Source organism: Schistocerca gregaria, chromosome 8 (genome assembly GCF_023897955.1).
Source record: "Schistocerca gregaria isolate iqSchGreg1 chromosome 8, iqSchGreg1.2, whole genome shotgun sequence".
In the NCBI taxonomy this organism is placed as follows: Eukaryota; Metazoa; Arthropoda; class Insecta; order Orthoptera; family Acrididae; genus Schistocerca; species Schistocerca gregaria.
In genome coordinates, this window is record NC_064927.1 from 503,512,859 (window position 1) to 503,657,037 (window position 144,179).

Consider the following 144,179-nt stretch of genomic DNA (forward strand, 5'->3'; position numbering starts at 1 on the left):
TCAGCTTTACCAATTATTTGAACTTCTTAAACCTCTCAATCCAATAAAAAATATTATTTATATATACTATAGACAGTGCTGACGCTCTTGAACAAAATTTCGACCAAAGGTAAATCAATTTCCTGCCTGGGGCACACCACCACGTAAAACTTTTTAAAGGACGTAATTGTCCCCTTTGACAATAATACTGTTATTCATTAAATCCTGAATTGCAAACATCAGCCGTGTGGCTGTTATGAAGTGTTGTACTCCAAAGATTGTACTTTCAGTAAAAAGTAATATGCATGCACACTTACTGCCATAATTTTCATGTGTACCCGAAAAGCCTGATTCACACTAGATGGCAATGGGACAGAATAAAACGTCAGGCGATACCACCATAAGATGGTGAAGATTTCACTTTAGACGAAATGTCAACACGATGCCAGTTTGCTTAGCCCAGTACCAAATGGTGAAAGTGAGACTGTGAGCATAGTATTTAAATCAAGTAAACTAGTAATGATAAAGTTTATTAATGGACTAAGTAAATTTTATGAAGGAAGTTAATTTTGAATGTTAAATTTCTGACAAAGGGAAAAGCATTTCAAAACACTGGAATTTATTTGCTGGCGAAAATATATACATACAAACACATAAAACAATATTTATAAGGGAACACAGTGTGCATGTTTATTTTATACATTATGGTTTTTTCCCTACATATCAAATAACGACATAAACACCTGCATTTTCTCCTCCAATAGAGCTGCCTTTTTCGTTAGTAAAAGGTTGTCTAATGAATATTGTTTCATCAATTTATGTTCTTGCTTATGGACAATGTAGGTGCCACCTTTGTTCAGATATCTGACTGTTCTGTCACTCAATGGGAAAAAATATCCAAATCGTCATGGGACATTTACAATTTCGCATAAAAGTTAAGCAATACAACAAAATAGAGCCTAAGAAGAAGCAAAAGCATAAACCCACTACTAGAACATGAGGGAGCGTGGCGAAAATAAAGTTACCTATCTTCCCTAGAAAACTTGACAGTGAATTCCAGTTTCGTTACATACCGTTGACAGCCTGTGTGAATGCCGCTATTTGAAATACATTGTGAATGTTTTGACGTGATGTTACGTTCTGTTCTGTGAAGTATGAAACGGTCTAAATATTACACAGTATCAACACTTCATGTTACGATTCATGCATACAGCTTTCAGACTTATCGTGAGAAAACAAGCGTCAAAATCCTTAACGTAGTTTTTACATGTCCTTTCCGACTTGCTATCACTCACGGACGCCTGTTTAGGCACCGGTAAACCACTGCATGCCAAGCTACTGCTAAATCTGTGGAAGTCGATAATTTCACAATGAAAACGCTAAATTTCTCATACCTTTCCAAAGATATGTGTGAGTTTTCTGATTTCTGATGTTTACATTGAATCCAGCTGATAGTTTGAGTGTATGTGTATGTTATAAACAAATTTTGAAAACAATGTCGTACTTTGTGATACATAAAACCGTGTGTGGTTTAATACAGTTACCTCCTCGGTGAGTTTTAAATGTGACAGCTGCAATTTCGCCCTTTTGTGACACCAGTGATGGACGATGTTTATGCCGTGTGTGACTGAAATATAAGCCTATTTATTTGTGAAAATGCGTGAAGAATCGGGGCAAACGCCGAAACCGGGCGAGAGAGCGTTGGCAGTTATGAAGTTTGTGGAAGATGTTGCAATTTTTAAAAGGCCAGACACACCAAAAATAAAACGGAAGGCGAAAAAAGTGTTGGATGAAGATTCATATATACAGGTTGTTAATGACACCTTTGAACATAATCTCTTCTTTAAGAATTAAGTGTATGCTATGGTAATACAGTGTGTGACACTTCTTGTATTCATTTCCCCATTTTGTTTGGTAAGCTGTTAGTAATTTATGGATCAAGTCGCAATGTGTTCCAACCGAACGCCTGGGATAAACTCTCTTAAATGTAGACTGTTTAAGATTACAGTTTTTGATATCGACACAAATATGTGAAATTACACTCTTCATTATAGGAGATGGGCAAAATAATCCAGCGAGACTTTTTCCCAGATCTGGAAAAACTGAAAGCCCAGAATGAGTATCTAGATGCTGTGGAGAAAAATGACATTGAGAAGTTACGGGAGCTTTATTCAAAGTATAGTAGTGGAAAACGCCCACCAACAGAGAGATGTAAGTATATAATTTGCATTTTTTATAAGTTATTGGTGTGAATGCTGTTTTCCATAAACATTTAGTTTACAGCCAGTTATAACGCAAGCGGTTGAGAGTAAATGCAAGTCTGTATTTGCAGTGCCAATGATGTCAGATGTAGAAAGCGTAAATATAAAAAAAATACTTGCTTACTTTGATTCTGTTATGTTATGTGGGTTTATATTCTGGTGTAATTCGGCAAACCGAACAGAAGTTAGAGTGCAAAAGCGTGCAATAAGACTCATTTAAGGTGTAAATTTAAGATCACACAGAAACCTGGTCAAGGAACTGGATATTCTAACCATTGCGTCTCAGTGTAGTTGTTCCTTAAATGAAATTTGTTGGAAGTAATATGTCTCTATTTCTAACCAATATCTCAATACATAGCTCCAATACTAGGAATAAGAATGATCTGCTTAAAGATTTAAACTCACTTACCTTCATCCGAAAAGGGGTCAAGTATTCAGAAACACACATTTTCAATCAATTGCAAGCAACCATTAAAAACTTGGTTTCGGATAAAGTATAGTTTAAACATAGTCTGAAAGACTTTTTGATTGGCAACTCTTTCTACTTTAATAGATGAATATCTTAACAGAGTCTGTTAGACCAGCTTAAGTAAAAATGTCTGTTTGATTTCAGTTTTGACTGCACTTGGTCACAACAGTCAACATTATCTATTTTGTGTATGATAAATTTATTAAAAGTGCATAACCGTGTTTAATTCTCACAGTGGATTAACTCTGAATTTACTGTAATGTATTCACATATTTTAACAATCTCCTGCCAAATGATCAGGGAAGTGAGTATTATATTCAAATGTTTTATTTTTACCTTCTGACTTGTTCCACACTCAAGAGAATCATTAGTGGGTCTATGGGACAAAAACTGAATCTAATGTAATCTACATGTACAAAGAGCATTTGTATCCTGTCTCATAATGAATCGGTAATCAAAATGAAAGGACAGTACTGTTGTTTTCTATCGCTTGCTAGAAACACAGAAGAGATGTAGGCTACTAACAATAGAATTAGTGAGACAATGGAAGAAACAGCTGCATTTCATTTTGCAGAAACCAGTAATTTCCGCTTGGTCTGTTATATACAGTCCATATATAAATTAGTATACGTGCTAGTAAAAATGGCTGTAACTTCATAAGAGTGGTGATTAAATTTTTAAAGTGATCCACTGTAAACACTGTTAAGATTCTTACACATGTTTCTTAGTTTAAGTAATTTTAAGAAATCCTAATGTGAATACATGCTGATAACCTTGCTGTTAATTGCCCTTAAGCTCCTTCCTAATGTGAATGCAAACACAGGACATTTACTGTATTGAGAGAAACACGGGTCATAATGGTAAATATTTGCAAGATGCTCACCACACAGTAAAAACAATTTTGTGCTACTTGATACAGCTGTGATTACCATTTGAACCTTCAGCTACTTTCTGTAGCTGAACTTTTTCTCACAGCACCAGTACCTGTTACTGATGTTTTTCTCATGGTATTGCATTTGTTGGCTTCACCTATTGAGGAGAACCATTGGTTTGCCTTTGTCTAACCAAAGCCGAGGGCTGCACGGCAGGTCAGTCTACCATCACAACCTCCATTCCAAAAAACAGTTTCTTTTCATGCCATATACTGTGGCTTTACCAACTTAACTAAACTGGCACCATCCAGCCTAACCTACAACCAGGGCTACATTACAGTTGATTCTGTCACTAAAAGCTTTGTTCCAAAATGCTGTAGATAAATATGTGGAAGCTGAGGTGGTAATAGTTATCATAATCTTTCAAGCACCAACATACCCGGGAAGAACATAAAATTCTTTCAGTTTCAGCTCTCGAAATATGATTCCTGTCACTGGTTACTTAAATCTATCTTCCCCATTCGCTATGCGAAACAGCCTTGCTGCAAGGAAAAACATGCTGGCTGATACTGCCACTGTAAGTTATTTCACTTGCATCATCGCTATTCTATTTGCATCTAAGCAAATAGAAAACTATGAAATGTCCAACATACAACATCTCTTTCTTCAGTGTAATATTAAGTATCAGTTAAATAATTGTGTATAAATGTTGCAGATGCTAGCCCTGCTACGTTTGAAACTCCTCTTGACGTTCGGAGGGAGGATGACCCTGCAGGTTCTGCAACACCTAAACAAACAGCAAAAGATATCCATGGCAATGATAGGGCCTCTGAGGTGACAGAGAGTGCATCCGATGGCAGGAACAGTGACCCAGAAACAAAAAGCCTGGGTGAAGAAGATGGGGGCTCTGTAAAACTGAGCTTAGATCAGTACCTGAACTCTCACACCAGTGAGGACAACCAGAGCTTTCAGGAGATCATGGAAGCGGCAGAAGTAAAGCATAGACAGAAGGTTAGAATTTATCGTTACTTTCCAGGCACACTTGCTTAAGAGTAAGAAACATTTATGGTCAAATTTATTGTGCTTTGCATTGAAAGTGCACTTACGGTGCTGGTTGCTTTTCCATTGGGTGCTGCTGTTGGTAATGGTTCGCACAGTGAAACCTGTAAAGTCGTCACAATGAATCATGAGTCAGCTGTAGGTAGCCAGTGAGTTTATTGTTTATAATTTCCTATAGTTTGGAAATAAAATTAGCTAGTAGCCTGTTCTTTTGACCGTATCATTGAAGTTTTCAGCAACATTGGAAATAAGATATACAACTAGGCTATTGCAATGACAAATGCATATCTTGGACCACGCTCCACATCAATCTATTATGGCAGCTTTGTATTTGTGTTGAGATCCAGTTGCTTTGCTAACTTAAAAGCAGAGTGTCACATTCCAGCCTAAAATAGCCTCAGATTGCATTATGGGTCAGTTTGCCAGTCCATGTAAAATTTTTGCACCACCTAAGGAATATGAAAATCATTTAGCAACATTAAAATAACCAAATCACTAAACACCATTCTGATGCTCTCCATTTCCAAAACAAATGTAATCATCTGCTGCAAGAAATTATTAGAGTCAGCAATTCTCACTGGCAGCTGTATTTTATCACGGGATTGGCTGCGACCAACATCAATGAATTGTCAACATCAGTAGACAATGAAAGAGCCACTGATGCCGTAAGTGCACTATAGCCATGCATTTCGTTTCCTTAGTCATTAAAATATCTGCAGTACAAGTGGGATAAATTATGTCACCACACAGCTTTTTTTGTTGTTGCAATATTCAGTGATAGCAGTGTACTCGAAGAATGAAGGTCAAAATCCACTATTATATCAAAGAATTTCATACATCTGACATAGCACTGAGCGTAATATTGGCGTTAGCCAGGAACTGAAGATACAAGATATGGAAAATACCCCCGGGAGTACAAAATCTTGGTTTTAACTTCTATATTTACAGCTTAGACTAAGTAACTTTCTCCTATAATCCCAACCATTTCCCATACATCTTTGTAACGTAGGTTCAAACTTTTACTTTTCAAGGCCATAGTAATAGTAATTTGGTTTTTTTAAGCAACACAGATATTTCTCTAACTTGGAAGGTAAGTGACGTACTTGTTGCAAAATCTGAACTGCTTGAAAGATGTACTAGAACATCACATTGATTGGACTGCAATAGAAACTGCGTGCCAACATGTACTTTCATGGATCAAAGAAGTCTTCATGATAGCATCCTTTTTTTTTTCTTAAAAAGAAGCCCCTCTTGCAGTTCTGTAACATCTCATTGTAGATTCAGTGTTTGTAATGTGTAGGCCCTATTCAAGTCAAAACTTTGACAAGAAGTGGTCTTTCTATGATAAAAACAAAATATGTGTACAACAGTTCTTGGTTACCAAAGATAAAAGTTTTGATTATGTTCTCTGAGGGTGTGTTGAGTTACCCAAGCTAATTATCCATTCTGGCGGAGTTCAGAAAATCATATTTTTGCTCAGTCGCAGTACAGATTTTGGCACTTTGGAGGGTTTGGAACTGATGGGACCATTTTATGGTCACATTTTGGGCACAAAACTGTCACAAGTGACATCTTAAAAAGGATCAGTCATTATAGGATATAGATTCCGCCATTGGCATTATAGTAGCATCCGATTCCACCCATCTGCTTTGACCCATGACATCATAAATATGGCAGAAACGGCTAGTTCCAGTGAATACAATATGGCGAAAATGACATCTCTGCATATACATACCAATAAACGTGAGCAAAAATAAAAATTACTGTAACATTTCACTCCATAAATACAATGAAACTAACAGAACAGCCACAGAAAATTGGGGGTTAAGGGCGGATTCAAACTAAATATACAGGAATAAAGAAACACCACACCATCCTAAAACAAATAATATCCAAGAAATTTAAAGTACAACATTGTGTTACACCAACAAAACTATAGGGATGAGACATTTCTCTTGACCTATATAGCTCAACTGTAACTATTGATACCAAAAAACCGACATCTTTAAGTCTGAAAAGTGGAACTGGACATTTCCCTTGGCCTGTACAGCTCAACCACAGCGATTGATATGAAAAAACCAACACTTACAACTCCGGAAAGGGGAACAAAAACTACAACACTCAAAAACCCAAATACCTCATACTCACTACATGCATTAAAACACAACCGAGCCACCATATGCATGCACACGTACATACATGCATGCATGCATACATACATACATACATATATTAAAAACAAAGATTCCAAGACTTACCAAGCGGGAAAGCGCCGGCAGACAGGCACATGAACAAAACACACAAACACACACACAGAATTACGAGCTTTCGCAACTGGCAGTTGCTTCGTCAGGAAAGAGGGAAGGAGAGGGAAAAATGAAAGGATGTGGGTTTTAAGGGAGAGGGTAAGGAGTCATTCCAATCCCGGGAGCGGAAAGACTTCCCTTAGGGGAAAAAAAGGACAGGTGTACACTCGCACACACACACACACATATCCATCCGCACATACACAGCTGTGTACACCTGTCCTTTTTTTCCCCTAAGGGAAGTCTTTCCGCTCCCGGGATTGGAATGACTCCTTACCCTCTCCCTTAAAACCCACATCCTTTCATTTTTCCCTCTCCTTCCCTCTTTCCTGACGAAGCAACTGCCAGTTGCGAAAGCTCGTAATTCTGTGTGTGTGTTTGTGTGTTTTGTTCATGTGCCTGTCTGCCGGCGCTTTCCCGCTTGGTAAGTCTTGGAATCTTTGTTTTTAATATATTTTTCCCATGTGGAAGTTTCTTTCTGTTTTATTTACATACATACATACATACACGCACAGAAAAAAACACGTACACAAAAAAAAAACTCCTAAAACAACTACTTGTGAAATTCACTGTCATATCCATACCAAACCAAAAAAACAATAAAAAATTAAGCTTCTTACCACACAAAAAACACCAAACTAATCAGACCTAACAAAACTGTAAACAATTAAGAAGCCTTAGTAATCCTCTGAAAACACTTCCACAACCCACATCACCACACTAACTACCCAAACCCAATACCACATTAGCGTGATGATAACCAAAACTCAAATGAACCCAATACCACGAGTTACACTCAGCATGGCCACATCCACCTCAAAGGGTACCATCAAATACAACAACATGGCATCTAAAAACACAATCAACTCAAAAATACCACGCTGGCGTGACATCACACACCACAACACCATTGCATCATCGGTCAAAGTAGACGGATAGAATCAGATGCTTCTGTTGACCACTGCTTTTTTACAAACACACTTTTTTTTCTTTTTAGCCTAACATGTTTCAGCACATCTGTGCCATCATCAGTAGGTTCTTGTTCATTGAAAACTGTAAAAATGAACATATTTTACGTTGTAACAGCTAACAAAGCGAGACCTAAAGAAATTTTTTTTCGTTTTGCTTCTTACCGTAATTTTAAATTATATGGTTTTGGAGGACCAACTGTATGGTGTCCTGCACTGATATCTTGTCATCTGCAAACTAAATTATGTAAATGTGAATTTCATCAGCGAGTTAACACATCTCTTGATTTTTGAAACGTGATCTTGGTATGTCGTAATGTTTTGCATATATATTTTTGTTGTTACTGATCCTTCTTTTTTTGTGTTCTGAGATTACTGCACAAGTATATTAATGTATTTTTTTTTTTAAATGGGATTTCACCTCGCAAAATGTAATGAGCACTATGTTACTATGTTTTTGTATTTCCTAACCCTGTCAGTGTTCATTTGTTCCTTGAGAGGAGCTATTTGTTTTGTCTTTTCTGTAATGCTCCTTTAATGTCTTAAATAATGTGCCTTTAGAGTGTGTTTTCATTTAAAGCTTGTTTTTCTTCTGCTATTGCCTTCTGTATGTGGAAGTTCTCTTCTATTGTCAGTTTACAGTACAGGCTGTGGCTAAATTTCAGTATTTTTAAATCTGTTGCAACTGTAGTTGGGTGGTGGTTCTGGGGTGGTGGTCAGCAGATGTGCTATGGGTGCTGTTACTTTATAGGGCACTGAGTTGTTCTGAGTATCTTGCTTCCTGCACATTTGCTCTATGTACCCTGATTGACAAGTGTTGCATGTGAGTTCATATATTCCGGACGTGTTGATTTTATCTGTGGGTGTCTCTTTATTCTGAGTTTTTTTCTGTGTTGTGCCTGCCCTGTACCCTATTTGAAATATCTGTTTGGTCAATATGTTACATGTTCTATGGACAGTTTTGTTATTGTAGGTGAGTAAATACCATTTTGTTTTGTGTGTGTGTGTGTGTGTGTGTGTTGTTGTACTTTGTGTCTTGCTTGTGGCCATCATTGTGTTGATCTGTATTGTGTAAGGTTTTGTGTGTGTGTTGTGAGTTCGTTCCTTTCCATTTTACAAATTTGTTGGTTTAATTTCTCTATCATAAGAGACTTGTAACCATTTCCCTGTACTATCTCTTTCATTGTGTCTGCCTCCTGTGTAATTCCGTTCAGTTACTGGCGTTCTGTTCAATATGTGGAGCATGAATCTGAACTGAATCTGAGTGGTTCAGCAGATTGTGAATGGTGGCACTTGTGGTTGTTAGTTACCTGAATATTGAGACGTGATGGGTATTTTCGTTTTCTGTGTGGTGAGGTCCAGAAAAGTTGGTGTGTTGTCTGTTTCTGTTTCTAATGTGAGATGATTTAAAAATTGAGAGGTGCCAATGAAATTCACATTGACATTGTTTAGTTTGCATGACAAGCTATCAGTGCAGGACACCATACAGTTGGCCCTGCAAAACCAAATAATGTAGAATCACTGTAAGAAGCAAAACAAACAAGAACTGCTTTAGGCCTCATTTTGTTAGATCAGTTACAATGTAAAATATGTTCATTTTTACAATTTTCAGTAAACAAAACCCACTGATGATGGCACAGGGCTGATGAAACACATTTGGATAGAAAGAAAAATCAGTGTGTGTGCAAAAATGCGGAACCTATATCCTATAATTTAACTGCAAACATGGAAAAAAAAACACCGGAGGGTCATCCATGTAGGCAGAGGAGATTATAGTTTTTCTAACTGTGAAAAAATAACTTTTCTTCAGCATTTATGACATAAATATTTCTGTTTAAAAAGAAATTTGAAATACAGAATGTGCTAAATTGTAACCTTTTGTAATAATTCTGTTTTAATTTCTGTTTAGTTCTGTTTTACAAGGTAATAGACAAGATACGAGATAGAAGAAGGTAAAGTTAAGATAGAAGATTCAAATAATTGAAGTAAGAAATGGCATTTATAACTCAGAACAATAGAAAAGATTTGTTTGTTATTCTCCCCTAGTTTCTCTGTTCTTAACAATTTTTAAGTGTGACCTTTTATTAATTGAGCAGTTGATATCAAAATTGATTTTTATGTCTGGTTTCTTATCAGCTAATCATATCCAAGAAAAATTCAACTAAGAAAACTAATAAATGGGAGAAAGAATTGCTGGATAAATTGCAGCATACAATTCCAGAAGCAGAAATCCTTAATAATAAACATGTAAACTAGTGAGACAACACAGGAAAAAGCATTTCAATTCAGGAGAAGCTGTGTGTACTGCAAGAACGTAGAATATAGAAAATGCAACCCACAGGAACAGGATGTAGGTAAAAATAACAAAATGTGGCCTCGGCAATTGGACTTGAGATATATAGTTCAAGAACACAGAGTGATGGGGGAAAAAATAAGAAAAAAATTGTAAAAGAAATCACCTTACACACCTAATGAAAAATCATGAAAAGTAACTAAAATGTGTAATCAACAACTAGAATTGTGTGAATTTGTGGCGCTTTCTGTCAGCCCTCCGTGTCGGTGCCTGCAGCAGTCCACGGCACATTTCACGCTTTCTAAGATGATTGAAACTGGCTGCTGCAAGCCAGGAACTTCACACGCTTCCACATGTGCATTTTTGAGACACTTTTTTTCTGCGCTTTAGCTTAGTGCCGGGAGGGGTCTATAAATTTATTTGCATGTTTCTCATTGTCAACTAGGCCTTTTGCAAGGTGTATCCGTTGTTAAATGACCCAAGGGCACCTGCTATCCTACCCCTGCGAGTTTGCAGAATGTGTGTCTGGCACTCGCTGTAATATGGTCCGACTTTCCCTTCAGCTGCTGGTGCTGAGCGTTGGTGAAAGTGGCCATTGGCAGACACATCACAAGCTCAAGTAGATTGAGCTTATCTACCCAGATAACTGTGTGTGTTAAGCCTCTGCTTCAGGGATGGGTTGGTGTGATGATTCCCCAATCAAATCCACCTGGCAGATTAATGATGAGGTTGGTGCCCTGACCAGCCTGGATGTGGTTTTTAGGGAGTTTTTCACATCCCACTATGATGGTGTCCGAGTCCTGCCTCAGTCACACAATTCACAAACATTAAGAAAACTTCCACTTACTTTCACATGAATTAACACTACACAAAAACAGTTGGGGGACACGCATTCCATCCCAGGGGGTATGAGGGGAGAGGGGGGGGGGGGGCAGGAGGGGACAACAGGAGGGACGTCCATCCAGCCGCCCATTAAATTAACCATTCCAAGTTTGCAAATAACCATCACCCTGTGTCGATGGAGGACAAAGGCACAGGACAGAGAAGAAGCCAAAGTGGACAAGCGATACCTAAAAAATTAAATCCTGAAAGAAATTGCACTACACACCTAATTGGAAATTATGAAGAATAAAATGCAGATTTCACGGCTTGAGCTATATTGCTAAATTTGACAGCACTACATTCAGAAAAAAAATCAGCAAAATATTTGTGAGAACCAAGGTTATAAATAAAACTGCTTCTCTTTTCACTCACACCCATTTAAGCTATGCTGTTAGGTTTCTGCCTAACTACACCTTTGGAAATTCCAACATATTCGAAATAAACAGGATAGTTTACACCAGTCAGTAGGACAATCACAGACAACATTTAATAACAAACCATTCAAGCCACACACATCCTCCGCATCATAAAATCATGATGTCATGACTCAAAGCCTTGAATTGAAATCACTCCCTAGAATTCACCCAAATTGCAGGCCAGCAGTTAGCTTCAAGAGGCAAAATTTTATTACTTCCAGTAGACACACACAACAGTGCGTAGATTTCAGAACTATTAGTTCCTTCCCCTGGGAGGAGAGTGGGAAAGATTAAAAGGAAAGGCAAGTCGCTCAGACCCCAGGATAACGGTCATTCTCACTAAAGATGGCTTCCTTTTATTCTGGGGTCTGAGTGACATGGCTTTCGTTTTTAACCTTCCCCACTCTATACATATCTCGTCCCTGAAGAAGGCACTAATTATTCTGAAAGCTAGGATAAAGTCATCACTTTTACTGTTGGGTGTGTCTGTTGTCAGTATTAAACCTTTCCCTTCCTGAAGTTTTTGTGTGTTAAATAAGACAAGTTTACACAATGTATCCTGGGAGACCTGTGGGGTGTGGAAGATTGAGGAACAGTATACATAACACTATTCAGAATAATGATTCATTTATAAGCACAAAGATTATTACTAATGTGCTTTATGTGAATATGCCAGGCTACTTTCCATTAATGTATATATCAATTATTGAGCAGGTAGCATCACAGCTGCTGCAAATCTGAATGAGACAGTTTCCTTATGCACACTGTTCTAGAGAGAAACATAAGCTAGTAGGTTCATTCTTGAGAAAGGATGTACTTCAAATGACTAGAAGCAGGTATTATATTAAATTCCTTAAATGGAAGTGTTCAGTGTGCACTGGTTACAGTATAATTGAGTTGCTGTGTATGGAGCCATTAAATCATCCAAACCCTCTTCAGTATACAATCTCTGTAAACAAAAGACCAAAGAAATTATGACTATTACACAATAGGTATTAAAAAAACTGCGTAGGGTTACAGATCTACAGGTACTAAATGAAATGCATTTAACTGTCAAAAGAGTAGTTATATGATATGAAATATAAATAAGTGAAATATGGATGATAAGCTGTTCAGACAAGAAGAAAATAGAAGCATTTGAAATGTGGTACTACAGAAGAATGCTGAAGATAAGTTATGTACATTGAATTACTAATGAGGCAGTACTGAATAAGAGCATGCAAAAAATATCTTTGTGTTACAATTTGAATAAAAGAATGTATATTTAATTAAGAAAAATCCTGAGACATTAAGGAATTTTCAGTTTGATAATGTAAGGAAGGGGGAGGAGGAGGGTAAAATTGCAGGAGGAGACTAAGGCTGTAATGGAGTAAGCATGTTCAAATTTATTGGTTGCAGTGGTTAGACAGAGGTAAAGAGGCCTGCATAAAGTAGACTATCATGGAGAGCTGCATCAAACCAGCAGTCTTTGAACTGAAGGCCACAACAACTACAAGTTGGCTGTCAGTGACACCAGGAATGTGTCAAGACATATTCATATCAATGTCAGTGACACTGAAAAACAGCTGAAATAACTGAAGTAGAACAAGGCCCCAGTAGCTGTTGGAACCCACGTCAAATTCTGTGCAGATTTTGCGGCATAGTAAACCCCTTTTAAAAACTGTGCCCAGTGGTCGGAAGAAATCACAGGTTACACCATATACAAGAAGTGTCATAAAAGTTTTCTACAGAACTACTGTCCAGTATCATTGAGCTTGAAAATACGGTCAAGTAAACTGTATTCTTTTTATTATCTGTGCAGTTGGCTATTTTCAACCTTGAGTCATTTTCAGGCATGTATCTTAACCTCCTAGCTTCGTTTTACATTTTAATAGAGGGCTGGTACGTGTGGATATATAATTTCGTCTATCTTTTGCAGAGTCTTAGAAAAGGTTACAGGAGAATATGGGGTTGGGAAAAGGAATGAGAGAGAGGAAAAACTGATTGAGTTCTGTAATAAACTTTGGCAAGTAGTAGTGAATACTCTGTCCAAGAATCACAAGAGGAGGCAGTATACTTGGAAAAGACTGGGTGATACGAGAAGATTTCAGCTAGATTACATCCTGGTCAAACAAAGATTTTGAAATCAGATACTGGATTGTAAGGCATAGCCAAGAGCAGATATAGACTCGGATCACAATATAGTAGTGATGACGAGTGAGTTGAATTTAATGAGATTAGTAAGGAAGAATCAATATCCAAAGAAGTGGGATACGGAAATACTAAGAGATGACGAGACATGCTTGAAGCTCTCCAAGGCTATAGGTGCAGCAATAAGGAATGACTCAGTAGGCAGTGCAATTTCCTAAGAGGATTGGACATCTCTAAAAAGGGCAATCACAGAAACTGGAAAGAAAAACATAGGTACAAAGAAGGTAACTGCGAAGAAACCATGGGTAACATAAGAAATACTTCAATTGATCGATGAAAGAAGGAAGTACAAAAATATTCAGGAATACAGAAATACAAGTCGCTGAGGAATGAAATAAATAGGAAATGCAGGGAAGCTAAGACGAAGTGACTGCATGAAAAATGTGAAGAAATCAAAAAAGAAATGATTGTTGGAAGGACTGACTCAGCATATAGGAAAGTCAAAACAACCCTTGGGTGACATTAAAAGCAAGGGTGGTTGTGTAACGAGTGCAATGGGGATTCCATTGTTAAATGCAGAGGTTCCACTGTTAAATGCAGAGAATGGGTGGAAAGAGTATATTGGAGGCCTCTATGAGGGGGAAAGATTTGTCTGATGTGGTAGAAAGAAAAACAGGAGTTGATTTAGAAGAGATAGGGGATCCAGTATGAGAATTAGAATATAAGAGAGCTTTGGAGGACTCCTGTGAGAGAGATCACAGTTCATAGTCATTGACGGAAAGTCATCGAGTAAAACAGAAGTGATTTCTTGCATTCCCCAAGGAAGTGTTGTAGGCCCTTTGCTGTTCCTTATCTATATAAACAATTTGGGAGACAATCTGAGCAGCCGTCTTAAGTTGTTTGCAGATGATGCTATCGTTTATTGACTAGTGAAGCCATCAGAAAATCAAAACAAACTGCAAAACAATTTAGAAATATATCTGTATGGTGCGAAAATTGGCAATTGACCCTAAATAACGAAAAGTGTGAGGTCATCCACATGACTGCTAAAAGGAATCCGTTAAACGTTGGTTACATGATAAATCTGTCAAATCGAAAGGCCGTAAATTCAACTAAATACCCAGGAATTGCAATTAGAAACAACGTAAATTAGAAGGAGCACATAGAAAATGTTGTGGGGAAGGCTAACCAAAGACTGCATTTTATCGGCAGGACATTTAAAAAATGTAACAGATTTACTAAGGAGACTGCCTACACTACACTTGGCTGTCCTCTTTTAGAATACTGCTGCACAGTGTGGGATCCTTACCATATAGGCTTGAAGGAGTACATCAAAAAAAGTTCTAAGAAGGGCAGCATGCTTTTTATTATCAAGAAATAGGTAGAGAGTGTCACTGAAATGATACAGGAATTGGGAGGGACATCATTAGTACAAAGGCGTTTTTCGATGTGGAGGAATCTTCCATGAAATTACAATCACTAACTTTCTCTTCCAAATGCGAAAACATTTTGTTGACACCGACCTACATAGACAGAAATGATCACCATAATGAAATAAGGGATATCACAGCTCCTTTGGAAAGATACAGATATTGGAATAATAAAGAATTGTGAAGGTGGTTCGATGACTCCTCTGCCAGGCAAATTTGATTTGCAGAGTATCCATGTAGATATAGATCAAATAAGGCAGAAGGGGTAGATAAGATTCTATCAGAACTTCTAACATCATTGGGGCAAGTAGCAACAAAACTACTGTTCACATTGGTGTATAGAATGCATGAGTCTGGCAACAAACCATCTGAATTTTGGAAAAATATCATCGCCACAATTCCGAAGAGTGCAAAAGCTGACAAATGCGAGAATTATCACACAATCAGCTTAACAGCTCATGCAACCAAGTTGCTAACAAGGATAATATACAGAAGAATGGAAAAGAAAATTAAGGATGTGCTAAATGATGATCACTTTGGCTTTTAGAATAAGGTAAAGGCACCCGAGAGGCAACTCTGACTTTGCGGTTGATAATGGAAGCAAGACTAAAGAAAAATCAAGACATGTCATTGGATTTGTCAACCTGGATAAAGCGTTCGACAATGTCAAATGGTACAAGATATTCGAAATTCTGAGAAAAATAAGGCTAAGCTATAGGGAGAAATGGATAAAACCCAAGAGGGAATAATAAGAGTGAATGACCAAGAACATAGCACTCAGATTAAAATGGGTGTAAGACAGTGGTGTAGTCTTTCCCCCTACTGTTTAATCTGTACACCGAAGAAGCAATGATGGGAATAAAAGAAAGGTTCAGAAGTGGAATTAAAATTCAGGGTGAAAGGGTAAAAATGATATGATTCGCTGATTACATTGCTATCCTGAGTGAAAGTGAAGAAGAATTACATGTCATGATGAATGAAATGAACAATCTAATGAGTACAGAATACAGATTGAGAGTAAATCAAAGAAAGACGAAAGTAATGAGGTGTAGCAGAAATGAGAACAGCAAGAAATTTAACATCTGGATTGATGGTAACAAAGTAGATGAAGTTAAGGAATTCTGCCACCTAGGCAGTAAAATAACCAATGACAGACAGAGCAAGGTGGACATCAAAAGCAGACTAGCACTGGCAAAAAGGGTGTTCCTGGCCAAGAGAAGCCTACTAGTATCAAACACAGGCCTTAATTTGGGGAAGAAACTGCTGAGAATGTTTGTGTGGAGCACAGCATTGTATGGTAGTGAAACATGGACTGTGCATAAACCGGATCAGAAGAGAACTGAAGCATTTGAGATGTGGTGCTACAAGTGAATGTTAAAAATTCGGTGGGCTAATAAGGTAAGGAATGTGGAGGTTCTGCGCAGAATCGGAGAGCGAAGGAATATATGGAAAGCACTGACAAGGAGAAGGGACAGGATGATAGGACATCTGTTAAGACATCAGGGAATGGCTTCCAAGGTACTAGAGCAGGCTTCTCCAAACATTTTAGTCCGTGGGCCACATTGACTCCTCCACTAAGCCATAAGGGCCAAGATCTACCTAGTGGGATTAAAGCACCCTAGCACTCCATGATTACCGTAATGTAAAGCTAAAGGAAAGATGAAGTCGCAAAAATCTAAGGTTGTGGGAATAGCTAGCACTGAAACGAACTGCGATTTTTATTTAATTACATACTTTTGATTGGTAGGCGTACCTGACCGAAATTCTGTTGTATTTTATTCTGGCGAATTTCACCGACAAAAAAGTATATCACTGCACATTCTTCACAAAAGTGCCCTGCAAAGTTAACGAAATCTCAAAATCATTGTTAGCAACACTATTACTGCAAGACGTAACAGAGGTAGAGTATGTCAACGCATTGTTATTTCATGCAGCGCAACAATAAGCTTAGTTATGTAGTCTTGTAGCGAGTAGCAGAGCCAATGTCGCGGTGTATTGGTTGCGATAGGCCTCGAAACTCAATTGTTGGCAGTGTGGGTACCACCTCAAATATTTGGCGGGCCGGATACCGGGGATGTGCGGCCAGATAACGCGGGCCGGTTTGCCGGCCCTCGCAGACCGGTTTCGGCCCACAGGCCATAGTTTGGAGACCCCTGTACTAGAGGGAGCTGTAGAGGACAAACACTGTAGAGGAAGGTAGAGAGTTGAATACATCCAGCAAATAGTTGAGGACATACATTGCAAATACTACTCTGAGATGAAGAGGTTGGCACAGGAGAAGAATTCGTGGTCAGCCACATCAAACCAGTCAGAAGACTTTGGGCACCCCCCCCCCCCCCCCACGTACTCTAAGGTCAGTCATAATGAAGTATTTTGAACAGAAAGACCTTGTTCCTGCCAACCAGTACAGATTCCGTACATGTTATTCATTCAAAACTCAACTTCTCAACTTGAACATTTTTGCATGACATCCTGAAATCCCTAGATCAAGGCAGTGGGGTAGATGAAATATTTCTCGGCTGCAAAACATCATTTGACTTATTGCTACACCAACATATTAACGAAAGTATGGTCACATGTGATATAAAATTAAATTTGTGACGGGATTGGTGACTTCTTGATTGGGAAAACACAACATGTTATCTTGGGCAGAGAGTCATCAGCAGATGTAAAGGGGACTTTGGGCATGCCATGAGAAGCATGTTGGAACCCTTGCTGTTCATGTTGTGTATGAATGACTTGCAGTTTCTTGGTGGGTGAAATTTGCCTTGGCAGCAGCAGAATGAACAAACTCCTATTTTGCCAGGTATCCCACACAGCAGCAGCATTTCCTGTGGCAGCACCAGAGCTTGAAGCCTTTACACTCCGTAGTGAAATTTGTTCTGCAATAGGTTGTAATCACGTGTTGTTTGGCAAAGATTAGACTCCCCTGCTACAATTGTAAATAGCATTTTTGTTTCAAAGAAATGAATGATTTCTTTGTATCACAATTGTGGGTCCTTTATTCAAAAATGAACTCAGTTTCTTTTTAAACAGCTCAGTTTTCTTATGACACATTATCATGTGGTTGTTGAAATGCTTGAAAACACTGCAATTTGATTTTTTGATAGGGCAGATGTAACTTATGAAAATTTGTCACATAGTGTACCTGGAATTCTTATACATGCCTCTCAGTTAGGAAATCCATTTCCAAAAAAAAAGATGAAGGTTTAGCAACATTCATGATTATTAATGCTCATATGTCTTGTATACATGCAGATAGTTAACTTTTGGGCAAAAATTTAATCTTCATGCAAAAACTGCTACTAGCTTCATTTTGGGTGCAGGACTGGAGCTCGGCGTATGCTGTTTCACACATACTACACAAATGACGCGCTGGTTAAAGGTATCGTGTCAGCCATTCTTTGCTGTTCTCATAATTTGGTGAGAACAGAACAGATCATTAGTTTTATCTCTCAACAATAGTCGCAATCATCTCAAAACCAAAAAACAAAAAGAAAATGTGCATTATATAAGTTCCCCATATGCTGTAAGGCCTGTTCATCAGAATGAATAATGACTAATACCAATGACTCCCAAGACTTTGACTGTGAATGAAGATGGATATAGTATTTCAAAAATTCCCCTACTATGTATGAACCGAATAATTAATATTATTAACTGTGCTAGAAAATGATAGGAAGATGGGTAGACCCATTTATATGGGAGATGTTTTGGCTTAAGGTCAGAAAAGGCAGTAGCAGACATTTTAGGTTCTCAGTTAAGGCTGAAGACTTTCAGAAAACTAGTTGATCGGTACATAGCATAAACTTTGAATTATACTAGTAGTAAAAATTGTGTTGGTTCCACAGGTTTATCTAGATGAGGAATGGTTTTATATTTACTGTAGAATGAACTGTGATTATTGTGTTTCAAATTTAGAACAACAGTGAAATTGAAATACAAATCGTTGTAAATCAGTTGCCTCCAAAAAATCGCTTTCAACCTTAAATTTCAATACCATCACTTACAAGGGAACAGTCTAATCCAACCTGCCCTGAAATCTTTTATACTGGAAGAATATACCGAAAGAAACACAGTGTCAAAATTTTCGCTGTTAAGAACATTGCAAGTATTATAAAGAGAGAGAGTTGAAATTGCCAAATGCGTAGCTCGCCAGCCACCTAGAGAACTGTACACCCTTGTCTTAGCTGTAGCAGGTGGTGTAAGCACAGCATGGTAAGCACATATCCTTGATAAACGGATGACGTGGCACAACATGATCATAATTGCAAAGCAAATTCCAGCTTTGGTTGATAGTTTCTCTGGCATAGTTGTTTACAGTTACTACTCGTTCAAATTTTGCAACTCATTAAATGTCCATAATAATTAGCAGGAGTTGTTAGTAGCATGTCCTTGTACAAGTTCCACAGTTTTACAATAGTGTAGGATTCAATTAATGTTTTCAACCTTGCAAAGACAAAATATGAAGAATGTATGCCATCTAAACCACCTACTTCTCCTTAAGACCTATGTATGTTTTAATTATGAGTTGATTTCCTGGACATTCATTCAAATGATGTTGACATTTCATTATAAATTGTGGAAACATTAGAAGAAACAGTTGATAATTTGGATTGTGGCTGTTGTGCTAATGAAAGTCCATAACAAAAATAGAGTACAAACCAAACCCAAAGAAAATGTGTGCAATAATTGCTTCCAGTGTCAAAAGGAAGACTTTGAATTTTTTGGTTAAATGAAGGAGGGAGTAAATGCCTAAACTTAAGCAGCGTGCAGAGTCAATTTCATTTCGTAAATTCTGAACATGAATAGTATAAATCAGGCGTGTCCAACCTTTAAGCTCACTGTGGCCGCATTGGAAGAAGATGAGTATTTTTGGAGCCAACAATAGTATACGTAACAGTAACTGCTAAAGATGTTGAAGAAAGGACTCTTTACTTGCAAAAATCTGTAATATGTGTGGAAAAATGGGAAAGAATAATTTTCAGTGTTACATTGAAATATCTTCTTACCATTTGCAGAAAATAATTCATTTCTTTTGTTAGATTCTCTATCTCTTAGAATCTTAGATTCTTCATCTCTGTCTTTGGCATGATGATGAAAAGACTTCATTCAGTTTCCACCCAAGAATAATGGTGAGCATCGCGATTAAAAAAAAAAAAAAAAAAAAAAATCAGCCGAGTAAAGTATTTTTCATAAAATTGTCAGACAGGATACAACTTCTGTTGGCTCTTTCTCATTTCAGGTTTATCAGCAGAACAGGATTGTTAAACTTCAGTTATTTTTGCATTGTCAGTTTGCAACCCCACATTTAATGAATTTGATCAGATATGCCTGGTATGCAGTTCAATATGCAGAACAGTGGCCAGACCATTTCTTATGCCAGTCCAGTTGTGTATAAATGAAACTGGTAATTATTGTGAAGTGCCTGAATGTATTATTTTTCTTTTATCTGGTGTGCCTGGTGTAAGTAAAATGTTTGTTTTCATCATCCAGTGGATATTTCACATATATTTCCATAAGCCACCTGACGGTGAGTGGTGGAGGGTACCTTGAGTACCTCTATCGGTTCTCCCTTCTATACCAGTCTCGTATTGTTCGTGGAAAGAAGAATTGTCGGTATGCTTCTCTGTGGGCTCTAATCTCTCTGATTTTATCCTCATGGTCTCTTCGCAAGATATACGGAGGGAGCAATATACTGCTTGACTCCTCGGTGAAGGTATGTTCTTGAAACTTCAACAAAAGCAGGTACCGGGCTACTGAGCTTCTCTCTTGCAGAGTCTTCCACTGGAGTTTATCTATCATCTCCATAACGCTTTCGCAATTACTAAATGATCCTGTAATGAAGCACACTGCTCTCCGTTGGATCTTCCCTCTCTCTTCTATCAACCCTATCTGGAATGGACCCCATACTGATGAGCAGTATTCAAGCATGGGGCAAACAAGTGTACTGTAACATATTCCCTTTGTTTTCGGACTGCATTTCATAGGATTCTTCCAATGAATCTCAGTCTGGCATCTGCTATTGACGATTAATTTTATATGGTCGTTCAATTTTAAATCACTCCTAGTGCCTACTCCCAGATAATTTATGGAATTAACTGCTTCTAGTTGCTGACCTGCTATATTGTAGCTAAATGATAAAGTATCTTTCTTCCTATGTATTCGCAGCACATTACACTTGTCTACATTGAGATTCAATTGCCATTCCCTGCACCATGCATCAATTCGTTGCAGATCTTCCTGCATATCAGTACAATTTTCCATTGTTACAACCTCTTGATATACTACAGCATCACCTGCAATAAGCCTCAGTGAACTTCTGATGTTATCCACAAGGTCATTTATCTGGTGAATAGCAACGGTCCTACGACACCCCCCTGCAGCACACCTGAAATCGCTCTTACTTCGGAAGACTTCTCTCCATAGAGTATGACGTGCTGCATTCTGCTATCTAGGAACTCTTCAATCCAATCACACAATTGGTCTGATAGTCCATATGCTCTTACTTTGTTCATTAAACGGCTGTGGGGAACTGTATCAAACACCTTGCGGAAGTCAAGAAACGTGGCATCTACCGGGGAATCTGTATCTATGGCCCTCTGAGTGTCGTGGACAAATAGCGTTTCACACGATCGTCTTTTTCGAAACCCATGCTGATTCCTACAGAGTAGATTTCTAGTCTCCAGAAAAGTCATTATGCTCGAACATAATATGTGTTCCAAAATTCTACAACTGATTGACGTTAGAGATATAGGTCTATAGTTCTGCACATCTGTTTGACATCCCATCTTGAAAATCGGAAGACTTGCTCTTTTCCAATCTTTTGGAATGCTATGCTCACTTCCTTGATATTCTTTCCTCCAGTAACTTGTGTAACAGTTACATTTACAACAGTTTTGCCATATAGGGTAGTCATGCGGTTTGAGGCACCTTGCCCCACCGTTCACACGCCCCCCCCCCCCCTTCCCTCCCCATCGGAGGTTCGAGTCCTCCCGGGCATGGGTGTGTTTTGTCCTTAGCACAAGTTAGCTGAAGTTAGATTAAGTAATGCGAAAGCCTAGGGACCAATGACCTCAGCAGTTTGTCCCAATAGGAACTTACCGCAAATTTCCAAAATTGCAACAGTTTAGTTGACAATATGAATTGCAAGTTATTAAAAAAAAGTACGGTTTAAGTGCTTAAAATTATACTTGGACTAGACAGTATTACATACTATTGTCACGGCTGCGTTTGCATATATGCCGATTCATTCACTAGGCAGAAAGAGCTGTACAGACAGCTGTTATAAGTGGATATCCATGTAGCAAAAGTGAGTAGCTTTACAATAAAAAAAAAAAAAATACCTGCCGTGCATTTCTTTTGGTGTATTCTTCCTGTGTGGAAAAATTCAGTGTAGGTTCTGACATGTCTGATTGAGCCATTCCCTTGTTAGTCAAAAGCTGAACTGAGGCTAAAAAATGATGCCAATACAAGACACAAACTGCCTTACATGTTTCTATCTTTTAATTAACATCACTCTTCCCTTTCAGGTTAGACGGTGCATGTATTTTGAACATCATTTAACTTGTCTGTACTCATTCTTTCTTTAAACTGCTGCTAATATATTTCTTCCAGTAACTGTTACTAGATTTTGTTTTGTGAATAAAGCTTTCTAAAGATGGCAAGGAGAAATAGTGTATTTACACTTAGCACAGGACATATGATAGTCTGTGACAGCAGCCTCAAGCTCAGCTCAGTGTGGCATATCTCCTCTATTTAACAGCTACTTGATCTAGATTGCAAACAGATATGACTCTGGTTTGAGCTTTAAAAGTAACTTCAATATGGTAGCCCCATTGATGATGAAGCAATATATGACCTAAGCTACACCAGAAGTAATGTACCCGGCGATTACATTTTTCATTGCAGACTTCATGAGTTAATTACTCAAATTCAGATTAACTGTGACCAATAATGAAAAGATAGCTAGTCCATTGTCAAGTAGCAACGTTGGACTATAAGATGTGAAATTCAACCAGTTTCCTCAAAATAATTTATAAGAATTACAAAGTTATTGTAAAGCACCTGAAACTTTTTTAAAAATCAGTGTAGGTAAGACCAAAACGTTACAAATGATACAATAGTTTTACATGGTGCTGGCTAGTTAGTTTAGAAAGCTGATGGCAAGGATCACACTGAGCATAGTTGCTGAAAATGGTGGTGAACTGGGCAGAGAAAGCATTTTCAATGTTAGGATTTTCCTGTTTGCAGTCAGTGGTAAGTGTGCAAAGAGCTTTCTGTGGCAAGTTTCACAAGACATAAGCAGTTTACAAAAGCATAGTGAAGTGTACAAGAAATTCAAGGACGGTGTTTGTTTGTGCTACGCAAAATGTTCAGGCCAACTGGACTTGTCAGAACATATGGCAGACCACATGGGGGAGAATCCACATGCAAGTGTCAAACACGTGCGAGATTCTGAGAAAGTTAATGTATTCTATGGTGTGTTGAATAAGACAGTCTGTGGACCCTTCTTCTTCACTGATACAACTGTCAATGGTTTCATGTATCTCAATACGCTGTAATTGTGGCTCATGCTGCAACTTGAAGCTGACAGCAGGAATTTCACCTCTCAACAAAATGACACCCTTCCACATTTCAACAATTGATTGCCTGAATAAGATGTTACTACATCGCTGGGTGGGTTGTGTTGCAACAGCTTCCCTGGCACTTTGTGTGTGCTACCTTGATTGTCTTACTTGATGCCTTTTGAATTTTTCTTGTGGGATTACGTCAAGGATAGCACATTTTACCTCTACCGCAGAACGCCAGAGACTCACAACACTGCATCACTGCAGTTGTTCTTACGGTCACTTCTGATATGCTGGGTTGGGTATGGTCAGAATTGGACTACCGATTAGACGCCTTCCATGTGATGAATGGTGACCCCACAAAATATTTGTTAACATTGTAAAAATCTTTCGCAGTTTATTTTTCATATACTCTGTCATTTGTTATGTTATTCTTGGCGTTTATCCATACAGATTTTTTTTTTTTTTAAGTTTCATGGACTTTATAATTATTGTGTTACACTTTGTGGGCATCATGAATACACACACTATATAGCTGTGTGGGAGCATGTTCGAAAATGCAGTCTGCAGTGTTCAGATGGTCAAATCTCTGTATGGTAATCTGTTTTATTAGACACAGTTCTTGCGTTTTCGTCTGTGTTTGGTAAGGTTCCATGACGCATGTTGATAGTCATTCGTTTGTTTGTTTTGAAAGTTAGTGATTGCTCATTGGCAGTATTCAGTCAGTCAGGCAGCAGCTGCTGGCTGAGACACAGCAGTAACAGGGAAGTAACCGATTTTGTGACATTTTATGAGTTCCTAACCAGGAGTGAATTATATAATTTCATTTGTGTGCTTTGGTGGTTTAGTTTTTGAATTTCTGTGTGTTAATTAGTTTTTGAATCTGCATGTTAATCAAATTTATTACACACAATTCTTGCATTTTTGTCAGTGTCTACAATAGAGTTTCGTAGCACATGTCAACAGTCGTTTGTTTGTCTGTGTAGCTTAGTTTTCCACTGTCTTTAGCATGAATAGGGATTGTGATTGCTGTCTGCAAATGCAAGCTGATTTTGTGACACTTCACTCTCATCTTCAGGCTGCATTGGCTTTAGCTACATAGCTTTAGGCTGCAGTCGTGGGACGTCACTGTTGTGGACTGCCAGTGGGGATTCAACAGATGTCCGGCATTATCCTTGAGCCTGCCGATTGGTCTACACTGGTGCCTAGCCTAGTTGCTGCTCACATTGAAATTGACCCCTCTAGATGGAAGTCACCTTGGGGCATGGCAGGTTGTGAAAGACTTCCTGGTGGGCCGAACGTGAGGCCTCCTCAGCTTTACGTGAGGCCTCCTCAGCTAGTCTGACAGACAGGTTCTAGGTACTGTCTGTGGCTGACAATGCCTCTCACAACAGATGCAGTTGCTTGTCCTGCTTCAGAGGAAACCTCTCAGCCTGCACAGAGGGTGGAATTATAGGTAGCTGGGAGCTCCAGTGTTACGCACATTATGGAGCCCCTTAGGGACGTTGCTGCCAAGGAGAGGAAGAAAGCCAATGTGCCCTCATTGTGCATACCAGGTGGAGTCATTCCAGATGGAGGACAGGTTCTTCCAGATGCCATGAAGAGCACAGGATGCAGCCAACTGCAGCTGGTGGCTCATCTCAGCACCAATGATGCATGTTGCTTTGCGTCAGAAGAGATTGTCTCTGGTTTCGAGTGGCTATCACAGATGTAAAAGCTGCCAGTCTTGCTTGCAAGGTGAAAGCAGAGCTCACCATTTGTAGCATAATCAACAGGATCCATTGTGGACCTCTGCTACAGAGCCAAACAGAGGGTCTGAATCAGAGGCTCAGGCAATTCTGCGACCATGTAGGTTGCAGATGCCTCATCTTACACCAAATGGGTTCTGCTAAAGAGATCAGGGGTCCTTCACATGCAGGAGGTGGCTACACGGGTACCGGGGGCTGTGTGGTGTGGACATGGTGGTTTTTTTTTAGGTTGGAGGGCCTTGGGGGAGAAAGGGCTTCAGTCTCAAAGGGTGCAGGTCTTACAAAGGAAGGATGTAGATGTAGGAACCATTGGTATAATGTTGTAAATTGTCATAACTGAGTTGGGGAAGTACCAGAGCTTGAAGCACTAATAGAAAACAGTGATGCTCAAATTGTAGTAGGCACTGAAAGCTGGTTAAAGCTGGAGATAAGTTCAGCCAAAATTTTTGCGAAGGACCTAACAGTGCTCAGAAAGCAGAAGTTAAATACAGTTGGCAAGTTTGTCCCCATTAGAAGTAGTATATCGTGTAATAAAATTGAAGTAGATAGTTCCTGTGAGTTAGTACAGGTAGCGGCCATTCGTGTGGCAACCGAAATAATATACCGACCTCCCAACTCAGGTGATACTGTTGCTGAAAGGCACAAACAAAACTTGAATCTGATTTCAAACAAATACCTGACTCATTCAGTTATAGTTGCTGTTGACTTCAATTTACCCCCGATGCATTGGTGAAAATTCATGTTTAAAACTGGAGGTATGCATAAAACATCATCCAGAATTGTGCTAAACAAATTCTCTGGTAAATATTTGAAGCAGTAAGTTCATGAGCCCACTCACATAGTAAACAGTTGTGAAAACACACTTGATTTCTTAGCAGCAAATAATCCTGAACTAATAACGAGCATCAAAACGGATACAGGGATTAGTGAACACATTGTAACCTCCCCAAATCCTCCAAATATAAGAAAAAAATTTATATTTTCAAAAGAACAGATAAAATTCAATTGATGCCTTCCTGAGAGACAATCCCCAGTCCTTCCAAATTAACGATGCCAGTGTAGACCAGATGTGGCATGAATTCAGAGAAATAGTATTGACAGCAATTGAGAGATTTATCCCAAATAAATTAACTAACTACGGAGCTGATCCCCTGTGGTGCACAAAACAGGTCAGAACTCTGTTGCAGAAACAATGAAAAAAGCGTGCCAAATTGAAATGAAAGCAAAATCCCCAAGATTGGTGATCTTTTACAGACACTCAAAATTTAGTATTGTGAGATGCTTATAATAGTTTCCACAACAAAACTTCTTCTTGAAACCTGGCAGAAAATCCAAAGAGATTCTGGTCATATGTAAAGTATGCTAGTGGCAAGACACAATCAATGGTTTGTCTATACAATAGCAGTGGAAATACAGTTGATGACAGTGCTGCTAAAACAGAGTCACTAAGCACAGACTTCTGAAATTCCTTCACCAAAGAAGATGACATAAATATTATTCCAGAATTCAAATCAAGAACAGCTGCCAACATGAGTAACTGAGAAGTAGGTATCCTGAGAGTAGTGAGGCAAGTTAAATTACTTAATAAAAACAAGTCTTCCAGCCCAGATTGTATGCCAAATAGGTTCCGTCCAGAGTATGCTGATGCAATAGCTCCATACTCAACAATCATATGCGACCACTCGTTCTACGAAAGATCTGTACCCAAAGATTGGAAAGCTGCACAGGTCACGCAAATATTGAAGAAAGGCAATAGGAATAATCCAGTAAATTACAGGCCCATATCAATTATGTCGATATCCAGCAGGATATTGAAATTTATATTTAGATCAAACCTTATGGATTACCTCGAAGAGAACGGTCTATTGAGACAGTCAACATGGATGTAGAAAACATCTTTCTTGTGAAACATAACTAGCTGTGTACTCACACAAAGTGTTGAGTGCTATTTACAAGGGATTTCAAATTGACTCTGTATGCCGGCCAGAGTGGCCGAGCGGTTCTAGGCACTACAGTCTGGAGCCGCGCGACCGCTACGGTCGTAGGTTTGAATCCTGCCTCGGGCACGGATGTGTGTGATGTCCTTAGGTTAGTTAGGTTTAAGTAGTTGTAAGTTCTAGGGGACTGATGACCTCAGCAGTTAAGTCCCATAGTGCTCAGAGCCATTTGAACCATTTTTTTGACTCTGTATTTCTAGATTTCCAGAAGACTTAAGGCTTTTGACACCACTGTACCTCACAAGTGACTAGTAAGCGAATTGCATGTGTATGGAATATCAGCTGTGTGACTGGATTCATGATTTCGCATCAGAGAAGTCATAGTTCATAGTAATTGACAGAAAGTCCTTGAGTAAAACACAAGTGTTTTCTGGTGTTGCCCAGGTTAGCATTATAGGCCCTCCTTTGTTGCTTATCTATATAAACAGTTTAGAAGACAATCTGAGAAGCCATCTTGGATTGTTTATAGATGATGCTGTCATTTATCACCTATTAAAGACATCAGGATATCAAAACCAATTGCAAAATTATTTAGATAAGATACCTGTAAGGCGCAAAAATTGGCTGTTAACACTAAATAATGAAAAGTGTGAGTAAAGACCGGGTTCCAAGCCAGAACTAATATGTGTAGGAACCAAGGAGGGGATTTGATGGGGGAGAGTAATAAAATACTTGATAGGTGGGCACATTACTTCCAAGAGTTACTGAACCCAGAAGGGGAAGGGTTAGAGTGAGAGGAACTGGTGGAACTAACTTACTGTGGACCAGGGGTTGCAACACCAGGACCTACACTGGGGGGTGGGGGGGTGGACATGATGCAAGCCATTAAGACCTTGAAAAACAATAAGGCACCTGGAGAAGATGAGATCCGGGCCGAACTTCTCAAATATGGTGGGGAATCGCTGTGGAAAACAATTCATAAAATAATACTGAATATCTGGCAAGAGAAGAGCATGCCAAAGGAGTGGAAAACAGCTATAATGGGCCCCCCCATACATAAAAAAGGAGATAAATTAAACTGCCAAAACTGTCGAGGAATCTCCCTACAAAATACTACATATATAGTTTTCTCCAAGATTCTAACCAGCAGGCTTACTCCATATGTGGAAGAGAGAGTTGGAGACTATCAGCGTGGCTTTAGAAGGAACTGACCAGATATTCGCATTGCGCATACTATTTGAAAAAGTTGCGAACATCAAATTAACAGACACCAGCTTTACATCAACTTTAAACAAGCCTATGATAGCATTTCAAGAGTGCCACTGTGGACTCTAAACTGAAGATTCTGGAATACCTAAGAAGCTCATTAAACTTTCTATGATGACCCTCAGTGAAACCAAGTGTAAAGTAAAAATATGGGGCGAAATCTCCAGAGAAGTGGAGTTAGACAGGGTGACAGTATCTCATCATAGCTGTTCAACCTTTGCCTAGAAAAAGTGATAAGTCAGATAGAGTTAAATAAAGGAGTAACCTTCTTAAATCGTTCACTACAGTACCTAGCCTACGCTGACAATGTGGCATTACTCGCACGAAACACTGCTGTGCTAGGAGAAGCCTATCAACGACTGGAGAAAGGTGCAAGGGAACTTGTCCTGACAGTCAATGTCGAAAAGAAGTATATGGCAATGACCGACCAACTAAACCTACTAAATCTCAGGATAGGCGACAGGGAGTTTGAAAGGGTGAGAGACTTCAAGTACCTCGGGTAGACTATCACTGAGACAAATGACATTGGCAGTGAGGTGAAAGCCAGAATAGCAGCAGTTAACAGATGCTATTTTACTGCATTACTCATGCTTAGGAGTTTGCTTCTATCACAAAAATCCAAAATCCTCATTTACAAAACAATTATAAGACCAGTTGTTATATGTGGTGCCGAAATGTGGACCACGGCGTTAAATGAGGAAAAGATGCTTAGCAAGAGAAAGGTGCTATGTAAAATATATAGCCTAATATATGATCAAGAAGGCTGGCACATTTGTACGAATGCAGAACTACATCTTTTTGAAGAACCTGACATTGTTACTACCATTAAAATAAGAATACTATGATGCACAGGGCACATGGTCAGAATGGAAGAAGACAGAGCATGTAAGAGGATTTTTTATGGCAAGGCTGGAGGCAGACGGCAGAGGGGTTGGGTGGATGAAGTTGAAGAAGACATGAAAAAACTGGATGTCAGAGGATGGAGACGGATAGAATGGTAGGATAATGTGATGCAGGCCATGGCCCTTCACGGGCTGTAGAGCCGATGAGTAAGTAAGTAAGTAAGTAAGTAAGTGAGGTCATCCACATGAGTGCTAAAAGGCATATCTAAAGGCCATAAATTCAACTAAATACTTAAGAATTACAATTACAAATAACTTAAATTGGAATGAACACATAGAAAATGTTGTGGAGAAGGTGAACCAAAGACTGCATTTTTATTGGCAGAACACTTAGAAGCTGCAACAGATCTACTAAAGAGACTGTCTACACTATGCTTGTCTGTCCTCTTTTGGGACACCAGTGTGCAGTGTGGGATCCTTGCCAGATAGGATTAATGGAGTACACTGAGGAAGCTTGACGAAGGGCAGAAAGTTTTGTATGATCGAGAAAAAGGAGAGAGAGAGTGACAGATGTGATACAGGATTTGGGGTACACATCATTAAAACAAAGGCATTTCTCGTTTTGCAGGGATCTTCTCTTAAAATTTCAATCACCAACTTTCTCCTCCAAGTGCAAAAATATTTTATTGATGCCGAACTACATATGGAGAAACAATCATCATAATAAAATAAGGAAAACCAGAGCTCGCACAGAAAGATATAGGTGTTCATTTTTTTCTGCATGCACAGGAAATTAGTGGTTTACCTCTGTTGCACAGTAGACAGTAAACTGTGCAACAGCTATATGAACTGCAATGCACACTTATGTTTTGTGCAAATTTTTCATAAGTAGCAATATTCATTTTGATAAAACCTTGCAACATTTTTTTGCATCCTTACTATACATGTGACATATGTTTCTCATTTTTATTTCCAGTATTCGTGGTTATACGCAAAAGAAGACAATTCTGATAAGGATAAGAACAAAAGGCTTACACTACCATCAATAGAACAACAAGCAGCTGGCACAGAAAGGCCACTTATGATTGACACTTGGGGATACACTAACAAGAATTACATAATGTATGTTCCAGATGGTAAGTATTACATCCCACAAATAGTTACATGTTGTTTTACTATGTTCCATATTACTGGATAGTATCTCCATCCCGGCTACCATTTTATATTTAAGACAGTAATAGTTATATGCTAAAAAACACCCTGTGCACAATTACTCAGCATTGTGATCGCAAAATAGCTCAAGGATGTCAACATACAAATAAGTGATTGTGTTGGCTAAAGACAAGGGCCAGTATTGAAATCAAAGTGAATGTATACTGTTAGTGTTTGAGGTTCAGCATGTTGTGCACCAAAATGTTGACTGCCGAAGGAGGATTAAACACACTATTATTACAGCATATCTGTTTCTTTCATTAGTTAACTCCACATAAATAGCAAAAACATTACCTTTCCACTTTGTTCAAGTCATCCTTACATCATAAATGTGGTACTGTTGGAATAAACATTTCTTTCATAGTCCAGCAGCAAGAGACATTTTCCTGAGGACACTGGTTGAGTAATAAAGTTAGACGCACTCGTCTAAACAGGGTCAGAGCTGCCCAACTGATAATGACAATAAGACAATGGTGTTTTGAAAACAAAAAGTATAGAGCAATTGATTGCAGTAGATTTAGTTTAATGAGTTGTATGCTTCACCACAAACAGCTCCTTCTGCCTAGTGCTCCCTCCCCCACTTTCTGAAGTGAAGGACATTTCTGCCAAATTTGCTCAAGGTGCTTCGCTGTCTCTGCTGAAACCATGAATATTGTTGAAACACCTCTATTTCCCAAGATCACAGAGTCCAGGAATTTTAATTACTGTTTTACAGTGTGTCAAGCAACTAAGATTCTGCCAATCAGTTTATCTTCAGTTTCTGCTGCAGTTGTGTGTAACAACTGTGGCAGCACATCTCAGATGAACACGTGGAGAATTGCATCATTCAGCCAGGGTAGCAACAAACATGATCTCTTACAATTACAACCCCCTCTCCTAGCCGTTGGTTGGGTGGCTTGCGTGCCTCTGGGATACAAATATCTGTACTGCAGCCAACCACAATAGAGAGGTATCTGTTGAGACGCTAGACAAATGTAGTTTTTGAAGAGGGCAGCAGGCTTTTCAGTAGTTGCAGGGGCAGCAGTCTGGATGATTGCCTGATCTGGCCTTGAAACATCAACCAAAATGGCCTTGCTATGCTGATACTGTGAACAACTGAAAGCAAAGGGACACTAATGCAGTGACTTTTCCTGGGGGCTTGCATGACATCATCTTGAGAAAAAATAGTCCCCATTCAGACCTCCAGGCAGGGGCTGCTGAGGAGGGTGTCATTGTCAGGAAAAACAAAATTTATGTTCTGTGGGTCAAAGTGTGGATTGTTTGATCCCTAATTGAGCAGATTGATTAGAAAATTTGAAACAGGAAATGGATAAGTTGAAGTTTGGTGTTGTGGGAATAAGACTTCTGATAAGGTGAATACAGGATTATAAATACACTATCAAATAAGGGTAATATGGGAGTAGGTTTAATATTGAATATAAAAAAGAGGAATGCAGGTAAGCCACTAAGAACATCTTAGTGAACCTATTATTGTAGCCAAGATAGATACCGTACTAAGCCCACAACCACCGCATAAGTACAAATTTATATGCCAAGTAGCCCAGCAGATGATGAGATTGAATAAATGCATGATGAAATAAAAGAAATTTTCAGGTAGTTAAGAGAGACAAATATTTGTGATGGGGACTGGAATTTGATAGTAGGAGAAGGAAGAGAAGGATAAATAGTGGGCGAATATGGTCTGTGGAAAAGGAATGAATGAGGATATTGTCTGGTAGAAATTTGCACAGAGCATATTTTAATCATGACACTTGGGTTTAAGAATCATGAAAAAAGATTGTATACATGAAATAGGCTTGGAGACACAAGAAGATTTCGGATTGATTATACAGGGTGATACAAAAAGGTACGGCCAAACTTTCAGGAAACATTCCTCACACACAAATAAAGAAAAGATGTTATGTGGACATGTGTCCGGAAACGCTTAATTTCCATGTTAGAGCTCATTTTAGTTTCGTCCACCTACACTCAATGGAGCACATGATTTCATACGGGATTCATACCTGTGCTGCTAGAACATGTGCCTTTACAAGTACGACACAACATGTTGTTCATGCACAATGGAGCTCCTGCACATTTCAGTCGAAGTGTTCGTACGCTTCCCAACAACAGATTCGGTGACCGATGGATTGGTAGAGGCGGACCAATTCCATGGCCTTGACGCTGTCCTGACCTCAACCCTCTTGACTTTCATTTATGGGGGCATTTGAAAGCTCTTGTCTACGCAACCTCAGTACCAAATGTAGAGACTCTTCGTGCTCGTATTGTGGACGGCTGTGATACAATACGCCATTCTCCAGGGCTGCATCAGCGCATCAGGGATTCTATGCGACGGAGGGTGGATGCATGTATCCTCGCTAACGGTGGACATTGTGAACGTTTCCTGTAACAAAGTGTTTGAAGTCACGCTGGTACGTTTTGTCGCTGTGTGTTTCCATTCCATGATTAATGTGATTTGAAGAGAAGTAATGAAATGAGCTCTAACATGGAAAGTAAGCGTTTCTGGACACATGTCCACATAACATATTTTCTTTCTTAGTGTGTGACGAACATTTCCTGAAAGTTTGGCCATACCTTTTTGTAACACCCTGTATAATGGTAAGAAAGAGATTTCGGAACCAGATTTCAAATTATAAAAAAACATATTCGTGGACATATGTGGACTATGACGTCAATTTATTGGTTATGATTTGTTGATTAAAACTGAATAAATTATATAATGGTAGGAAATTAAGGAGATGGGACCTGGATAAGTTGAAAGAATGGGAGGTAGGGCCTCTGGAAAGATTGACTAGAACTTGATAAACGAATACAGTAGAAGACAAATGGGTAACCTTGGGAGATGAAATAGTGAAGCTAGCAGACGATCAAATAGCTAAAAGACAAGGTGTAGTAGAAATCCTTGGATACCATAGGAGATACTGAATTTAATTGATGAAAGGTGAAAATATAAAAATGAAGCAGGCAAAAGGGAATATGAATGTTTAAAAAATGAGATTGACAGGAAGTGCAAAATCGTTAAGCTGAAATGGCTGAAGGACAAATGTAAGAATGTAGAAGCATATAGATCTAGGGAGAAAGGTAGATACCACCTATAGGGAAATTAAAGAGGCCTTTGGAGACAAGAGAAACAGCTGTATGAATATCGGGAGCTCTGAAGGAAAACCAGTACTAAGCAAAGAAGGGAAAGCTGAAAGGTGGAAGGAGAATGTAGAAGTGCCTTACAAGGGAGGTGCACTTGAAGGCAATATAATAGAAAGGGGAGAGATGGGAGATATGATCCTGCAAGAAGAGTTTGACAGAACACTGTAAGAGCCAACTCGAAACAAATCCCCGGAGTGGATCAACATTCCATCAGAACTGCTGATTGTTTGGAAGAGCCAGCCATGACAAAACTATGTCATCTGCTGTCCAAGGCAGTACTAACCCTCCTATAACTTTTCTTAGAAGATAGGGTTAGGAAAGGTAACACTACAATTATAGCATTTGTAGGCTTAGAGAAAGCTTTTGACAATGTTGACTAGATTACTCTGTGGATTCTGAAGGTAGTAAGGGTAAAATACAGGGAGTGAAAGGCCATTTATATCTTATACAGAAACTAGATGGCAGTTATAAAGAGCTGAGGGACATGAAAGGGAAGCAATAGTTGGGAAGGTAGTGAGACAGCATTGTAGCCTATCCCTGTTGTTGTTCTGTCTACATGTTAACCAAGCAGTAAAGGAAAGCAAAGAAAAATTTGGAGTAGGAATTAAGTTGGAAGAACAGTTGAATGGAACGATGGAACAGACATTCTTCTTCCAGCGGTGTACCGTAGGTCTCTAAAAGAGCATAGCATTCCAAAGGATTGGAAGAGGGCACAGGTCATCCCTGTTTTCAAGAAGGGACGTCGAACAGATGTGCAGAACTATGGACAAAGGCAAAACAAGGATAATGGAATGTAGTTGAATTAAATTAGGTGATGCTGAAAGAATTAGATAAGGAAATGAAACATTTAAAGTAGTTGTTGAGTTCTGCTATTTGTATAAAAAAATTTAAAAAAATGTAGACTTTCTCCAGATGCAAATTTTACCTATACCACATTTATCACATCTGTATATTTTCTGTTCTCTTCCTATATCTAGAAGGCTGTGAAAATTCATTATTTCTTCATGGACATACTTCTTGGGTGGAAGTTTTCACATTTTGCAACTTGTGTCTGTGATCCTGTGAGTATATCTAAATTTTATAACTAAATGCAATGTTGTTTTACAGGGGTGGCTCTGACACCAGAGGAGGAGGTGGAACGAGCTCGGAGGAAGCAGGAGGTGGTACACCAGAACACTCGCCTTGCCAAGAACCCATTTGATGAGCAACACAGCAAAGAAGTTATCCACCAACTGGCTCAGAGCCAGGCCCAAGCATTGGAGGGCAAGATTGGTGTGGATGGTAAAGAACTCACACAGACCAGTGCTACACCCACAATACGAGGCTTCTCCTTTGTGAAAACTCCTTCTCCAGCTCCTGGTGAGTTAAGTTATTTTTTCCATATTATGAGATGTTAACAGAATATGTGTTAAGTTTTAACACAAACTCTCCTTTGCTTACCCTGCATTTTAGCAATTTACACACTTTTCAGTAGTGCATCTGGAACACAGAAGGGCTAAAATAATGACATATTTTAAACATCAGAGATGTTTACAGGTAAATACAAGTAAGCAACAAAATCACAATGCTAAGGATAACGGCAGCAGCTTCCAAAAGTGAATACTGAAGCTTGTCTTAAGGAGCAAACATGTGGAGCTTGAATTTAGGAAGAAAAGTTGCTGAACAGAGGTATGACGACATACAGAATGAATGTATTGGGGCCTAGGGAGAGCGATTTCATCTCAAATCATGAGGTCACACCAACTGGTGGTCATGAATTTCTACGGAAAAATATGTATTAGACCTCTATATCATAAGTGTTAAGAAATAAAGTATTTTCATTTTATATTATTTTTTGTAAATGGTACAGCCCTTTGAAAAATGCATATTTCATAAATAACTCTTAAAACAACAGAGAACAAAAAAAAAAAAAAAAATAAACCAAAATTAGTGGAGGCCTGACAGATGTTTTATGTTAAAGCTCCCTCTCAGAGTGTTGAAATGTAGTTGACATTCACCACTTATGGGCTTTCTTTAACTTACAAATTTAAGACAGAAATACTAAATTTAAGTTTATTTATCCACTTAATTTTTTCCTTTTCTTTTCTTACTTGGAAAGTCACAGAACACTATCTTCTCTGTCATGTTACCAGATACTACTGATGTAATTATAAACAATATCTTCCTGCTCCAGCTACCTGTATTGTGTAAATATTTATTACTAAAAATGTAAAAAATTGCATTTTTACGAATTATTTACTCGAAAACCCCCATCCAAAAACTTTTTGAGAATTACACAAAATGTTGTTTGGTTAATGTGTTAGTAGTCAGTGCAGAAACAGTGGGCAATATTTTTCTGTGTAAAGTGTTAGAAATTTTTCAACATTCTGCATATTTCGCATCACTGAATTCCTAGTGTAAAATATGCATGTTGGAAACACTTTTTCCAGTGTTCTTCTGTTTATAACAAATGAGTGAGAACTTGCACATAAACCATTCTGCATTGAGTTTGGTGTTTGGTTTCAACTTTTTGTTAGATACAATGTCAGTGAGGAAATACAGTAGAAACAAGGGAGGTGTGTGAACTATAAAAAAAAGACACAAGAAGTGGTGTTTAAGAAAAATGAAAAACACTCCACAGTTGTTGGAAATCTGTCAGAGGTATTTGCAGAAATGTCTTGGTTCTAAATTAATGGTATTAGCATCACCTCCATTGTACAGAAATTGCTACACTCATTACAAGAAGAAATTTAGTGACAACCCACCTGAACACTCACTATTAGCTGAATGTGAAACTGAAGAAGACAGTGCAGATGTTTATATTCCAGGGGTGAAGTTGTTGATGTGTTGAATGTTAGCATTTCTGTTGTAGCCATCCACGAAAGGTAAGAAGCCCTAGAAGAAAACAGTATATAAAAAGAAAGTTGAAGGAATTGAAACAAGTTTTACACAAGCAACGTCTTAAAAACTTTGTGAAGTGTGTAATGTAGATGCACTTGGTGCAGGACCTGAAGATAATGATACATGCACAAAATGTGATATGTGGTTTCAGAACCTAGATACCACTATCTCTGCAGCCCCCTTTACTGAGAAGGTACAGTTACTGCTACTGATACAAGGTAACTCTAAGCAGCAGATACAGAAATACATACCCAATTCCTCACATTATTTGATTTCAAAAGCTCATAAAATAAAGAATGAGGAAGCTATTTGGGCATGCTCTAATTCTTACAGTGGGCATCCATTGCAAGATGATATGCTTACTGTTGCTCTGGAATATTGCCTAAGTGATGACAAAGATTGCAGCAGGCAAAGTCCTAACCAGGCTGATGTTATCTCTGTTAGTGAAAATCATAAAAAAATTAAAAAAGAAAAAAGATATATGGCAAGATCAATAAGAGAAGCATATCTCCTAATGAAAAAGGAGAACCCAAATTTAAAAATTGGTCTCCAAAATTCTACTCCTTATGAAAAAATTGGTAAAATGCCAGCCAGTGAAGGAAGGAAGTATGCACATGTATTTACTGCACTAACTTGAAACTCGTTTGTTTCACCACAAGCAGTGTCATGGGGAAGAACTACACAGAGCTGGACCTGATGTTTTTTTTTTGTATATGTCAAGAGCCGCAAGATAAATGTTGGTTGCAGCAGTGTGCAGTGTATCCTTGTGCTGACGTGATGATTGTTGAAGCACTACATCTTCAGGATATTGACAAAGACATAACATATGCATTGTGGGAGGGAGGAGAGTGGTGAAAAAGACAGTAGAGCCAGAGAAGTTTGTTACAGAAGTTAGGCATTTGGTCATGAGAGGAATAGCTTGCCATCAGAGAGAGGCGATAGCAGAAGTAAAATCAGCCACATCTCAGAATACTGATACATTAGTTCTTCATTTTGACTTTGCTGAAAACAGATCTGTTGCATTGCAGAACGAAATCCGAAATTACCACTTGCACACATCACATAGGCATCAATATTCACATGTGGTGCTCATGTCCTTGGAACGTCACACTGTTTTGCTATTGTCGTTGATGATCTCATTCATGCCTTTGCACATGCATGCTATGCTGTCTTGCATATGTACTGTCAGCATGATAACTGATGACATAGCATCTAGAGGCCACACATTTCCTAAACATGTGTACGTGATTGATGGTGTAGCATCTAATTTTAAAAACTTTATGAGCTTGGTCAACACTGTAGTACAGGAATTAAGGGAAAAAATGGATATTTCCAGCAATAGGTCAGGGAAAAAGTACATGTGATAGGGTAGGAGGTCTTTGTAAACATCTTGCAATAAGATTTCATCTCCAGCATGAAGCTGTTGATACTATAAGAGGTGCTACTGGATTTGTACAAACCATATCAACATTAGTAACAAGCATGAATCTCTTATTTCTAAATGAAAGTACATTAAGGGAACTCCATTTAAAAAAGAGAGAAGAGTGGTCTGCTATGAAGCCTGTAGTAGAAATTTAATCGAGTCACAGCTAGGTTGCCACCCAGAGTGGAACGTACTTTGCAAAAATGGTTCTCCATGAAATGCAGCCTGTTACTATGTGTGAAATGCAGAGACCACAGTATACATTAGAAGACTTTGTAGTGAGCTACTTCATTTCATTGATGTATGACTTCAGTGGTGGGTGGGAAAGATAATAAGTATCTCTCATGAGCTGCAAGATATAACCGTCTCCTTTATGACACCTCATTGTCCTGTTAATGCTTTCAAGTGGCCATCATCAAAAGATCAGTGTGCAGTTCCCATTTCCCAAGTACTGCTCTTGTTGGATCATTCTTGTCAGTGTGCAAGCTCAGCTTGTTTATGGAAGGGAAAAAAAAGAGAGAGAGCAAATCATCTCTTTTCAACCGTGCAGTGTTGATTGTTACATTGTAGGCAATTTTAATTCATGGGAAGTTGTTTAATTCATGGGAAGTCGTGGAGAAGTAAAATCATGACAGAAGACAATAATAATTTGTGAAAAATATCATAAAAAGAAAAATGGGTGTAAATATTCTGTTTCTCAGTTTTGTTATAAAATGCTTTCAAACAAAAGTATGAATTGCTTCCCACTCACTTATTCAAATTCAGAAATACCAGTTTTGCATGACATTTACTTAAAATCAGTGGCAAATTTGAATATTTAAGTCTCCATGATTTTTTGATCTTGATAGTAGAGAAGTATTGCCCACTCTGTTTGTACACTCCCCAAGTACAATGACCAACTAATGTACCACAAAAGTTTTAGAACATTTAGTATGGGGGTTTTGGAGAAAATAATTTCTAAATAACCAAAACATTTCAGACTCTTTCATCTTTATGTGCAAATATTTTGACAGTTTAAGAATTTCATCATTAATGTCATAGATGACAGTTAGCTGTCCTTCCACTTTATCATTTCTCAAAACAGTTAACATCCTGTGACTGTTCATATTTTCAAAACATAATTTTGAAATTCACAAACCGTTACAAATTTTCAAAGTTTATTTTCCCCAAAAAAATGAAAAAAGCTCAAAAGTGTGTATGTATTAATCATGTTTCTTAGTATTGGGAATAAAGTATTTATTGAAAATAAATTAAAGTGTGTGTCACTGTTAGTGTCTTTATTACAATTCTTCAATTTTGCCTTTTGTTACATTTTCACGAATACTCTCATTTAGAGAGGTCTGTAGTGTTTTAACAAATCATCAGAAAACCTAAATATTGTATTTTTGGAGAGGTATCATGTGGAACTTCAGCATATATGTTTTTCAGCAAACTTTGAAGTAGTGATGTGACACATTCACTCTTGACCTCTACGATTTGAGATGAAATCTCCTTGTCGTGAAATGAGAGCAAATCTCATAAGGACCAGAATTTGTTTAAATTTTTGAAGTATTATTGTTGAAATGGATGGCCCAGATAAAAATTGTCTGGAGTACATGTTAATGCTTTTTATTAGAGTTGAAAATTGTCCGGAGTAATTGTTTTTGTTTTTTATTGGAGTTGAGTGATAGCCATTACTGATAACAAAGTAATAATTAAACAGAGATGAAAAGTAATCTTGGAACATATTTTTGTAGAAAAAAGATTATCTAACAAGCTGATACCGGGTGTCAACGTTCTGATTACACAAAAATGTTGTATGGTTCAATTCTTCACAGTGCCATCAGGAGCTCCAATGCTAGGCGCGTTATGGATTCTCTTGGGGTAGCATCAGGACCAGAAAGAAATCCAGTATGCACTCAGTATGGCTACTGAAGGGTCTCAACCTGGAGGCGGCTCTGTCTGCAGCTATTGAGTGTACAGGGCTCAATCGTGTGCAAGTTGGCTCATGTTGGTATAAGTAACACCTGTCACTCGGCTTCTGAGGCCATCCTCAGTTCATACAGGTGGCTGACAGAAGTGGTACAGACTGCTGGCCTCATATGTGGGGTGCAAGCAGTGCACACAGTTTGCAGCATCATGCCCACATTTGATAGGGGTCCTATAATTTGGAACTGAGAGAAGGGTCTCCACCAAAGGCTTTGCCGATTCTGTAACAGTCTTGGATGCAGATTTCTGGACCTACATTATGGAGTGGAGAATTGTGGGACACCCTTGATGTATCATGGGTGCGCTACACAAAGGAAGCAGTTACTCAGGTAGCAGAGTACTTGTGGAGTAAACAAGAGGTTTTTTTTTTAGGCTAGGTGCTCTGATAACCACTCTCAAATGACACACAGTAGAAAAATCAGATTATGTAAAAAGGAAATACACTTTGGCTGTCAGGTGCTCTGATAACCACTCTCAAATGACACACAGTAGAAAAATCAGATTATGTAAAAAGGAAATACACTTTGGCTGTCAAAAATTTAACAGTAAATTGTGGAAATATTTGTAACAAAGCTTCTGAATTTACTGCCCTCCAGGAATGTTGTTGCACACAAATTATTCTTGGAACTGAGAGCTGTGTGAAATCCGTAGTAGAAAGCTCTGAAATATTTGGTGGGGCATGGAATGTACATAAAAAAGACAGATAAGAGGGGGAGAGTTCACAGTAGTCGACAAAAAAAAAAAAAAAAAAAAAAAAAAAAAAAAAAAAAAATATATGTGTCTATTGACGTCACAATATAGTTTGAGTGTGAAGTTATCTGAATGTGTGTAACAGGTCTAGGTGAACTCAAGTTAATTATCAGATCTTTTTACAGGCCAGCTGAGTCTGCTGCGACAATTTTAGAATTGTTCAAAGAAAGTTTACACTTAGTAGTGCACAAATGCCTAGATCATGTAATATCAGTTGGAAGTGATTTTAACCTGCCGAGTATAGACTGAGACATCTATGGACTTATTGCAGGTGGCACTGATGGACAGTGTTGTGAAGTACTTTTGAAAATGTTTTCCAAAAGTTGCCATGAGCAGCTAGTTTGGCAGCCCACACGCAATGGAAATATTTTAGACCTTGTAGCTACAAACAGGGTTGACCATTCCTATAGTGTCAGTCTAGAGACAGTGATTAGTGACCATAATGTCATCATATCAATGATGGTTACTCTAATTAATAAATGCATCAAGAAGGCTAAGAGAGTATTTTTGCTAGAAAGAGCAGATAAGCAGTTATCAGCATGCCACTTAGAAAGTGAATGAATATCATTAAGTTCCAGTGTGCTGGACATAAAGGAATTACGGGCAAAATTTAAACGCTCTGTAAATTGTGCCCTGGAGAAGTTTGTGCTGGGTAAGTGGATTAAGGATGGAAGAGACCCACTGCGATTTAATAGCTAGATTCAGAAACTGCTGATGAAGCAAAGACTGTTGCACTCTTTGTTCAAAAATGAACACGCAAATGATGACAGGCAAAAGTTAGTAGACATTCATGTGTCCATAAAAAGGTTGTTGCGCAAAGCATAAAAAACTACAACTGTCATATCTTAGTAAAATGTTTTGCCAAGGACACAAGAAAATTCTGATCCTAAGTAAAATAGCTAAACGGGTCAAAGGCTTCTGTCCAGTCACTTGAGTCACTTGTTGACCAGTCTCATCTGATAATAGAAGACAGCAAAATGTTGCGTTTAAGAGACCATTCACTCAGGAGGATTGTACAAAAATATCATTGTTTGACTGTCGTACAAACTTCCCATATGGAGCACATAGTAATAGGCATCCGTGTTGGAGAAAAAGCAACTGAAATAGCTGAAAAGAAATAAGTCAGCAGGTCTGGATGGAATCCCAGAGAGTACTCTATGGCACTGTCCCCTTACTTAGCTTGCATGTATTTCAAATCTTTTGCCCAGCACAAAGTCACAAGTTATGGTAAAAAAAGCACATGTGACTGCAGTATATAAGAAGGGTAAACGAATAGACCTGCAAAATTGCAGACCAGTATCTTCAACATCAGTTTGCTTCAAAACTATTGAGTCCAAATATAATAAATTTCCTTAGGACAGAAGAGCCTCTGTCCACAAATCAGAATGGATTTAGATAGCACTGCTAGTGGGGAAACTCAGCTTGTCCTTTGCTCACATATCCTGTGAATCATGGATGATGGGCAACAGACAAATTCCTCGGCATTGGGCATTCATCAGAGACGAGGGTATGATCAGGAGTGCTCCAGGGAAGTGTGATAGGACTTCTCTTATTCTTTATATACATAAATGATCTAACCATTTCCTCTATAATCTAACCATAGGTTTAGCAGTAACCTATGGCTGTTTGCTGTTGATGCTGTGGTGTATGGGAAGGTGTCATCATTGAGTGACTGTTGGACAATACAAGATGAGTTAGACAAAATTTTAGTTGGTGTAATGAATGACAGCTTTCTCTAAATGTAGAAAAATGTAAATTAAAGCAAATATGAAGGGAAGACAGTCTTATACTGTTTGAATACAGCTTTAGTAGTATACTGCTTGACACAGTCACATCAATTAAATGTCTAACTGTAATGATGCAAAGTGATATGAAATGGAACGAGCACATAACTATGGTAGAAGGGAAGGCAAATGGTCAACTTTTGTTTATTGGGAGAATTTAAGGAAAGTGTGATCACCTGTAAATGGACCACATATAAAACATTAGTGTGTCCCATTCTTGGGTACTGCTAGAGCATTTGTGGTCCCCAACAGGTTAGGTTAAGGGAAGACATCGAAGTGATTCAAAGGAGGGCTGCTGGATTTGTTACTGGCAGATTCGATAAACGTGTGAGAGTTACAGAGATGCTACATGAATTTAACTGGGAATCCCTTGAGGGTTGGTGGTAGTAGAATCATGCTGCAGTCAGCTTCAAATGTCAGTTCCCTAAATTTTCTCAATAGTTTTCCACAAAAAGAATGTTGACTTCTCTCCAGGGATTCCCATTTGAGTTCCTGAAGCACCTCTGTAAAGCTTGCATGTTGTTTGAAACTCGGTAACAAATGTAGCAGCCTGCCTCTGAATTATTTCAATGTCTTCCTCTAATCCAAGCTGGTACAGATCCCAAACACTCAATCAGTACTCAAGAATAGATTGCACCAGCATCCTGTATGCAGTCTCCTTTCCAGGTGAAGCACTCTTTTCTAAAATTCTCCCAATAAACCGAAGTTGATCATTTGCCTTCCCTACCATTCACATGCTCATTCTGCCTCATATCACTTTGCAACATTATGCTCAGATATTTAAACTGCATGACTGTCACGCAGGATACTAGTAATACTGTATCCGAACATTGCAGGTTTGTTCTTCCTACTCATTCTCAGAAACTTAAACACCAACTGGAAATTTTGTCTGAGTCATCTTGTATCTTCCTACAGTCACTCAACTTCGATACCGTACCGTACACCATGGCATCGTCAGCAAACAAACACAGATTGCTGTCTACCCTGCCTGCCAAATCAATTACGTATATAGAGAACAACAGTAGTCCTATCACACTCCTGACAGTATCCTTATCTCTGACGAACTCTTGCCATCGAGGACAACATACTGGGTTCTGGCATTTAAAGAGGTCTAGAAGACACTCACAAATCTGTGAACTTATTTCATATGCTTGTACCTTAGTTAACAGCCTGCAATGGGGCACCGTGGCAAATGTTTTTCGGAAATCCAGAAATATAAAATCTGCCTGTTGGCCTTCATCCATAGTTCTCAGTATATCATTTGAGAAAAGGGTAAACTAAGCTTTGCATGAGTGATGCTTTCTAAAACCATTCTGATTCATGGACATAAGCTTCTTAGTCTCAAGAAAGTTTATTATATTCGAACTGAGAACATGCTCAAGGATTCTGCAGCAAACAGAAGTTAGGGATACGGTCCATAATTTTGCGGGTCCACTCTTTTACCTTTCTTATATATTGGAGTCATCTGTGCTTTTTTGCTGTCGCTTGTGCTGGGCAAGAGATTCACGGTAAATGCATCCCAGGTAAGGGGCTAATGCTATAGAGTACTCTTTGTAAAATCAAACTGGGGTTCCATCCAGACCCGGTGATTTATTTGTTTTCAAATCTTTCAGTTGTTTCTCTACCCCAGGTATGCCTATTTCTATGTCATCCATATGGGAGTCTGTCTGATGGTCGAATGACGGTATGTTTGTATGGTTCTCCTAAGTGAACAATTTTTGGAACATGAAATTTAAAACTTCAGCTTTCGTTTTGCTATCTTCAACTGCCACACCAGACAGGCCAACAAGGGACTGAGTGGAAGTCTTAGACCCTCTTAGCAATTTTACATTTGACCAGAATTTTCGTGGGGTCTCTGCCAAATCTTTTGCTAAGGTGTGACAGTGGTAGTTGTTGTATGCTTCGCCCTTAGATCTTTTCACAGACGCGACCTTCGCTTGTCATTTGTGCATCCCCTTTTAATCCCAGAGTGCAACATCCTCTGCTTTCCCAGCATCCGCTGAATTTCATTAGTAAATCATGGTGGGTCTTTTCTACCCTTTATCCACTTACTAGGCTCATAACTCTCCAAACCACTATTTACAGTCTGCTTAAACTTTGCCCATAATTCCTCTACATCCATCTTACTGGAACTAAGTGTTGCCAGTTCACTATCTAAGTGAGATGTTAATAACTGCTTGTCTGCTCTGTGTAGCAGAAACTCTCCCCTAGCCTTCTTGACTGATTTGTTAACCTTTGTAATCATAGTTGTCCTTACACTATCTAAGGTCACACAAAATAACCAGTCAATGCCTGAGTGTGAATGTGCTAACATCTATCTAAGAGTCTGCTTTAAGTTTGCACCTCAACATCACACAAGTAATAATTATGTCATTCACATGTAATTAGTCCACAGTCCGAAAGTTCTCAAGTAACACCTATGTTGAGAGGCTGCACCTACCTAGCTGTTAAATTGCCAACATAGTTTTGCAATAGTTGCATGTGAAAGTCTGCAATCAGGAAGTAAACATGTAACATCTGCACAGATTTTCATAAAAATCTGCAATCAGAATCAAGTAACATTTATTACGGGGAAAGCTTGCAATCGGCAAGCATTGAAGTAATATCTGTGTGAAACGTATGTATAATATCCGTGTGACAATACCACATCTTTGTCAAAGCATGCATCTGACTATCCACCATTCAACATCTGGATTTTTACAGTGACTGGGCATCAGTTGATAGTTTCACTGACTTTACTGAAAACATTATTGTGTGCACTGTTCTTTTCAACATGCTACCATTATGCCATGTCATTACTGTGGTTATTAATTACTGTCCCACTTCACTGAGATGGTGTTACTAAGTTTATGTCTGGAAATGGAAGTGTGAAGGTCTCCACCTGTATAAGACATGTCAATTTGAAACTGGACCTGGTCATTGCATCAATTACAGTGCTCATAAATGTGGAAAGAACCATAACAGTAACACCTGTGTAGTGTATGTCATTTGTATGATCATAGAAGCCAGTTTTCAGATTTTTTTACTGTGACATCAAGCTATGAGACAGTGAGCACTTGGCAGGATATGCAGGCAGAGGACCATTCCATTGAGTGGGAGGAAAAAAACCAAGAGAGAAATTGAATCAGTTGGGTAACAAAACAAATCAAAAATAAATTGAAATGTAGTTCCATACTCATTATACAGGCAGAGGTTGCTCATCATTGATTTTCTTATTTGTACATACATAGTGTTGAACAGCAACAACAACAGTGTTAAACAGGTAGCAGTTAGTGTGATTGATGTGATCAATGCAGTGCAGTGATGTGATCAATGCAGTGCAGTGCTGTGGTGGATGAGTCATGACACAGAAGAAATGGACAGTGTCATAATCTGTTGGCATTTATTATACTTTTTTCACAAAGCAAGGAGGAATTTTAATGTCAGTACCAGCCCTCACACTATAAGATAGAGAATGTTTAGAATGTAACACAAGGTGCTGGCACATAATCTACTTATTAGAAATTGTGTACCATCATCTTTTTCGTTATATGTAGAATTCTGAAACTCAAACTAGTTAACATGAATTGATGTCTTTCACATCTGATTTAGTGGCCTCAATCTTAGCAGCTGGCATACAGAAATGAATGACAAAGTTAAAAACAAAATAATAGGAATAAACGGGTACATAACAACTCATCAGAATAGTAATATGAAGCTATACATTGATCAGCCAGAACATTGCGACTGCCTACCTGCTATTGATATAAACCAGTCCAGGCGATAGCAGTGTCACCTGGCTAGGAATGACTGCTAGTTAGACACACTCGCAGTGCATGTAGTATCAGCGCATATGCTATCTGCGTGTAGGATGGGGAAGGTATGTAATCTATCTGAGTTTGACCGAGGGCAGATTGTGATGGCCCAGAGGCTTGGCATGAGCATTTCAGAAACTGAACGTCTTGTCAGGTGTTCGAGGAGTGCTGTGGTGAGTGTCTACAACACATGGCGAAACCAAGATGAAATTACATCCAGACATCGTGGGGTTGGGCAGCCACCCCTTATTATAGATGTCGGACATTGTAGGCTGAACAGGTGATGAATTGTGGTGGAACTAAAATCACACTTGGACACTGGGCAGAGTACAAGTGTGTCTGAATACACAGTGCACTGAACACTCCTAACAATGGGCCTCTGCCACCGTCGACCCATACAAGTGCCATTGCTATCACCACAGCATTGGCAACTATGACTGAAATGGGCACATGACCATCAGCTCAGGATGTTGATGCACCCTTCATCGTGTCGATGGCAGGGTGCGAATCCATTATCTTACTGGGGAACAGCTCCTTGACACCTATATGTGAGATGCAGATAAGCTGCCGGTGGCTCCATTACGCTGTGGGGAGCATTTAGTTGGACATCCATTGGTCCAGTGGAACTCTTGCAAAGGCATCTTGACAGCCAGGGAGTATCGTATTCCGGTTTGAAGACCATTTACACCCCTTCATGATGATCATGTTTTCCAAGGGCAGTGACATTTTTCAACAAGATAATGCACCATGTCAGAAGGCCAGGAGTGTGATGTAATGGTTTTACGAATACAGTAACAAGTTCCAATTGATGTGCTGGCCCCCCAACTCACCAGATCTGTGCTCAATCAAACACATCTGGAATGTGACTGATGTGGCATCAGAGCTCATCGCCCCCTCCCCAGAATTTATGATGTGGTGCACTACCAAGGCTTCATTGCTTCCATGCCACGATGCTTCATCACTGTTATCCAAGCCAAAGATGGACATACTGGCTGTTAGGTTGGTGGTCATAATATTCTGGCTGATTATCATACTTTATAAGGTTAAAAAAACAGCCCCATTATAGGCACCATTTTCATACATTTTGTTCAACACAAAGAAATAAAACATGATTTTCATATGGCATGGAAAGTTCTGACAGAATGAAAATAATTTAGGCGTGAAGGTACCTACTTACCAAATGGTAGAAGTGTTAAGCCTTCACATACAAAAAAAAAATGAAAACTTCATGCGCTGGTTTTTGTACATGTGTGCTTGCATGCATGCCCGTGCGTGTGTGTGCACACAAGTGTGAAATGTGTATTGCATATCTTTTAATTCATCCTGCATACTTTTGACAAAAATGTCATGTAACATAAACATAATTTATGTGCTTAAGCCTGACACCTGTCAGTGTTAATACTAACCCTGTATGCAATGACTTTATTAAATGATTTTATCAGAATGTACAGATAGCACTTAAGAAATGTAAGGACAGCAGTGGATTTTTACATAATAGATATTTTCTGATGTATAGTTAGTTAGTTAGTTGGTTGCATGTTCCATTGATCAGTCGCACTGTATAGTAGCCGTTATGATGTTTTAATATTTCTATTATTTACCCCATTCCCTTAAATGGCAAAACATGCATGTACTATATTAATAGATTTATTTATTCATGTTCAAGAATTCATCTGTGGTATAGAAGGAGTTGTCAAGGAGGTATGATTTCAATTTATTTTTGAAGCTATACTGCTGTCTGTCAGACATTTTATTTCATCTGGTAATTTGTCAAAAAATTTTATAGCAGCATATTTAACCCCTTTCTGTGCCATAAGTAGGTTGAGTAAAGGATAGTGTAAGTCTTTCTTTTTTCTGGCATTAGAATCATGAAGGTCACTGTTGTTTTTAAACTGGTCCATGTTGTTGAGAACAAATTTCATTAGTGAGTAAATGTGCTGTGAGACTGTTGTAAGAATTCCCAATCTTTTAAAAAGATGCCTACAAGAAGTGTGACTATGAATCCCACACATTATTCTAACCACTTTCTTTTGAGCAGTGAATACTTTTTGTCTAAGTGTTGAGTTACCTCAAAATATTATTCCATATGGCATCAGAGAGTGAACGTATGCAAAGTAGGTCAGCTTACTAATTTCTATATCCTCAAAATTGGCAATTATTCTGATTGCAGATGTTCTATTCGCTTTAGAAGACCCAAAATATGAATTTTCCAATTAAAATTCTCATCTATATGTACACCCAAAAACTTGGTATGCTCTACCCTGTCTACTGACTTCTGTTGATGTGTTATATTTATTGAAGGAATTGTACTTTTTGCAGCAGAAAATTGGATGTACTGTGTTTTTTAAAAGTTTAGAGCAAGCCCGTTTGCAGAAAACCAATTTATGACTTTTCCAAAGACCTCTTTTGTATCATTTTCAATTGGAGTTTCTTCTACTGGATTAATAATTATGCTTGTATCATCAGCAATAAATCTAGAAGTAATGCCAGTAGATTAACACTTGTTATAATTAGTCATTAGTATGCTTTACACAATTAGCTAGCAGTGGCATTGTCTGCCTTGTTCATTCTTCATCCCCAAGATAGAATGCAAAGCAGTCAGTAAAGTTGTTGTTCCTCTTACACACTTGTGGTCTGTTTTCAGTACACTCTATCTTTGTGACTTACAAGTAGTTCTCACACTGGCAAATATCAGTTGCATGAACCTGCAAGCTGATTATTTATTAGTGTACTTGTTTCATTTTGAAAGGAGATGTCTTAATTGTATATTCACATTAGTTTGTTTTGCTGGGAGAGATATCTCGGATGTACGAAAACCACAGTATTGCTAATATCACTGTTTGCAATATAGGCCATTGCATTATTGTCCTAGAAAATCAGATACTCCCTATTTATGATATCTTCAGTTTTCCAGATGTCATTGGCATAAGATCATCAGGGTTAATACTATATTAGATATGCTTGCTGTATGGGCTTCAATTAGAATATGAGTTGTTGTTAGAATTTGATTTCCAGTGTTATCTTGTCCCCCCCCCCCCCCCCTCCATTTGTTTTCCTGTGTAAATATAGGATACCTTCATGTCCTCATCTTGTTGCAGTTATGATGAATCTGTGGTTGGGTATATCTTGACAAATGATGAACTGGATCCGAAGCATTGCTTAAACTGAATGTCTGTACCCTGCTTGCCAAGTTGATTGATAACCTGACTTTAACCGATTCCTCTGTTACCCAGAAATCTGAAGCTGTGCTACAGTATTCATCCGCATACACATTGTTTCAATATTATGCTATAAACTATGAAATATTGGAATAAATAATCCTATACACTTCTGTTAGCTTGTTGACTCTATTTGCAGCACCTACTGCAGGATATTTCCTTCCCCATCCTTAAAGAATCCAACTTTTGCTCAGTCTCGGACAACCTCAACATCAATGAGACATTTGACCATAACATACCTTCCATTTTGCCTTTTTGTTATTCTCTTCCTTGGCCTCATTTGCGTATTACTTTGTCACGAAATTAGTCTTGCCATCAGTTATGTTTGTTCATGTCAATTCTTGCTCTCCTTGTGTAGCTGACTGTTGGTACTTAAGCTCTGTATTCTTTCACTAACCTGAGACCAAGTTATGTACCTGAGGTTACAGAATTAAAAAAGGAATTTCAGCGAAATAGAATGTAATTGTCTTGACTTCTGTTACTAGAATTTTGTAAGATCCCAGTTACAAATGAGCTGGCTGGTCATAGCTGCACTTTCCATCAAGATGTATTGTGGAAAGCTGTACAGTTAACACTCATACATATGTTTGGAAGCATTCAAATTCCATACACTCAATTAGTGGTAAAAATTTTGACTTGGTTTTCCTGAAAACTGCTGCATTGTCATCTGAAAAATCAGAGAATTTTTTTAGAGCGATTCAAGTGACAGAGAAAATATTAGTTTCTGTGTATACTTTGTTTATATGTACAGTGTTTATGTTTACTAAAAACTTGGTACATCTCACAGGTGTGAATGAGTCTCCACTGATGACATGGGGTGAGATTGAGGGAACACCATTTCGCCTGGATGGTGGGGACACTCCGGTTAGACCAAACACAGGCCCAAGTTTCCGCATGCCAGAACCACCAAAAAGAGAAAAACTTGCTCTCGCCTTGGCAGAACGTGCGGGCGAGAGGCTTCGTGACCGCAAAACTCGTGCTATTGCTACTGCATATCAACAGTTGTCCACGTGAGTACTAAGTAGTGTAAACATGTTTAACTTACAAGGAGAGGTCCCCAGGGGTGGGAACTAGTTTTTGGAACCATCTATATTGTGATGTGGCTTAGGGTCCCAGGTATCTTACCAGGAGACATTCACCCTGGTGGACCCTCATTTGTCAGTAATCAATTAAAAATTTTTTTTTAAAATGTTGTGAGATGTTCTAGAGTGTTAAAATTGACAGTTATGTGTTACTGGTAGCGAAGCATAGTTGTTAGCATATGAGGTTGGCGTGCAGAAGATTGAGGGTTCAAACCTTGTCAGGTGCTTCACAATTTCTTATTTTCAAATAGTTATCGAAATGACTCTGACCATTACTTTTTTTTTTACAATTAATTGGTTTAAATGGATTTTTTAAAAATATTTCTAAACCTTTGTCACATCATTTTAATCACTGTATTAACTTCTACATTTATTCTTCTCTCTCCCTCTCTCTCTCCCTCTCCCTCCCTCCCTCCCTCCCTCCCTCCCTCCCTCTCTCCTTCCTCTTTCTCTCCCACTCTGTCTTTTTTGTGCTTGTGATGTTAAATATATTTTTGTATTACTCTCAAATTAATTTCTTCCATTTGATCATCTTATATTTTTCATCCACATTATTGGATTCATTATATCTGTTCTTCTTTTGCTTATTTATTTATAATATCTTATTTCATTTCAGTCTTCATCCACATTATTTTATCCATATTGCAGTAGGAATTTCTGTTGTAAGTGTTTGAATGACGATTGCCATCGAAGAAATATACATCTCGTATGGAATGAAAAATAAATTTTTAACAGCACTGCACAGCCAATATAAATAAATAATTTTTTAACTGATAGATCAGCATTTTCAAATGTTTAAATATTGTGATAAATAAATAAAAATAATTAATGATGATGTAAATAAAATAGAAAGAAACTTCCACCTGGGAAAAATATATAAAAAACAAAGATTCCAAGACTTACCAGGCGGGAAAGCGCCGCCAGACAGGCACATGAACAAAACACACAAACACACACACACAGAATTACGAGCTTTCGCAACTGGCAGTTGCTTCGTCAGGAAAGAGGGAAGGAGAGGGAAAAATGAAAGGATGTGGGTTTTAAGGGAGAGGGTAAGGAGTCATTCCAATCCCGGGAGCGGAAAGACTTCCCTTAGGGGAAAAAAAGGACAGGTGTACACTCGCACACACACACCCACACACCCACACACATATCCATCCGCACATACACAGACACAAGCAGACATATTTATTTAAAGGCAAATATGTCTGCTTGTGTCTGTGTATGTGCGGATGGATATGTGTGTGGGTGTGTGTGTGCGAGTGTACACCTGTCCTTTTTTTCCCCTAAGGGAAGTCTTTCCGCTCCCGGGATTGGAATGACTCCTTACCCTCTCCCTTAAAACCCACATCCTTTCATTTTTCCCTCTCCTTCCCTCTTTCCTGACGAAGCAACTGCCAGTTGCGAAAGCTCGTAATTCTGTGTGTGTGTTTGTGTGTTTTATTCATGTGCCTGTCTGCCGGTGCTTTCCCGCCTGGTAAGTCTTGGAATCTTTGTTTTTTAAATAAAAATAATTAAAATCACATGCACAAAGATTCCAAATGGAAACAGAAAAATGGGAAGAAAGAATAAGAGCAAATGAAAAAGTTAATACGTTGATGAAAATGACATGACAAAGGACTAAAAATTGTAAAAAATTGCATTTAAACTAATTAACTGAATAAAAGTAGTGATCAAAGTAATCTAATAACTATTTAAAAATAAAAATTTTTGAAGCACCTGATGAGATTTGAATTCTCAACTTCCTGCATATCAGTGACATATGCTAAGCATTACACTACAACACCACTAATATATAACCATCAGTTTCAATGCTGTAGAAGATCATGCAAAATCACAAAATTTTTTTCATCAATTGCTTGCAAACGAGGGCCCACCAGGGTGGATACCTGGGATCCTAACCTACATCACCATATAGAGGATGTCAAAAAGGCAGACACGGGGACCTCTCCTTGTTAGACATAAGTTTAATATTTTAAAAAAAGGGTTATTTGGGTTTCTCACTATTATTTATTTAGATAACAGGTTTCTACTTGGTGGTCTGGTCACCTGTTTCGTAACATCATTTGTAGAATTTCTGTAGTTTATGTTGCAGATTGGTCTTGTTGACAAACTGTACATTCCAGCATTATCATTTGGATGAGTTACACGTCATCTTGAAACCAGTCATGTTAAAGAAATTGAGAGCGACCTATACAGTGTGCTTTTGTTTTCTTTTTTGCCTTATTGTACTAACAGCAGTCAGTTTCCCAAAGACTTTCATGTCTTCTATTATCAGATAAGGTTCATAACTGACTACATACTAGAATTGCATGATGTATTTATCACTTAGTAATATTCACTGACTTCTGCAAAACCGAAGAAAGTGTAACAGACAAATGACTTATTGATCCTAGAGGATACAAAAATTGAAGTTTTTTCATCTGCTGCTGCTGTTGTAGTAAAATTTGAAGGCAGCACTCTTAGGAAAATAATACCTTGAGGAAGAACATACTGGATCATTCCTGTCAAGTGACCCAATCTGGAAAATGTTCCCACACTGCTAATATTTAATTTTGATGAAATTTTTACAGACTATATCTAAGGGACCTCCATGCACTTCTGCCAAGTTTGTCAGTTCTGTCTTTAACTTGGTGTAGGTACTAGAGATTTTTTGCGCAAGAGACAATTTCTTCAGAATTGGTTACACATAGAAAACTTCTTGAATTTGATGGACCATTACTCTTGACCTAAGAGATAGATCTTGTAATTTGCCTACCCGGCACAATTTTTTATGTAGAACACAGATATGGTGTAAATGAAGAATGGAAAAAACACCTGCAGCCCAATTTTTCTTTAAACAATCTGACAATTTTCCACAGATTTTAGCAAGGAATAGGTAGTGAGTAAAAGGCACTTGCAACATGATCATTTGTCAGCATGCATTGCATTGCCTGCCAGAATGTCAGAAAATAAGTGAGCACAGCTGTATTCACTGTGTCATTAGCCTCTGAAGTTACCAAAAATATCAGGCTGCATAGCTTTTACCTGTGTTATGATGTATCTTAAAACAAACACATCTGATTTGCAATTGGTGTACCACTGAAGAAAGTGCATTTCAGTCCATCAAAAACACTTATGTGCATTTGATGACATTTCAGTTAAAGTGCAAAAATTAAATTTATGTTCAAAACAAAAACGGAAACAAATTAGTTAATTGTTATTATCCCTGGGTTGGTACATGGTGTCTGTGTCAATGACTGTTAACCCTGTTGCCAAGGGCCCACACACAAAAGCCAAGCAAGATCAACCATAAGTGGGTATCTCGAGTACAGGTTCCCAAATCTGGATATGAGCATCTCTTCTAGCATCTCCATAACATTTACGTGTTGTTCAAACCTACCGGTAACAAATCTAGCAGCCCGTCTGAATTGCTTTGATGTCTTCTTAAAATTCTCCCAATAAACCAAAGTCGACCATTCATCTTTCCTACCACAGTTCTCACACGCTCGTTCCATCTCGTATTGCTTTGCAATGCTACGCCCAGATATTTAAATGACTTACGTTTGTCAAGTAGGACATTGTAATACTGTATCCAAACATTATAGGTTTGATCTTTCTACTTAACTGCATTAACTTACATTTTTCCACATTTAGAATCAGGTGCCATTCATCACACCAACTGGAAATTTTGTCTAAGTGATCTTGTATCTTCCTACAGTCACTCAACTTCGACACCGTGCCACACGCCACAGCATCATCAGCAAACACCTGCAGATTACTGCCCACCCTGTATGCCAAATCATTTTTGTATATAGAGGACAGCAGCATTCCTATCACACTTCCATAGGATACTCTTGGCAGTACCCTTGTCTCCGATGAACACTCGCTGTAGAGGACGATATACAGGGTTCTGTTATTTAAGAACTCTTCGATCCACTCAGCTATCTGTGTACTTATTCCATGTGCTCATACCTTCATTAACAGTCTGTGCAGTGAGGCACTGTGTCAAATGCAGTTTGCAGTATATCGTGTGAAAAAAGTGCAACTGAGTTCCACATGAGTGATGGTTTCTAAAACCATGCTGATTGGTGGACACAAGCTTCTCAGTCTCAAGAAAGTTAACTATATTTGAACTGAAAATATGTTCAAGGAGCAAACAGAAGTTAGGGATATTGGTCTATAATCTTGCGGGTCATTTTTGTACCTTTTTTATATACTGGAGGCACCTGTACTTTTTTGCGGTTGCTTGGGACTTTGTGCTGGGCGAGAGATTCATGATAAATGCAACATAAGGGGCCAATACCATAGAGTACTCTTTGTAAAATCAAAGAGGGATTCCATCCAGACCTGGTGATTAATTTGCTTTCAGATATTTCAGTTGTTCCTCTACACCAGGGATCCTTATTACTATGTCATCCACGTGTGAGTCTGTCCAGTGGTCAAATGATGGTATGTTTGTATAATTCTCCTGTGTGAATGATTTCTTGAATGTGAAATTTAAAACTTCAGCTTTCATTTGGCTATCTTCAACTGCCACACCAGACTGGTTACCAAGGGACTGAACGTAACCCTTAGACCCGCTTAGTGATTATACGTAAGACCAGAATTTCCTCAGTCAGATCTTTTGCTAAGGTGTGATGGTGGTAATTGTCATATGCTTCGCGAAGAGACCTTTTTCACAGATGAATGAATTTCTACTAACCTTTGCTTCATTTGTGCATTCCCTTTTGAACCAAGAGTGCAGCAGACACTGCATCCTCAGCATCCTTCAAATTTCATTATTAAATCGTGATGGGTCTTTTCCACCCTTTACCCACTTATTGGCACATATAACTCTTCAGACCACAATTTAAAATATGCTTAAACTTTGCCCATAATTCCTCTATGTCCATCTTACTACAACTAAGTTACGCCAGTTCACTGTCTAAATGAGATACTAGTAACTGCTTCTCTTTTCTATCTAACAGAAACACTCTTGTGGCCTTCTTGACTGATTTATTAACTTTCATAATCATATTTGCTATAATGACATAATCATTGCTAATCCCCATTTCTATACTGACATTATTGATAGGGTCCAGCGTGTGGGCTGCCGAGCTAGCTGTTCAAGACAATTTTCAGAAAATATGCTCAAAAGTATTATGCATGACTGTCTGTCTGTACCCTCCTCCTCTCCCTCCCACAGTGAAGATATAGACATCCCAGTCTATACTCGGTAAGTTAAAGTCGTGTCCAACTGTACTGCTTGATCTGGGTATTTACACGCTATTGACCATAGACTTTCTTTGAATGGCTCTAGAACTGTCACTGCAGAAATGGGTGGCTGGTAAAAACATCCAACAATTAACTTGGTTTCACCTACAACTGTTTAGTGTAAACAGATGACTGTCACACTCAACTTCAACCTCAACAGAGACAATATTTTTGTCAACTGCAATGGAAACTCGTCGTGCTATGGCCTCTAACCTGTCTTTGTGATATACATTCTATGACTTGCTAAATATCTCACAGCTTTCCATTTTGGTTTCAGCCAGCTCTCTGTCCCAAGAATAATTTGAGCGCGAGACCTTTCCTGGAGGGATTTGGGAACTTTTTTAAGAACACTTCAACAGTTTACTGATAAAATTACAATTGTCAGAATGTCTTTATTCCAAATGCCATTTGGCTTCCCTTGCTATATATTGACTGGTAACTGTTCATTGGAGCACCTCAAACTATTGCCTAGCCTAAAAAACCCATATGTGCACTCCACAAGAATTCTGCTCTCGAAGTAGCTGCTTCCTTTGTGTAGTGCACCCCTAACATACCAGGGAGAGTCCTACAAATCCCCATATGATAATGCAGATATAGAAATCTGCAGCCAAGACCATCACAGCGTAGACGGAGCCTTTGGTTGGGAGCCTCCACTCAGCTCCAAACCAAACGAACCCAATCAACTCGGTGAATAATGGTGCATATTGCTAGCTCTGCTTACACCCCACTCGTGAGGCCAGCAGTCTTCACCATCTCCGCCAGCTGCCTGTACGTACTGCGTATCACCACAGAACCCATGCAAAAGATGTCGTTGTTGCTGATGTGTGTCACAGCTTGCAGATGACTGCACACTGCACACTCGATAGCCACAGGCAAGGCTGCCTCCACATCTCGGATGAGGCCCCCATGGCAGACATAGTGAGTGCACATTGGCTTTTTTTCCAGCACTGAATGCTACATGCCTAAGAGGCTTCATAACATGCGTAACGTTGTAGCACCCAACAATTAGTAAATCCCTCCCCCTGTGTGCCTGCTCAGACCCTGCTGAAGGAGCGGCCACCTGTCCACTCACAGGATGAATGGCCGAGACCAGGTTGCCCGTGTCCACATTGGCCCTCTGCCTTGAGCAGTGTGAAGGCATTAGCACACACCAATCATCCTGCTGTGAGGGCAGACCCAATGCATCAGGTGCACTAAGAAGTGCCTCTAAAGCAGAGCCTGTGGGTGAAACAAGTGACACCTGAGGTGTCCCTTGTGATGTGCCAGATTCTCTTCCAGTGCTACACACGGAGGCAGCAGCCTGAAGGTGACTGACCATAGCCAAAAGCACATTCAGCTGTCCATGAACTGGGGCCAGCTCCTCCTGCATCCACACACAGCATGCACACATTTCAGCCATCCTTGTAAGACTAACTGAAGAAGTAAAGTATAAAAGCAGACAGAATTCTAGATATGCAACTTGCTACCCTCCTCATGTGTCACTAATGGACGCTGATGTGTTGATGAGCTATGTACATGGCTGTTCAGTGAGCAACTTTCGTGCTACAGACTGAATGAATTTGCACTTAAAAAAACGCAAAATTAAGCCTCTTAAATAGAAAAACACGCACAAAATTTAATAAATATACTACGAGGAAAACACAGAAAAAGACGAACACTTAACTTACCACTCTGTAGTTGTACTCGTATATCAGCAGAGAGCTGGAGCCCAACAGCTTATGGCTGTTAAATATTGAGTTTTTATTTATAGTGATTGCAGTTTAAATTATTACCCATAATCTTAAAAATGTCCACACAGGTATAAATACAGCCACTAGTTCAAACATCAAGCAACTATGAATGCTGTCAAAATCATAGGAAAGGTGAATAATCACAAAAACTGTTAAAAACCACAACAGTAATAATATGAACTTAAGAAATAGATTACTGTTGTGTTTTCATCTGGTTTTGTGATTATTTATGTGCTTTAGGACTTGGACACCATTCATACTCGCTTGATGTTTGGACAGTTGAGTGAATACCTATGTGGATATTCGTATTTGACATTTGTGCCTGTAGATGAGGAGTAAACTCAAAATTACAATCACAACAAATACAAAAAATAAATTATTTTACAGCCGTTTGTGGAAACCTCCATGTTTAATCATTGTTTCACGTAATTCAATAATGAACCTATAAGGCAACAATGTGTGGCTTGGTGCCTCAGTGGTAAAATGACAGACTACAAATCCAAAGATCTCAGGTTTGAATCCTGGTCAGTCCTAGGAATTATATTTACCACTGCTGTCACCTCTGGCATTGTTTGTCTTTGTGAAAAATGCCAGGCTGCGTTGTGGTTCTGAGTCCAAATTAAACTGTTGCTCCCCCTGTAACTGGCTGGGTACATCAGTTCAAAGGTCAGAGGATGGCAACGACATGCCACATCTAATGGGACCAGATCTAGTAAAGCACTGTGGAGTTCAAATCAATATTCACAGCGATGACAGCTGTACTTTTACGAAGGCAACAATACTTAAAACACAGTTTGAAGATGAACAGAAATTTTATTGGCTGCTAAATTAACAAACAGTATATAAATGTACTGATAAAACACGAAAATTGAAGCCAAACTTTTGCACCTAAACTGAAATTACATCAAAATGAAAATAGGTGTTTGGTAACTTTATGGGCTGATAACATAGTGGATCCATTAGTAGGAAATTTTCAGTCAGTCAGACTGTCTATGCACTGATAAATGATAATGTTTCCAGTTAAAAAAAATTTCATCTTGTGTAATGTATCTTTCCTTTCTGTCAGATAAAAGTAAAAAAAAAATTAAATTTTTGATAAAAATATTTAAATGTATGATCAAAATATAGTAGTATGTGAACAAAGGTTTGCCTCAGGAAAGGCACACCACAAATGCAATGGTACAATATGATTAGTAGTAACATTTACACACATCAAGATACAATCACTTTTTTTACGATACTGAATTACTGTCTGAACACTATCATTGTTACAAGACATTTTGACTGTAAAAATACTAAACTGACTTTTGTGTAAAAAGTGGTAATAAATATTATTTCAGACTTTGTAAAGATAGATCTGCAGGTTTGCTTGTGGAGAATACAATCCTTAAACAGTGCAGTAAGTAATAAATAGGTTGCTCTGTTTTCAAAAAATGTGTGCACAGTTTCCTGTTACCTCTACGTGAAACATATGTGTAAAGAGTATAATAATAATATATTAATAATAATAATTTTGTGTGGCTCACTGCTGTGCTGCAAGTCTTTCAGCTGGATGCCACTTCATCATCTTGTGTCCCTAATCTACCTCAGATATCCAGCTGGGGAAAGGGGACATGTTTAATGTGGAATCCAAACCACATTTCATTTCTGATGACTTGTCACATCATTGAGAGATAAAGGCTGGCCCCCCGCAAGTCCGGGGGTTAGAACAAAGCCCGAGATATCCCTGCCTGTTATAAGAGGTGACTAAAAGGAGTCTCACACTTTTCTGCCCTATAAGTTCAGTTCCCATTTTATGGTTTGACCTGCCACTTTCCAAATTGTACAGAAGTGCCGGCCATAGGGTGAAGGATGCCTTATGTGGTGCATGAGTTAAGCTTTTCATCTCCACCTGCATTTCAACTATTTGGGCGAGACACCTTCCGGGGTAATGTCATTTTCTCCCATTGTCTGCTGTCCTCTTTTGCCCCCATGATAATATTGGATTTCTCTGGCCCAATATCCAGCACGGTAGCCAGTCTGTTGTGGTGGGGCCGTCATGTACCCATTTGGTGGTAGCCACCTAAAAACACAGGGATCACGCTGCTTGTGCCTGGGCTGTAAACTCTCCACATTTGCCAATGAGTAGATGCCTGTCTTTCTGGGGCATCATGCCAGGTGACCTTTGCTGTGGCTGGGTGGCACCTGTGGGGAGAGACCCTGATCAGAGTGGGTGGCATCAGGGCGGATGACCCGCAATGAAGTGGACTAAGGCATCTCTTGTTGGTGACTGTTCGGTGCCAGCAGTCTCTAAGGAGGGCAGGACCGAGTACAATCCTGACAGATATGACCCTAAATTGTTTCCCTCCTTCGCTACACCATGGGAGGAACTTAGGGCTGCGGAAAGAACAGAGTCATATTCGCCTCGGTATTTAGTCTATAACAGAATGGACAGGGACTCCTTTCTACCTATGAAGTCTCAATTTTTTGTTGAACATCTTGAGGATAAGTTTGGGGAAGTGACAGCACTGTCCAAGATGAGAAGTTGTGCAGTCTTTGATTCAGACACCATCCCCAGCCCAATCCTGGACATTACTTGCTTGTAACCGGCTGGGTGATGTTCCTGTTTCCGTCACTCCCCATAAAAGCCTCAACATGGTCCAGGGGATTATTTTCCATTGTGACCTCCTCTTGCAGTCTGATGAGAGCCAATCTAGAATGGCGGGGTGTTCATTTCATCCGGCACATTTACAGGGGATCCAAAGACAACAGGGTTGCTACCAGTGCCTCCATCTTGGCCTTTGAGGGCGTTTCATTGCCTGAAAAGGTCAAGGTGATGGTTTATGGCTGTGACATTAACCATATGTCCCTCCCCCTATGTGGTGCTTTAAGTGCTGGAGATTCGGGCAGATGTCTTCCTGCCGTACTTCCTGTGCCACATGTCGAGAGTGCAGACGTCCACTGCACCCAGATACTCCATGTGCACCTCCTCCCACTTGCATAAACTGTGGAGAGCAGTATTCCCCCTGCCCGCCAGACTGCACAGTACTCCAAAAGGAGTGGAAAATCATGGAGTACAAGACCTGGATGGTTGACTTACCAAGAGGCTAAATGTAAATTTGATTGATTACAACCCGTTCAGTTGACATCCACATATGCTGCAGCTACATTACCATCGCTATCACAAGTACCAGTCATACCACACACTATGCTATGAACAGTGGAGGCTTAGGGCTTCCAGAATACATCTGCCCCCTTGGTGGTAGGGGGAAAATCTCCTTCCGTTCCTCCCAAAGTACCTACTTCGGGAGCAAAGCCGCCACAAACGCAGGGGACATTGGACCCTTCCCCCAGCCAGAGAAACAACAGCCTACTCCCATTCCTCTCTTGGAGAAGGGGTCCCTTGTGACCCTCTCTCCCAAGGTCTTTACTAATGTCACAGGGGACACTCACCAGTGGCTAAAGGAGCCAAAAGCAGCTGGACGAAGAGCTTCACGGTCTCCCTCTGTGCCTGAAGCTACTTGAGAGAAGTCCTCCCAGCAAGCCCTGAAAGAGAAGTGAGACGGCAAGCAAATGGAGAAGTCTGCTAAGAAAAAGAACCCTCCGGTGGCCCCAACACCACCACTACATACCAGTTCTACACCTGAGGATGAGGTGGAGATCTTACCGTCCCCTGAGTACCTGGCTGTCACTGATGCCTCATCCACAATAGGAATGGATACAGATACTCAATCGGTGGGAGCAGGTGACCCTGAGGCGTAACCTGCCTCCTTGCATGCTTCATGCCTTCCCTGCCTCACGATGTTATCATCCAGTGGAACTGCTGTCGATTTTTCCGTCACCTGGCTGAGGTACGGCAGCTATTAAGCTTTACACCTGCTTTCTGCATTGCCCTCCAGGAAACCTGGTTCCCAGCAATGTGGACTCCTGCTCCCCGAGGCTATCGGGGATATTACAAAAACTGTTGCGACTATAATAGAGTGTTAGGTGGAGTTTGTGTCCGTGTCCTGAACTCAATATTCAGTGAACCTGTGCCCCTTCAAACCCCTCTTGAAGCTGTGGCAGTCAGGATAAGGGTGATGCAGGAAGTAACAGTCTGCAACGTCTACCCTCCAGATGGTGCAGTACCCCTAAACGCATTGGCTACACTGATTGATCAACTCCCTAAACCTTTCCTACTTTTTGGAGATTTTAATGCCCATAACCCATTTCATAAAAGGAGGTTGTATACATGGAAGAAGCCAGGAGATACTGACAGGTTTCAGATAGATTTATAATGCTAAGACAGAGACTTAGGAACCAGGTTTTAAATTGTAAGACATTTCCAGGGGCAGATGTGGACTCTGACCACAATCTACTGGTTATGAACTGTTGATTAAAACTGAAGAAACTGCAAAAAGGTGGGAATTTAAGGAGATGGGACCTGGATAAACTGAAAGAACCAGAGGTTGTACAGATTTTCAGGGAGAGCATAAGGGAACAGGAATGGGGGAAAGAAATACAGTAGAAGAAGAATGGGTAGCTCTGAGGGATGAAGTGGTGAAGGCAGCAGACAATCAAGTAGGCAAAAAGACGAGGGCTGCTAGAAATCCTTGGGTAACAGAAGAAATATTGAACTTAATTGATGAAAGGAGAAAATATAAAAATGCAGTAAATGAAGCAGGCAAAAAGGAATACAAACGTCTCAAAAATGAGATCGACAGGAAGTGCAAAATGGCTAAGCAGGGATGGCTAGAAGACAAATGTAAGGATGTAGAGGCTTATCACACTAGGGGTAAGATAGATACTACCTACAGGAATATTAAAGCGAACTTTTGAGAAAAGAGAACCACTTGTATGAATATCAAGAGCTCAGATGGAAACCCGGTTCTAAGCAAAGAAGGGAAAGCAGAAAGGTGGAAGGAGTATATAGAGAGTCTATACAAGGGCAAAGTACTTGAGGACAATATTATGGAAATGGAAGAGAATGTAGATGAAGATGAAATGGGAGATATGATACTGCGGGAAGAGTTTGACAGAGCACTGAAAGACCTGAGTCGAAACAAGGTCCCGGGAGTAGACAACATTCCATTAGCACCACTGACAGCCTTGGAAGAGCCAGTTCTGACAAAACTCTACCATCTGGTGAGCAAGATGTATGAGACAGGCAAAATACCCTCAGACTTCAAGAAGAGCATAATAATTCCAATCCCAAAAAAAGAAGGTGTTGGCAGATGTGAAAATTAGCGAACTATCAGTTTAAAAAGTCATGGTTGCAAAATACTAACACAAATTCTTTACAGACGAATGGAAAAACTGAACTGGTAGAAGCCAACCTTAGGGAAGATCAGTTTGGATTCCGTAGAAATGTTGGATCACATGAGGCAATACTGACCCTACGACTTATTTTAGAAGCTAGATTAAGGAAAGGCAAACCTATGTTTCTAGCATTTGTAGACTTAGGGAAAGCTTTTGAAAATGTTGACCGGAATAATCTCTTTCAAATTCTGAAGGTGGCAGGGGTAAAATACAGGGAGCGAAAGGCTATTTACAATTTGTACAGAAACTAAGTGGAAATTATAAGAGTCGAGGGGCATGAAAGGGAAGCAGTGGTTGAGAAGGGAGTGAGACAGGGTTGTAGCCTATCCCCCATGTTATTCAATCTGTATATTGAGCAAGCAGTGAAGGAAACAAAGGGAAAATTCGGAGTAGGTATTAAAATCAATGGAGAAGAAATAAAAACTTTGAGGTTCGCCGATGACATTGTAATTCTGTCAGAGACAGCAAAGGACTTGGAAGAGCAGTTGAATGGCATGGATAGTGTCTTGAAAGGAGGGTATAAGATGGAACACCAACAAAAGGCAAAACGAGGATAATGGAATGTAGTCAAATTAAATTGGGTGATGCTGCAGGAATTAGATTAGGAAATGAGACGCTGAAAGTAGTAAATGTGTTTTGCTATTTGGGGAGCAAAATAACTGATGACGGTTGAAGTAGAGAGGATATGTAATGTAGACTGGCAATGGCAAGGAAAGTGTTTCTGAAGAAGAGAAATTTGTTAACATCGAGTATAGATTTAAGTGTCAGGAAGTCGTTTCTGAAAGTATTTGTATGGAGCGTAGCCATGTATGGAAGTGAAACATGGACGATAAATAGTTTGGAGAAGAAGAGAATAAAAGCTTTCAAAATGTGGTGCTACAGAACAATGCTGAAGATTAGATGGGTAGATCACATAACTAATGAGGAGGAATTGAGTAGGATTGGAGAGAAGAGAAATATGTGGCACAACTTGACTAGAAGAAGGGATCGGTTGGTAGGACATGTTCTGAGGCATCAAGGGATCACCAATTTAGTACTGGAGGGCAGCGTGGAGGGTAAAAATCGTAGAGGGAGACCAAGAGATGAATACACTAAGCAGATTCAGAAGGATGTAGGTTGCAGTAGGTACTGGGAGATGAATAAGCTTGCACAGGATAGAGTAGCATGGAGAGCTGCGTCAAACCAGTCTCTGCACAGAAGACCACAACAACAACAACATCCCCTTCTGGGTGTCACCGTGCTTACTGGCCGAGGTAGGGAGGTCGAAACTATCCTGTCTCAACTCGACCTCTGCCTCTTAAATACTGGGCCCCCACACATTTCAGTGTGGCTCTTGGCACTTACTCAGTCATTGATTTATCCCTCTGCAGCCCAGGACTTCTCCCATCTCCCCACTGGAGAGCCCATGATGACTTGTGTGGTAGTGACCAGTTTGCCATCTTCTTGTCACTCCCCCAGCACCATTCCCCCGGATGTCTACCAAGATGGGCTTTAAACAGGGCAGACTGGGAAGCTCTCACCTCTGCTGTCACCGTCGAATCTCCCCTACGTGGTATCATCGGTGTGGTAATTGAGTGGATCACTAGAATGATCATCACTCCAGCAGAAAACACGATCCTTTGTTCTTTAGGGTGCCCCCGGCTTAAGTCAGTACCTCGGTGGTCTTCGGAAATCACTGAGGCCATTAAAGAGCACCGTCGAGCTCTACAGATATATAAGTTGCACCCTTCCCTAGAGTGCCTAATAGCATTTAAACGGCTCCTGTGCCGCATTCGCCAGCTTATCAAAAGACGGAAACAGGAATGTCGTCAGAGGTACGGCTCGACCGTCGGGTACCGTACGTCACCTTCCCAAGCCTGGATGACAATCGGACGTGTTTGTGGGTACCAGACCTCGACAGGTGTCACGGGCATTAACGTCAATGGCACGTTATCTGCTGATGCAAACCCAATTGCCGAGCAATTTGCTGAGGACACACACAGACAGACATCTCCAGCAGCTCAGACTGGACTGTCACGTTGAGCAGCTTTCTGGAGTGGGCCTCAGCATGACAGTTGCATTCTGGTCTGAGCTACTGGAGATGATGATCTTGTGAGTGTTTGTGTGTGTGTCATCTTTTCTGAAGAAGGCTTTGGCCTAAAGCTAAATGTGTAACCTATGTGTGTGTGCAACACAGCATGTCATCTTTATTCTTTTCCTGACATTGATGATATTCCAACCTGGGTTTCCATTCTTTGAAACATAAGAGATTATTAAATAAAATTAATAAAGGTAATGACAAAGGGTTCTACAATAACTTCAGACACTAGTAATTATAGATGAAACAATTATTATTTGATAAATCAGACATGACTTAGAGCTAACAACACACACCTTGTAACACATCAAAATCGGAAACATAAATAAGTAGCCAGAACAGGAAATCTCAGCTTCTTAATAAATCATTTTTGTCTCAAGAAAATAAATGTAATACAGAGGTTACTGATTATGCCAAATGCATACTGTATGTGAGTTATTATTAACATCTGCTCTTCCTATAATTCATATTACATACATTATGTGATGCATAGTTTCTTCATATAAGTAATAAAAAATAAAACATATTTTTATATGTCACACTTCACTATTCTGAAGAGATATTGTGTCATGGACATTGCTTTCTCACCTCAATTTTTGTTATTTCTGTACAACTAGCTCTCAGGATGGTTAGTTGCAGCATTAGGTGAGAAACAAAGGGTTGACAAACATAATGCTTTCCCACTCATTTCATTTTAAAGAAAGCAGCCTTTGTGAAAATGGCTCCAGTACACAGTTACCAATGGAGGGATACTTCACAGAGGTTCATGGATGTCCCTTAGGTACATCCTGTACAAATTTCAACAATATTTAGGATTGTTCAGCTGAGATGCATAGGTCACTTGATGTGGATAACCATGCCAAAATAGTATAATTCTGGTTCAACAAAAATAAAACTTAGATTGTGAGAAATAGCAGATAAAACAAGAGGAAAAAATAAAAGCCTTAAAACATGTTGTGGAGAGAGGTGTAATAGCTTATGATAACAGATATGTTAAAATTTGATGAGACTTCAAAAATAATGACACTACTTGGATTCTATCAAATGTAACAAGCAAACCATCATAATTTTTCTCTCTTCAGAATTTGATCTCCTAGGCAGTAATCACAAGCAAATGATGTTATGTGGTGCCATTAATTTGTGGGAGAAAGAATCAGTTTATTTGTTCAAGACAGGACAAGTGTGCTGTTATTGGTTTATAAATAATCAAAATAGCGCAAATTGAAATCATGGTGTACATGAATTGTATACAATCATTCCATGTGTATCTGTAGTGCTGCTTGATGTAACTGTCACTACCACTTCAGGCTACAAGAAAATGTATACATATTGGCCCTCATAAAGTTAGTGCATGAACACACAACAGCTTCACTCACGACACAGCTGCACACTATGACCGCAAAGGAGATGTGTTTCCTCATCACAGGCAGAGAAGGATATTGACAAATAGTCATTCTGATTCACAACAACACTTGTGATTGTGAAGTATATGTCAGAAAAGAGTTGCCCGCACTCATCCAGTGACAAGTTTAGGACCATTCGCCATATACGCGCAACCTTGTACCCAGTGACTTTCACACAGTTCTCTATTGAATGGAACAATTTGCAGTACAGTAGTCCCACAGTGTAATAAGATGAAAAGTTTGCACCAATACAGAAGGTGTTTGGGCAATGGTCACAGTCCTGTAGAAAAAAATAAAATGTGCACCATATGATAACATGGCTTAAACTTTTTGTGAAACTCGTCTTCTGCTAATAAATACTCATCATTGTACTTCGCAACTCTGGTATTTGTCATTAAATTTACCAGAAAAAGTAGAATATTTTGACTATTTGTTGTGCATTATTGGATGGTAGTTAAAATCAGGAGTATAAAGCAAATAACCCAGTGGCATAGTGCGTGCTGTTGATTGAAGAAAATTTTCGGTTTTGTTTCACGTTACTCACGATTTACTACTTACAACAGAATAGGTTCAGATATTAAATATACAAGAACACAATTTTTATGGAGAAGATCTTACAATTTAATTCCAGTTCATTTGGAAATATTCTTAAAAATTAATGTCAGTGATTTTGATTTCAAATGGTTCTTGTGAAATAACTAACTTTGAAAATATTATTGGCAAGGACTTATCAGATAGTAGAACCTTATTAAAATTTTTTAAGCATGTTGTTTTATGTTAGTTTGAAGCCTTTGTCACTCTATTTTTCAGTATATCAAAGTCCAGTTTGCATCTAGTGTTGTGGAGATGTACAGCTTGTTTTAAAAATACCTTTACAAACCGTGGGCACATGTTCCTTACCACAAAACAAGGAAAAATGTTCATATAAATATGTGCCTAAAAATCCTAAGTTTTCCAATTACTAATGAAAGTTTACAGTTTTAGTGATTGGAGCTCATCAACACACAAGCTCATAATAAATGCTCAAAATGTCCTCTTCTCGCTTCGAAAAGTGCACGGACTCATCGAATCATAGACGTTGCACCATTTGCAGCATTCCGTGGCATGTCGATGAAGAGTTTCTGCATGTGCGTGGTTTGCTGCACAGACTAGTTGTTTAAGCTGCCCTCGGAGATATTATCCCTAACGATCACTGAGGTCTGGAAAACATGCTGACAATGGAACTGGTCCTCTTGTGCCTGTCCACGTGTCCTGGTAGGCACCAACCAGTGCATCTCAAACATTGAGACTGAAACGTCTTTCTTCTTATTTACTGGGACTCATCTTCAAGTAGGTCTTGGAGCATGTTCTGAATAAAGTCCCTGTGGACAGCACCTGTGAAGCATGCTGGGAGAACACACAGCACTACCAGTGTCATCTGCAATTCCAGCCCACACATTAATCTTAAAACTAATGCTGAATGTCTAGCCTGTAGTGTAGCAAGAAGATTGCAATCAGCCCATATGTGTTTGCTGTGAAAATTTTTTATTCCATCTCTTCTGAATAATGCTTCGCCAGTAAGCAAAACTGAAGAGAGAAACAATAGACTGGCAGTTTGTGCAACAAACCCTCGCCAAAAGCTCTCCTTTGGTAAGTATCGGCAGGTGTAAGCCTCTGCACACGTTGAAGATGATACCGAAACCAGAGTCGCTTGTGAAGTATCTTCCATTCTGAACATGGAGATGTACCACATGCCAGGGTCACTTGTCTTGTTTTACACTGAGTGTGTGTGTGTTTGCATGCTCATGAAATGAATATCCTACCATGTTTGAACAGAGCACTTTCATTAAATTCACTACTTGCAGTACCCATATGTGAGAGACTCGTTAAAGACATCAGTGACTAATGTAGACAAGTCTCCCTGGCAACCCCATGCCATCTAGGATACAATGGCTCGTTGAGTTGTTCCTGGAAAACTGTTGAAAGTCAGCTTTCTTTAATCACTCAAAAACAAAGGATTTTCTTCAATATGTTTCTTGTTTTGGTGTAAGGAGTCTGTCCCCTAAATTTGTAAAAGTATTTTTCAAATACCCTGTATAATCTCTCTGGTGTCAAACTCATTTAAGTTGGTTTTGACACAAAGCAATTTTGTGTAAATGCGTAGGTTAATAGCAGTCAATATATTGAGCTCAATTCGCAGTGTTCTTTACATTTCACTTTGCTCGTTATTCTGATTACTTTTTGTTTTTCCTTTCTTCCTTTTTTTCCAGAATTTCACTGACAGAGCAGGAATGTCCTCTCTATCACTGTACCATAGCAAGTGTGTGATTGAAATAGGACAAAATATATTGTCTTCAGATATTCATTAGTGACTGCACCTGTTAGTTTCCATGTAAGACAACATACTGTAGCTATTCTCCTGCAGACGTGATTAGTATGTTCCTTCCAGTTTAATTTGGAATCAATGTGAAAGCTTAATTTTACTGATTTACTTTCCACAGCTTTAGTTAACCCCAGAATTAGGTCTTGCATTGTATCAGGATTACAAAGGAGGCCATTCATTGCTAGCCCTAAATTTTTCTGTGTTGAAGCAATCCTGTGGTGTCATGGTGTGTTTAGCACTCGTATCATCCGCATGACATACCCTTAAATTTGCTCCTTCGTGAAAAGTTAAAGGATTATCTGCAATGATGAATAGAAATGGAACAAGTACAGAGCCCTTTGGCACTCCAGTCCACACTTCTGTCCATGAGGAGCATATATTTTTAACTCAGACAAACTGTCTCCTCTTGATGAAATATGACTTTCTTACAGCTAAAGGTGGGCTGTGTATGCCATAAATTTTCAGTTTTGCAAGTAGGGTGTTAAAGGGTATGCGTTCAAAAACTTTTCTGACATCACAAACTACAACTGATACCAGATCCTTGCTTCCAGATGCAGTTTAACACATCAACAGAAGTCATAGTATTTTTAGCATGTTGGAATCCGAACTGTCTGTTGGACAGGAACTCACACTTTTCGAAATTGTTATTTAGCTGGTTGTTACAATGTAACACACCTTGTATAGGTATGTGTGATACGACATAGGTGCACTGGGTCTGTTACTCTTTCAATGAACGTTACCTTTAATAAATCTTGCAAATATACAGTTGTGTCTCTTGATTGCTCCCCAACCGTGTACGAACTACTTCTTATGGACTTTGTATCCTGGCTGTATGTTGCCACTATAAGAAAGTATTAGCTGTTCTGCGCTACTAAGTGAATTCGATTCTCCATAAAAACACTTCTGTTTCTTAACTCGTCATCTCAGTAATGGGACCATACAGCTAGTGACTCTTGCCTCATGTCACAGCTTGCTGCTACCCTCTGCTGTTACTACTCGCATGCCATCTTCGCAAACCACAGATTGCACCGCACACAGTGAATACTTCTCATGTACATACTGCCTAATAAGTTGTTAAATGTCAAATCGTCTTGAACTGTCATGAAGGCTCATAGTGGAACTTGTATTCCTAAGAAAATCGTGTTACACTACATTGTACATTAGATACTCAAAAACATTGGAGAAAACTGGGACAATAAAAACTGGTCTGTAGCTTTGGGACAGATTTGTTAGCATATAAATATTTAAAAAAATAAAATACCGTGCCTACTGTGAGTTAATTCATCTATATACTATTTTAATATTTTCTTTTTATGCTTAAGGCTATTTTTGATTAATTAATAACTCAGGCAATGTTTTTCAGGAAATTACCAAAACCTATTTCAACAGCACCCTTCTCGGGTTGTGTATTCTTTACAAAATCCCACCTAACATCAGTTAATCAGTCAATAAACAAAAATAATTTTTTTCTGCCCCCTTATCCATGTAATAGTAGACACAGTGTCTGACTTACACAATTGTTCACATCAAAATGTTAAAATTAGTGGTTCTTGGACTGCTAGAGCTTCACTAGTAAGTTGACATCATACCTACCTCTTAAAAATTAACTATAATTGTATCTAATCAAGCATTATTCTGTGTGGAGCTGTAGTTTGTACAGTGCAAATTTTGTAATCTTAAGGTATTAAGAAATGACCTTGTGACATGTTTATCAGTATTAGCCATTTCAATGCTCTAATCGCCACAGATAATTACTTTTGTTTGAGATTTTAATACTTTCCTCATATGCAGGTCAGATCTTTTGAAAAATGTATTTACATCCGCACCAGGTCATCTGTATCAGTTAACAACAGTGGTACTCTCTGCATCCTGTCTGATCAGCTTAATTCTCCATCCAGTTCAGCACAATAAATGCTAACAGTCCATCTTAGAAAACATTACAGTGTCGATAACAAATATTGCAACATCTCCATTCATCTTTCCACTTATGTGTATAATGTTCTCAATGTAATAACCCTGAGGAACAAAATATTCTACCTGGTCTGTCATTCAGTGTTCTGACACACATACATCTTCAACATTTTCAGCATTGGAAAAATGTTCTAATTCTAATATTGTGTTCCTAATACAGTGAATGCTCATTAGTGCACAGTAACAGATTTATACTTATTGTTTGTAAACACTCTTCCTTTCAAGTGTTGCTTTTAGCATTATGCCCAAGTGCAAGAGATTTATTACCTGTCAAGTCACTGACTTTTAGCCTAAAAAAGGCACACAGTCCTGTTGTTATTCAAGCCACTACTTTCATAGATAGTTTTATTCCATTTGAGTTCCCTCCCCCTGCAGGTCTGGGGGTTAGAATAGGCCTGAGGTATTCCTACCTGTCATAATAGGTGACTAAGAGGAGTCTCACATGCTTTGGCCTGTATGTGATGGTCCCCAGTAGGGTTTGACCTCCATTTTTCAAAGTTTTGCTGAAGAGTGAGCCAATTGGGGAAGGGTGCCTTACATGGTGCCTACTGTCCATCATGTACTGAGACCTCTCGTATCCTTCGTCAGTATGGATCTGCACTTCCACTCATTCTCCAGCTGTTGGGCGAGGTCACCCTCCTGGGTGCGTTTTCCTCCATCCTCCATGCAGTATCACGTTCTGCACTGTCGACGATAATGGACTTCTTAGCTCATTTTCACCTGATATCCAGCACGGTAGCCAGTCCATTGTGGTGGGGCTCCCATGTACCCTGTTGGTATTGGTGACGACTGCGCTGTTAACTCCCCACGTATGCCAAGGAGTAGATGCCTGTCACCCTGGGCTATCGTGACTCCCAGAAGTGGCCATCCTCGCAGGTGGCCTTTGCTGCGGCTGGGTGGTGCCTGAGGGGAGGTCCCCTGGTCGGAGTGGGTGGCATCAGGACGGATGACGTGCCGTGAAGCATAGTATGTCACCTCTTGCTGGTGACCAGCAGTCTCTAAGTGGTCAAGGTCTAACTTCAATGTTAAGAAATACGACCCCAAATCAAATCAACCCCCCCCCCCCCCCTCCTGGCCACACCAGGCTGAGGATGGTAACGAAGCTTCTTCATCCCAGTACCTCGTATGTACAAATGTACAAGAGCTGATGGGAAATCTTCCATTTCAATGAAACTGCAGTATTTTGTGGAGCATTTAGAGGACAAGTTTGGGGAGGTGGAGGGCTTGTCCAAAATGTGGCCATGGTCAGTCTTGATCAAAACAGCATCCTCTGCCCAGTCACGGCCACTACTCACCTGTGACAAGCTGGGGGATGTTTCAGTTTCCATCACACCCCATAAGAGCTTAAATTGATTCAGGGTATCATATTTCACAGGTACCTTCTTTTTCAGTTTGACGTTGAGCTGCGTACCAATTTAGAGTGGCAAGGTGTCCATTTCGTCCAGCGCGTCTACGAGAGTCCGAGGGATAGTCAGGTTGCCACTGGTGCCTTCGCCTTTGCCTTCAAGGGAGACACATTACCTGAGAAGGTCAAGGCGACGGTCTACTGCTATGACGTAAAGCCATATACCAGTTCCCTGATGCGCTGCGTTAAGTGCTGGAAGTTCGGCCATATGTCTTGCAGCTGTACTTCCAACATCACCTGTCAGGATTGTGAACGTCCTTCACATCCCTACATTCCCTGTGCCCCACCTCCCATCTGCGTCAACTGCAGAGAGCACCATTTGCCTTGCTCGCCAGACTGCAGGATTCTCCAGAAAGAAAGAAAAATAATGGAATACAAGACCCTGGACTGACTGAGGCTACATACTGTGCATATTGACATCAACCTACACCGCCACTATGACAACGGTTCTACCATCTTCCGTTCTGCCGCATACAGTTGGCTTTCAGAGCCATGAGACTCCAGCTGCACTCTTGATGGCGGGGGCACTTCCCTCCCTGTTGCTACTGCACAATATACTTCAGGAGCAACACCCCCCAACCACCAGGGACATCAGAACCGAAAGTCTTCTTCGGCTCCTCTTGCCAGGAAGGAATCCCTTGGGTCAAAGCTGACACCTGCCTGTGGTTGAAGCAACCACAGGTAGCTGGTCATAGGGCTTCACGGTCCTCCTCAGTCCCTGAGACTGAATCAGTGAAGCCCTCCTAGCCGGACAAAACAGTGAGAGAAACCCAAAAAGAAAAAGACCCCCAAGAACCGAGGCACTGCAGTGGTACCCACACCACCACTACCTACAAGCTCTGTGTCTGAGGATGAGGTGGAGATTCTGGCATCTGTTGAGGACTTAGATTTCACTGGGCCCTCAGACAAAATGGGTGTCAATCGCACAGGTACTCTTCTGGTGGCAGCAGATGACCTTGAGGTGTAGACTGCCTCATTGAGTGTTTCATGCCTTTCCAGTCTCACAATCACGTAATACACCAGTGGAACTGCAGCAGTTTTTTCCACCACCTGTCTGAGCTACGGCAACTGTTAACCTTTGCACCTGCTTTCTGCATTGACCTCCAGGAAACCTGGTTCCCGGCAATGCGGACCCCTGCCCTCCACAGCTAAAAGAGACAGTACAGGAACCGTAGAGACTGTAATAGTGTGTCAGGTAGAATTTGCGTCTATGTCCTGAACTCAGTATGTAGTGAACCTATGCCCCTTCAAACTGGGAGATTTTCATGCGCATAACCCCTTGTTGGGTGGTGCCATGCTTACTGGCCGAGGTAGGGAGGTCGAAAATTTACTGACACAACTCGACCTTATACAGGTGCCCCCCCTCCCCACACACACACACACACACACACACACACACACACACACACACACACACACACTCTTCAGTGTGGCACATGGCACATATTCGACTATTGATCTTTCAGTTTGCAATCCTGGCCTTCTCCCGTCTATCCACTGGAGAGCACATGATGACATGTGTAGTAGTGACCACTTCCCCATCTTCCTGTCACTCCCCCAGCATCATGCCCACGGACGCTTATCCAGGTGGGCTGTAAACAACGCAGACTGGGAAGCCTTCACCTCTGCTGTCACCGCTGAATCTCCTCCACATGGTGCCATCGATGTTGTCTTTGAGCAGGTCACTACAACAATTGTTTCTGCATCAGGAAACGCGATCCCTCATTCTTTAGGGTGCTTTTACATGGCTCTGTGCCCACGTTTGCCATCTCATAAAATGACGGAAACAGGAATGTCGGGATAGGTTCGTCTTGACCATTGGGTGTCATACATCACCTCAAGTCTGGACGAAAATCAGACATCTTTTTGGGTACCAGACCCCTCCAAGAGCTGTCCCTAGCATTAACATCAATGGTGTGTTATTTACCGACACAAACGCAATTGCCGAGCACTTTGCTGAGCACTGTGCTCAAGCCTCTGCGTCGGAGAACTACCCCCAGCCTTTCACACCCTTAAGCAGCTGATGGAAAGGAAACTCCTCTCGTTCACTACATGCCACAGTGAACCTATACAGAGTGGAAGCTCCTCAGTGCCCTTGCACATTTCCCAGACACAGCTCATGGGTCAGATCGGATCCACACTCAGATGATTAAACATCTCTCGTCTGACTACAAGCGATATCTCCTCGTCATCTTCAACCACATCTGGTGCGATGGCGTTTTTCCATCGCAATGGCGGGAGAGCACCATCATTCCGGTGCTAAAGCCCGGCAAAAATCTGCTTGATGTGGATAGCTATCGGCCCATCAGCCTCACCAATGTTCTCTGTAAGTTGCTGGAACGTGTGGTGTGTCGGCGGTTCGGTTGGGTCCTGGAGTCAAATGGTACGCTGGCTCCATGTCAGGGCAGCTTCCACCAGGGTCGCTCTACCACTGAAAATCTTTTGTCCCTCGAGTCTGTCATCCGAACAGCCTTTTCCAGATGCCAGCACCTTTTTGCCATCTTTTTTGACTTATGTAAACATTATATCCTTGCCACATTGTATATGTTGGATCTCCAGGGCCCACTCCTGACTTTTATCCAAAATTTCATGTCGCTCTGTACTTTCCATGTCCAAGTTGGTGCCTCCCATAGTTTCCCCCATATTCAGGATAACAGGATTCCGCAGGGCTCCGTATTGAGTGTATCTCTATTTTTAGTGGCCATTAATGGCCTATCAGCAGCTATAGGGCCGTCAGTCTACCCCTTCTCTGTATGCGGATGACTTCTGCACTTTGTATTGCTCCTCCAGTACTGGTATTGCCGAGTGGCGCCTACAGGGAGCCATTCACAAGGCGCAGTCATGGGCTCTAGCCCACGGCTTCCAGTTTTCAGCCGTGAAGTCGTGTGTCATGCATTTGTCGGCGTCGCACCATTCATCCAGAACCAGAACTTTACCTTAATGACGATCCATTCACGGTAGTGGAGACATATCAATTCTTAGGACTGGTTTTCGATGCCCGATTTACTTGGTTACCTCAACTTCGTCAGTTTCAGTGAAAGTGCTGGCAGCATCTCAATGCCCTCTGCTGCTTCAGCAACATTAACTGGGGTGCAGATCGCTCCATGCTGCTGCAGCTTTGCAGAGCCCTTGTTCAATCCCGCCTTGACTATGGGAATCTGGTTTATGGTTCAGCGGTGCCCTCATCGTTGCATTTACTCGAACCAGTCCAACATTGTGGCATTTGCCTAGTGACGGGAGCTTTTAGAACGAGGAGGTGACCAGTGTCCTAGTGGAGGTCAGAGTCCCTTCATCGAAGGTTAGGCATGCACAACTGTTTGCCCAGTTATGTTGCGCACCTTCATAGTGCTCTTGCACATCCCAACCACAGCGGTTCATCTCCTGCATTGGCAGCCCAGGCCAAGTCTTATGATTGCGGTTCGCGTCCAGTCCCTTCTGTCTGAAGTGGAGTCCTTCCCGTTACCACCTCTCCTCGAGGTCCATTCATATACACCTTCATGGTGTACACCTAGGCCACAGATTCTTCTGGAGCTTTCGCATGGCCCTAACAACTTTGTTAACCCTGAGACTCTCTGCTATCACTTCCTCTCGATTCCCGACATGTAAAGGGACCATGGAGTGGTGTACACCGACGTCTCAATGGCTGATGGTCACATAGGCTTTTTGTATGTTCATGGAGGACATATTGAGCAGCACTCCCTGCCTGAGGGCTGCAGTGTTTTCACTGCAGCGTTGGCAGCCATATCTCGTGCTCTTGAGCACATCTGCTTATGCCCTGTGTACTGACTCCTTGAGCAGCCTACAAGCCATCGACCAGTGCTACCCTCACAATCCTTTGGTAGCGTCCATTCAAGAATACATCTATGCCCTGGAACGGTCATGTCATTCAGTGGTGTTTGTGTGGACCCCAGGACAAGTCAGAATCCCAGGCAACAAACTTGCCGACAGGCTGTCCAAACCGCTATGCAGAAACCGCTTTTGGAGATGGACATCTCCGAAATTGACCTGCGTCTTGTCTTATGCCACAGGGTTTTTTGGCTTTGGGAGACGGCAAACTGCATGGCCTTAGGAGACTATGAATGTGTGGAAGTCTTCCACGCAGTCCTCTCACAGGGAATTAGTTATCCTCTGCCATCTCCGCATTGGCCATACATAGCTAACGCATGGTTCCTCCTCCATCACAAGGACCCACCTCGGTGTCGCTGTGGCTCACAAGTGATGGTTGTCCACCTCTTGCTGGACGGCCCACTTTTAGCTGCTCTGCAGCAGACTTTTAACTTTCCCAGCACCCTGCCTACAGTGTTGGGCAACAGTGCCTCAACAGAAGCTTTAATTTTATGTCTTATTCATAAGGGTGGGTTTTATCATTTTATCTAACTTTTAGTGCATGTCCTCTGTCCCTTTGTATCCTCATGCTTTTAGGGTGAAGGTTTTAATTGTTGCAGAGTGACTGGCTTCTTCTTTTTGCTCTCATGGTCAGCCAGCCATGGTAATCTGCTCTCTTGTTTTGTTCTCTTCTACATATTTCTTGTGCGTCTATCATTTTCTTGTCCAAATTTGTCCATTTCAGTGTTTGGTGCCCTTCTGTCATTGTTGTGGTTTTCTCCTTTCTTCCAGCTGTGTTTTGTATGTCTTGATTATTTTATTCCCACCTTTGTGGAATTACTTTAATCGGAATGAGGGATTGATAGCCTAGCAGTTTGGCCCCTAACCCCCCCCCCCCCCCCACCACCCTCCCCTCTTTTAAACCAACCAGCCAATCCATTTGAGTTTTTTTTTTTAACATTATTTCATGACATGTTTCATAGTTTTTGTGCACACTATGCTTGCTGTGTAGGTTATGGTGAAGCTTGCTTATATCCACTACAGTTAAATTTGTGTATTCACAGCAGTTTCTTTATTTTAATGTTTATTCTTTGAATTTATTTATTTACAGACAACCTATAAATTAGATTGTGTCTATGTGGCAACTACTGTATTTCTTGATTTATCCTTTTCTAAAAAATTCTGCAGAGCTCTCATGCGAACATCAGCTTCATTTTTTGCAACGTCAATGGCGCCCATTATACAAATGATAGTCATTTTCTTGTGTTGTTTTCATTCGAATTTCAGCAACTGCAATATGTTTAGTTCACACACCAGGTTTCACCGTGCTAGTCAGTGCTATGCCTCGATTTCTCTCACAGAATATGCCAGTTTTCTGCTGTGTCTCTCTGTTAGGAAAAGAACACTACACACTTTTTAATTGAGGATCCCTGGCGGGGTCAGGGATTTTCTCTGCCCCGTGATGACAGGGTGTTGTGTGATGTCCTTAGGTTAGTTAGGTTTAAGTAGTTCTAAGTTCTAGGGGACTGATAACCATAGCTGTTAAGTGCCATAGTGCTCAGAGCCATTTGAACCATTTTTAGGATCCCTGTTCACTATCCTTTTTTTCCTCTTAAAAAATGACTATTCACTTTCAGATATTTTTTTTTTTTTTCACAAGTTTCGATCATTTGAACAGTCCTGAAGACTGTCATTTAATTTCTGAACATCATATTTGTTTTTATCTGTAAATGTACTTGCTTTTGCAAAGTTTGTTGTCCTGTAGGGGCTAAGTGCTATCTTTGTGTGTCACTTCCTTCCACTGGGACAATTCATCACTTATTTCTTGCAGCACCTCACTTGATTTTTGCTTTGATCACAGTTCACAGTTTTCACTTATCAGTGTCATTTCTTAAAATACTGACTGTGAATTGCAAATTTGAAAATCATTATCTTAACTTTATTAATTTAATGTTACAGTTCTCTCTGATTCTTTTTTAGTCAAAGAACTAACTTTTTCTCATATTGGAATAACTACACTCTTCTGCATTTGTGACCATCTTGACTCATGATGGCACAAATAATGCCATGTATGATAATCTAAAAGCATTGCAATAGTGTGAGAGAGATTATTTTCAAAAATCTTTATTCAGTTTGGCACAGTTTTAGCCAACAGTATTCCAGACGGCTCAAGGCCCCCTCCACCATAAATTTTCTTTGAACTGTGGTTCAAACTGTTTATTTTCAAGTATACATATTTCTTGCAATTTATTCAGTTTTGGTGTCTTAGCTACACCATATTATTATAAGGGGCAGTCAAATAAAAATGAGACCGATGGGGAGAAAAATAAGTAGACTTTTATTATTTCAATAGTAATCGCCCTAACTGTCAGTACATTTGTCCCACTGTGAGACAAGACGATGAATTCCTTATGAAAAAATGTTTACATTTGCCTACCAGATCACAATTGTATCCAGAGAAGCATTTCTTTGTTCATAGCAAATCGACAGCCAATAATGTCTTTCTTCAGGGTTCAAAAAATTTGGAAATCACATGGGGAGAGAACAGGACTGTATGGAGGATGTGTAAAGGCTTCCCAATGGAGTGTACTCAAAACAACTTCGACAAGGTGTTGTTTCAAGTATGCTGCGGAAGTTTCAGTGGGGCGCTCTTACAGGTAATCCATACAGTCCTGAATATCTCATCATGTGATTTCCATATTTTTTGGAGCCCTGCAGAAAGGCATTAGTGGGTGTCAATTTGCTTCAGATGAAGAGGTGCATGTCTGAGTACAATCATGGATCTGTAGGCAACCAAAACTTTTTTCCGAGAGGGTATTAACCATCTTGCCTCACAATGGGATGAATGTGATAGCAGTTATGGTGACTACTACTGAAACAATAAGCAGTTTACTCACATTTTCTCCCATCTGTCTTATTTTTCAGTTTACCTATATTGTTACTTCTTACCATTTATGTGTGTCATATTCCATTTAAAAGTGATTTCTGTTCCTTTTATCTCTCAATTGACGTCTCTGCTACTACTGTAAAGCAATTAACATGCTATGATTCACTGATACTGGCAAGCTGCAGCTTGGCTACAAAAGAAATGACTTACAAAACACTTGTAGGAGGGATACTTGAATACCACTCAAAATACAGTACAAAGTACCCTCTGCCACAACCTTCACTGTCATTTGCACAGTACAAGTGCAGATGCACTGCAACCTCATGATTTTTTTTTCTATCCATTTTTAATCTTATCTCACTTCTCTTGACAAATCAAGCAAAAGAGATTTATTTTCTTAATGTACTTAGCTCTTGAAAGCAATACTTATGATTCTTTACAGGCCATCCCCAAGACCCGGTTCTGGAACTTTAGAACGCCTCAGTTCAATGTCACCTGCTGCAAGGCGACTTGCAACAGCTCAGCTACGAACATCTGACCGTGCTCTGCAGGCATCCTACAGCCCCAGCCCCAGACGCTGCACAGGTGGAACAAGCAATGGCAACACCCCCACCCCCGTCACTCCAGGCACACCTCGGTCTGCAGCGCCAGGGTCAACGCGAGCTGCTGTCTCGGCAGGGATTCGCAGGCATCCGACACCGGGCCGGAATCTCACAGATAACTTGCTGTGCCTGCCTAAACGGGCACGGGCATCAGATTTCTTTTGAGCTCACTTTCCATTTTTGTAAATGACTGGAATATGAAGAGTTACACAGGTGCTAGAGCTGTGAACTGACAGAGTTTCTAATTTTTTTTATAATAACCACAGACTTTTTGTATAACCTTTGAACCTCTGGTTTTCTGTTTGGTGATTCCTGCTGCTGCATTTCACTGGAAAGCCATATAATTATACATTGGGTTACTCTTCATTGCAGAGTGTCACAGCAAGGAGTATGAACTGGCCAAATATGGAATAAAGATGAAGCTTACACCAGCACGACAGTTATTATTTTAAAGCACATACTGCTTGTCCTATCCACTGACTCAAGTTGCCAATGTGTAACTTTGTAGCAGTACAAATTCAGTTTCTCATGTTTAGCGACCACATATAAAAAAGTGAATTAAATAATGGCTATCCATCTGTAGCATATTTCAGACCTCTGTGAATCAGCCATTAAAAGAAGACAAATAAGTGGATGGACAACATATGTACTTACTGCTGCTGTGTTTTGTGCTGACTGCTACTTATATACTATTGTGTGGTTCAGTGTTCTAAGGATATGTTCAAACAGATGTAAACATGCCCTCACATATGTGTACATCTTTAAGTACTGTAAAATAATTGCAAGACTATTTTCTAATAATTTAGGAAGTCTTTTGTAAGTTGGTCAAAAACTTGTGGAATATCTAACTGCACACATCGTGCTTGGATTTCCAGCCATGGTGAGGGGAGCAGGAAATAGAAATGGTATACAAATATTTAAGAAATTCCACGTGATGAAATTAATGATGTCAACATTACACTTCACCAGAGGAGATACAAACTGCAGTAGAATCAGTGTTAGTAGATCCCAGATAGATGGCAGCACTGTTGTCAACTTTCAACTACGAAGCACAAATGGCTGTGGGCGAAAACAGTAGCCACCTGTAGAGCTGTGACAACACCGAGGCATTGCCATAGAGATGTCTATAGAATCTCATCATGTGATTGGCAGAGGCAGGCGCGTGAGCCTAGCCAACTGCAGCTGCCAGGGATCAGCTAACACTGACTCAGCTATAGGTTGTGGGGCTGAAAATTAGGAGGAGGATATTTGTTTTGTGCCACTAAACGGCATTATAAAGAGCTCTAGGCCCAAATGAATGTAAAGACAAACAAGCCAAAACATTCACCACAATCTTCAGTAAGATGCTTTGGTTCCTCACTGCATTGATGTTATCAAAATTGGGTGAGAGAGAGAAAATGTGTGTGTGTCCATCCTCGCCTGTGTCCGTCCTAATCAAATGAAAAGAAATTAAATTAATTTCAATGACAGTTGAAATCAGCAGTGGTAAAGAGATACAATTCAAAAGATAACACAATTAGTGTGTTATAATTAATATGTAATGGAAACTATATGAAGCCCCATCTGTAACCTCTCTAGTTTTAAGTTGGAAAAAAATATTAAATGACTACAAGTAATCCCATGCTGTGTTGAATATATGATACATTTAAGTCAAAAAGGTCAATTTGTGGATATTACTGACAATTGGGAAAACTAAGAAAGAGAAACCCAATCGTAGGTGCAAGTATTTTTCAGTGTACACTAAAAAAAATTGGAATAAATCTTTATAAATTAATTTTCTGTGAGAAAATGAATTCTGATGAACCACATAACTAATTATTAATAGTGTCAACAAGTTTTTAAAGATTTGTGTCAGTAAAATGCAAACAATTACAAACTTTAAAATATAAAAAATATTTTAAATATATAACTTTTTTAAAAATGCACTGTTTTCCTTGTTTGAAAGCCCAGGGTTGTTCCTCTAATTAACCATTTTGTATTTTTATCCATCTAATACATAAGGACCTTAAATGCAACCAAAAAAATGAAATTTGTTGGCCCTGGTGGTGAGCTCACCATAATAACAAGAGGCACCTTAGTTTTGCTCGTTATATTATATGCACTGAAAATCACATTTATGAGCACTTTTTCTGAAGACCTGATGTTAGCAACTGAAATATATTGATATGATTGTAAATACACAGTCTTATGTGTGGGTCTCTGTTTACGTGTTAGATCAGTAAACCAAAGCTTTGGAGTTTAACGTCTAACCATTCTTACTACTTTATATGTAGCATCTAATGTGTATACAGTACAGGGAATTGACTGGAGAAATCAAAATTTTTGTCAGTCGCTTCTGATGCACAACAGTCTTCTTTTCTAATAAAATTTTTGCTTCAGAATCTGATTACAAAATTAAAGTATATTACAAAAATTAATAAAATGTTACAGTTTGAATGCTATACACATTTTGTGTTGCAAAAAGTTTTCCAACATCAGATTCTACTCTGCCAGACTTAGGTTTATTCCACTCAAATGTCAGTGGTTTCCATAATTATTCCCATTGTCAATGGTTCATCATTATTTCCTGTTTCTTCCATTTTAATTGTGTGGACACTTAAGTTTTTGTAGTATTGTACATTTAAGTGATGACAACTAAGGCCATTACTCCAGAGATGGTAGAGAGGTTTTACTGTACCTCTGATTACAGGAATAAATGGCCATTGTGACCAACTGTGCAGCAGATCAGTGGTATGTATCATTCTACTTCTTGTCGTAGCTTCAGCAACTTGTTTTATTGCACATCCAGTAGACAGAGACCCCAGGGCCAACATACACAATACCTGCAGCTGCAGTTCAACTGAGCCACTTCATATATCAATATACTGACTCGTTGGTCATGATGGAAATATGGAAATGGAGGCCAGCAAGAGCACTGCTAACTGAAGTATATGAGACAAGATTCCAAGACTTACCAAGCGGGAAAGCGCCGGTAGATAGGCACAATAAATAAAACACACAAACATACACACAGAATTTCTAGCTTTCGCAACCGATGGTTGCTTCTTCAGGAAAGAGGGTAAGGAGAGGGAAAGACGAAAGGATGTGGGTTTTAAGGGAGAGGGTAAGGAGTCATTCCAATCCCGGGAGCGGAAAGACTTCCCTTAGGGGGAAAAAAGGATAGGTGTACACTCTCACACACACACATATCCATCCGCACTTTTAGTCCCCGCCCGGAGATCCGAATGGGGGACTATTTTACCTCCGGAATATTTTATCCAAGAGGACGCCACCATTATTTAACCATACAGTAAAGCTGCATGCCCTCGGGAAAAATTACGGCTGTAGTTTCCCCTTGCTTTCAGCCGTTCGCAGTACCATCACAGCAAGGCCGTTTTGGTTAGTGTTACAAGGCCAGATCAGTCAATTATCCAGACTGTTGCCCCTGCACCTACTGAAAAGGCTGCTGCCCTCTTCAGGAGCCACACGTTTGTCTGGCCTCTCAACAGATACCCCTCCGTTGTGGTTGCACCTACGGTATGGCCATCTGTATCGCTGAGGCACGCAAGCCTCACCACCAACGGCAAGGTCCATGGTTCATGGTTTGCCCACAAAAACAGCAATTATAATTTCAGTTTGTAATATTACTATGTCTTTTCAAAATTATTTTAGTAGCCAAGTACAGTTTTTGGACTTCTATATGTGAAAGCCTGGAAATGTGATGGATATTTGCCATGGTTATTGTTTTTTGTATTCCACTGTTTTACACTAGGCATTGTGATGTACTTTCAACCAAAGAGCATATCTGTAGGGCTTTTGACTCACTCAACAAGAAAAGATGTCTAGCTGATTAATAAAAGAATGTACCTCACCACAACATGTGTGGTAACTTTACACAATCAAAGAACTCCACTTTACTTCATGTATGATGGTGGTGCTACAGACAGCCCGATATTTGTAACACGTGGCCCTCAACTTAGTAATGCAAATTATCATGTTGTAAGTTAAATCTGTCAATTTATTCTAGTTTATGATGCTGGAACACACTGTATACACAGTTCTCAAGATGCTCATGTTATCAAATGAAACATGTCAAAATGAATACTTGCAACTTGTGGATGACAGAAAATCCCAGGAGAAAGTATTTGTTTGAGTTTATAAACAGCTTGACATGTAAAAGTTGGATGTGCTGATTTCGTATTACGACTGATGTCAATGTAGCATGTGATTACCTTCAGCAGTAATGGGTAAAGCTGATGACAGTGGCATCCATGAGATCTATAGGAAATAAATACCATTCTTCTCACAGTTGATTTGAGCCCAACAGCAATCTGCAGAGGAAGATTGTGGCAGCATACTTCCTGAGAGCATCATAAATCAGTTCTATGCAGTTCAGGACAAGACATCAAGATTAATCTGGCAATTGTTGTCCATGCATTAAAATGTAAAACTCAATTCAATGGCACAACCTTTGACTGACCCTTTTGGATGCTGAACCTAGGACAATTCATTGTTATAAAAGTCTACGAATTGTGGTGCAAACATTTAATCACCTGGCCACATGAGTTTGAGGTGTCTCCAACCTGAAAACTGAACCTCTTAGCGCATTTCTTGCATTAAACAATGCCACTGCCAGGTCAACTACTGTCTTACTCTTAAGCATGCAGCTGTCTGCTATATATAGATGAAGCAAATGGATTGTAGCACCATTTATTTATGTGCAGTAATTTTTTTGCAGTACTACTGTGGTGACGGTATAGTCAAGTTTGGTGTCCACTGTTTTATGTTCATCCAAGCTAATGCTAGTTTATTAGCTTTGTCCAAAGACCTTGTATCACAGGCAATATCATCTAGTTCTGCATGTCACTTAATGTAGTAATAATCAAGTATTTATAACTTAAGTTCTGAAATATTTCAGCCACTTCACTGACAATTATGAAGCCAAAGATCACACCTATCAGGTGTGTTCAACGAGAAATGCAACACTTTTTCCCCTGAAAACAGGTTGACTTTATTCAGAACTCCAATACACCATATTAATCCCCACTCTTTTTGCTACAAAATCCTATTTATCAACATAATCTCCATTCAATGCAACCGCCTTACACTACCTTACTGTATGCCCACAGGGTACCACTCTGCTGGTCAACGTGGGACCTAATGTCTTGCTGTATCAATAACCACCCCATAATCTATGTACTGCTTCCCGCAAAGTGCTTCATGGGGCCAAACATTTGCAAATATGAAGATGTGAGATCCAAGCTGTAGAGTGAATGAGGAAGAAAAGTCCAATGAAGTGTGCAGACTTGTGTGAGGTCTTGCACTGGGAGGGAGAAGTAGTTCCTTTGAATATTATTATTATTATTATTATTATTATTATTATTATTATTATTATTTCAAACATCGTAAAGTGATTTCTTAAGTTTCTGTAGGGTAGCACAATACACTCCAGAGTTGATAGTTGAACCAGGAGGGAGGACAAACACCACGTCCAATGACTCATCAGGCTTTTGTCCAATGCCAGGTCGCTGTAGACATTCTGAAAGTGCCTAGGAATATCTGCAATGCTCTCTTTTTCTGCTAAAAGAAACTCAATTATAGTTCTCTGCTTGAAACGGATCTCTGTTCCAGACACCATTTTACAGGCTGGGTATGCACTGTCACCTATCAGAACTTCATGAAACTACAGGGGCTGAAGTGGGAACATTCCCGATGTCACAAAATCTGCGGTTCCCCCCCCAAATGAAACTGTCCAAGAAACAAAAAATGTGTTGCATTACTTATTGAACACCCCTTGTGTTTTACGCTGTCAGACTACTAGCATCACCTTACACATTTTTTACCGTAACTGACAGATTGAGGAAACAGTCACTGAAGTATCAAAGTAAACGAACTATTTGTGATATTTAAATCTTTTTGTCTGACTTGGTAGAACTGACCTCCATCCTGCCAGCTTACATAATGCTCCTATGTAGATATAATCCACTTCTTTTAGCGATTCTAATTTTTCTGATAACTGCCAAACAGCTTACACTTAAGATAAGCAAGTACAAACAACTGCCATGACAACACCTTCAAAGGAAAAAGAACAAAATAATAGTCCACACATTCAAAGCATTTCTGATTATTCTTTCATGGTAAACTTGTTTATTGTTCTCTTATTTACAGGTTCCAAAGAATTGAGCAACAGTTATAACAAAAAATATGTGCACAATAAACTGCAATAGTTAACCTGGTGGCCAACCAAGCTGTCGCCCACCAACTACATGGATGTGGAGATGATACACAGACTGGCATCCATCTGGCCCGTTATTGATAACTGAAATGAAATTTAATATCACACAGAGACAGTGAAAATATTAACATTTTACATCTTGTGTGTGTGTGTGTGTGTGTGTGTGTGTGTGTGTGTGTGAGAGAGAGAGAGAGAGAGAGAGAGAGAGAGAGAGAGAGAGAGAGAGAGGGGGGGGGGGGGTGGGAGGGAGGTGGTGGTGGCAGCAGTAGTATATTTTCTGTCATAGTACACAAGGAGGGCAATGTTCAAAAACTTAGCAACATTTTCAGTCTTCTAAATAGCACAATGTCTCACCTACACTATAACGTTAGCTGTTACCTTCACACCTTCCATTATTTATATTCTGCTAGCCTATATGGACAATGACAATCAGACAAATGTTTACCTGTAGTAAACTTATACCAATTTCTAGGCCACAGTTAAGTTTCTTTGGGAAATCGTATGATATTTTATTTCAATACAACAATTCCAATTTTGCTAGTCTGAATTTGTTGAAAATGAAGAATGCTGAAGATTAGATGGGTAGATCACATAACTAATGAAGTATTGAATCGGATTGGGGAGAAGAGAAGTTTGTGGCACAACTTGACCAGAGGAAGGGATCGGTTGGTAGGACATGTTCTGAGGCATCAAGGGATCACCAATTTCGTATTGGAGGGCAGCGTGGAGGGTAAAAATCGTAGAGGGAGACCAAGAGATGAATACACTAAGCAGATTCAGAAGGATGTAGGTTGCAGTAGGTACTGGGAGATGAAGAAGCCTGCACAGGATAGAGTAGCATGGAGAGGTGCATCAAACCAGTCTCAGGACTGAAGACCACAGCAACAACAACAAGAAAATTCTTAATAAGCTTCTTCAAAATAGGGGGTCATATTATACTCGGGGTCATCCTACATCCATATACATAAAGAAATATTCAAATTAATGATGTAAATAAAATAGAAAGAAACTTCCACATGGGAAAATATATTAAAAACAAAGATTTCAAGACTTACCAAGCGGGAAAGCGCCGGTAGTCAGGCACAATAAAATATTTTATTTTATATATTTTATTGTGCCTGTCTACTGGCGCTTTCCCGCTTGGTAAGTCTTGGAATCTTTGTTTTTAATATAAAGAAATATTCAATTTGACATTCACATAAAATGGGAATAAATTAAATGCACTGCTTGCAGACAAGAGATATATGGAGACTAAGATTATAAATCAAAACATTAAAAAGTTGCTGTCTGTCTTGAGGCTGCTAGATACACACCAGCTGGTTGGTGATGGAAAATGGCTAATTCTAGAGAAGAGAAAGACATTCAAAAGGGCAAAAAATAGGGAAGTTACACTGCAGTTACACAGAGTCAATGTTGCAACTATAATAATTTTTTGTATGATTTGTATTTGTTTACTCTATCTTAAAATATTTACATTTTCAACATATACTGTTACTGTAACTCATCACAAATCTGTTCAGGATGTGACTTGGCAAGTACAAGCATGGTTGCTCATTCATGACTTGTAGAACGAGTGAGGGGCATATAGAAAATGATATGCAGCACAGGAGAGAATACAGTTTTGCACTGACTTCTGACGAATGAAAGCGTGTTACTTCTGGTGCAGCCTTTAATTTAAAGCCACTCAGTATGAAGAGCTCCTCTGTTTAAACTTGTGATAAGTGGCACAGCTGTTAGGATATAACTTCAAAGTTAAAGTTAGACATATTTTTACCACTGTAAAAACTGTCCACACAAGATTAATAACAATCAGTAATAATGGAACAGTATTTCAAGATGTTTTGCACGATTTTAAAAAACTCATTCATGTTGTTATAACAAGATTTTACGGTTGCTGAGGTGCAAAACAAAGAAAGCATGATTGTGTAACGTGACTAACTTATGTATTCATCAAGTGGAAGCACGAAAGTAACTTACTGTGTTCATTTTTTCAGTAACTTCATTGTGTACATGTATGTGTGTTTACAGAAGTAAGTCAGTAAAAGCAATTTGCCTTATTGCTTTTCTAATACTGAACAAGGTGTCTAGTTCAACTGAAGGAGAATTAGCGACAACATGTTTGGTATCTACAACTGATCAGATTTAGCCTGGAAACAGAAAATTTCATGTAGCCTGTCTCACTGAACCATAGGATGCAGAATTCAAGATATTTTCATTCACTTAACAGTGGAAACGAGGCTTCTTGCACAAATATTAATTGCATTTTCTTTGACACTAGATGAAAGCACCACCATTTCTGTTTGGACGGTTATTTATTCTTCCATCCCAAAAGCAGCCTTATTATTACATAATTACTAGACTCATACTAAAACCTCAGTAATTTTAGGTAATTGGGTCAGAGTAGAGCTCAAATTTGGGAAAAGTCAAATTACACACAGTGTGACAATTTTAGAGTCCTTTTATTTGAACTAGAGTCAAAATTTGACGTTCACAGTATTATTACAATAAACAAAGGTATTTTATTAGTTATTGTATTACTTAAAGTTTGTTTTAGAAATTATGTTCTAGTATAAACTCAAGCATTTACGATAAATACCTATGTATTACACAGATTACTGTAGAACTGTTGCTATTGTACGTATTTTATTTTCAGAAAGAATCAATAGGTTTTTTTTTTGTTAAGAACATCTGTTGTTAATAGTGTAGTCCTGCCATCTTCGTAAAAGAATAACATCATCCGGTGTCACCAGATTGTTCTGCTCCACACAGCACAGTGATAATTCTAATGCCACTGTTCCATCACTATGACTCACTTTGTTGGGTTAGGGTTGTCTGGAGTAAGGATTGTCTTGAATGATAATTTTTTGCTTGTTAAGTATTCACTTTTATTTCCAGTACAGATGTATGGAAGGGGGGTTGGGGGGGAGAGAGAGAGAGAGAGAGAGAGAGAGAGAGAGAGAGAGAACTAATAAGGCTGGCATTTGTATATTTTTGAATGATCTTGGTTTGGCAGATTTACCAATTAACAAAGGTGGGCAATTTGCTGCAAGCTAGGATCTTTTGATTTCTTATAACCTGGAGAGGAGGCTTCATTTCTGGCTGCTAGTATTTAGTTGGAGTCCTGTCTCATCACAACTATAAACTTGATCCAGTGACAGATTTTCCTAATTTACTATATTTCTGTATTTTTTCTTAGGATTACTTTGACAGCTCTGTTGTCAGTGGATAACTTTCACTGCAAATTTCAAGCTGGCTCACCCCATATCTCTTGCACCTAATTTGCCTATCCACAGTGTCAGAACTAGCAGAAAAACTTTCTTCTCCTGATAAAAGTGCCTCCTCCTGAGTCATTGGACTACTTATTGCGCTTCCTTTGGCTCACTGTTAGTAAACTACAAATAAAAGGCTTCACTAGACTTTCATTCTGATTTTCTTCATAGTATGTGGATTCCAAATGTTTTTTTTTTCTTTTTTTCCCTGTTTTATAACCAGTCACTTACTTCACCTAAGCCCAACTCTGTCACTGCCTTTTTTTTATATATACTACTCCTCTGCCTAATCTGTTCAGTACTAAAACTTTCATCTCCAACGAAACAAATTTTCTCTTATGTTTTGAAGAGCCAGTGTTCACATTAGTGAAAAAAAATGGCAGAAACAATAATAAATACGTAGCACAACCTGATTACACATGCACAGAACACTGAGCAGGCTCTTGCTAACTGGCAGCGGGTGAAACAACAATAGTAGCTAAAGCACAGCCCCAGGAAATTGTTCAGATGAGCTGCACAACAGGTGAGAATCAACAGGGAGACACTGTGACAAAGTGTTGTTGAAGACATGCATCTCTTCCTATACAAAATTCAAACCCATCGGCCATTAAGCCCCAAGGGCCATGGAACAGCAGTTGTGTTTCACCAATACTATTGTCCACAGAATTGACGAACGGGACTTTGATGTGAATATGGTTAAGTTTAGCAACAAAGCCCACTTTTCATTTGGATGGGTTCACCAGTATGCAAAATTGACACATTTGGGGGACTGAGAATACGCATTTCCCAATCGCGGACTCTCTTCACCCTCAACAGGTGACTGTGTGGTGTGCAATGTCCAGTCACGGAATAATCGGTGCAATAGTTCTTGATGGCACAGTGACTACCAAATATTATGTGACTGATTTCAACAAGATGTGGTTCATGCAAGATGGAGCTCAAACCCATCAAAGCAGGAGTGTTATTGATGTCCTGGAGGAGTATTTTGGGGACCACATTCTGGCTCTGGGGTATCCCGAGGCCGCTGGCATGGGCCTTGGCAGCCATATTCTTCGGATCTAAATACATACGACTCCTTTTTGGGGAGGCTATATTAAAAACAAGGTGTACAATAATAGCCCCAAAACAACTGCTGAGCTGAAAACAGCCATTCAGGAGGTCATCGATGTTCTGATACTTCAGCAGGTCATGCAGAATTTCACTATTCGTCTGCGCCACATCATTGCCAATTATGGCAGGCATGTCAAACATCTCATAACCTAAATCCGAATATCTATAGTGGCGTTTACATGTTATTCAAACTGTGTGCATGCCGCAGTTTGTAACAAATTTAATTTTTTTTCATACAAAAAATTGCAAATTTGTGATACGTTCTATGGGACCAAACTGCTGAGGTCGGTGGTCCCTAGTATTACACACTACTTAATCTAACTTAAACTATCTTATGCTAAGGACAACACACAAATCCATGCTCGAGGGAGGACTCAAACTTCCAGTTCAATAATTATTACCCTGTATATGTAGAGAGCATCAACATGGAGAAAGTCATGAGTGTGTTAACTTGTTGAGCAAGTTACCTCTGTAGTATAGATTAACATCACCAGTTCAAAGACTGTGGAAGATTTGGAAATCACTTGTTGAGATTTGTCATTTTACTATGTAACTAAAGCTACATCATATTCTTGACAGATTCTTACAACTTTAAAGCTAAACAGATGTACTCATCATGCATGTGAGTGACAAACTTGTAGCAGGATTGAAAGATAAATAATAGGCAGCCAATTTGTGGGCAAGAACTGAAAACATTTTTCAGTCACACCTCTAGCTGCCACACTTAGCAATATGGGGGGGGGGGGGGGGGAGAAAAAATTGAAAGCTGTCACAAACCATTGCATGATCTCCACAGACTTGACATTTGTTTTCAGAACATCATGAAGAAACGCTTAAACTGTTTTCCTTACCCTTTTCTGTTGACATTGTCAATTTGAATATTGAAACAGGGTTTGAACAAATAGGTCTACTTTGTAACCTGCAGTTGTGTGGTAAATTCTGTAACAAAACTGTTCACAAAGATTTCTATAGTGATTTTCCTCGTCTGAATTTCCTTGATTTCATTACCAACCAGGCACAATTACATCTAATTTTAGAGAAACATATACATGTGAGAAACTTTTTCTCATTTACAAGTAAACTAAATCTATACTTTATCTTGAATGGCACAGCATTTTACAATATTAACTGTTTACAGTATCATTTGGTATCTAAGATTGATAGCTGTCAAATACAAAACACTACCAGCCCAATGTCTTCAACTTTTTACCATACGAGAGTTAGGGGGAGACCATACACTAAGATACAGCATCATCAGGTCACAGTGCTCATGACAAGCCTCTTCCAAATTTTTTTTCTATCCTTTTACAGCTCTTCTTTGTAGATCTTATGCTTTGAGGTTGGATCCATGAAACAAAGCTGTATAAGGATAAAAAAAAAAGGCTCATCACCAGCACCCGGGAAACTGGAGCTATGACCTGATTATGACGACGATGATGTTTAATGTTGGTGCATGGTCTGTGCATAGTTCTTAAATGGTAGAAATCTGAAGATATTGGGCTAGTAGTGTACTGTGTTTAGTCACTATCAACCTTAGTTATTGAATGGTACTGTGCACAGTATCATTATAGAACGCTGTTTCATTTCAATGTAACATCAACAGTCAGCATCAAATATTCGGTGACGAGGATGAATTCGTGCAATATGCCATAGACAAGTATGTTCTGAGTAAGGTCTTAAGATATGGAAAAGACTCACCATGGCATAACAGCCATGTTAGAAAATTGCCACATAAACAAAGAGAACTTCACCTCAGATTCAAGAGAGGTCAAAACCTACCTGACAAACAAAAACTGAACAAAGTGAAAATGAGCATAAGGAGAGCAATGAGAGAAGTGTTCAATGACTTTGAAAGTAAAACTTTGTCAACAAATCTGAGTAAAAACCCTAAGCGGTTTTGGTCATATGTAAAATCAGTAAGTGGAACATTATCATCTATTCATTCACTCAGTGACCATACTGGCACCAAAACGGAAGATGAAGGTCTCTCCTTTCAGTCACCATACAAATGTCAAGTAGCAGATACTGAGGTAACCGATCACGGAACAGAAAAACAACTACAGTTATTTAGTAGCGGAAAGGCATCAGGACCAAATGAGATACCTATAATATTCTACAAAGATTAAGCAAGAGAACTAGCAGTAATTTATCGTAGATCACTTGAGCAACAACGGGTACGTCATTTAGTAGCGGAAAGGCATCAGGACCAGATGAGATACCTATAAGATTCTACAAAGATTAAGCAAAAGAACTAGCAGTAATTTATCGTAGATCACTTGAGCAACGAAGGGTACCTAGCGACTGGAAGAAAGCGCATGCCATTCCCGTTTTTAAGAAGGGCTGTAGGACAGATGCACACAATTATAGTTCTGTATCATTGATGTCAATCTGTTGTATAATTATGGAACATGTTGTATGCTCAAGAATTATTATGGTTTTGCAGGAGGAAAATCTTCTCTATCAAAACCAACATGTATTCCACAAACAGAGATCCTGAAAAACTCAGCTTGCTCTGTTCCTCCATGAGCTCCACAGTGCCAAAAACAATGCCACTCAAGTTGATGCTGTGGCCCTGACTTCAACAAATATTTTGACACCGTCCCGCACTGCCGTTTAGCGAAAAAAAATACGAGCTTATTGGGTATCAGAGCAGATTTGTGACTGCATGCAAGACTTTCTTGAAGACAGAACTCAATAAATCACCCTTAATAAAACAAAATCGACAGATGTAAAGGTAATTTCCAATGTTCCCCAAGGAAGTGTGATAGGATCATTACTGTCTACAGTACATATAAATGATCCAATAGAAAATGTCGGACACTCTCCAAGGCTGCTCGCAAATGACACGGTTGTGTATAACAAAGTAGCAACACCAGAAGACAGTAACGAATTGCAGAATAACCTCCAGAGAATTGATGACTGGTTCAGGCTCTGGACATTTACCCTGAACATAAAATGTGACACATTGCACTTGCATAGGAAAAGAAATCTGCTACTGTATAGCTACACTAACCGCTGGAAACAATATCTAAGAGTAACTATCCAGAGCAACCTTAAGTGGAATGACCATATAAAACAAATAGTGGGAAAAACAGGTGCCAGACCCAGATTCATAGGAAGAACCTTAAGAAAATGTAACTCATCCAAAAAGGAAGTGGCTTCTAAGGCACTTGTTCGAGCCACTCTTGAGCATTGTTCATCTATCTGCAATCCCTACCACACAGGACTGCTAGAAGAGATAGAGAAGATCCTATGAAGAGCAGCATGTTTTGTCATGGGATCGTTTAGTCAGCATGAGAGCATTACGGAGATGTCAACAAACTCCACTGGCAGACATTACAAGAGAGGCATTGTGCGTTTACTATTGAAATTTCAAGAGAGCACTTTGCATGAAGAGTCAGACAACATATTACTTCCCCCTAGATACATCTCACACAATGACCACGAGTAGAAAATTTGAGAAATTAGAGGCAATACACAGGCTTACCGACAATCATTCTTCCCATGCGCTATTTACAAGTGGAACAAGGTTGGAGGGCTCAGTTAATGGTACCCTCTGCCACACACCATTAGGTGGCTTGTGCAGTATGATGTAGATGAACATATTTGTAGCAGTTACGTCATACTGCACATGCCACTGTTTCAATTTTGCTCACATGAGCCATTTAAGTTTCTGTTAACTCTGTGTGTAACTCACTTTTATCTCCTCTCTCTTATAATGGCCACCATTCTTGGTGCAACTTATTTCACTTCCTTCAAGCAACCTTTTCTAAAACTAAGTTAAAATAAACAAATAGTAAAATGCATGCACAGGGATTTATTGACATACTTCATTCGAAAGTATGTTTTCAAACCAGAAATGGTGAAGAAATATTTACCAAATGCTGATGACCTAGTGAAAAAGAGAGTAAGTTACATTAATCATGAATGTGTTCAATTTGGAAATATAATAGCCACAAAATGTAAGTTCAGTGTGTACAGGAACTATGAAGTAATATGTGCTATTCATTTTCAATCTGCATCACTTGTAAGGAGTATATTGTTAACAGTGCATCTGTTCCATATACTTTACCTAATCAGAATATTCTTAAAAAGATGAATGTGTTTAAAAGTTGAATTTTGTTGTAATTCCTCTGTAAATAAAACAATTAGCCAAAAAGCGTAATGTTCTGTAACACGCAACTTGAATTATGCGACTTAAAATTCACAAGTGACTGTGTCCCAAATTTCCACAAAATTATTCTATAATACTGCCCACTGAGGATACATGCCACATTATGAGTTCAGCAGTCTCTAACTAAGCCACTGGAACTGGTGCTCCATTAAGCCTGGCATACAGTATCATTAATGTATGTGAATGATATAGTGTTACACTCACTGGTATCATTTCTAGTTAAGTAGCTACTTGTAAATCAGCCATCTCTGAGTCTCAACTATCACAGTTGTGTGGGACTGTTACTCATCCACAGGTCAGAGGTTTATGATAGAATTATCAAATGATTTGACCCAGAGGGTTGCAGATGCAAGGTAATTCTTAAACCCTCATGTAATGATATGTCATTGTTGTGTAAAACATTTCCTCACACCAAGATGCCAGGAGCCTGAAAATTAGATCCACTGGCAGCTAATTCTTGTGCACAGTTTATCTTCTTCCAGTTCCCCCTGTGCCACTCCTACAACAGCATACTACAAGCCTGAACAGGTCTCACCTTTTAAGTGTAAGCACAAACCAGCTTACATGACATGCCTATGAACAAAGCTGAACTACAACATTCATAAAAGCTGGACAGCTACATGATGTACTGTATTAAATCTCTGTTCAATACAGGAAACATTTCACTAGAGTTATACCAGTACAGAAGACAATTTTCAGAGTCAGACTGCAAAAAACTTTCCACTTGAATGAAGTGCTATTATTCTCCACAAATGTTATTCAGTTTATCATTAACTCTGTAATGAGCATTTATGGTGGCAGAGAGTGCTTTATCTTAATAAACAAATGCTTACCAATCCTGTATCCATTTTTCATTCGTTCATTTCCAAGTTTGCGAGCTTTTAGCAGAAGGTAACCCAAAAGCTGAAACCAGAACAAACACATATTTTAAAATAATATCTACAGTATCTAACTGTCCTAAATATTACATATGGCATTTCTTTTTACCTCCTTATCATTATCCTCTGCATCTCCAAGCATTGGTATTTGTTTTTTGGGTATAACAAGAAAGTGTACTGGTGCTTGCGGATTTATATCATTAAATGCCAAACACAAGTCATCTTCATAAATAATGTCGGCTGGTATTTCTCTTCTGATAATTTTGTCAAAAATTGTTGGCCCTTTCACTTTAGTTGCTTTTTTCGACTTTTCTACTTCACTGGTGTAATGCCTTGCATCCTGTCAAGATTTATAATTATGTTTACAGATTATTTTTGGGTATATTCAAATGCATAATTTTCAGTTTTATATAGAATTGAAACAATTACTTGACAGAAACTACATGGTTCCAGGGATCTTTTCAAGTCTCAAACATTTGTGATGCATATACACAGACTGAGGAGAGAAATGAAAATTTGTGCCAAGGATAGAACTTGAACCTGGGTCTCCTGCTCACTAGGCAGATGCAATAAACATTGTACCACTGTTGTACAGTGGCTTTGTACAATGGCATGGACTATCTTACCATGTCTCCCTCCTCAGTCCAAATTCCCATTCATGTCTCAACCCACTTGGTAGTCTCCCTAAACTTGAACAGCATTGTAGAGACACTCAAGACTTATTGGAATAGCACCTCAGCACCAAGTGAAATGGGGGATCTTGCCTGCAAACCAGGTATAGGTGCTTTAATCAAATAAAACTATATGGTTCCAGAGATATTTTCAAAATTCGAACATGTGTGACGTATATATGCAGACTGAAGCAACAAATGAAAATTTGTACTAAGGCCAGAATTCGAATCCATGTTTCCTGCTCACAAGGCAGATGCACTACCCAATATGCCACCCTGGCACAGTGGCCTGAATGGTTCCCCCATTTTGTTCAGTGCTGAGGTGCTTACCAATAAGTTGGAGAGCCTCTGCAAAGGAGTTAATGGGGTGGGCTAAGGTGTGAATGGGAACTTGTAATGAGGGGGGAGGTGTGCTAAGGAAGCCCATGCAGTCGAGCAAAGCCACCGTGGCAGGGTGGCATAGTGGTTGCGCATCATTCAGGCGAAATTTGGCATTAATGGGTTATGGCAGCAGACGACTGACACAAGAGTCTTTGCTAACACCACGACATCGTCTGGGCTCATGACATCGATTGGACTCTTAGACGACTTTGGCTTGGTCAGATAGTCAGTAAGAGCTGATGGTAGGGTTCGAATGTGGCACAGACCCCACAAAGCCATGGACACAAGTTGTCAACAAGGCACTGTGCAAGCTGGTGATGGCTCTTTAATGGTGTGTACTGTATATGCACAGAATGAAGTGGGTCGTCTGGTCTGACTGAATCGATCATTGACTTGTTCGGCTACTTGGAGACTATTTGCAGCCCTTTTTGGACTTCAATCATGGATGAAAATGCACCATGTCACCGGGACATAATTGTTCACAAAGAACAGTCTGGGCAATTCCAGTGAATGATTTGGCCTCCCAGATCATCCAACATGAATCCCACAAACATTTATGGCACATAATCGAGAGGTCAGTTCAGATGCAAAATCCTGCATGGGATACACTTCCAGAGTTATGGATGGCTATAGAGGCAGCATGGCTCAATATTTCTCCAGGGGACTTCCAATGGCTTGTTGAATCCATGACACGTTGAGTTGCTGACCATTCCAGGCAAAAGGACATCCAACACAAAATTAGGAGGCATCCCATGACTTTTTGTCACCTCAGTGTGGACAGCAAAAACGGAGACTGTTTTGAATTGCCAGTATTATACTTTGGAGTTCACTGAATGTGGATTAAGACTGCAACAATCTTTCACTTGTGATCTATCACAAATGGAGGGGGTGTAGGCAGTGAAAGGCACAGGAGCATAGCTGCAATCCATCCCCCCCCCCCCCCCAATTCATTCCTAAAGAAAGAGCTTTGCCAACCAAGCTTGCATGATGCCCTATGGAGCAGATTTATCAATTCAATACCAGTCTGAAGAAAGCAAGAATGACTGATAGTAAATGTACTCAAAGCTATTTGTCATGACATCTTACAACTGTTACATCATTCACTGCATAACTAGCATGAGCTGCTGCCTTCACCCCCCACCTATGTCAGCCCCTGGGTATGCTCTTGCATTAAATTTCTGATCAATAAGTAAAATGGGAAAGCATGTAAATAAAGTTCTGGAGTACACCCTAGGAAAGCAATTTCTAGCCAAAATTCTTTAGTGTATCATCCCACCACTGTCAAAAGACTGGAAGCTGGTGTGAATGGAAGTGTTGGGAGAGCTCCCACAAGTCGTGTGCCAGAGAAACTCTACAGTATGGGATTTATCAATACTTGTTCACTTGATTGTGAGTGGTATGTCAGGGGTAGGGACAGGTGTCTTGTGCAGGGGAGACAGGGACCAGAGAGAACTCAGGACCCACAAAAATCAGCGAGTTTGAGGTGCTGTCTTTCACTAAAACTGGAACCGAGCTAGTGAGCTTTACTCCACCTATTGGTAAACCTGCTGTGTCCTGTGCACAAGAAGGCAAATGCAGAAGTGTAGGGGTCTATTAATAATTGACAGTTCAAACATACGGCAAATAATGTACCCCTTAGAGAAACGGTAGCAAGGGATGATAAGGAATACCAGGTGCACTCGGTGTTTACACCTGGGGGTTTCAGTCAATGTTGATGAGACTATTATGGCAGCCACTGAGGAAACAGGTGCAACCAAATGCAGATTTCGACACTAAAGAACGGAGTCTGTTAAAAGGTAGTTGACTTACTATAGGGGACACATAAGGTATTTTTTTAAATTTATTTATTTTATGTTTTTATGCAACTTTGCATCCAGTCCGGATAACAGCAGCCATAGAAGTGTCAATGTAAGACCTAAAGAAATGTCTCCTACAAGTGAGAGTACTAAAATCCACATGATTAACTGGCAAAGCATTCGCAACAAAGTACCAAAGTTTGAAACGTTCCTAAAAAGCAGTGGAGCTCACATTATACTAAGTACAGAAAGCTGGTTAAAACCTTGAAACTGACAGCAGTCAGATTTTTGGGGGAAATTTAAGCATACATAAATACAATTAATGGTAAATGAAGGAGGCATATTTGTCACAGAAGAAAAAAAACTCAATTCCACCAAGGTAGAAATTGAAGCTGCATGTGAGACTTTTTGTGTGAAGTCTCAGTATCAAGAGTGGACAAAAACTTATAGTCAGAGCCTTCTACCAACCACCAGAGTCTCCAGAGATGTTATTGAAAACTTAAGGGGAAACCCAAAATTTACTAGTGCACAGGTTCCACAATCATAATGTCATCACTGGATGAGACTTTAATTATTCAATAATCAATTACAAAAATTGCAGTTTTGTAATTGGTGGGTGTGACAACACATTGTGCAAAACATTACTTAGTGTGTTTTCTGAGAACTACGTAGGACAGATTGTTCAGAAGCCAACTCACGGTGGAAAAATATTGGATCTAGTAGCAATAATTAGAGCTAAGTTCTCCGAGGATGTCTTAATAGAAACTGGTATCAGTGACCAGAGGTGTCTGAAGCATTAATAATTACGAAAGCTCAATTGTAACTAAAACAAGTAAAAGGACTTTATATTTCACAAAACTAGGTAAGGTGGCAGTAGCACCATATCTTGTATGGAACTTGAAAGATTTAGCTCTGGAGAGGAAGCCATGAATGAATAATGGAGCAGGATATTACTGAAGGACCTCTCACCACAAAACACAAAGAAATTCCAGTCATATATACAGATTGTTAGTAGTGTCTGGACACTCATGGACAAAACAGGAACTGAAACTGAGGGTAGCAAAGCAAAAGTGGAAATGCTAAACAAGCTTTTCAAATTTTCCCTTTCAAATTAAAATCCAGTGGTATTGCACCAATATAATTCTCGCACCACTACAAAGGTGAGTGAGTCCGTGGCGTTGAGAAACAAATGAAACTGATAAAACTGAACAAAGCTCCATGCCCCACTGAAATCCCATCCACATTCTATACCAAATATCTGATAGAGTTTGTCCCGCTTTTCACTATAATCTACTGTAGATCCCTCGAACAAAAACTTGTGCCCAGTAATTGGAAGAAAACACAGCTCACAACAGCCTATAAGAAGGGTAGCACAGGTGAGCAACAAAACTATCACCCAATACCCTTGACATTCATTTTTTGCAGGATCTTAACACATACTCTAAGCACGAATGAATGAGGTACCTCATGTCAACCGGCATGGATTCCAAAAACATCAAACATGTGAAATTCAACCCACATGTTTCTCACATGACATCCAGAAATCCATAGATCAAGGCAGTCAGGTAGAAGCAATAGTTCTCAATTTCTGAAGCATTTAACTGAGTGCCACATGTATGCTTATTGTAAAAAGTGTAATAGTATGGAGTATCAAGCAAAATTTGTGACTGGATAAAGGATTTTTTGATAGGGATGACACAGCATGTTATCTTGGATGGAGAATCAACAAATGAATACGAAACTTCAAGTGGCCCCCAGGAGTGTGTGTTGTGTTCCTCACTATTCATGTTGCATGTTAATGATGACCTTGCAGACAGTATTAATAGTTAACCCAGACTTTTTGCAAATGGTTCAGTTATCTGTAATGAAGTACTGTCTGAAAAAAATCTGCCGAAATATTCAGTTGGATCTTGATATGAGTTCAAAGTGGTGCAAAGATTGGCAAGTTGTTTTAAATGTTCCGAAAAGTAAAATTGTGCACTTCACAGCACGAGAAAATATATCATCTTATGATTACAGAATCAATTAGTTACAATTGGAATCAGTCAACTCATAAAAATACTGGGTGTACCACTTTGTATGGATATAAACTGGAATGATCACATATATTTAGGCACAGGTAAAGCAGGTGGAAGTCTTGATTTGTTGGTAGGATACCAGGGAAATATGGTCAGCTATGAAGGAGATTTCTCACAAATCACTCCTGTGATCCAGCCTAGAATATTGGTCAACTGTGTGGGACCCATACCAAATAGGACTAGCAGGGAATAGTGAATGTACACAGAGAAAGGAAGCACAAATGGTTACAGGCTGATCAATGGTAGTGTCTCACAGAAACGCTGAAGACACCGAACTGTCGGATGCTTGAAGACAGACAGACACTATCCCGAGAAAGCCTAATTACAAAGCTTTAAATGATGACTCTATGAATATACTACAACCCCGTATGTATTGTTTTCATAAGGATCAAAAGGACAAAACTAGATTAAATACAGCATACAGACACAATTAAACAGTTGTTCTTCCCGTTGTCTGTATGAGGATGGAACGTGAATAACCACGAAGAACTGGTGCAATGGGAAGTACCCTCTGCTGTACACTTCACCATAATTTGCAGAGAAGGGATATAGATGGCAGATTTGCCAAATGTTTGTTCAAAACCATGCCAAGAAGTTACTTTGATTGTCAGCTAGCTACATGAAACTTGAGAACCACAACGTAGCTACACAGTGAATACTTTTGAGCCCTTGTGGGCCTAGTATCACAACCATTTTAATCTATACACGTATCTGCAGAAAATAAGTTCTTGTTACGACTGAAGGTCTTGAAATGATAACTTACTTACTTACAATAAAGTTACTTATACCCTATGTAAAAATGACAGCATGAGCTACTTCTCACAATGTTTGTATCAACTATGCATTATTTCACATCACTACTTTGACTCTAATGTGAAATTCATTCTCTTAACACTGGCCTAATGGATATGGAAACACACTGAAAATAAGTGTCGTAGGTCATGAAATATCACGTACACTTATGAAGACTGATATGGCGTGCGTTATGCTGTTCCATATCACCTGTGTAACCTCATCCCGTCTCCAAATTAATTACAATATTTATTAGTAAAACCATTTGATAAAATACCCACCTTTCAACGGCCTCTTCAAGGATCTTGGAATTCTTACACACCCTTCTAAATACATTTACTCTTTAATGTTTGCAGTTCTGTTAATTTCATTATCAGCTTAACTGTGATTTACAGAGTTACAATAAGAGACAGAAAAAGAATATCTATCAAGACTTTGTCTCAATGTTAACACTTCAGAATTATGTTCTGTATTTTTGTACAAGATCTTCAACAAGTTTCAATCTGACACACAACCAGAAATATTTGAAATAATTTTAAAATTAAAATAAGATTAAAAACATATCTTATTAGTAATCTTACAATTTACCAGATATAAAAAGAAAAACAAATAATGTGCTTGGTACATCTAATTCATTTTTAGACAAATAAAAATAAATTTGCCCACCCAGTGGCAGCAAGAGAACATGCACATAGAAAGGTTAAAGAAATTTGCTGGCTTTTGGAGCCAGTAGCCCCTTCTTCTGGCAGAAGGGTTGAAGGGGAATGAAGAGGGATGAAGAAAAAGGACTGGTGAGTTTTAAGAAATGGGCAGGGTTTGGAAAAGTTGGCCAGAAAACTGGGTCATTGGAGACTTAATGAATGCAATGGCAAGGAAAGACTAACTGTTGGGAACCGTTCTGAATAAGATTTGAAAACCTTAGAAGTTATACAAGCTGGAAGATAGGGTAATAAGCAAGTCCGAGATTAGTGACAAACATTGTGGAACATTATACGTGGTAGAGATGGAAAGCAGGGAAAAATGAACCGGTGTGAAAATAAAAAGACCTGATGAGAACCAAGGGCATGCTGTAATGCCAGTTCCCACCTGCAAAGAGTTCTGAGAAGCCACTGTCTGGGGGAAGAAGGCAGATGGCACATGTGGTGGAACAGACACAGAGACCATCACAACTGTCATGTTGTAGAGCATACTCTACAACAGGCGACTGTCTTAATAAATAAAACACAATATACCACTAATATTCTATGGGATTCATTGCAGTCATCGTCAATATAGTGCTTTTCATTTACTGTAATGTTGTTCTGCCAGGAACGGGTGGAAAAATCAGTTAACAGATTATTGTGTGTTGTGTGTGTATACCCTTTTTGTCCATTTCCATTCATCCTAATTGATAATCATACCAGTGTAAAAGGCCAAACAGTGTTTACATAACAGGTGGTACGCAACATGTCATTTCACAGGTGTCTCTCGCTTTGATAGTGTATATTTTGTCACTTACAGGACTGCTACAATGGTAGTAGGAGGGTGCACCGGACAAATCTCACAATGCGGGTGGTCACACGGGTAGGAGTCACAGGGTAGCAAAATGGGTGCAGGAGCAGCATAGGGTCTCACCAGGTATTGCAGAGACTGGGGGGAGGGGATGAAAAGCTATTCCAGATGTTGTAGACAAAATTCAGGCAAAATGAATCTAATTTCAGGACATAATGTGAGAACTTATAGTGTTGTTGAAGTAGTTGATTAACACATTCAAGACCAGGATATCTAACTTCCTAAAATGAGGCCCACTCCGACCGACATTTTGGCCACCACAGCTAAAAAAAATATCTCCGAAATATCCTGGTCAGACCCAATGCTCCCATTGTGCACCCATTTTCCTACCTTGTGGCTCCTGCCACTGTGAGCATTCCCGTTGCAAGACTTGCTCTATGCACCCTCCTACCACCACATACACCAGCCCTTTAACGTAATATACACTGTCAAAGGGGCAGCCGACTGTGTACCAGCTGTTATGTAAACACTATTTGCCATTTAACACAGACATGACTACCACCGTTATCAGCCAGGATGAATGGACATAGAGAGAGGTGTACACTGGCAACACACAATATCCTACAACAGAGCATGCTCTACAACATGTCAGTTGTGAGCTCAGTGCTTGCTTTACCACATGTGCCACCTGGGATCTTCCCCCAGACATTAGCTTCTCAGAACTCCACAGGTGGGCACTGGCATTACAAGACTACCTTGTTTCTTGCCACTCACCTTTGGCCTTAATTTATGTTAATCTCTTCGGTCTCAGCATTTCTTCTCAGTAACTATTCCTTTTTTCACTCCCTTTTAGTTTTCTATATCTCTTATTTTCTGACCTGTCTGGTTTTCCCAACCTTCCAATAGAAATACAATACACTTAGCTATCTACTGTTATTAACTCCTCCACAATGTTTTTTCAGTATTCACCCTATTGCTTATTATCCTATCTTCCACCTCTAAGCTCTCAGGCTTCAATTCTCGTCCAGTACAGCTTTCAAAAATCAGTCTTTCCTTCTCATCCCGCCCAGTAAGTTTCCCCCAACTCGAGGTTTTGGGTGACTTTTCCAAATTCTCCGCATTTCCTAAACCTAGCCATTCCTTTTTCTTCGTACCTCTTCTTTCCCCTTCGATTCTTCTGCCAGAAAAAGGATCTGCAGGCTCCAAAGGCTTGCAATTTCTTTAACCTTGTGTGTGTGTTCTGCTTCTGCTTGGTAAATAGGTGTTTTTATCTATTCAGTGATATTATATTGTCTAAATTTTTTTTATATATATTTCAATTTTGTGGTGTTTTAAGGTTATTCAGATATACATGTTCCACATCATAACAGTTATAACTACATTACAATTATGCTTCTACTAAATACAGCATAATGAAACCATATTTTCTCTTTACGTATAAGGCTTTTTAATTGTTAAATGTTACTACCTGCTTTCACACAATGGAATACTTTTAAATGGGTCTCCAGTTCGCTCTCAGTATATACAGAATAAGTATCTTTGGAACTGATGCTCACAAGAAGGAAACATCTGAAGTTCCTCAACATCAGCATTTGAGACACTGATTACCTTTTCTTCCCCTAATGACTGCCTTCAAAAGTTACCAGCAGAGACCTTAATATCAATGTCCTATCAACTACACCACATTCTTTTCTTATTGAAATTAAATCCCTTTATTATTATTTTATCATTAATTTTCTGAATAAGTGATAACAGGAGTCAGCTGTGATAGAACTTTCTGATACATTTTTTGTTGCATATTCAATGTGATTCTCCAAGCTGTTTCTTAGATTTCACAACTTTGTTGATTACTGATGTTTTTTTTTATTGCCAAGCCCTTAATGCTTTCAGCATTTCAACCACTATTTTCTTTACAATCATACTTTACTCTGCCACTTACTGAGACATTTATTTTTAATGTGTATGAACTGATGGCCCCGCCATTTTACAGCACATCTACATGGGGCAAACTATCATCCATTCTCAGTTACCATGCTATTCATACATTCTACACATTATTTACTAATGCCAAATACTAAATTATCTACTTAGAAAACTTGCAGTTCTATTAAAAGAAAGCATTTAGCTGTAAATTCCCCCCTTCTTACAGTTAGATAGCAGACAGTTACATTTTCTCTTCCATACAAAATGACAAAAATAATTCTACTGACAATGTACATAGCACAAATGTAACATGGAGAGCCTGATTACAAATACTAAATTGAATTTCTTGGTTATATGGTGCTTAACTTCTAACAATATTGGAATCTGAACCAAAGCATTTCATCATAAATATTCCTTGCAATGTCCTGAGAAAGCCGTTACTATTAAGTAGGCCAAATTGCATTTAGTTTATCATTAGATCTACGTCTATACTCTGAAAACCACTGTGAGGTGCATGGCAGAGGATACATTCCACTGTACAAGCTATAGGGGTTTCTTCTTGTTACATTCAAATATGGAGTGCAGGAAGAATGATCATTAGAATGCCTCTGTGTGTGAAGTAATTATTCTAATCTTACCCTAACGATCCCTATGGGAGCAACATGTAGGGGGCTGTAGTATACTCCTAGAGTCATCATTTAAAGCCAGTTCTTGAAACTTTGTTAATAGACTTTTTTGGTATAGTTTATTTACCTTGAAGAGTCTTTTAACTAGTTCAGTTCCTTCAGTGTCTCTGTGACACTCTCCCACAGATTAAACAAACCTGTGACCATTTCTGCTGCCCTTCTCTGCACACATTCACTATGTCCTGTTCCTTATCTGGTACGGGTCCCACACACTTGAGCAATATTCTAGAACTGGTCACATATTCTACCAATAAACCAAAGTCTACCACCTGCTTCACCCCCACGACTGAACCAATGTGATCTTTCCAGTTCATATCCCTAAAAAGTGTTAGACCCACGTATTTGTATGAATTGACAGATTCCAACAGTGACTCACTGATATTACAGTCATAGCATACTACATTTTTTTTTCGTTTTGTAAAGTGCAAAATTTTGCATTTCTGGATATCTAGAGCAAGTTGTCAATCTCTGCACCACTTTGAAATCTTATCAAAATCCGACTGAATATTTATGCAGCTTCTTTCAAATGGTACAGAGCAATTCAAAAAGAAGGAACACATTGCAAACATTTATTGCTTCCAAACTACAAAAGACAGAAACCCAATTCCAACAGTCCTAGAAAACGAAAAATTCCAATTTTTATGCAATTAATGTGAGCACCATGTGTTACATGACAAAGACAAAAACGGTGACTCATTTCCTGACACACATGAAGCAGCTGGTCTCTCTTCATCAAATTCACAGCTTCAACAATGTGATGTCACAGAGTTTCAAGAGTGTGAGGCATTGGTGGGATAAAAATGCAGTTTATGTAACCGCACAGACAAAAAAAAAAAAAAATTACATGGAGTGAGGTCTGGTGACCTGGGAGGCCACTGGTGATTGGGAGGCCACTGGTGATGAAGTCCATCTTCTGCTCCCCCTCTTCCAATGCAGTGTCCTGAAATTATGACATTTCTCTAAGCATGTCTGAAAATCCTACCTAAGTGTAATTTACATTCAAAAGTGGTTGCTTCTAGAAGCCTCATTCGCCAAATTCTTCGATATAGTTCACCAGCCTGGGACTGCCACACAATCGGATTAACAGAACAGCCACAAAAGTTTCTGAGAACAGCTGTTCAACTCATTATGGGTTTGTTTAGTAAGCACAAGAGTGTCAGAGATGCTCAACAACCTCCTAAAAGACAGTTACTCTGAATAATGGAGACCCTTACAAAATTTCTCACACCAACATTCTAAAGCAAGACAAAAAAAACATGCTACTTCCTGTAATATACATCTTCCATAGAGGCCACAACATAAATATTACATAAATTTAGGCTCATCAGAAGCGTGCCAACAGTCTTTATTCCCCACATACCAAACATGAAAGGAATAGGAAAGGGCGAGTGGAGATTATACTGGTACATTACATATCCTTTCCCACAGACCATACCATGACTTGTTGAGCACAGATATAGATACAATTAATATAGGTACATTATGTATCCTTCCCACAATTATTACTGGTACACTGTGTCTCCTTTCCCACAGACCATACCATGGAGCACTGATGTAGACTTAACAATAAATAAGAAGTTGTTTCTAGCAGTCAACAGACATGCACTACTACTTGGAAGGATGGCATCATTAATCAATTATACAAAGGAATTTTCAAGGCTAGCTTCCCAGTTTCCTACAGTTCATCGTCAACCAACACTAGTTTTGAAATGAAGACAGGAACATGCTTCCCAATCCCTTTACATACTACCCTGCCTGTTTTCAGCAGACAGCTGCAGCTTACTGTCCACAGTGTGAAACTTTGTGTAATGGTCTTCATTTGTATATGACTTTTCTATTCTCCCAACACACTATCTGTATCAACAATGCCCTCTTTTAAGGCAACTGGAAAATAAGGAGTCAGTCAGGTTGCTGCACTTCACATTTGAAGTGCTGGCAGTCCAATATGAGTGATCTTAAAAATAGAAGCCACCTTCAACATGCTCAACACTTCGAAATTTTAAGACCTTGAAGTGGATAAAAGATATATGCTGTTATAGTTCTACAACGGATCCAGTCAGTCTTAGAATGAATGCAACAGCAACATCCTTTTAAAAGAAAGTTCAAGACTCTACGTGCCAAAGGCATCGGATTAGCGACTAGAAACCAGGCCTGTAACAAGTCTGTGTTCCCTAACCACCATCACTATTTGGCGGAAGTTTGCTATTGTCCAACATATGTATAATATTAAGTTGCTACCACAATCTCTCGTCTCTCCTCAGCCCACCTCCGTATGTGCAGACTAACCACTCACTTTAAAACAAAAAATGTCATTTGGACATTTTGTGTATCAAACAGTGTCTTACAGACATAGGTACAGAAAATGTAAATGCGTATAAGTACACTGGGAATAAGACTGCATTTTACTTGTTAATGAGACCCAGAATGATTACTGACACACGAAGTTTAATCCACTTCATACTCAAGATTACAGTTTTGTGATAAATTTCTAATACTTGTAATGGACATCATGATTTTGCAGTGGTGTTTGCTGATACTATAAAATTACTGGATACCCTCAATTGTGTCTTATGGCTCTGTGCAAGGAAATATTTTAGTGTTTCTCACTGTAATCTATGTGGTCCTCACGGCATGACACCAGACGAGACGTAATCGTGTGCACAAAATCTTGATCTACAGAGATACCCTGGATCCAATACAGGGTAGTCAGTACATGTGCATTGCAAATAAAGCTCTCCACAACATCCAGAATGTCGTTTTCAACTTTTTAACATGAAATATAATGTAAGCCTTAAAAGTTTTCAATATTAAATTCAATAAATATTTTTCCATACATGTAACTGTGGAATTGCCCTACACCTGAAGTATTAAAATATGTGGGCTAGAAATTTATATAGCTAGCTTTTGCGGTGTGGCATACCTGTACACCATCTTTGAACAAAATCAAAGACAGTGCTGTGGAGAACAGTAAAATTGACATTAAATAAGTCTTTTCAAATTATTTCTATTAAATTGTTTCAATATTCTCTCCAGCAGTCTCGAACACTTTGAAAACATTTCTTGTTATTGGTTTTTCCAGATAACAACAAACTAAACTAACTCTGTGATCCAGCCCCTGCGATCCCTGCCCGTACCATCCTTTGTCAAATGGCATAATTTGGAAGTAATATGGAAGGACATGGGGTCTGCACATCACTCTCCTGCCAGTAGTTGAATTTCCAGACCAGACCTATCACTTCTCATTGAAGTAGCTCCTCAATTGGCATCATGATGCTAAGAGGACCTCCTTCCAGTCCCCATAATAATGAAAATCCCTGCTAGTACTGAAAAGAGTTTATCATCCCATCGACAGTGCAGTCATTACATAGAACGCAAGCTCAGATTACAAAAGTATGGGGAAGAAAAATGACCATGCACTCTTGAGAAGAACCATCCTGATATTTGCATGGTGCAATTTAGGCAAATCACAGGAAACCTAAATCTGGATGGCTAGACTGGGATTTGAACTGTCGCCTGTCCCAAATGTGGATCCAGTATGTTAACCACTGCACCACCTCACTCAGTGGATAGTACTTGGAATTGAACCTGGGTCCCTGCATGGTAGCCTATGCGCTGATCACTGAGGCACAGTGAAGCACTTTCCACTTACAGGACTACCAATAACTTATTTCTTAGATCATTAATGGGGAACCTTTTAGGAAACAACTGTTTGAAGCAGTACTCATTAACATCTACAGCTTGTAACTTTACTTATTATGCACCTATACTGCCACACCCTCAGCACTCTCATTAGTTCCAAAACACTATAAAACTTAAAACCTTCAACGTGTGCCTGCTCAATTTCAGAGGTTTTCCTAGGTTTTTTGATAAGTGTAATATATCTACTGATATATGTGACCAATCATTTTCCCAGAATAACAGGAACTGAAAGAATCTAACACTGCACTCTCCTCAGTTTACAGTGTTTTAGTCAACACACACATTACCATTGGTCATTGTACTCATTGGCTACTGAATGAAGGCTCAGCTCTTCCCAACAAAACTTCCTGGCCACATGTGGTAGTTTTGCAGTTTCTACAGGGATCAGTGTGAGCACTGAAAGAAAACTGGCGCAGTAAGTGATATCCTCAGCTAAGAATCTATCTTCTTAAGTAAAAGATACATTACACAACAAATTACATAGTCTCTCAAGTAAATTTATTTCTGTTTGTTCCATTATTCGTCAAATGACAAGCATTTTTCTAGTGCCACTTAGAGAAAGGGCATGGGAAGAACAGGCCCTACAGCTTGAATGACTATTCAGCATTGTAGTCAATTCGGAGTGATTTCTGAATGATGCTCTGCAACGATTTTGTGAGCATATTCCAGCAACAAAACTAGTAGCAACAAAACTAGTAACAACAGTGTTTGCCAATGAAACATTTGACATATTTCTGAGAGTGAAATAATATATGAACATTTGGACTATCTTCATCTTCATGTCTGCACATACAATATGAAAGCCCTAAAGCATAAAATTGCAGTTTATCAATATATTCCCACTGAACTACAGTCTAAAGTAATTACTCTCATACTGCCTTATCACTACCACAATTGTACAAACTGCACATTTTTAGCCACAGAATTTTGTATACAGAGACAAGTTCCACCTGTAACTAATTTATTACGGTATCATAAAATTCCATTGCATTATTTAGAAAAATATACTGTTACCTAGATTTATGGACGACTGATATCTATCAGTGTCCGACTTTATATTAGTTGTTGTCTTCAAATAATACTTTAAAATAAATAGTTGTATTACACAAGAATAATCCAAGGTCAACTTTGTTTGACAGTAATAAATTTGGTACAGAAAATGAGAGGCCTATTTCTAAAATGGTTCTATTGCTAATACAGTTCAAAATATTGCCCAATCATTTACCACGTAAATAGAACTGTCGATAATTACGCTAAAATATATTCACACGATTCTAACTGCTCTCAAAAACTTATTTCGCATTACGGCTATTGTACTGCAGTTACGAAATGCAGAATGGACGGATTCCCGTCAACGTCGAAGACGTTGAACAGTATACCCATAACCTGGGGAAGAATGTAATTGGAAATCTGTCCAGCCTTTTAGGGGCACACTTTTACTCACGATGTTCAACTTCCCGCATCTATGGCTAAACACTAATTATTAATAGCTACCCCCATAAAAATGAAGCCTATTGTACTTCATGAAAGATAATAAATACTTCATTTCCTTCGGAAACAACTGAAAATGTACAATCGTTAGTGCGGAAACGATTTCTTCCTTCGCCACACTTAATGTGTAACAGCAATAGCTTACTAAGTAGCTAGAAAATAAAGCAGTCGATCACAAAAACAGCACTTTGTAATTTTCGCCTTCAAATTCACACGGTAAATAAATCATACCGTTATAACATCAGACATGGTTTAGCAATATTAATCTCGAAATTCGCTCCTGTCAATACAACATATAATCTCGTACCAAGAAACAATAGTTGATGCTACTGCAATTGTTTCTGTTTAAAACGATTGCTGCGTCAAGCAGTCTACGCGGCTTCCATTGTTGAATAAGAAAACGTCCTATAAAATAGCTTCTGATCATATTTCCTCCCGCGGAGGTGTATCTGCAAAACATGCACGCCTTTTCAATCGTGTTTTATTTACAACTGCACGAGAATCAGATTGCAGTTGCAGCGGCAGATAAGGGTTTCGACCTTGACAACTCTTTTACAAAGAAATAATAGGGAGAACTTTGAAGAAAAGTAAGTATACAAATACATTCGATACCAGAATAATTAAAGTCACTTTTATTCGTTATACTGATTCCCTGCGTTACTGCAACATTTGAATATTTCACTCTCAAATCTAAAGTTCCATGTTGACACTTGAGCGATAGTAATCGATAGACAGAAGGTTTAGCAGACTGTGTCTACATCCCGATGAGACATTCTACTGTCTATCTCTACTATTTCAATGAGGTAACTTTTAAATAAGTGAGGCACATCACTGTGTTCACATAGGGTTCCCGTAAACAGATTTCACTATACATTTTTGGTTGATCATGTAAACACTCCACAATCTATCCTCGAAATCCGTTTGTAGCTGCCGGTATTAGTCTAGATTGTGCTGCCGGTTTCCAACTTCCACAATCGATTTTCGCTCTCACGTAAATGCACGACTGTTTTTGGAAAGTGCTTGGATCGCAAGGTTACGTCTTGTTTTTAAGATATGGACCAGTATGAACGGGGTGACTTATTATGCAATGAAGCAGAAATATGAGACAGAAACATGATACTGCCTACCACTAGTATCTAAGTGAAGAGAAATAGCGATTGTGGTGACTAAATTAGAAACGGTATAACAGCTGTTTTTTCCAGATGCCACATTGAACTGGACTAGCAAATCCGCTTCAGATCTTCATATGTAAACATGACAGCGAAAAACGGCTTCCGAAATTCGGTTTTTGTCTTTCGGAAGATGTGTCGCATGCAAACGTAGTGATTATCACCTCACATAAATGCCAGAGTGGCACTTATCGAGTTTAGGGGGACACTCCAGCAGCGCCATATACGACCGTCGGCAGATTGCTTGCGTTGTAAGAACATTTTATTCGCACAGCCAACAAATTGTCCACCTTCACAGAACATCACACGTTACAGCAAACCATAACCGAAAGCCCATTCAGTAGCTGAATCACTATCACGGCAAACGTCGAACAAATTTACCATACGAAATTCGGTCAAATCAGGGAAAATTCTAGTCATTACGAGTTAGTAGAACAAACGCACAGAACAAACCGAACTGAAACTTAATTACTCTGTTATTTGACGATAGTGTAAACTGAAAGATGCGATTTTATCCGAGTGCTTTGATGTGCTACGATTTAGCTTGAATCTTGTTTGCAAATAACATATTCGTGGTCCGGTCAAAAAATGAGGAAAAAATTTTCATTAAAAATTTTTTTTGTCTCGATATATTAAAAAGTTTTTATCGGGGATGAAAATGAATAACATCTTCGAGATCAACATAGTCTAACTTGTCAAAAAGTGAGAAAAAATATTTCCGAAAATGTTGTCCCCCTAAACTTCATAAGTGCCGCCAGAGTTGTATTAATTGTAAGTTTGCGAGTCGGTTAGGCAGAACATGAAATGATTGTTTTCATTTATTTGAACGGGAGTGACATGATCCGGAGACAGAATTGATAAGCTTGTTCTCTACATCGATACCCTGCAAACCACTCAGAAGTACAAAGCAGAAGGTACTCCGACGGGCGACTTAGGCTGTCGTATTCCCAACTGAGCTAGTTATTAGGGCTTTTTTCCCATTCCATTCAGTGTGGAGCATGGGAAGAATTTTAATATCTCTGCGCGTGCTGCAATTAACACAATCTTGTCCTCGCAACCCCTTGTGGGAGAGGTCGTAGGGGGTTTCGGTACATTCCTAGATTCATCACTTAAAGCTAGTTCTTAAAACTAATTCCGCTTTATCAGAATAGTTTGCGTCAGTCTTCAAGTGTCTGCCAGTTCAGTTTTTTCAGCCTCTCCGTGGCACTCTCATACGGCTCAAACAAACCTGTGACCATTAGTGCTGTCATTCTCTGTATATGTCCAATATTCGCTGTTAACCTTCTTTCAAAAAATGTGTGTGAAATGTTATGGGACTTAACTGCTAATGTCATCATTCCCGAAGTTTTCACATTACTTAACCTAAATTATCCTAAGGACAAACACACACACACCCATGCCCGAGGGAGGACTCGAACCTCCGCCGGGACCAGCCGCACAGTCCATGACTGCAATGCCTTAAACCGCTGGGCTAATCCCGCGCGGCAATCTTCTTTGATACGGATTCTCACACCTGAGCAATCTTCTAGGATGAGTCACATGAGGGTTTTGGAATTCAAGCTCCTTTGTTGACTGAATTTGTTTCTCTAGTATTGTACCAAGGAATCGAAGCCTTATCACCCACTTTGCTTACAACTTAACCTAGGTGATCGTTCCATTCCATACCGTTACAAAATGTTACACACAGCTATAAGTTGCCAATTCCAGTTGTGAATTGTTAAAACTGTAGTTATAGGATACTACATTTTCATTTTGTAAAGTCCACAATCTTACAGTTCTGAACATTTAAAGCAAACTGCCAGTCATTGCAGTACTTCGAAATCTTATCAAGGAATTCGACGAGTAGGGGACCCCTGCAGTCGATAAAGAAGGTAATCATGATCTTACGTGTTGCTACCATTTTGGGCCCTAGGGCAAATGGCAAAGCCATCTGAGGAACTATGGATGAAGGGCGATAGGCAGATTTCATATTTCCAGATTCCCATAAAGTATTTAACACGGTGCCCCACTGCAGGCTGTTTACAAAGATACGAGCATATGGAATAAGTCCACAGGTATGCGAGTGGCTCGAAGACATCCTAAGTAATAGAATTCATTGTGTTGTCCTCGATGGCGAATGTTCATCAGAGACAAGGATATCGTCAGGAGTGCCACAGGGAAGTATGTACATAAAAGATTTGGCGGGCAGGGTGGGTGCAATCTGCTGTTGTTTGCTGATGGTGCTGTGGTGAACGGTAAGGAGTCGAAGATTAGTGACTGTAGGAAGATACAAGACGACGTAGACAAAATTTGCAGTTAGTGTGATGAATGGCAGCTGGCTCTGAATGTGGAAAAATGTTAGATAATGGGGATGAACAGGAAGAAAAAACCTCTAATGTTCGGTTGCAGTTTTACTAGTGTCCTGCTTCACACAGTCAAGTTGTTTAAATATGTGAAAATAACGCTGCAAAGTGATATGAAGTGGAAAGAGCACGTGAGAACTGTGGCAGGGAAGGCGAATGGTGGACTCCGGTTTATTGGGAGAATTTAGGAAGGAGTGGCTACCTGTGAAGTATACTGTTGTATATAGGACGCTGGCGTGACCTGTTCTTGAGTACTGCTCAAGTGTATGGATCCATACCAGGTCAGACTGAAGGAAGACATCAAATTGGGCTGTTAGGTTTGGTGCCAGTAGGTTCGAGTACACATAAGTGTTACGGATGTGCTTTGGGAACTCAAATGGGAATCTGCGGTGGAAAGGTGACATTCTTTTCAAGGAACACTATTGAGAAAATGTAGAGAACCGGTACTTGAAGCTGATTGCTGAACGATTCTACTGCCGCCAACATGCATTGTACGTAAGGACCATGATGACGAGAATCGATCAATTATGACTCATATGGGTGCATACAGATAGCCGTTTTTCCCTCGTTCTATTTGCGAGTAGAACAGGAAAGGAAATGACTAGTAACGGGACAGAATGCCATCCATCACGCACTGTACGGTGGTGGCTTGCAGAGTATGTATGTAGATGTAGATGAAACATCCCACACCTCCTCTGTCGAAGAAATCCAAAGCTGTTCACACAAGTTCTGGTAAGATGATGATGACCGTCTTTGGTTGCAGGGCCATTCTGCTCGTCAAGTTCCTCGAGCGTTAAACCACAACCAATGCGCTGTACTACGAAGACACCTTGCAGAAACTGCGATGCACCATAAAGTCAAAACACTCAGGAATACTGTGGAATGGGATCAACCAGTTGTACGATAACACCCGCTCGACGCTGCTAATCAGACGAAGGCTAAGATTCATTGATTTTGTTGGGAAACACTGCAACATCCTCTGTAAATCCAGGATCGTTCACCATATGATTTTCACTTTGACGGTTCCAGTCAGGTGAGAATGTGCAAAAGTGGTTGCGGTTTTTGATCTGTCAGCGGCTGACTGGGTTCAACGAAACAGGATTTGATCATCTCGTCTCTCAGTTGGCTAAATGTCTTAACGTGTTTGGAAATTATTTTTAAATGGAAACATTCCATGGTCCTGTTGTGACAGGTGTTTGGTTTCATTTGTCTACCCCTTATATATTTGTACAGAAGATCAAGCCATGTGTGAAATAAGTTGAAGATATCTCGACAGACATGCCTCAGTACGTTAGTCTGGACAGACGAGCCATTCACAAAAGAGAATTAATTTGGGATGTGCCCCAGAGAACTGTCATAAGGTCAGTTCAGTTGATGGTGCGTATTAAGTATTGGCGGATAATAATATTTGCAACCACAGACTCCTCACAGATGATGTGGCTATCAATAAGAACTAGACACTAATTTTTAATGTAGAGACCTGTAAAATCGTGCACTTCCTGAAATGCAACTGAGATCAGAAAGAAACTATTGTCTATTTATTGGTGGATGGCGTGCCACATAAGTCGGTAAAAAGCACAGTTAACTCAGTTCTTTGCAAAACAGCCTATAAAATAAATGACGGAAAGTCACAGGAAGGGTTGTTCCATTTGAAGTTGTGCTATGTCTGGCAACCAAACCTTGATGCTAGATGGGGCGTTGATGCACGACGGTGTACGCTATAACCGCGTCTCCGCACATGGCAAGTGGAATGATAATCTGTGCAGGTAACTTACAAGAGGTCGGAATTTTATGAACATTTAGTATGTTGTGCGTAGGTACTCTGTAGTGTAGAATCCAAGTTTTCGACCTCCTGGGAGGAGCCGAATAGTATCAAAATTTTAGTATTTTTCAGTTTTTTGTCTATAATCGTTTTCTCTGGATCCTTGGGTCCTATGACGAAAAGCACTTGGACCTTCTCGTAGTGTGTTAAGTTTCCCGCACTTCTCACTGCTTAAACGTTTTTTTTTTTTATACCGCCTATTACGAAGATATAAAGCTTGAAAGGAATAGCAAAGTTTTCAAATTATACAGGGTGACACATGGAGATAGACGGTTTTTTAAACAAAGAATTCTAGGTCAATCTTAAAAATAATGTTTGTTTATTGACAATGAGTCAAATTTCATTATGTGCCATTTAATGTCAGCATCCTCCTCGTTGAGGAGGCTGAATTTTCACATGCATGCGACAACAGTGTTTACAAATGGCATCTGCAAGATATCTTTTTCAGTAAGGAATCTGGAACTACATTTTTCGGCGCTGTTATGGGACTCACCCTTCCTCTTTTACGTTTCTAGCCCCAATCTGACGGGTTCTTTTCGTTACTCAGCCATGCTACTCGTATATACCTATTATGTAGGTAGATACGAAAAATTGTGCTGGGCGGCGTCTTGAGTAGGCGGAAATTTCGCAAGTTGGATTTTGCATTTTGCCACTTAGTTAGAGTTACACTGCTAGACAATTGTTAGGGAATAGCTGCCAGTTCCTGTGGAACAATCAACAATTGCTTCGCAACACCCGACCAAGGAGACAGTAATCAAAGGAAATACAGACGTGTTAACTGCAGTGAAGCCGGTGACGAACGCTCTGTATGTATTCGATAGTTTATGCAATATAGTGTTTGATGGAGATTGTTGTGGAACCGATTCGTGCGACATTCCGTGTGGTACGGCAACACGCCTGCAAGATATTTGAGAGCATACGATCGAGGGCAAACCGTTGGACGGCTCGAAGACGGTCAAAGTGTCTACTGGCCCGGTCAAAGTGTCTCTACTGCGGCCACAGTAATGAGTGTGTCCAAGAGTGGCTGCTCGCGATTAGACAAGGCCGCTGAAGGCGGAAATGCTAGGCGAAAGCACGCCGCCGGTCGCAGACGGACCTAACCCTAATGGCGAAAAGGAACAGACATCTCCTCTTGGCATATCACTGCAGATTTAGCAACGGCTACTGGTACACCTGTCAGACTCATTTCGCGGCGATTAAATCAGGTTGGTATGTGTGCTCGGAAGTCTGTTGAATGCATCCCACTTCAGCCACACTATCGTCGAGAAAGAGTTCATTGGTGTGTGTGTGTGGGGGGGGGGGGGGTGGAGAAGCACGGGATACAACCCGTCGGCTTTGACCAATGACGTCATAGGTTGCTCACAGATATTAATGTCTTTACTTTCCAGCCATAGATAATCCTACCGCTACTTCTATCTCCTTTTTACCCCTTTATTTCCCACAGAAGTATTAGGACACAAACAAGCGATATCCTTAACATTAAGGTCGAAATATTACTCGCCTTGGTATATGTTTACCATATTTTTTCTCTCCTGTATTCTTTTTTTTTCTGAACACTCCTCTCAGCTGTTACATCTGTGTAATAAACGATCTCTGGCAAATTAGGACGTCATTGCTTAAAGCCGACAGTTAGTACCCCATTCTTCAGTAGGCCCATGTAGGGAGCAAGTTGGTTAGCGTCAGCAACAGTGATCCAGAGTGATCTTCTCCGTCAATCCCGATTCACTGTGGAAAGTGAGTCTGGCCTCTAGTTAATGTGGAGAGAGAGGGAAACCTGTTACACACGACAGAATGTTCACGAACGTCATCAGTATTGTTGATATTCTTGAAGTTTTCCCGGTGTACTGAATGTTAAATGAGGTTTCGGAATTGCAGCCGGACCATGTTGACTTCTTGCCACGATATTTCGGCTTGCAATCGTCCAGCCATCTTCATGTGAGTGTCCATCACTAGAGACTGCAAGTTCCCGGCCTCGGCTCTATAGCGAAAATTGCCTGGACGTTATGAGTGTGGACAGACGTTATGCGCAATGACAGAACACCATTGCATATCTTCGTGTGAGGTACAATTACAGGGCAGTGATATTGCAGGGAAATTATTGTGGATCGCGTGTAGCTTTTTAGGGGTGCGGTAGGTTCCGACTGTTTGTTGTGGATGACAATGCCCATCTTCACGGGATCGCTGAGGTGTCAGACACACTGGAAAGTGAAGACTTGAACGTACGGAATGACCTGCCAACTCCCCGGACCTAAAGCCTACAGAACGTGCCTGGGATGCTCTTGTAAGACGTGGTTCTCAACAAGCACCCTCTCCCCGAACCGTACAAGAACCTAAAGCCGCCCCCAAGGACTTCTCAACAGTTGGTAGACAGGCATGAATAACATGTGCAAAATGTATATTAATGCCCGAGGAGGGCAAGTACCATACTGAGAGTCCGATATCGACCTTTATGTTGGGTGTCTGATCTGTGCCAAACATAAACGATATTTATGTCTATTATCTTGCATTCCCACGTGGTGAAAGCTGTACCATTGTTCGTCATAAATATACACATCTACAGTGTTTCACGCCGTCCAGCATTGCCGGTGATTATTCCTGTCCGACAATGTGTCTGTTTCTTAGCAGTTGTCAGGCAGTGTGTTATCATTAGCAAGCATGGCCTAGTGCATCTCTGTTCGTGTGTCCACCCTACATTGTCACAAGAAACTTTTCCACTACTTTAGAAATTTGGCGAGCTTTTGCGTCTGGCTGTTTGAAATGCCAAATCAGACATGGAAGGGTTTCTCTAATAAACAGTGCTGACTTTTGGTATTCCTTTGTCCAAAGCGAAATAAAGTATTGTCACACATGCATGCTGCGGGTAGAGAAAAAAAATTACACGTAATTCATTGGCAGGCTTCTGGTCCTGCATTGGTACATTTAAGTTTTGAGTATATCGTGGCAGAGGATTCACTGCCCTCCCCTTACTTTCCGGTAAATGATAAGACAGACGCTTATTCACTGCATGCTGCAGCGCTTGTCCGTCTGAGAAGGTGTCCATTCGCTATGTAGTCCTCAAGGTACCTGTTACTCTAACACATGGCAAGATACAATGCACTCCGATCACTGCGGTGCTTGCCTTGCTGAGACATACACCTGCTCACTGTAGACTCCCCAAGGCAACTGCCTGCTGCCGCATCTGCTCACTGTGGCTCCACAGCAGTACCTGCCTGCCCCGAACGAAGGGACAGGTAGGCGCTCCCAAATACAGTTGCAAAGTTCCCAACAGGGAGCAGGCTATTGTACTGGCCACACTGACCTGTCTAGTTTGCAACATGCCACTACGTGGCACTACAAGTGGAAAAGCGAGTTCAGGATCCCCACATATATCCCGTGTACTGAATTGTTGAAGAGCACAGAACTCTGGGGGACTATCCCTCCCACTGTTCCCGAAATAGCTGTTATTTTGAGAAGAGGTTAAAGCAGTCAGCAACACCAGGATAGCTATGTCTTCACCTATGCTGGTGACACTATCAAAGTCAGCAGCCTTTGTTACAGCGGTGTACATTACTATCATATCGTTTTCTTCTTGTGTATGGTTAACTGCAATGCCCCTTGGTACCATTTCAGTGATCAGTACTGAGAGGAAGTTTCTTCTGTTCGGCTCGTCGGATAAAAAGTTTTCTTGTGATTCTGTAAAGGCTGTTCTTGTGGAGAAGAGCGAAATAGAGCGAAGCCAAGTCACTAAATTTAACATTGTCGGGACAGGGCGTTCCAACTACCCTTAAGGTATGGTGGTATAACGATTATACGCCGTGTCGAAGTACGACGCTCTCTTACGATGTCTGAGCTGAGCGACGTTGTGCCGTGTTTCTTGCGACCGCATAAGGTCACGTTTCAGAGTACCTGATGATTGGCGGAGGCTGTATGGTGGCCTTTTTAAATTGTGATTAGTGTTGAAGGTAGCCTGGAATGTAAAAGGAATGAGTAAGTGTAAAAAGGATTAAAATATTCTCATTTTAATAGAATCTATGAGAGCCGGTAAGGGACGACGAATAAGACAGCCAATGGCTTGCCAGCTTCTAGGGGAGAAGTCGCTTTTTCTTGGGAAAGGAACAACACAGTTAACAGAGGTTTGTTGTGTGTGGCACAGGTATCGTGCATGGGTTGTGGACTTGTGGACATAATGGCGTATGTCACAGTGCAGTCTTTTTGAGTGATGAAATCTTAGTGACAATTTGACAAACTGAATTCTATTGCCATGCATACTACAATGGCCAGAATATAACAAGTTCTCTCCCAGTGGAATACGGTTGAAACATTGTTGGCGACATTGATGGTGAGCGAACATATTCAGCCCACACGGCAAAACGATCGTGTCGCTCAAATCAGTGAAATGTGATGGCAGGAAGAGGAGGTTTGCAGGTTATGGGGTTTATTTAGTGTGCTAGTTTAACTTGGCTACCAAAACGCATATCGAAAAAAAAAAATGCGAAGAGTGTTCAACGTTTTAACGACTGTGGTACTATGAAAAATGGATAATGTAAATGATTAAAAAATTTTAATGAAAATTCAGAGACTGTGTATATGAAATGCAAAAAGAGGCGACAGCGAGAAAAGTTACTTTCATTTACTGAAAGGAAAGAAATTATTTACGAATGAAGCGGAGACATCCTCCTCTAATACCTTGCTTCTCTTTTAACCTCCGTAGTAGTAAGAGGTAATGTAAATGATATTTCGTATTGCGTATTTTTATGAAATAATAGTGTTTTCATTCGTAAATATCAGTGTCTACCAGTTATTTTAGCGAACCTTTTAATATCACCATATTGAATTTGTTTAATAAATTTATTCGTTTCAGATAGATTTATCGGCAAATTGTGTTCACATTGATTGCTCATCGCATGGTGTCGTTCAATGGTTTTATTCTTCATAAGCCGAACCTGCAAATCTGTTTTTACAAAATCTTATCGAATATTCGTTCCCACGTTTAACGTGAAAGTCACAACAGTATTTCTACAGCCAACGAGCCTTCCAACAGTTATGATGCTCAATATGTACTGATGTGTGTTAACTTACTGACCACATTGGGCCTTCGCGTTTATAATGTGTCTTTCCTGAGGAAAACCTATATTCATTCGCAGCACATTTTTTATTAATTTAAATATTTCTCTTACTTTTATCTGTCAGTAAGAAAAGATGCTTTACACTACCTTATGAGCCATGGAGACTGAAGAAGTGTCGTGGCTTGCGTGCCTCAACGATGCAGATAGTCGTACCACAGGTGCTAGCACAAAGGAGAGGTAACTGTGGAGAGGCCAGAGCAACCTGTGGTTCCCGAAGAGGGGCAGCAGCTTTTCAATAGTTGCTGAGGCAACAGTCTGGCTGACTGACTGATCTGGCCTTGTGACATCAGCCTTGCTGTGCTGGTGCTGTAAATGGCTGAAAACAAGATAGCACTACAGTGGAAGATGGTGAATTTAAAAAGAGAAATGGCTGGGTTTCGTTGGTTGGTTGGTTTTGGGGGAAGAGACCAAACAGTGAGGTCATCGGATTAGGGAAGGACAGGAAAGGAAGTCGGCCGTGCCCTTTCAGAGGAACCATCCCGGCATTTACCTGGAGCGATTTAGGGAAATCACGGAAAACCTAAAGTAGGATGGCCGGACGCGGGATTGAATCGTCGTCCTCCCGAATGCGAGTCCAGTGTGCTAACCACTGCGCCATCTCGCTCGGTATGGCTGGGTTGCAGTTAGATGTGATAGGAATCAGTGAAGTGTGATGGCAGGCAGAACAGGATTGTTAATTAGCTGAGTATAGGATTATACATACAAAATCAAATATAGGTAATCCAGGAGTAGGTCTAATAATGAGTAGGAAAATAGGAATGTTAGTAAGCCACTATCAGCAGCATAATGAAATTATTAACATAGACTAGATTAGTGGGAGTCATCCCGGAGCCTACCGCCCACTACAGGGCATTCCAGCTTTCATGGCAGGGGGTAAGGGGTTTCAAAAACATTTTCATTAGGTTCATAACATTTTTACATAAAGTATTCGGTAATTAGTTATTATTACACTGACGCGCCGAAGAAACTGGTATAGGCTTGCGTATTCAAACTCAGAGATATGTAAACAGGGAAAATAGGCGCTGAGGTCAGCAACGTCTATAAAAGACAAGTGCCTGGGGCAGTTATTAGATCGGTTACTGCTGCTACAATGCCAGACTGTGAAGATTAAGTGAGTTTGAACGTGCTATAAGGGGGTTGTTTCTGTGGTTGCCCCGGACGATAATTAGACTAAATATTTGTCAGGATTTGTAAGCGGTGGGTCCTTGAGGTACGGTAATACGCGAACACGAGAAGTAAGTTTAAACAGTTTTATTAGTAAAGGCTGATTATAAAACACGCACGCTACGCGCACCCATCATCACTGTATCTGACATCCTAATTACGGTCGTATCGAAAGGCTCCACGGTGAGCTAAGAAAAGAGACATATTCCCGCCCGAGGCCACGCTAGTTAACACGGCGCGCTGCAGACAGCGGCCAGTCGCGTACTCCCTACGTTGCACTGCGGCCGGACACACGTGCACTGCACTGACCAAGCAAACGTGTCACGTAGCAGACGGGTGCTTGCAACCCGTACACCCTTACATCACTCTCCCCAGAGAAAAAGAACAACCATAGGTGGCTCAAGACGACCTCCTGGGCATTATGAATCTATTTCGCCATTCGTGGCATCAGGAGGCATTGCAACAAGTACATTCCTGGCAATTGAAATAAGAACACCGTGAATTCATTGTCCCAGGAAGGGGAAACTTTATTGACACATTTCTGGGGTCAGATACATCACATGATCACACTGACAGAACCACAGGCACATAGACACAGGCAACAGAGCATGCACAATGACAGCACTAGTACAGTGTATATCCAACTTCGCAGCAATGCAGGCTGCTATTCTCCCATGGAGACGATCGTAGAGATGTTGGATGTAGTCCTGTGGAACGGCTTGCCATGCCATTTCTACCTGGCGCCTCAGCTGGACCAGCGTTCTTGCTGGACGTGCAGACCGCGTGAGACGACGCTTCATCCAGTCCCAAACATGCTCAATGGGTGACAGATCCGGAGATCTTGCTGGCCAGGGTAGTTGACTTACACCATCTAGAACACGTTGGGTGGCACGGGATACATGCGGACGTGCATTGTCCTGTTGGAACAGCAAGTTCCCTTGCCTGTCTAGGAATGGTAGAACGATGGGTTCGATGACGGTTTGGATGTACCGTGCACTATTCAGTGTCCCCTCGACGATCACCAGAGGTGTACGGCCAGTGTAGGAGATCGCTCCCCACACCATGATGCCGGGTGTTGGCCCTGTGTGCCTCGGTCGTATGCAGTCCTGATTGTGGCGCTCACCTGCACGGCGCCAAACACGCATACGACCATCATTGGCACCAAGGCAGAAGCGACTCTCATCGCTGAAGACGACACGTCTCATTTCGTCCCTCCATTCACGCCTGTCGCGACACCACTGGAGGCTCGCTGCACGATGTTGGGGCGTGAGCGGAAGACGGCCTAACGGCGTGCGGGACCGTAGCCCAGCTTCATGGAGACGGTTGCGAATGGTCCTCGCCGATACCCCAGGAGCAACAGTGTCCCTAATTTGCTGGGAAGTGGCGGTGCGGTCCCCTACGGCACTGTGTAGGATCCTACGGTCTTGGCGTGCATCCGTGCGTCGCTGCGGTCCGGTCCCAGGTCGACGGGCACGTGCACCTTCTGCCGACCACTGGCGACAACATCGATGTACTGTGGAGACCTCACGCCCCACGTGTTGAGCAATTCGGCGGTACGTCCACCCTGCCTCCCGCATGCCCACTATACGCCCTCGCTCAAAGTCCGTCAACTGCACATACGGTTCACGTCCACGCTGTCGCGGCATGCTACCAGTGTTAAAAGACTGCGATGGAGCTCCGTATGCCACGGCAAACTTGCTGACACTGACGGCGGCGGTGCACAAATGCTGCGCAGCTAGCGCCATTCGACGGCCAACACCGCGGTTCCTGGTGTGTCCGCTGTGCCGTGCGTGTGATCATTGCTTGTACAGCCCTCTCGCAGTGTCCGGAGCAAGTATGGTGGGTCTGACACACCGGTGTCAATGTGTTCTTTTTTCCATTTCCAGGAGTGTATTTCATTTGCAGACACAGTAACGTTCGGCAAAGAGAAGCGTGCCTTCAGGATGACAATTTCATACATGACAAATGCTGTTGACAAAAGACAAATTAATAAAAGCAATAAAAACACAAACTTGACAATCAAGTATGCATTAACATTACTGGATGGATCAAAGGACTTAATCCTATTTGCTGCTTCAATGAAGTTTAACTCATTTTTGGAAGAAATTAAATTTTCTTGGATGTCCCTAATTAAATTATTGTCTTCAGAATAACTTGATAAGGAATGCTTTCCATATGAATATGTATGAATCATTGCAATAAACAGATAACATTCTCGTTAATGGCAAATGTCATGAAATGTAGTAGGCAATACACTAGGCATATCAGATAGTTCACATGATAAATCACAATGTGTGGCATTCAAGATTAATCCATTATTATCCAATTTGAGTGTAAAAGGTAGCTCAGGTGTATCATAATTTTTACATGTAAGTATGACATCAAGGTTGGAGTTAAATGAGAAAATTATGCCTTCAGAACATCGTTTAAGAAATGGATAATAAACGTGCATTAAAATTCTAGGGCAATCATCTCTTGGGGGATGATTGATAAACAATTATTTCTCACAGATGTACACTCTACTGTCTAAGAATACTGCCAATTCACGGCAAATTAACTTATGTCTACGTTTACACATATTCAAATCATTTTCATTTAGGAACAAAAAATATCTTCGATCCTTGCTGATCAGTAGATAATCATTCAATACGTACTTTACATGACTACCTGCCTGTCTCCATTTCACAGGGAAAGTATAAATCTTACATATTTCCAAATTATGCTTTGATCTAGCAATAGGTATAGAAACAATAACAGTTAATTCATTTTCAATCATTAAAGAGTGTATGGTGGTTAATTTATAGTAATCCTATAAATTGTAAGAGTTAACAGGGTAAATCATAATACAGGTTGCATTTCGCTCAATTGATAATAGGATCTGTAAAAATTGTTCTGGATGTAGTAGTACACTGCTCAGACAATCATTTGAACTACTTTATAAGGCTGTTCTTAAGTTAAGGGGATCAATTCTAGCATTTGATAAACTATCAGTAATCCTTAACAAAAGAGTGTTTAAATCTAAGTGTGCACTTACAGCATTTAATCCTTGGAGTAGTTCTTGGATATTTGAGTTCATTTCAGAACGAATTACGTGGAAATGTGAGATAAATTGCTTTACAATCTGTTTAATGAAAACTGTATGGTTATTAATGGTTCTTTGCATATTATTTAATACGATAATTTCATTAGAGAGGTTAGTTGAATCTGTACTGGACTGTTGTTCCTAGATCTCGACTAGTTAAAGTACCAAATACAGTGCGTAGGATACTCCCTACGAAATCAAACCAGGCACGTTTATGCCTAATTAAAGTTTTGTGTGGCAAAAGCTTCAAAAACAGTCAATCTCTTGTTCATAATTCGCAAATGTAGACACTACCTGCAGTTTGGCTGTGAACCAAGATGTACCCATTTCCAAAATTGTATCATTACTCTTAACAGAACGAACTAGATCAATCTGCTTCTTTACAGAATTGGACTGCTGCTAGATTTCACTCGGATGGTACTTGCGTACAAGTTTTTCATTACTTGTTGGATCTACCATGTCTGATCGTGGTTGAAACAAAAGACTTGTACTCTGTGGTACTATTACTACAGCATTAGCAGAATACGCTATCGTAGCAAACATTAGAATAAAAATGAACTTGGTTAATTAGTTCTATATACTAGAGTTAACAATGAACGTAAAATAAATGAGTTTCTTGTGGTAACCTGTGGAATAAAAGGCTTAGATGCACTTGTGCAATAGCTTCAATACTAAATTTTCACAACACATTCACATAAGCACATGGCAGAAATAAACACACGCATTGTTCTCTCACACCCTACACACGTTTATGCAGATTGTAGGGGTGTCTGGAACAGGATCGCTCGGAACCTGGCGATGCCTCGGGCTCGAAGTCTGGACTGCGACATCGCGATTCTCGCTTCCTGGTTTAAGAACAGCAGGTGTGCCTCGCGGTCGGTCCTCGTCGTCTTGCGATACTACAGGAAACCTACCCATAAATGGCTGTACACGATTGACATGAATGACAATCGAACGAAAGGGCAGTTGGAGCTTAAGAGTGACTGGCGACAACACCTCCAAGATTGGATATGGTCCTTTCCAAAACTTCTTAAACTTTTTGACTTGACTCTTCTTTAACACCACGTTGCTCAGATACACAAGATCTCAACTCGATACTGTGGCACTGCCGCTTGGCGGTCGTGTTGTCTTGCTTGCTGAAGAAAGGATTGATGATTTTGCTGTTTCATTCCCCTCCATGCTTCATTTAGCTTGCGTGCTAGATCCCTTACGTGTTCATTACTGATTCCGGCAGTCGATCGTGCAAAGTCCAAGGGTGAATGCATTCTTCTTCCGCAGACGATCTCATATGGACTTAGGCCAGTTGAGCTGTGCATTTTGGCATTGTAACAACTTACCAAGTACAGAAAACAGACATCCCAATTGTCGTGTTTGCTGCTCACGTAATGGCTAACCATTTTAATAATTGTTCTGTGGACTCCCTCGACTCTTCCATTTCCTTCAATGTGTGCTGGTGTAGGCCTTAGCTCAGTTATTTGCATGACCTTACAAGTTTGTTTAAGTAATTCACTCATAAAATTCGTTCCTTGATCACTAATTATACCTGTTTAAGTAATTCACTCATAAAATTCGTTCCTTGGTCACTAATTGTACCTGTTTCAGTAATTCACTCATAAAATTCGTTCCTTGGTCACTAATTATACTTAATGGTGATGCAAACTTAAGAATCCATTCGTTTACAAAAACTTTAACTATTGTCTCAGCACTCTGATCAGGTATTGCTATCATGAGAAGGTATCTAGAGAAATGATCTAACATTGTCAATAAGTATTTCTTTCCATCTTCAGTATTAGGCAACGGTCCTAACACATCTAGTCCTACTCGTTCAAATGCTTCACATATCTCTGGCAGTTCTTGCAATGTTGCTCTACTTTTTCCTACATTATTCCGTCTGTTGCAGGAATCACATTCTGAAACAAACTCGAAAACGTCAACCTTGCGGCTCGGCCACCTAAACAGTTGAGCTATTTTAATGTTTGTTGCTTATTTACTGCAATGTCCTGATAATAAAGAATCGTGTTGTTCTCTCATGATTTGCTCTTTCATGCTTTCTGGAATAACTAGGCCGTTTCCTTTACTTTTCCATAATTTGCATTGTGGATCTTCTTCTTGAGCTGCCTTTAACTCTTCTTCTTGACTTATTGTAACACGAACATTAACTTTTCGACTCATTGTATCAGCATTCACATGTTGTTTACCAGGCTGGTGAATAACCTTAAATTGGTACTCACTCAGTCTTAATGCCCATCTTGTTAATCTGGATCTTGGATCCTTTAAGCTCAATAACCATTTAAGCTATAAATCGTCTGTAGAAATTTGACAATCCCAAGAACGATTGTAGTTCCTTCAAATACTGTGGTTCAGGAAAATTCTTTACATCTTCAATTAATTTTGGATCAGGTGGACACCTTCATGGATTATAACATAACAAAGGTAGTTAACTTTACTTTGTACAAAATGACATTTATCTATTGATAAAGAGAGGGTTGCACTTCTTAAACGCTCAAAAACAGCTTGTAGTCTCTCAGGATGCTGCTTCATGTTTTCAGCAAAAATTATTACATCATCAAGGTAAACAAGTGCTTGTGTTGGGGTGGGCCCTCTTAAAACTGAATCCATCAGGCGTGGAAATGTAACTGGAGCATTACAAAGTCCAAACGGAATACGAAGATACTTGTATACTCCTGTTGCTGTTATAAATGAAGTTTTTGCTTGATCATATGGGTGCACTGTTAACTGGTGATGACTACTTGTTAAATCACATACTGAAAAAATTCGACATCTGCCCAAGTAATCCACGGTTTCCACTAAATTTGGTAAGTGGTAAACGTCTGGTGTGGTCACAGCATTCAAAGATCGGTAATCAATACAAAAACGGAACTGTGGTTCTCCAGAAATTGATTTCTTTTTTGTAAGAGGCGAACGCCACTGTGGGTCTGAAGGATCTCTTGGTTTTATAATTCCGGTTTTTAATTGCTCTTTAACCATGTCTTCTACCAACTCTCTTTGACTAAATGGTATTCGGGAAGGTTTCTGTGTGATTGAGGCTGCATTCCCTGTATGAATACGATGCTGAACTAAAAGAGTGACAGTAATTTACGCGTTCTCGGAATAAATCTGCATACTCCAGCAAAACAGGCGCTAAAATCTTCTGTTCATCAGTTGTCAAATGTTCTAGCTTCTTCCAAATCTTGCGCTTCACTTCATTATTAACTTCATCTCCTAGTTGCAATTTTGCTGTCTGGTACAAAAATCTCTGTTTATAACTGCAGCATTTGTTGATGCATCGTTTGGGCAGTGCATTCCCACGACGTCAGTATTGCTGCTCCTTTTGAAACGTCCCCTTAGAAAAATTATACATAACTGTGCTTAAACTGACACACAATATTTTTTAGCGCAACGCAGTCTGACTTTAAATAATCCATACAAAAGAATGGCCCTGACTAACATTAACATGTACCTTTCACAAATCACTTACCTCAAAAAATCTTCGTTACTCGAACTACTGCAATAGAGCGAGCGCCACTACTGCCAACTAAATAAAAGATTCAAACTACTGAAGGCACTAACTACTGATAGGCACAGTTAGCAAATTAAACATTTTGATAGAGAACAAACAATGTATTTAGCTTAATAGTCATAATATATATAGCAGTTCATGACATCCAGTCTTACAAATTTCAAAACTCCGCCATCTCTCTCCCCACGTCCACCACTGCTGGCGGCTCACCTCCAACTGCCCTATGCTACGCGCTGTTAACATCCATCTGCCCAACACTACAATTGCAGACAACAATGCAAACTAGCCACAGACTGCGCACAGCACAGCCAGTGATTTTTCATACAGAGTGCTATGTGGCGTTACCAATAAAAAAACCTAAACAGCCTACTTACACTTTGAGTACGATCTGAAGAACGATTTCCTAGGTTGTAGTTGCTACGGCCTAGTCTGATCTTTCTTTCTGCGAGAAATATCTCTGCTTCGTTAGCGTACAAGAAATCAAATCCAAGTACACCGTCGTAACGCGTTTCGTTATTTGAAACTACTTGCACCCTTGCTGTGTGTTTATCTTTATTTTCACCTTCATCTTGGCCTTGGCCAAGAATTAATTCTACGACAACTTCCCCATAGTTACGTAGCTTTCCTCCGTTTAACCCTCGTACTTTTAATAACGGCGGTTTCAATTTATCCCGTTTATCTATGCCACACCACATTAACGAGGTCTGTGCTCCTATGTCAATAAGTAGTTTGAAGTTTCTCTCACGATATACAGCACCTATCACGAAGTCATTTTTGGTGTGATTTTCACTGGAACTAACAGGAATCACCACTGTTTCTGACAAGGGGCAGTCTCCATACTCGTTTAAAGATCTGGCAGATTGTCTGTTGTTCGCATCACCTTTCTTCTTGTTGTGACAATCTCGCGAAACATGACCCAGCACCCCGCAGTGGTAGCAGATTCGATTCTCTTTACAATTCTTACGCTTGTGACCCAGCTTATTGCGTCTGTAGCACTGTACTGTAGTGTTGAAAACTCTGCGTTCTTGTTTCTGCATCTCATTTGGTCGTGTTAGTGCTTCAAGGAAACCAACAGCTGATTCTACTGCTTCATGAAACGTTTTACATCGTGCCAATCGAACAGCTTTGCTTACTTCATCTTCGTGCAACCCATGAATGAATGTGCCCAAGTCTCTCTGCTCGGATTCGAAGAACTGAATGCCATTTTCATTTTCATCTTCTGCTAACTCGTACGTTTGAGCGTTGATGTTTCGAATTCTGTCGGCAAACTGCTCGATAGATTCGTCTCGTTGCATTCGCAAACTATGAAGCTGCTCTCTGTAAAATCTGACCGCGTATTTACGTCTAAATCTCTGAACAACAACCGTTATAAACTCATTGTAATCTTCTGTTTTCACGCGATTAGGCTCCGAGCTAATGAAATCTTGGACTGCTGATTGATTTCTTAATTTGGCAACCACTGGCTTATCGGAATCTGTCCATGATCCTATCAGGGCGGCACCTTCAAGTTTACGAAAAAAAAAACCTTCACATCATCTTCGGGTTTCCCGATAAACACTGGTACTGATGGCAATAATGAAAAATTCTTTATTGCAGTTTACCTGTACTGCGTGAACTATCATTTGACAAGTCTTTCGGAATGTTATGCTCGCTGCATTCTGCTTTTAACTACCGAACCCTTCTTGAAGTTCATTAACAACAGTTTGGAGATCGACTACGTTACTCTGACTGGATTGCGACATTTCGTCTAGTTTAATGCCAATGAGTACGAGGGGGTGAATGTAAAATAAAAAGCCATCACTGCCTTTCGTATTCTAGCCAAACTGGAGTAGACCAAGCGTTGGATGTCCCCGCGTACTCGGAAGATATTCACGCTGCTGCTGCTCCAAGTTCACATTGTGCTGCGCCTCTTCAGGACTGTAGATTATCCATAATTATCCCCATGTTGATACCACTTCTATAAGGGAGTTGTTTACCTTGTTGCCCCGGATGATAGCCGGCCATGGTGGCCGAGCGGTTCTAGGCGCTTCAGTCTGGAACCGCGCGACTACTACGGTCGCAGGTTCGAATCCTGCCTCGGGTATGGATGTGTGTGATGTCCATAGGTTAGTTAGGTTTAAGTAGTTCTAAGTTCTAGGGGACTGATGACGTCAGAAGTTAAGTCCCATAGTGCTCAGAGCCATTTGAACCATTATTTGAACCGGATGATAATTAGACGAAATATTTGTCAGGATTTGTAAGCGGTGGGTCCTTGAGGTACGGCAATACGCGAACACAGTTTAAACAGTTTTATTAACAAAGGCTGATTATAAAACAAGCACGCTACGCACACCCATCATCACTATGTCTGACATCCTAATTACGGTCGTATCGAAAGGCTCCATAGTGAGCTAAGAAAAGAGACATATTCCCGGCCGAGGCCGCGTTAGTTAATACTGCCCGCTGCGGAAGGCAGGCAGTCGCTTACTCCCTGCGTCGCACTGCGGCAGCACACGTATGTACTGACCAAGCAAATTGTCAGCATTCCAGGAAGGTTGGCTGGCGAGCGCGTGTTACGTACCCTATGGCTGCGTACAACCCGTAGATCCTTACAGTGGGGTTATAGTCGGCGCACGAGCGATGGGACACAGCATCTCTGAGGTAGCGATGAAGTGGGGATTTCCCCATACGACCATTTCATTAGCGTACTATGAATATCAGGAATGTGAGAGAACACCAAATCTCCAATATCGCTGCGGCTGGGAAAAGATCGTGCAAGAACGGGATCAATGAATACTGAAAAGAATCATTCTACGTGATAGAAGTGCAGCCCTTCCGAAAATTGCTTCATATTTCAGTGCTGGGCCATCAACAAGTTTCAGCATGTGAATGATTAAATGAAACATCATCGATGTGCACTTTCAGAGTCGAAGGCCCACTCGCGTACTCTTGATGACTGCTTGACGCAAAGCTCTACGCCTTGCCTGGATCCGTCAACAACGACATTAGACTGTTGGTGACTGGAAACATGTTGCCTGGTCGGACGAGTGTCGTTTCAAATTGTATCGAGTGGATGGACGTGTACAGGTATGGAGACAACATCATGAATCCATGGACCCTGCATGTAAGCAGGAGACTGTTCAAGCTGGTGGAGGCTCTGCAATGGTGTGGGGCGTGTGCAGTTGGAGTGATACGTCTAGACACGACTCAGACAGGTGGCACGTACGTAAGCATCTTATCCAATTATCTGCATCCATTCATGTCCATTGTGTATTCCGAAGGACTTAGGCAATTCCAACAGGCCCATGCAACACCCCACACGTTTGCTACAGAGTGGCTCCAGGAACACTCTTCTGAGTTTAAACACTTCCGCTCTCTACCCAAACATAAGCAGTATTGAGCATATCTGGGATGCTTTGCAACGTGCTGTTCAGAAGGGATGTCCACCCCCTCATACTCTTACAGATTTATGGACAGCCCTGCAGGACTCATGGCGTCAGTCCCCTCCAGCACTACTTCAGACATTAGTTGAGTCCACGCCACATCGTGTTGCAGCACTTCTGCGTGCTCGCGGGGGCCCTACACAATATCAGCAGGTGTACCAATTTCTGTGGCTTTTCAGTGTATTTATTTTAAATAGTCGTAACTCTGCTTTATAAATTTTACAAAGTAAAGTTACTTTCCTACTTTGTAGATCGCAATTACTACGGAACCAGTGGATGATTAGAAAATTCTACTACTAGAGATACAAAAATGGGCAGTAGGTAAAAAGGATTGACTAATCGTTACCCATGCGCTAGAGGCTGAAAAAAATTAATGATGAGGTAAAAAATACTCAGATGGTTAAGAAGGCCGAAGATTACATTATGATGGTAACTATGTTGTTGGGAGAGATAGAAAAGAAAAAATAGTGGAAATACATGTATTGGGGAAACGAATTAAAGGCGAGCCACCCAGTATAATTTTGTACAGAGCGTAATTCAATCATCTTGACATAAGAACCACATAAGAAGGCTGTATGCATGGAAGAGACGTGAAGGCGGAGGAAGATTTCATATTGATTATACGGTGTTGACAAACATTTCAGAACCTGATTTTAAACTGTAAGATATTTTCGGGGGACAATGTAAACTGTAACCATAATTTGTGGATTAAGAATTGCAGATTAAAATTGACGAAATTCGGAAAAAAGTCGCAAATTAAGGAGCCAGGACCTGAATAAATTTAAAGCACCAAGAGTTTGTTGGGAATTTCTGAGGGAGTATTAGGTATTTATTGACTGAAACAGCGGAATGAAATACAATAGAAGACGACTGAGTACCTTTGGGAGGTAATGTACACAGTGCGTCCCTGTTCCATCAGGACTGTGAGCATGTTCAAAAAATCACTGTATTTATTCAAAATAGTCTCCCCCTGAATCAGTACAAAACTGAAATCCCTTTAAAAGTGTTTTGGAACAGTCTCTGCATTTTATAGTGCAGTACAATTTTCTTGGATGTCCTTAATTGTGAACGGTGTCCTTTCAATTTAGGAAGCAACTGGAAGTCGGCTGGGACCAAACACACGATCTTCGCATTGTGGGCTGGGGCGTTGTCCTGGAGGAGCAAACCAGGAACCTGCCTCTCGGTATTCGGATCGTATTCGACGGAGTCTTGCGCACAAACACAAAAATTAACACAAAACCTGATGTTGCCTCGCTGCTCCACCGTCATTTTTCGACGAGTGCAAGACAGGTGCTGTTATTTCGCGGCCAGGTTGGCCGCTGCAGTGATGCAAACCGCTTTGACCTTCTACAAGGCTGTTATTGAAACTTCAAGGATCGTAATGCCGCAACTCGCCACGAGATAGCACTGCAGTTTGAAGTTTCACAGAAGCAGTCCTAATGGGACTGGGACGCACAATGTAATGAAGGCAGAAGAGAATGAAATAGTGAAAAGATACGGCGTATTAGAAACCTTCGGATAACATAGCAGACATTGAATTTAATTTACAAAAAGTGAAAATATAAAATTCAGTAAATGAAGCAGGTGACAGGGAATACAGGTGTCTATAACTGGGATGGACGGAAAGGACAGTGTTCAAAGCAGAACAGCTTGCGGACAAAACTGTAGAAGCACACGTAATTAGGGGTAAGATGGCAAAGAAGGGAAAGCAGAAAGGTGGAAGGACTATATAGAGGGACTACACAAGGGCGATGTTCTTGAGGACAATATTATGGAAATGGAAGAGGATGTAGATGAAGATGAAATGGGAGATACGATACTGCGTGAAGAGTTTGACAGAACACTGAAAGACCTAAGTCGAAATAAGGCCCCGGGAGTAGACAACATTCCATTAGAACTACTGACAGCCTTGGGAGAGCCAGTCCTGACAAAACTCTACCATCTGGTGAGCAAAATGTATGAGACAGGCGAAATACCCTCAGACTTCAAGAAGAATATAATAATTCCAATCCCAAAGAAATCAGGCGTTAACAGATGTGAAAATTACCGAACTGTCAGTTTAATAAGTCACGGCTGCAAAATACTAATGTGAATTATGTACAGACGAATGGAAAAACTGATAGAAGCCCAGCTCGATGAAGATCAGTTCGGATTCCGTAGAAGTATGGGAACACGTGAGGCAATACTGACCCTACGACTTATCTTAGAATCTAGATTAAGAAAAGGCAAACTTACGTTTCTAGCATTTGTAGACTTGGAGAAAGCTTTTGACATTGTTGACTGGAATACTCTCTTTCAAATTCTGAAGGTGGCAGGGGTAAAATACAGGGAGCGAAAGGCTATTTACAATTTGTACAGAAACCAGATGGCAGTTACAAGAGTCGAGGGACATGAAAGGGAAGCAGTGGTTGGGAAGGGAGTGAGACAGCCTCTCCCCGATTTTATTCAATCTGTATATTGAGCAAGCAATAAAGGAAACAAAAGAAAAATTCGGAGTAGGTATTAAAAAACATGGAGAAGAAATAAAAACTATAAGGTTCGCCGATGACGTAATTCTGTCAGAGACAGCAAAGGACTTGGAAGAGCAGTTGAACGGAATGGACAGTGTCTTGAAGGGAGGATATAAGATGAACATCAACAAAAGAAAAACAAGAACAATGGAATTATCGGGCGATGCTGAGGGAATTAGATTAGAAAATGAGACACTTAAAGAAGTAAATGAGTTTTGCTATTTGGGGAGCAAAGTAACTGATGATGGTCGAAGTAGAGAGGGTATGAAATGTAGACTGGCAATGGCAAGGAAAGCGTTTCTGAAGAAGAGAAATTTGTTAACATCGAGTATAGATTTAAATGGCAGGAAGTCGTTTCTGAAAGTATTTGTATGGAGTGTAGCCATGTATGGAAGTGAAACATGAACGATAAATAGTTTGGACAAGAAGAGAATAGAATCCTTTGAAATGTGGTGCTACAGAAGAATGCTGAAGATTAGATGGTTAGATCGCGTAACTAATGAGGAAGTATTGAATAGGATTGGGCAGAAGAGGAGTTTGTGACACAGTTTGACAAGAAGAAGGTATCGGTTGGAAGGACATGTTCTGAGGCATCAAGGGACCACCAATTTAGTATTGGAGGGCAGCGAGGAGGTCAAAAATCAGATTCAGAAGGATGTAGACTGCAGTATGCATTGGGAGATGAACAAGCTTGCACAGGATAGAGTAGCATGGAGAGCTGCATCAAACCAGTCTCAGGACTGAAGACCACAACAACAACAACAACAACAACAACAACAACAACAACAACAGATATTGCCTATAGGAAAATAAAAGTCATCTTTGTAGATAAGAGAAGTAGCCGTATGAATATCAAGCGATCATAAGACAGCGAGTACTAAGCATAAAAGTGAAAGTCGAAAGATGGAAGGAATATATAAAAGGGCTTTACAATTGAATTAAAGTTGAAGCAGTATTATAGACAGGGAAGAGAGAAAGAGAGGAGCATTTGGCAAAACACTGAAAGACGTCATCATAAACAAGGTTCCTGGAGTAAACGATATCTCCTAAGAGTTAGTGAGGTCCTTGGGAGAGCTAGCAATGACAAAACTATTCCACTTGGTGTCTATAATATAGGAGTCTGGTGAAATTACACTCTGACTTCGAAAAGAATGTAATAATCCTAAAGAAGACAGGTGCTGACACATGTGAATGTTACTGAACCATCAATTTAATAATTCAAAAACCTGAGACGAATTGTTAAAGGAGATTGGAAAAATAGTAGCAGTCCACGTAACGGAAGATCAGTTTAGGGTCCAAAGAAATGTGGAAGAATGCAACGCTATATTGACCCTACACATTATCCTAGAAAATAGGCTAAAGAAAGTGTGATAAACCTTTTGCATTCCTTTATGTTTTCGTCTTCTTTAAAGGCAAAGAGAGAAGATGAAGCGGTAGCCCATCATAGAGCCTATGCCTACCGTCATTTATTTTTTGACTTTCAGTTGTTAAAAACAGAGGATTTTCTTCTGGTACCAGTAGGAGGAAGGAAGGATTCGCGCTCAGCTAGTGAACGAGGGAGAAGCACGCCATTTTTAGTGAGGAGTATGTATTTCAGATGTGCACCGTTTCGAAAAATACAGTATTGTTTTATTAACAGAAAGGTCGTGTGAGTTGTTATTTCAAATAGTACAATAATTACAAGAACTGAAGCCCACCTGTGTACTTCGGAAAATTATGAAGATCCGATAAGCTTAATGGGAACACGGTCAAGACTTCAAAGGCGAACACGGCGACCAAACGTAGCATTATAAAGAATGGCGAGCACAAATCTACAGCGGAGAAAGAAACTACTTCGCCCTGCAAAATAATATGAACTAATACGAACTTATTTCCAGGCATAGCTCAGCTTATTGTGCTTGTCATTCATGCCGAAAAATTAATCTCATTTATTCAATACATCTTAAAAAGCCACGCATTTCAACATTTTGTTGTCATCTATTCCATTATTTTATTATATTATAAAAGGCAAACCTACATTTACAGCTTTTGTAAATATGGAGAAAGGATTTGACTATGTTGACTGAAGTACGGTTTTAGAAATTATGTAGGAGGTGGTGTTGATGAGGTCTTCACTCCCAGGAACGGTTTATTGTAGCTCTCCACATTACTCTGTTCTGTTCAAGTGTCTTCATCTCTGGATAACTACTGCAACGTACATCCATTTGGACCATTCATGCTTTGTAACTCTCTACAACTACCCCTCCCCCAATTTTACCCTCTATTAGCTACCAACAAATCGACTATTGTTTGATGCCTCAGGATGTGTGCTACCAACAATCATTTCGTTTAGTCAAGTTACATTTCTTGTTTCCCCAGTTCAATTTAGTACCTCCTCATTAATTATTCAATCTACCCATCTAATCTTCATCATTCTTTTATAGCAGCACATTTCAAAAGCTTCTGTTCTCTTTTTGTCTGAAATGCTTATCATCTACGTGTCATTTTCGTACAACGCTACACTGCAGACAAATACTGTACCTTTCGAAAAGAATTCCTAGCACTTAAATCTACACTCCTGGAAATGGAAAAAAGAACACATTGACACCGGTGTATCAGACCCACCATACTTGCTCCGGACACTGCGAGAGGGCTGTACAAGCAATGATCACACGCACGGCACAGCGGACACACCAGGAACCGCAGTGTTGGCCGTCGAATGGCGCTAGCTGCGCAGCATTTGTGCACCGCCGCCATCAGTGTCAGCCAGTTTGCCGTGGCATACGGAGCTCCATCGCAGAGTTTAACACTGGTAGCATGCCGCGACAGCGTGGACGTGAACCGTATGTGCAGCTGACGGACTTTGAGCGAGGGTGTATAGTGGGCATGCGGGAGGCCGGGTGGACGTACCGCCGAATTGCTCGACACGTGGGGCGTGAGGTCTCCACAGTACATCGATGTTGTCGCCAGTGGTCGGCAGAAGGTGCACGTGCCCGTCGACCTGGGACCTGACCGCAGCGACGCACGGATGCACGCCAAGACCGTAGGATCCTACACAGTGCCGTAGGGGACCGCACCGCCACTTCCCAGTAAATTAGGGACACTGTTGCTCCTGGGGTATCGGCGAGGACCATTCGCAACCGTCTCCATGAAGCTGGGCTACGGTCCCGCACGCCGTTAGGCCGTCTTCCGCTCACGCCCCAACATCGTGCAGCGAGCCTCCAGTGGTGTCGCGACAGGCGTGAATGGAGGGACGAAATGAGACGTGTCGTCTTCAGCGATGAGAGTCGCTTCTGCCTTGGTGCCAATGATGGTCGTATGCGTGTTTGGCGCCGTGCAGGTGAGCGCCACAATCAGGACTGCATACGACCGAGGCACACAGGGCCAACACCCGGCATCATGGTGTGGGGAGCGATCTCCTACACTGGCCGTACACCTCTGGTGATCGTCGAGGGGACACTGAATAGTGCACGGTACATCCAAACCGTCATTGAACCCATCGTTCTACCATTCCTAGACAGGCAAGGGAATTTGCTGTTCCAACAGGACAATGCACGTCCGCATGTATCCCGTGCCACCCAACGTGTTCTAGATGGTATAAGTCAACTACCCTGGCCAGCAAGATCTCCGGATCTGTCACCCATTGAGCATGTTTGGGACTGGATGAAGCGTGGTCTCACGCGGTCTACACGTCCAGCACAAACGCTGGTCCAACTGAGGCGCCAGGTGGAAATGGCATGGCAAGCCGTTCCACAGGACTACATCCAGCATCTCTACGATCGTCTCCATGGGAGAATAGCAGCCTGCATTGCTGCGAAAGGTGGACATACACTGTACTAGTGCCGACATTGTGCATGCTATGTTGCTTGTGTCTATGTGCCTGTGGTTCTGTCAGTGTGATCATGTGATGTATCTGACCCCAGGAATGTGTCAATAAAGTTTCCCCTTCCTGGTACAATGAATTCACGGTGTTCTTATTTCAATTTCCAGGAGTGTATATTAGATATTAACAGATTTCCCTTTTTCAGGAATTCCTTACTTGCTATAGCTAGTCTGTATCATATATCCTCTTTACTTCGATCGTCTTCAGTTACTGTGCTGCTCAAATAACAAAATTCAGTTATTATTTTTTAGCGTCTCATTTCCTAATCGAATTTCCTCAGCATCAGCCGACTTAATTCACCCACATTCCAGATCCTTATATTACTTTATCATCTGACAATCTCTTTTCAAGACACTGTCCATTCTGTTCAACCGTTCTTCCAAGACCATTGCGGTCTCTGGCAGAATTACGGTATCGTCAGAAAACCTCAAAGCTTTTATATCTTTTCCATGACTTTTTAATTTCCTTCACAAATATTCTCCTTGGTGTCCTTTAGTGTTAGCTCGATGTACAGCTTGAATAATATAGGGGATAGCCTACAACCCTGTCTCATTATCTTCTCAACCACCGCTTTCCATTCATGTCCTTTGACTCTTATAACTGCTGTATGGTTTCTGTAAAAATTATAAATGACCTTTCGCTCACAGTATTTTATCCCAGCTGTCATTAAAGTTTCAAAGAATGTAAGTCAGTGAACAGTGTCAAAAGCTTACTCTAAATCTACAAATATAGTAAAACTATATTTTGCCTCCGTTAAATCTGTCTGCTAAGGTAAGACATAACGTCAGTATTGCCTAGCAAAGACTTGCCTTCTTTGGAATTGGAACTATTAAATTTTTCCATGAAGACTGATGGCATTACTAATGTCTCATACAAAGGAGTCGACAGGAGAAAATGTTAACCAGCGAGAGAATAGTTTTAAGCTATCGCTTGCTATATCTTTGGTTACATCAGTAGATCGTAAAATACAATGGACGTATTTTTAACTATTTTTAAGAACTGTTATTCTTGGTATGCAATCGGCCACACAGATAAAAAAAACTGTTTACTTTTAACATTGTCCCTGTTATTAGGGTTAATACTGCAATCGGCCACAAACGTAAAGAAAGCTGTTTATTTTTAACATTGTCCCTGTTATTATGGGTTAGTACTGCAATTGGCCACACACGTAAGAAAAACACAGGCAAGAAAAATGTTATAACCTTTAATCACAATAATTGCGTGGATTTTCACACTCTCTCTTAGAAACAATAGCTGATCACATGATTACAACTCAGTCTCCCGTATTCGACTGCTGTGCCGTGACATGCGGCCGGTGCCGTTCGTAGCTAGGTGGCGCTCCCGCGCTCATCCGATTTGCGGAGCGCCTCTATCGCCATTTGTGCGTACTGTCGTGGCGGCACTGTTAAATGTCGTGGCACTATCACAACACTTTTCCCCCCTTGAAAAAAATAAACACTCACTTCCTTGGAGACATGGACAGCGCAGAGACATCCATGGCCTCTTGTGAGGCCCCGAGGAGATCCCGCGCTGAGACACGGGAGTATGGTCGAAAATGTCCAGGACGGAAGCTCGTGCGTGGAACGTGCCTCCTGGATGAGATGATGGGTGAAAACTCCGGAGCAGCATCCATAGGTGTCATTGACCTGGGAGTGTGCTCCAGCGAGATGGGTCCCGGAGAAGGCGGCGTCGCGACTGGGGCCGGTTCCGGAGTATTCGGAAGCGGCAGCGACGGCGGCTGCATCAACACGGACGGTAGATCGGCAGCAGCGACAGGACTGGCGTCTCGGGCTGGTGGAGGCGAAGGAAGGGGCGGTGGCACCGGCGTGGCCATCACTCGTGGGCGCATCTGGTCGTAATGGCGAACAACCGTGCCGTCGCCCGTACGGATTTCACAAAGCCGGCGGCCGCGAAGAGCCTTGACCACCCCTGGAATCCATTTAGGGCGAGATCCATACCCTTGTGCCCACACGTCGGCGCCCACCGAGTATTTTCCCGCACTAGGGGACACAGTACAAGGCCTGACAGGGTGAAGCAGGTGCAGTAGAGTGCGCGGTTGGCGGCCATGCAAGAGTTCAGCAGGGCTGCGATCACCCAGAGGCGTGAAGCGATAAGAACTCAGAAATTGCAGCAGGGCGTCATCTGTGGAAAAATCACTAAGGAATTTTTTCATCTGGCATTTGAAAGTGCAGACAAGGCGCTCGACCTCCCCATTCGATTGCGGATGGAAGGGAGGTGCGGTAACATGATGAATCCCTTGTCCAGTACAAAAATCACGGAAGGCCTGCGAAGAGAACTGAGGGCCATTGTCCGTGACGATTGTGGATGGAAGACCTTCTAGCGCAAAGATTTTGGACAAAGCCAGCGTCGTCGCCGCAGTGGTGGGCGACGGACATCTAACAACAAATGGAAACTTCGAGAAGGCGTCAATCAACAGTAGCCAATAAGTACCGATCAAGGGGCCAGCAAAGTCGGCGTGCACCCGTTCCCATGGCTGAGCTGGATCAGGCCACGGAGAGGGCATTGTACGAGGTGCCGCCAGTTGTTGAGCACACTGGCCACATGCAGCAACCATATGGGCGATGTCCGAATCAATGCCGGGCCAATAAACGTGCCTGCGGGCCAGGGACTTAGTCCGAGAAATACCCCAATGGCCTCCGTGCAACAGTTTGAGAACATCTTTGCGAAGAGAGGCTGGCACCACGACCCACGGAGATGCGCCATCCGTGGCCAGAAGAACACCACCATCAGGAACAGACAGACGAAGGCGCAAGCCATGGTAGTTGCGAAGGGGATCCGATGCCCGGCCCCCGGTCCTGTCCGGCGAACCTTGTTGAACAAAACCGATCACCCGACGCAGGACCGGGTCCCGCGCAGTAGCTGACGCGACCTGCGAACCTGTAAGTGGAAAGCCCTCGACTGCACGACGTTCTTCCTCATCAATGTGGAAACAGAGGAGTTCATCACGATCGAAAACAGGGTCGGGGCCCATCGGTTGTCGCGACAATGCATCCACGTTTGCGTGCTGGGCCGTGGGGCGATAGTGAATCTCATAATGAAAATGAGACAAGTATAAGGCCCAACGTTGCAGGCGGTGAGCTGCCTTATCCGGAAGTGACGCCGAGGGGCTGAACAGAGAGACCAGCGGTTTGTGGTCGGTGATGAGGTGAAACTTAGAACCATACAAAAAAACGCTGAACTTTTTTAGAGCATAAATGATAGCGAGTGCCTCCTTTTCGATTTGAGAGTAACGCTGTTGCGCCTCGTTGAAGGTCTTGGAAGCATAGGCAATGGGTCGTTCTGACCCATCCTCATACCGATGGGCGAGAATAGCCCCTAGGCCATACTGTGACGCGTCAGTCGCCAGACCCAAGTGCTGACCCGGACGGAATGTGGCAAGACAAGGCGCCGACTGCAAATGAGCCTTCAGGCGGACAAAAGCCTGCTCACACCCGTCGGACCAACAGAAGGGGACGTTTTTGCGTAACAGCTGACGGCAGTGATTCAGGCGTTGTCGTCAGCTGTGTTTGTTGTTCAATGAGCGCTTGCATAAGCTATTCCATGTCTGCCCCGTCACGAACACGCAAATCCACAACGCAGTGAAAATATCCCATCCCCGTCGCCAAAAGTGTTATGACCTTTAATCACAATAATTGCGTGGATTTTCACACTCTCTCTTAGAAACAATAGCTGATCACATGATTACAACTCAGTCTCTCGTATTCGACTGCTGTGCCGTGACATGCGGCCGGTGCCGTTCGTAGCTAGGTGGTGCTCCCGCACTCATCCGATTTGCGGAGCGCCTCTATCGCCGTTTGTGCGTACTGTCGTGGCGGCACTGTTAAATGTCGTGGCACTATCACAACAAAAAACTGTTTACTTTTAACATTATTCCTGTTATTACGGGTTAGTATTGCAATCGGCCACTAAGGTAAAAAAAATTGTTTACTTTTAACATTGTCCTATTATTACGGGTTAGTACTACAATCGGCCACACAGGTAAAGAAAACTGTTTACTTTTAACATTGTCCCTGTTATTACGGTTTAGTACTGCAATCGGCCACACAGGTAAAAAAAAAACACAGGTAAAAAAACTGTTTACTTTTAACAGTGTCCCTGTTACTATGGGTTAGTACTGCAATCGGTCACAAAGGTAAAAAAAACTGTTTACTTTTAACATTGTCCCTGTTATTAGGGGTTAGTACTGCAATCGGCCACAAAGGTAAAAAAAACTGTTTACTTTCAACATTGTCCCTGTTATTACGGGATAGTTCTGCAATCGGCCACACTGGTAAAAAAGACTGTTTACTTTTAACAATGTCCCTGTTATTAGGGGTTAGTACTGCAATCGGCCAAACAGGTAAAAAAAACTGTTTACTATTAACATCGTCCGTGCTATTACGGGTTAGTACTGCAATCAGCAACAAAGGTAAAAAAAAAAACTGTTTACTTTTAACATTGTCCGTGTTATTACGGATTAGTACTGCAATCGGCCACACAGGTAACAAAACCTGTTTACTTTTAACATTGTCCCTGTTATTACGGGTTAGTACTGCAATCAGCCACACAAGTAAGAAAAACTGTCTAATTTTAACACTGTCCCTGTTATTACGGGTTAGTACTGCAATCGGCCAACCAGGTAAAAAAAAAAGTTTACTTTTAACATTGTCCCTGTTATTAGGGTTAATACTGCAATCGGCCACAAAGGTAAAAAAAACTGTTTACTTTTAACATTGTCCCTGTTATAATGGGTTAGTACTGCAATTGGCCACACATGTAAGAAAAACACAGGCAAAAAAAAACTGTTTACTTTTAACATTATCCCTGTTATTACGGGTTAGGACTGCAATCGGCCACAAAGGTAAAAAAAAACTGTTTACTTTTAACAATGTCCCAGTTATTACGGGTTATCACTGCAATCGGATACAAAGGTAAAAAAAATGATTACTTTTAACATTGTTCATGTTAATATGGGTTAGTATTGCAATCGGCAACACAGGTAAAAAAAAACAGTTTACTTTTAACATTGCCCCTGTTATTATGGGTTAGTACTGCAATCGGCCACACAGGTAAAAAAAACACAACCAAAAAAAAAATGTTTACTTTTAACATTGCCCCTGTTATTATGGGTTAGTACTGTGATTGGCCACAAAGGAAAAAAAACTGTTTACCTTTAACATTGTCCGTGTTATTACAGATTAGTACTGCAATCGGCCACTAAGGTAAAAAAAAAAACTGTTTACTTTTAACGTTGGCCCTGTTATTATGGGTTAGTACTGCCATCGGTCACACAGGTAAAAAAAACTGTTTACTTTTAACATTGTCCCTGTTATTACGGGTTAGTACTGCAATCGCCCACACAGGTAAAAAAAACACAGCTAAATAAAAAAATGTTTACTTTTAACATTGTCCCTGTTATTACGGGTTAGTACTGCGATTGGCCACAAAGGTAAAAAAAAACTGTTTACTTTTAATATTGTCCGTGTTATTACGGATTAGTACTGCAATCGGCCACTAAGGTAAAAAAAACTGTTTACTTTTAACGTTGGCCTTGTTATTACGGGTTAGTACTGCAATCGGCCACACAGGTAAAAAATAACTGTTTACTTTCAACATTGTCCCTGTTATTACGGGTTAGTACTGCAATCGACCACAAAGATAAAAAAAAAATTGTTTACTTTTAACATTGTCCCTGGGGGTTAGTACTCCAATCGGCCATACAGGTAAAAAAAAATTGTTTAATTTTAACATTCTCCCTGTTATTACAGGTTAGTACTGCAATTGGCCACAAAGGAAATAAAACTGTTTACTTTTAAAATTGTCCGTGTCATTACGGGTTAGTACTGCAATGGGCCACACAGGTAAGAAAAAGTGTTTACTTGTAACATTGTCCCTGTTATTAGGGTTAATACTGCAATTGGCCACAAACGTAAAGAAAGCTGTATATTTTTAACATTGTCCCTGTTATTATGGGTTAGTACTGCAATTGGCCACACACGTAAGAAAAACGCAGGCAAGAAAAACTGTTTACTTTTAACATTATCAATGTTATTACGGGTTAGTATTGCAAT

At 40.3% G+C, this 144,179-nt stretch overlaps 2 protein-coding genes across 5 annotated transcripts; one reads left to right on the forward strand and one right to left on the reverse strand.

Annotated features, from left to right (window-relative positions):
* Positions 1 to 1,250: 1,250 nt before the first annotated feature.
* LOC126283980 (splicing factor ESS-2 homolog) lies at positions 1,251 to 81,232 on the forward strand. The gene is made up of 7 exons (XM_049982442.1): positions 1,251 to 1,788; positions 2,034 to 2,190; positions 4,297 to 4,592; positions 30,405 to 30,564; positions 34,892 to 35,143; positions 50,389 to 50,611; positions 79,298 to 81,232. Exons 1-7 carry the CDS (start codon positions 1,636 to 1,638, stop codon positions 79,620 to 79,622), a joined length of 1,566 nt encoding a protein of 521 aa, XP_049838399.1. The 5' UTR covers positions 1,251 to 1,635; the 3' UTR covers positions 79,623 to 81,232.
* Positions 81,233 to 85,560: 4,328 nt separating this feature from the next.
* Positions 85,561 to 110,668, reverse strand: LOC126283981 (uncharacterized HIT-like protein Synpcc7942_1390). 4 transcript variants are annotated; one of them, XM_049982443.1, is made up of 4 exons: positions 110,418 to 110,668; positions 95,212 to 95,442; positions 95,058 to 95,127; positions 85,561 to 85,755 (listed from the first exon to the last, which is right to left on the reverse strand). In XM_049982443.1, exons 1-4 carry the CDS (start codon positions 110,568 to 110,570, stop codon positions 85,664 to 85,666), a joined length of 546 nt encoding a protein of 181 aa, XP_049838400.1. In that variant the 5' UTR covers positions 110,571 to 110,668; the 3' UTR covers positions 85,561 to 85,663. The 4 variants fall into 4 exon arrangements, with proteins under 4 accessions (XP_049838400.1, XP_049838402.1, XP_049838403.1 ...); XM_049982445.1 differs by having other exon boundaries at positions 110,342 to 110,430; XM_049982446.1 differs by lacking the exon at positions 110,418 to 110,668 and adding an exon at positions 108,907 to 108,931.
* Between the last annotated feature and the right edge of the window lie 33,511 nt (positions 110,669 to 144,179).

Coding starts and splice junctions, on each gene's coding strand:
- LOC126283980 (XM_049982442.1), top strand. CDS start 1,636: ATGCGTGAAGAATCGGGGCAAACGCCGAAACCGGGCGAGAGAGCGTTG. Junction 30,565..34,891: donor CATAATGTATGTTCCAGATG/GTAAGTATTACA, acceptor GTTGTTTTACAG/GGGTGGCTCTGACACCAGAG. Junction 35,144..50,388: donor AACTCCTTCTCCAGCTCCTG/GTGAGTTAAGTT, acceptor TACATCTCACAG/GTGTGAATGAGTCTCCACTG.
- LOC126283981 (XM_049982443.1), bottom strand. CDS start 110,570: ATGTTTTGCAGATACACCTCCGCGGGAGGAAATATGATCAGAAGCTAT. Junction 95,128..95,211: donor CAGAGGATAATGATAAGGAG/GTAAAAAGAAAT, acceptor TTCTGGTTTCAG/CTTTTGGGTTACCTTCTGCT. Junction 85,756..95,057: donor GAAAAATGGATACAGGATTG/GTAAGCATTTGT, acceptor ATTTCATTTCAG/TTATCAATAACGGGCCAGAT.